The 144,179-nt window shown below is 33.0% G+C and overlaps 1 protein-coding gene across 2 annotated transcripts; it reads left to right on the top strand.

Moving 5' to 3' along the window:
• The first annotated feature begins 45,241 nt into the window (after positions 1-45,241).
• LOC124358886 (zinc transporter ZIP3-like) lies at positions 45,242-128,079 on the top strand. Of its 2 annotated transcripts, XM_046811128.1 has the most exons (3): positions 45,242-46,731; positions 79,813-79,854; positions 124,636-124,753. In XM_046811128.1, exons 1-2 carry the CDS (start codon positions 45,486-45,488, stop codon positions 79,818-79,820), a joined length of 1,254 nt encoding a protein of 417 aa, XP_046667084.1. In that variant the 5' UTR covers positions 45,242-45,485; the 3' UTR covers positions 79,821-79,854; positions 124,636-124,753. The 2 variants fall into 2 exon arrangements, with proteins under 2 accessions (XP_046667084.1, XP_046667083.1); XM_046811127.1 differs by lacking the exon at positions 79,813-79,854 and having other exon boundaries at positions 45,243-46,731; positions 124,636-128,079.
• The last annotated feature ends 16,100 nt before the right edge of the window (positions 128,080-144,179 follow it).

The raw sequence follows: 144,179 nt of genomic DNA, 5'->3' as shown, positions 1-144,179 counted from the left end.
ACTGAACATGTCTTAGTTGAGAATAACGTGTCTACAAATAAAATGTTTGAAGAAGTTTTAGTTTCTGTTCTTTTGTAATAATTAATAAATGTAGTTAAAATTAAGTTTATTAATTAACAGACTATAACGTGGTTGCTAACCACGCTAGAGACTGGTAGGTGTGGTTAGTGTCGTTAACGCCTACAGTATACTTGTATTGCTTGCTGTGATGTGTTTTATTACTATAACTACGAACATAGCGACGTGGAAACTCCGTGGGTGTTTTCCCACGCCATGTAGGTGTAGATTGCTGGGTTTGTTTTATTAATACATCCAGCCTAAATAAAGTTGTAAGTATAATCTTGAAAGGTAAAATTTCATAGTTAATTTATTCATTTATTTATTTATTTATTTATTCAAACAATTTACATGACAGCTACAGAAACATGTTCCAAAACAGCTATCATAACTAAGTTACAATATATAAACATAAATAGTAATGTACAAGTTATAATGAAAATAATATTCTGACAGTCACGTTAAAAAAATAACCAAAAGCATATTTTTATCTAAACTTAAACTAATTATATGAATAACTCTAAACTCAATTAGTTAAACTAAACAGGAATATCAATATAACTAATCTAAATCAAAAAGGTTGCTACATTTCATTAAAAATACACTTAACTTATCATTAAAAACATCTAGATCGGAAGCATAACAATTTAATAATCTCAATATTTTGTATAAAGGAAAGTTAAAATGTGACAGTGTTTTACACCTTGGTAAGGAAAACAAATTAAATGTTCTTACACTTCGTCCAGATACATATAAATGAATGTTCTCTAATAAAAACCTGCTATCGATAGAACCATTTAAAACTTTGTGTGTTAAGGATGCTAATGAAAGTTTTCTTCTCAGAGACAGTTTAGGGGCAGCAAAAATGTTTCTCAAATCGGAAGTAGGAAAATCAAAGGGACATGAACGAGAAAATCTTTTGAAATATAAATATCTTAGAAATTTGTTCTGGAGAATTTCTATTTTATCACAATCAGACTTGGTTATTGAATCCCACACTCTTCTGATTAAAGTTTGGTACAACCTTATTATGGCTTCTGTATCTTGGAAAGACCTAGTATTTCTTTTAACAAACCCTAACAGCTTATAAGATTCAGCTATCAAGCTATATACGTGATCATTAAAAGTAAGAGTGGAATCAAAGATTATGCCCAAGTCCTTTATTGTATTGACTGACTTTAACGGAGTACTTACAATATGATATAAATTATTGATAGAAACATTTCTCCGAGAGTATGACATAGCAAAACATTTCTGGACATTGAGATATAATTTATTAAATAAACACCAGGAACTAAGTTGATCAATTGAGATTTGTAACAGTTGAGTATCTAATGTACTGTTTATTGGTTTGAATATTTTTAAATCATCAGCAAACAACAAACACTTGCAGTCAGAGAAGCAGTCTGGTAGATCATTGATAAAAATTAAGAAAAGAAGAGGCCCCAAATTTGAGCCCTGGGATGAATGAGTTATATCCAAAACTACATTGTACTGTTATTACTATGTGTAGTACTGAATGGACTTTTCTTACGTAAGCAATATAATGGCGAAATTGTAAACACTAAAAAAGAATATCATTTTTATAATACCAAAAAATGACAACTGTTTATAATATTTAAGTCTGTCGATGAGGTGATTTGTCTTTCGTTACCTTTTAACAGGCATCGGAAAAATCAGCTAGAGCGCAACTTTCAAGTAGAGTGTTTCCTTTAAATTATCTTTTTTTTTTCTCTTTTAAGCCTCAGCTTCAGCTATGTATGCTTCGATGTACACTGGTTTATTTTTAAAGTACACACACTGTTTCGTGTCTATATATTATTGGATTTGAACCCGTGATCTCTCAGTTAGAGAGCCGAGACTATAACCATTAGTCTATGGAGGAGGATATTACATTTCCTTATTGTCTAAAAAGAATGAAACAGCTGCTTTTAATACGTAAACTTGACAATAAAACTTTGTGGAGTTATGATGTAATGACAAGTTAATAAAACGTTTATTTTGTTTTTCTTAAGATAAAACACGTTGCCTATCACAAGATGCATCTTATTGCGCTTCAACGTATTTTCGATCTCGGCCTCGCTTTATTACACACCGAACAATTATTGCACACCGAAAACAATCAATTTGATCCTAGTGATGAAATTAAATTTGTAATCACAGAATAAGGGGAAAAGTAAAATTTTTCATTATAACACAACACTTGATACCACTAATAACAATCACACATTTTTCAATATTAGTTTATATTTGTTGTGTGGCCTTTCGAAATCATAGATTTCATCTTTGGACTCCATGAAATCTCCAGGTGAAATCACCCGAAGATGAAATCTTTGGTTTCGAAATGCATTGCAAAAAAACTAATACAAAAAGAATTGTGACATTACTAGTGGTATAAAATTAAATCTGTCCAATTTCTCCAAGACTCTTCATTAAAAACAGTACTTGTTATGGAATATAAAATCCATCCATGAAAAGGATAAGTATTTTTTTAAATAATGGCAAATACGTGACGTTAGAGAGGAGATTCCTAATCGGCCTGCATAGGAATCATTCTTTGGTTTCCTTGTTGAAGACTATAAATAAAGTTAATTGATATGATTTTGTTGTGAAGATATTTTACGTTTCTTTAGTCCATTTTCATTACTTATACGTGTTAAACATAAGCTAAAGGAAGTAAGTGGCGGAAGAGAGAGTGAATTCAATTGATATATACTACGTAAAATACAAAGATGTTGTTACCACCATTATACCGCAATAAGGAAGAGCGAGTTCGAAAAACAAACAATGAAATTGGACAATTTAACAAAAATCTTTGAACGTGCTATTGTCTGTAGCGAATTCCTACTATTACTGTAATTGAATAAGAAAATTGTTCGATATTATTCCCGTCTTATTTCCCATTATATTTGCTTCCATCAATTTTGTTAGAATTGTTTTCTACTAAACTTTATTCCCACTATGCATTCCATATTTTTCCGATAATCCTCAGTTCATTGTAAAATAATAACAATGAGGAAAGACTTATTCCTTTTTAATATTTTATAAGAAAATGATTAACCAATAATTTTTACCATATTCAATTTAATACCCCATACCCCTCATCACTACGGATCCATGGATTGTTAGAATCCTCTTTAAGAACAAGGATAATGAAGCAATATATTTGAATTAATTCATATTAGTTTGCAGTTTCATCATAACAATTATGTAAAAAATTTGATAGTCACTTTGTGTTTGATTTATGTACAGTACTAACCAAGCACTGCACACTTAATATTGGCTCAAATTTACAGTTAGGAGTATATTTTTAATAAAACATTTTATTTTCTAATTTGGATATTTTCTTACTCTGTGCTCAAAAGTGGTTGCATAAAAGGTTAAAATAAGAAGTTTTGTTGTTATCAAGCTTACGCTATGCTTTCAATGCCATAAATGGAAACGGATTGAATATAGTAGTTAAATTAATTAAAAGTAAGGTTTTCCTGTCATAAAACAAACACAAACGTTTATACTGAACAGTTTATTACGTTTAACAGGTTATTTCATTTATGTCTGCTATAATGTGACTTTAGATGCCAAGATGAGATTTTTCCTACTTTAAATACCAGTGTGGCGTAGCCCGTAGGGATATCCGAATTAAGAATAGGCCTATATGTTGAAAAAGAACTCTAAGAATATACATGCACAATTTTAGTAAAATCAATAGTTTTTACACGACTGGGTAACATGCACACGAACACACAGACAGACATCATTAGATTTTTACACCGGGTGTAACAAAAAGGTTGTGCTGGATATGAATTTTCAAATTCTATGTGTTATTATAAGATAAAAATGAAAAATAATGTTTCCCAATTTAGCAGTTATACGCCATTTTGATATTTTTTATTAAAACAATTTGATCTTTGTTGTTATCTTTACGATTGTTAGAAAATTTGGTAAACGGGTCCAAATCAGAAAAAATATTTAAAAATTGGTTTCAATATTTTCAAAATGGTAGCCTTAAGTTTTGTCTTATTTTATATCTAATAAACCACTGTTTTTATCAAAAATTTCCTAAGACGCATAAAAGTTTATGAATAATTTATTATTTTTAAGGGTACTATGTAAAAATCTGTTGAGAAATAACTATTTCATACAAGGTTCCGTATTACACATGGAAACTAAGTGGCCCATAATTTGACAGTATTTGAACAGCTGTTATGTAGATCAGCTGTTACTGTAATTAAAATGCAACACTAAAACTGACTATTGAACCTTTAACCTTCAGTTCGCTGATATTAAATTATTACTGGGAGTTTCCGTTTAAATTATGTTGACTGGTTGTGGCATTACAATTTAAGGCGATTTCAAGAATTCAATATGGTCAAACGAGTTAACAATATTTCGACGCAGGGTCGACCTGGATGGTAACAAAAATATTGTTTAGCATTTTCATCTCGACCTACGATCAGTTACTTCTGTATAACACTATACTCCCTTGTTGAAGTGACGAACTGTAATTGTAAACATGCCCGGAACGAAGAATTTCAAGGCCTTTTTGCATAGATATTTGCAACATTAGTGATTTTAAATACATCACTACAACCTATTGCGTAGTGTAGCGAGTACAACGGTTATCGCAAGATGACCGGATCAAGCGACGTCGTCCAAGTGGTTGCTGCTTGGATGGGTTACCGTTGAGCGATCCTATCCTTACAAGCAGCCCGCTTGCTCGGCCGTTGGTGATGGTTCGGAAGTTACATTTAAGCTGTTGGTCCCCAGGTTGTGTTAGAGAGGGCTTCTTAGCTCTAACTTCGCCTGGTAAAATAAGATATGTTTACTTTACTTTTACTATACTTTACAACCCATTGTATGTGACAGATCCATTTGCTTAGTTTGAGTAACAGACTTCTGGTAACCGATCCCGTCGTAATTCATCTCTTAAAACTTGGTGTGTTATTTACAAGTACCCAAAGTCAGTGCCACTAGTAGAGCACTGTAATCAAGATTAAAAGTTTGTAACTGCCGACCGGGCTACTGCTGGGGGAAAGTCGTTACGTTTTATTGCAAGAACCCTAAATCTCTACCCAGGTAATGGATTTTAATCGATCTTTACTACAGTTGGTAAATGCTTTTCTTCTAATGGAAGTAAAAACTGTTTTCAAAAAATCTGAAATCTATGAAGTGTTTGAAGACAAATTGTAATATAAATTATCTATATAATTTAGAACTTTAAAATGTATAACAATAACACAACGGAGGGACAATAGGTAGTGAATAAAATTAAGAATTTTATGGAATCCAAACTAAAATCCGATAGTAGCCATTAAAACTGTTAGAATCCACTTAATTATAATAATTATGAAAATGTTACCTTCTTTTCCATTCGGTAAGTTTACCTATTATATATAAATTGTGTTCATAATAATTCCAAGCTTCCAGTTACGGCAAGAGAAAAAAATAAAATTCTTTATTATATATTTATTCATAAAGAGTATTGAAAGTAGATAGGGTAAACACATATTGCATGTCACATTTGTCTAACAATGTATTAATTATAGCTTTATTAATTTAGAGTAGCTCAAATGAGTATATATCGTACAAACGTTTGACGTGACTATGTCATCGATTATCACAAACGTTCCAAGTGTTCATACAGCCGTTTAGTGAAATGTTGCCATTCTGTGTACGAGTTGCACGATACTCGTAGGCACCGTATGATGCTGTACGATCACACAAAGAGTAAAGGGGTAATACAGTTCTATACAGTTAACATTGACGTCTGTCAAGAGCTATTGTGATTTGTGTCAGTTAATTTGTCAGAATGTTGTGTTTAAAATGTCAGTTTAATTTATACGTGTCATAACAAATTTACAATCATTTCCAAACCTATGATACAAATAGCGACAAACATGCTTGCCGCAAGATATTTCGAAAACTAAATAACCTAAAGAATTGAAAATTTGCATGATGCTTCTTTTTTTATATAGGCAGTACTGAGTTCAATGGTTGTGCTTGATGCCTCATGGGTTTATCTAATCTTTAACGAATACTTTTACATGACTCTGAAGGCAACGAGAACGTAGCAGAATAAATAAACTTGTAAACAAAAAATGTACATTATAACATGTCACATAGTATTATAATTATCCTAACACATAAAACATCATCTTTTGGTCACTTAGTGTGCAGACTCTTATTATGTAAACACTGATAGGAATTTGTTTGTTTGAAGACTGTTTTTGAAGATAAAAGGATTGTGAAGGAAACAGGATTTTTCCATCAGTCTCTACTTATTTCATCTCGAGATGTCCTAGAGCCAGATAAACAGGAAGACAATCATACACAAAACTCATTCGTAGAAATGAAGTTTCCTGGATCATTTAAGCCTACAGATAAAATATTTCTACATACATGTTGCCAAATTATAAATTGACATTTTATTTGTGTTTACCTGTGAAGGAAACAGGATTTTTCCGAACGTTTACCATCGTCCAGTAATACAAATATCAGTAACACTACGTTTAGAGATCTGCAATAGGAAGATATCAGCTTCCTTGGGTGAATAACTAACCTAACATAGGTCCTATCTAAGTTCATAAATAAACTCTGGTTATTTATTCAATAAATAAATATGTTTGGTTACTTGTTTGATACATTTCAGATTAAACCCTTTGTCAAGTAAATGGTTTTGTCATCAAACTACCTACTATACAGTATTTGGGTTGGATATAGATGGACTAATATTCAAATCAGCTTTTACATTAAACCCACCCGAAATCAGAAACCTAATTTCTCTACAAGTTTCACTGATTCAAAAATTCTTTATGCCGTTAAACTTTGGTTAAACTTATAATAAACGGTTTGCTTCAAATTACTACTTAAGCTGTGATAAAAATTATTAGAACGTTTATAAGTAGGTCCCTGAAAAAGTCTTCAGCGGCATCATAACATATGTTACAATTTACCTTCATCTCGTCAAAACACATAACTAAATTTGTATGAAAATTATCATTTAAGATTCTTGACTTACCTTTAAGTAGGTTAAGGCTCATGTCTAAAAATCCAGGGGAAGTACAGAATTGGGAAAGACGTCTTTCAATTGTACCTTAGCTTAGTAAAGGGTATTTTAATGCATCTCTACCACAAGAAAAAGCTTTCTTTGAAGTGCACTTAATTGTAAAAGTTTTACAATTACACAATACCTTCACTTGAGCAATTAGTGCATTCTCCTTTTACAAGTCTTTTTTTGTCAAGTATTTCTCAAACTTATGTACAAACGAGATTTATCATAGTTTGTTGGGCACAGTTTTAATCTCTTTGTTGAGATATTTTTCTTTTAGATTTATATTTTCATTTCGTAGGCTTTTGTTATTAGGGTACCTATTCAAGTCTACGTTTTAACCTTCATAATCACCAATCTGTACTTGTTTGGAAGGTGATACTGATTTTTGCCAGAACTTTCCAATAATAATTTTATTTTGTTTTTTAACGTAAATTTTTCAGTACGTAAACTGATGGTAGTCACTAAAATTTTTAGGTATTTTTTGTGTTAGCACAGTTCCTGTTTTAATAGATTTTTAGGATAAAGGCATAGCAACTTTTTTTCTCTCTTTCAAAATCAAGTATACCCATATTTGATGAAAATGTTTCACTTTGGAAAACTTGTGAAATGGAAGTAATATGTTTTATTGCATTGTCTGAGTGGTTTTCACAACCAACAAGGCATTTTAGACCATAATAAATATATGTAACAACATTAAAAGACTAACACCACTACTATATGTAGAAAACATATGAAGCACAACAAATTTTGCAAGCACCGTTAAAACACCGATCAATAGCCGTGAATGCAGCAAATAACTGTGTGTGCTAGGCAAGGCAGTGGCGCGACGGTGATCGTGACGTCATCTTCCCGCCAATTTACTGCGCATCCTCTCTGTGAGTACTACTTTCTATAGTAGGGGCCACGAAAGAGTGTAGTGTTGGAGACCAACCGAGTGGCCACGCGAGTGCCACACAACACTTCAAATACCGCTCGGAACGGTGTGCCGAGGCATACATAGATCGCTGTCTCATTACCTCAAACCTCAAACTAACATTGATTTGTATTGGAAACTTATTGATATATAGATAAAACTTATACACAACACTGAAAAATTTCATATTTAATAGCATACTACGAGTATATTAAATTTTGATTAATTTTAAAGCTTAATAATGACCAAAACCAACGAAAAATTACCAACGAACACAAAAAACAAAAATCGTCTTATAACATGATTTAGTTGGTCAGTTTAGTTTATTTAAGAAAATATTTAACATGCAATGCTCCATGCACATGACTTAAATATTCTTACATTTACAATTAAATACGATTAGTTCGCTCTAGGGAGAGAATATAGTAATCATATACACTTGCTGGAAATCAGGAAATCGCAAATAAGTTTAAAACCGCCACTGACAGACATCAGGAACTCACGGAGGAAGGGCTATTTCCTGCAATTATCGTGGCTCATCCCTTTGTGGATACCACTACTCACTGGCTAGTGCGACTTTTGTTTACATGTATTTATTTCACTCTTTGCTTTCATGTTTTTCACTCGTCTGACAGGTTGTACCTGTTGTACATTGTGTTTTAAACTCTATTTGATGTTACAGAAAACAGTTAATTATTAATTGAAGAATAATATGTTCATATTGTAGAAAAACTTGTGCATTATGATATTTGCAACAGTGACAGTTTTAATATTTAAGTAAACGAGATGTGAAAATAATTCTACGAAAAACATAGCTAAGTACGAGAAGCACGATCAAACGTTAATAAATTTATGAAAACCAAAATACGTAACTGACTCATTACGGTAACAAATTTCCGTCATTAAGTACTAAATTATGCTTTTGAGAAGAAACATAGAACTTCGATGTATTTGATAACGTTTAAAGCTGGAATTATTACGTTAGTTGAAACGCACAGTCCAGCGAACTTTAATATAGCATATAGTTCCTGCCAAATGCTTCAAAGGCAGTTTTTACCACCTGATTCAAATTCTGACCGTGTTATATGTTAGGACGTTTTTAAGGTATTTGTTAATGTAGAGTACTTACGCAATCGCTGAAATATAAAATTGCCATGAAAACTAATGATTACTTCTTAGACACATGTACACACTATAAAAATAAACAAATTGAAGATAGTGGTTAAATTAATATAACAAATAGTTGAACTATCAAAAAACAAAGTTTACACAGAACAGTTGATTACATTTGACAAGCTCTTTCAATTCATATTACACAACTTTAGACATCAAAATGGGATTTTTGCTGCTTTAGAGACTAGTGAGGCGTAGCCCGAAGAGATTTTAAAATAAGAGAATACCTATATTCCCCCTAGACACTCTAAGAAGTCCATGTAACATTTCAGAACAGTCGGTTGAAGAGTTGATGCGTGAAAGCAAAACAAAACAAAGATACTTTCACATTTATAATATTATTAGGATTGGGATGACTATGAGAACAGAGACAGATTCTGTTATATGCCCCCAAAGCATTTTCTATATTTATAATTATGTGGGTTCACAATAGTTGTTAGCTTTCTCCAGGTGTTGGTTGCTCTGTCTCGTGATAGGTAATATAAGAAAGGGTAGTTTATTCGACATTCTATGCACTCTAAGAAGGAAACATTAGTGTCAGCCCGTTCAGAAACAAAACACATTTTAAAAGTTTTTCCCAAATAAATACATTTTTCTTTATTTTCAAGAATATTTCAGTAATCAAAGTAGCATAGAAAATCGACTAAGTGTTATGGGTAGGCAACGGGAATTTATTGAATAGGTTTCTTTTTACTAACTCCATTGCAGTTGATAGAAGTAGAATTTCAGTATGGTATTTTCCATTCAAATGATCTGTCCCTTACAATACAAACTAAAAGTTAAAGCCATCACTTAAATAGTATGTATAGTGCGTGCCGGCTGGCATTTATCGAAGACTACTTACTACACAAGTATTATACACATCCTGCTATCTACCGGACGGTGGTCACTTCTGCAGACAGTGGTGGTGTCTTTCTTAGATTTCGGATGGACTGTTGTCTGTCAGTTTTATGCATTGATAAAGGAAGCCGTAAACTCTGTCTATCACATAAACAACGACATAAGAAGGCCTACTATTAACACTCGGTTTAAGCAGGTAATTCCTGCGCTAAGTGGTTTGCACTCTATGCAGATAACGTGACATTGAGTTGTTAGCGTTAACTCTGAAAGGAACATTTCGGTAGTATATTGTCTGTTCGTCATATAATACCATCATATAGCGCGAAAATTTATAGTCAGAGCGTAGAATTTTTGATGAAAAATCACGACTATGGTGTCTAGTGGTATGACCGGTGGAATTTTCTGTAGTAACTATATGCGTTTAAATAATCAAACTATTATATGATTGGAAGACCAAGTATGTGTCAAACGACTTTTAAACGTTCATTAAATTTGTATAAGTAACAATAGTCTGATTTAATTTTCAATTAACATTGAATCGCACAAAAAGTACTTGCTCCGCCAGGACTCAAAACCGGATGCCAGGCGAATAAGCTCATAAAAACGTGAGAGAGATTCTGAATTTTTATGTATGAAACTAGTATAAATGCTTTTAGGGAGGTAAGATTACTGACTGCCGTGTCTCTAAATTTAAGAGAACTTTGCCTTGATTAGCGATGAGATGTTCACTCACGAAAAAAGAGGCAGAGGTAACCGACATTTTTTTCAAATTGGTGTCAAACTAATCGAAAGTAATTTTGAAACAATTATCAAACAACACAATAGAACCCGTGGTTGTCTTAGCTGACAGCTCTTCTGCAGTCAAACAAATTTTACAAAGTTGAAATATATCTGAGGGAACCCTGGCAAGGCTAGAAAAATCGGAAAGACCCAAATAATAAAAGGGCATTAACTGTCGAGATTGTGAATAATGGAATATAATAGGATTATGTATGATTTAGTCAGATATTGTCAAAGCGAATGTTCGGGAAAACCGTGATTCAATATGATTATTGTTCGTTCACAATAATGATTAATGCCCACTTTATGATTAATATCATACTCGTACATGTCGTAACATTTCCTTATTGGTAAATTGACATTTTATCATGCAACAAATAAATCATTACTTACAGAGTTATTTATTGAGCAATAACCATGAAAGGCACTCTAGTTGAATTTTAAGACACATACTATACATCAGAGTTAGTTTGATTTACATGTAGGGTACAAAAAATATTTTCAGTGAATTTTTTAAGACCCCATACTAATTAAGGCAGGCCAATTTGTGGTGACTTGTCTCTTCTTGTGACAGCTGTGTTACTCTGCTCTGCTTGTAATTTACTTTTAATACTTTTTCTGCTTATGAAGTACCATTGTGTTATTAAAGGGTTATTTTGTAAGACGTACCTTATTTTCTATTTTATTCTATTGGAGTAAAATTTAACAGTAGCCCACGAAAATGTTATTTTTAATGAATTAGGATTATTAGTTTCTTTGCCGAATATTAAAAACTTTTAAATTTTTTATTATTTATGATTTTTTATGGATTGATGAATCTCAACCTGAATAATACCTCGTCGGTGATAACTAAAATTTATTTTCCAAACTCATTTTATGTCACTGTTTAGTAAAGCTTGGTTTTTCACTACATGATCCTTTTATTAAATTATCTGTATTTTAATGTATTTCATATTAACATGGAATAAAAAGAAATAAATTCAAACAAGTGTAAATTTTACCAAGTATGAAAGCTAGCATTAACAACTAATAGGTTAAGCTAGTATACCGTGTTTTCAAATTCTGTAATAAATAAGTTTGGTTCTTTTTATTTTTCATAAGACTAAGAACGCATTAAGAATACAATGAGAGGAATTTTAATGGCGGAACAGAATGTTAGAATAAGCGAGAGAATTTGTATAATGTTATAGTGTAGTAGAAATACATGGTCAAGAAATGCATATTACGTTGTAGTAATCGAATGATTCAAATACAAAATGTAGGCTATATTTTAAAATAATATCTGTGTGCAGTTAACTACTGACTAAGGTTGTTCATGATGAAAATGTTATACTTTTTGTATTTCAGATGCTCACTTAAGAACTGAAACAATTAAATCCTAAGGTTAATGTACCTTATTGAAACAGCAGGATGGACATTGAATATGTTAGGAAAATGTAAGCAACATAAATCGAGCGAAATATAAGTAGGGATAAAAAATAAAAAAGAATGATACACTGTTTTCCGCACATACGAATGATATCCCTACACCGAACCTCCAGTTAAGGTGGTATTTTAATTTCGCCTTTATTACAAGGAGTTACGGCAGTCCAAGTGTCGCGTAACAGGCTTCGTTGAAGTCTCGTACGAAATTTTAAACCTATAATGCATTTTATTCTCGAGATATCCGGCGAACAGATAGACAGACAAACGGATAGAAGAGAATTTTACCAGTCAGCTTTATGAGTGATATCACATAGCGTGATGTCCTATAGATATTATCATTGCAAATATCGATATTACCATCATTAAAATGTACTTGCGTTCAAAATTTCAAGTCTATATCACACTTCTCTATAGATAATATATCCTGCAGAAGTAAGGCAAGCAGACAGCAGAACATCAAAATTCTGTATCTCGGTTTGTTTTTAAATATGGTGCTGAAAGCTAGGTTTCGCTAACACTCAGCCAAATCCAATGGAGGGGCATGCACCACGGTAACTAAAACAAGACAGTAGTGCTCAAGAGGAGGATGCGCAGTGGCTCGCCGGGCAGATAACGTCACGCAGACCGACCGCCCTGCACAGACACAACGCTCTAGTGCTGTCAGCTGTTTGCAGTGCGGTCTACAAACCGGCTTGGTGCAGATGACGTCACAGCCAGATGCGCGTGAGCCCTACCGTCTAGTTCTAGTTACCGTGGCATGCACTATCATCAAACTCGTAGACGTTTATATATGTAGAAATGATTTTATCATGGACCTTGATTTTGAAAATAATTGTAAGATTCTGCAATAAACGTGCCGCCTGGAACGCCCCTGTCGCCAGATTGGGCTTATCATGCAAGTAAGGTTCACAATGTATTTAATACAGTATACTGGTTTGTGCAGAACTATTTATTACTGTTGAACTGAATACCAGCAGATGCATTTTACCTGTACTGTTGAATGTTACATAATATTTTTGGGAAGAACCTACAAACTGAATTACTCATAGAAAATTATTTTCTATGGAAAAGAATTTGTAGCCAACTGGGCACACTATCGATACAATCCAGATTTTCTATTGCCAAGCCCTCAGGAGAAATGTTATAATAGGAGTTTATGCTATTAAATATATGAGAAGAATATATTCATTTAGGTTTTTCCGAAGAAAAGTGTAAACATGGGTGGTGCCTTATAGACAACAATTATTGGTATAAGTATGAAACATCAACACTAGAGGGGACAAAATACAAACATTCAGATCATACTCACCTTCCTCTTGTTGTACTACTAGAAATAAAACCTTTGAAGACTTATTGCAAATCCAATCCAGTCTTATTGCAAAGCCTACTCATTGCGGTACACAGAATATTAGCGAATCGCAAAATATCACTATCCATATGAGAATTCTATAGCAGATCTCACAAAAGTATTTGTCAGATTAGGTACCCAACAGGTAGGTGTATATTACGCAATAGCAAGCTACTACAATCAGGTAAATATTACTAAGTGCCTGATTTTAAAACTCATAACACTACTTGCTGAGGTAAACTGTGTATCTGCAATGAAAATGTTGATCTTTAAAAAATTCAAAAACGAAAATAAGGCAACAACATGACATAATACAAACAACAAATAACATGAATTTCAACAGAAATCTATACAGCAAAGAATTATAAAATTAAGGAAGATAGCAGAAAAAAATTGATTCCTTAATTGGATTCAAATTTCTGATTGGATTTGAGTTTGAAAAAAAAAATTATGATCCAGACAACGCAGTCCAGCCTGTTGGGGAAACAGTGCCTCTACAATGAAAACGTTTGATCTTCGAAAAAATTAATAAAAGCAGAGTCAATCAATACACGAATATCAAAGGAATTCTAGGTAGTAAACAAAACCAAAAAGAATTTATATAGAACATGAGATTGAAGAAAATGATGAGTCAGACAACCCAGCCTACAGTCAAGAAATTACTGATTGATAAGTTTTTACCATTTTCCGAAAGATGTATTTAAGTAAACCTTTTCTCAGGAACCGCTTGACTTAGAGAGCCAACTCTGACGCACTTGTTGGACTCGCTTTTACACAATTTGACATGTAAATATTTTCATATGTTGCTCCATTTTTAATTTGCTTTATTATTTAGATATGACTATAGCTGTTTTAAGAATATATAGTTTTATAAAAGTCTTTAGAGAAAAGTACTAAAAAAGTTACAAGTATAGTTGTGTAAAAGAGTTAGGTCCTGAGAAAGGTGTACCTAAGTTAACCTGTATAAACACATGGTTAATCAGGATGGTCTGATCCCCGTTAGAACCAGTCTTCTTGCTCTACTTATTGAGATATATAGCTGATCGAAGCGTTAATTTATTAGCGGCTTAATGCAACACTTCCGGAAGAAACGGGATGGATAGTTTTCTTTTGGCTCTTTGCCTGTGTTACATTTAACAAGCTTGAAGGCATTCTCCTTGACAGTAAAATAATGCTGTGATTTATACGGACAATTACATATCAGTAATATCGACTTCCAATTCAAATAAATTATTCAATCAAACATTCAAACACATAAATAAGCATACTTTTATATTTAACAGTAAATGTTTCCTGCTATATTATAGGTTTATGTTACAATGTTTTAAATTATAAAAGTAATAATTAAAAAGTAACTTTTTCTTTTTCTGTGTATTTAAGATTAATTTTTAGTTTGTTATGTATTTGAGGTTTAGTTTTTACTTTCTGGTCAGACTTACTTAGCAAGGAAATTTATTTATTTATGTTCATAATCTTATTTATTAATGTATTGAAGTTGCTAAAGTATTTTGTAAATTAATAATTTATTATTATTGTTATTTATTATCCTTTAATAAATTATAGAAGAGACTTATAACTGTAGTATTAATTTAAGGAGCGCTTAGGTATAGATTGGGGTTTAAATAAGTGGGTTAATATCAAATATAATTATATGAGTAATATCCTCAGATTGATGTAAAAACAATTTTTGGATTACATGTAATTAGAAGGTTAATTGCTCCGACCACCAAAGCGGATCAACTATTCACCTGTCTTCGTGCCGTTTATACGTAGCGACTTCGTTAATCCAAGCCAGTGTACAGTAGATTTGTATGCCTATGTAAAATACGTTAGTTTTATTTTTTAATCTAATTATCTATCAAACCGTATTTTAAATTTAGTATGGTCGTTTTTCCGGCAGCGTGTATGACTTACGATATATTCTGCAATCTTCTATTAAAATGTTCTGTTTTAGTTATTTTACTTGTATATATAAGAAATAATGGTTATCCAAGTTTTTCTGTGATTATGTAACATCAATGAGCATCCCGCTCAAATTTATTTATCTTATATGTCGAATGAAATATTCTGTTATACTATTTACATATAACAAAATGTTAGAGTTGTCCTCGATTTATTTATTAATTTACACTAGCAATAATAGTGTTGACATTATTTGTTGAAACAAAAACTTCCAATAACATGGTTTCAGTTTGTATTACTGGGTTCTTTACACGTGTATTTAAACAGGGCAATGAATTGTCACCGACATTTATAGAATTACAGTATTAATTCGAGTTTAATTGCAATACCATAACTAATATTTCTAGTACGTGAACAACTTATTACGTCACAATCAGATTGAAATAACTTGCTGTAAATATATCGGTTTTGGAGACCATCAATATGCCCCGCTTCACTAAAAATCCAAACACCGTTATGAATAAGGAATCATTAATTTATAATTTCGTATACAGGTCGAGCAACTCGAGGGACTACCATTGGGCTCTAAGAAAGTATTAATCTTTTAATCTTTGCACCTTTATATTGAAAACTTTGCCTTATTTTTTAAGCTTATTAAAGCATATAACATTCTGCAACCATTTTACAATATGGAGGCCAATTTTAAAATTCCTATGAAAACCTCTATTTTTTCTGAAGCATTTGACTTTAAGATGAAATTCTAAGACGTTTATATTCTTAGTATTGTTTTAGCATCAAAAGCACATGATACTTAACCGTTCAGCCGCTTCAAGCGCTGACATTTTCAGAAAATATTTCAACATTGCAATAATTTTTAATGTAAAGATATAAAGATATTTCTCAAATACTTTATTTATGCAAAGCAGGTTTCAAAGCCACCTCCATCTTCATAAATACATGCTTGTGCACTCTTATCCAAGTCATAACGTGTCGCTAATTTTGGCAGTGTTTCATACACGAATAAGATTAGTTAAAATAATCGGTTAGTATCGTTATTATTTATTCTATTGATTGTGTAGTACAAAATAATTTTGGATGCCTCGTTTCTACAAAGGTAGCATCTGTTAAATATTACCCCTTGAACCATTGTTCATCGGAAATATTAAACAGTGCATACGTATTGTTACGTTTAAAAATTGTTGAATTTGTAATTTATCATTTTATAAAACCATATTAATTTTGTGAATTGGCAATCATTTATTTATGTTGTTGATACAATAAATACAGGCAATATGAGTCAGTATTAAATGTCAGCAAAGTTTCAATCACTTTTAAAGTCAATATCATAATGATTTATACCAAACTTTTATAACCTGCACTTTATACAACCATTTTTGTAGGTTTTTTTTAAGTGGATATCCCAACATCTATTTCTTTGCCCTCAAAAAACTCAAGTGACTTTTTCAAACTGTTTTATTTCTTGTTTCTTATAACTTGCAATTTCGGTAGCATGTGTTATTATCCTGAATACTATTATAATGATTAACTGAATCCTATGATATATGATTGTGAACTGTAGTCTACACCGATTGGTGTCTGTTAAGAAAACTATCTTTCCGCTAGATTTGCATTACCATCAGCCATTACACATACATAGTGAATATCAAAGTATTCAGTTACGGAACATTGTTCCATCTTTAGTGTATAATAATAATTACATCACTAATCACTCTGTATTTGTATAGAAATACAACGTGTGGAGGTTAAAGAGTTAAATCAATATTATCCCCAAAATAGTATTTAGTACACAAATCATCACAACAATTAGCTATCTGTTAATTTATTATCAGCTGTTGCGCAATGCCTTATGCACCTGAAAATAATATATTCCTAATGCTGTACTGTTATGTTTATGCTAAAGCATTAGTTATTTAGTATTTACCTAAACATTATTTTTAAATTTTTTTTAATTTCATAACTACTTATAGTAGAACAGGTAACATATTACTAAATTTTTGTATTGAAAAGGCCCATATTTTACTATTATTATTACTTGTAATAAAATTACTCGTCTTAAAGGTATTAGTCTTTGAAAGTTTTAAATGGCTGCGATTTTGTTTCTGTAAATAATATTATTTTCAAACTTTATCTAAGATACACTAATAATATTATTAAACTTGCAATGTTTCAACTTTATATCTCAAATTATTATGTAAAAAAACACATACAACCAGACAGACAAAAAAGGAAGCAAGATACGACTATATTATATTATATGATGAAATCTGTCTGTTTTCACCTGTATTATGTCTTGGTAATGTTTTGGTCATTAATTACGGAATACTTTATATTTATGAAAGAAACAAAAACTTCTACTGCTGTACTCACAAGTGACCTTGCTATATGTACAATTCAACAATTTACCAGTCGAAGTTGGATTAATAGTAACGGAAATCTGTTACGTGGCCAGTCAAGGGTGACTGTAATACAGTAATATCAATGCTCTGGAACCGTTACGCATGCGTAATTGCTGGCAGGATAATAACAGCTGTCGATTGGGCAACCAGCCCAGGAAATCACTTATCAAGGATATTATTCCAATTATTTATATAATGATGTTACAAAACTTATTAACATTTTGCTGTTTGTGTTTTTGTAGTGTTTTATTTCGATCATATTCAGTCTTTAATGTTTATAATAATATAAACTCATCATGAAATTACTGGAACAATTAGCATCGCCTTCATATTAAACTGTTACATTTTTAAACACAAGTAATCTTTTATATTATGCAAGTTATAATACATTTCCGTGCATTAAATATCTATGGGCTTTCGTCTATAAAATCGGCACACATACATATTTTTATGCTCAAATATAATCTACTTGGTTGCTTAAGTTATTACACTTTTGGGGACAGGTATAATAGTGTGCACATATTTTCCCATCCCGAGAGAAACCTTGATTGCCACTATCGTTTTTTCGACCTTTTAGTTTATTAACTGTTTATATTTTTTAAGTTATATATTTAAAGAAAAGTAAATGTAAGTCTTATTTATCCAGGTGAAGTTAAAGCTAAGAAGCCCTGTCTAACACAATTTGAGGACCAACGACTAAAGCTGACTTCCAAACCACCACAGGTTTAACTTTTATTACTCCTTATAAGCAAGTTTTTGACAAGAACGTCAGTTTAATCTTAATTATTGTAGTGACATAAAAACACATGTAATTCCAAGTAAATAATATTATTCTGAGATTTTACCATATATTTATATACAGGGTGAGTTTTAAGTCCCTTCCCCCCCTATTTTTTTCTAAACCGTATAAGTTAGGAGGTTTAAACTCCGTACATATTCGTTAGACCTAAATATCTTGTTTTTCATGGGTTCATTGACTCTCCACCTCCAATGGGGGACGGTCCACGAGGAGTTAAGCCGAGATTCTTAAAATGTAAGCATAGGTTGATATGCACATCAAATTAAAGGTCTCTGTAAGTAGAAATACAATGCCGCAAACCGGACCTCAAAAGGTTCATCCTAATGAAAAATTACAGGGTGTTAAAATTTACAAAATAGTAATGTGTTATTATCTGCGTTTTATCGCGCAACTTTTTAAAAGTTCATTTCAAAAGCAATTTTCTATTGCTGTTTATTCTTTAAAAGAAACTTTTATTTGTTGTGTTTAATGATTTTAAGGGATCACTGGAAGTCCGAGATCTAGGAGTTAACTAAAGGATTTAATAAGAAGTCGATCATGTGTTGTGTCGCCTTGTAAGTATTTTATTTAAAGAATTGTTGTCTTACAAAGGTTTTAGACCCATTTATATTTATTTCAACAGCGATTCCGGTTCTAATATTGTATGATTCCGATTACTAGTAGGTTGTTACTTACCCTTTTATTGTAGTAGATGCTCAAACTGATTGCCTGTTACTTCCTGACAGTAGTATAGTCTGTTAACAAATTCACTCCTTACACGGGTTAGGATTTCTGGTGTTACCTTCCTGCAGGCCTCAGTAATTCTGTTCCGAAGATCTTCCACACATGCGACTGGTGTACAATAAATCACAGGACTTCAAGTGTCCCCACAAAAAAAAAATCCAGTGGGTTCAAGTCAGGGGACCGTGCCGGCCATTCTATTGCCCCCGCGTCGTCCTATCCACTTCTCACGAAAAATGTACATTAAGGTAACCACGAACATTAACATCGTAGTGTGGAGGAGCACCGTCCTGTTGGAACCTTACTTCTTCTCGATTAAACTCCCCAACATTAGTGCGAATTGTATTTTCTATTAATGGAATGAATATTATTTTGGAGCATATGTAAATAACTTTCTCCATTTAAATTTCCGTCAATAAACAGTGGTCCAAATCACGTGGTTACCAAAGAGACCTGCCCAAACATTTACTTTCTGGGGGATACTGGGTATGATGTTCTCTGTGAACATGGGGATTAGAGTTTATCCCAGTATCGGCAGTTGTGTCTATTCACTAAACCATTTACGTAAAATGTACTCTCATCACTAAAGCAGATATTATTTACGGTTGTTGGATTTGCTATGATTAGTCTATCCATAGTTTCACAGATCTGCAATCTTCTGTCCGGGTCATCTTCATTTAATGCGTGATGTAGCATAATTTTGTAGGGATGCAATTTGTGCTTCTTCAGGGTAGTTATTGCTTTGCGTTGTGATACCCCGATATTGTCTGCTATTTGTCTCGAAGAGGTTTGAGGATTTTCACACGACTGTACAAAGAACCTCAAAATCAACTTCTTCTGACAAAGGAGGACGGCCTGAACGTTTTGCATCAGTAACGCTACCAGTCTCTCTAAATTTTGTTATTAACTGCCTTAAAATAGGTTCTGCTAACAGGTCTTTCTGGATGGTTTTCATTAAATCGTCTCATTGTTTTCGTGGTAATTATTCCCAGAAGCACCAAAAATAAACACCATGTCAACTTTTTCTTGAAGAGTGCGAGACATGTTTCTAACTTTAACAGCACTAAAACTAACAAGGTCAGTAGTCACACTGCAACTAACAAGGTCAGATACTTAATGGCCCAAGTAACTGAAACCAAACATAACATGTCTCCCAGATAACAAAAAAACTTTCACTTTTACAAACGACACAGGGACTATGTCAAAGATTACATTTAAAAAATGCAGACCCCAGATTCTGTACAAAATTATTATTGTGACGTGTACTTTTCTGTTTTACCTGAGCAATTGTTATGTAGAACTGATCACTCTACGTAACGAAATTTTACATCCAAATGAAGAAGCGCGCATTCATTGTTGCTGCAATAACAGAACGGTCACTGATTAGACGCCAATCAGCTGTTCAAATAAAGGAGTTAGGCTAAGGTGAGCCATTACCATGCCATTGATATTTTGTCGCTTGCGTATGTCAGTTAGTAAAATTTCAGTATAATAATTTTGTCTTTACAGAATTAAATATCTACGGTAAACTAAGCCTGATATTTAATTAGAGACCTTGCAACTTACTATTAGAAAATAATCAACCTAAATCTGTGGCTAATTTAAGTACCTAAGGCTTAGTGTCGTAAACCTAATAGTTCTTGCGTGCTTGGTAGTGGTCTCGATTGAGCATACCTGAGGGCAGGAAACTGTTCCTTGTTGGAGACCTGCGAACTATCACACCCCATCAACAAGGTGGCGCCCTTATTACCGAGCAAACCGTAACCATCTGGGTTTCCGTCAATCTTAGTAGTCCCTCTGTCACTGCGCAAGGAACTTGGTTGTCCTGGCGCTCTACCAATACTCACGCCCTTCTCCACTGAGCGAGGCCGACAATATTGCTAACCCGCGAGGAGGGGTGGCATTATTAACAAAATTACGAATTATCCTTTTTTAATTCAGATTGTAGCACCGTTTCCAGCGTTAAAAAGGCAATGTTTAAACGACACATCACATGATCGACTTCTTATTTAAATCCTTTAGTTAAACTCCTAGATCTCGGACTTCCAGTGATCCCTTAAAAATCATTAAACACAACAAAATAAAGTTTCTTTTAAAGAATAAACAGCAATAGAAAATTGCTTTGAAATGAACTTTTAAAAAGTTGCGCGATAAAACGCAGATAATAACACATTACTATTTTGTAAATTTTAACACCCTGTAATTTTCATTAGGATGAACCTTTTGAGGTCCGGTTTGCGGCATTGTATTTTACTTACAGAGACCTTTAATTTGATGTGCATATCAACCTATGCTTACATTTAAGAATCTCGGCTTACTCCTCGTGGACCGTCCCCCATTGGAGGTTGGAGAGTCAATGAACCCATGAAAAACAAGATATTTAGGTCTAACGAATATGTACGGAGTTTAAACCTCCTAACTTATACGGTTTAAAAAAAAAATAGGGGGGGAAGGGACTTAAAACTCACCCTGTATATATAATATATATAAATATATAATATATATAAAGTTACATATATATATATATATAAAAGCTTTAAACTTTTATTTAATTTCTTAAAGAAGCTAAAAAAACATCAAGATTAGTTACTTGTTCGGTCAGTTACAACAAATGCAACATTTCATTGAAGGTAAGGCTTACACTTGTTCATAATCTAGACATAATTTCTTTAATTATTTATTCCATTCAATATATTTTAAAAGATAGCCTTTATTTCACTTAACTTTAGCGAAGCTAAGTTACTCGTTGGGTTGGAAAATATAATTTCTGTCTATCTGCCTCTCTATCTATTTATCTGTCTGTCTGTCCGCACGATATCTCTTAAAAAAACTCGCCTATAGACTTGAAATTGTGCATGAAGTTTAATTTATGAGAAGCGCAAGCGAATATTTTTACATTGAATCAAGAGATTCAAACTTGTGAGATATTAATATATGTCTGCTATCTGTGCCAACACATACAACATGTTATAGCGACTTGGTGTGTAGACTTTTGTCATTAAGAACTTCTTTGTTTTAAGGTTATTTTTTTCGATGGAAGGATTGTGAAGGAAACAGGATTTTTTCCGGGCATTTGCCATCGTTCAGTGAAACAGGAAATCAGTAACACTACGTTTCGATATCTGCAATCTGATCTCTTCTTCAGGTAATAACTAACCTAATACCAACGCTTTTGACGATTTGTTTATTTTAACCTAGTTTGTAATTATGTATTAGGTTAGTTATTACCTGAAGAAGAGATCAGATTGCAGATCTCGAAACGTAGTGTTAATGATTTCTTGTTTCACTGAACGATGGCAAATTTCCGGAAAAATCCTGTTTCCTTCATTAAGAACATGATGTGAAACCCAATATAATGAATAAAATCTGAATGTATCATGTGGCAATTAGTGATGTTGAGGTTTATTTAGACTTCATGTCTACAAGAATAAGTTCTATAATGTGTCATTTACATGTCAACTTTTTTTGTATGATTGCGTTTTCGTACAAATGTTCACAAGGCGATTCGAGATTGGTGTTTGCTATAGATTAAAAATGTTTTATGTAACGTCAATTCACAAATAGATTTAGGCCTGTTACAACACGTGGTGTGGCGTAATTCTACCTTTTGTATGCTCAGAAAAGTTGGCCAATTTTTCGTAGCCACGAGTATTTTCAACCGGAAAAAATAACTATCTGAATCATTTTGAGGTTTGGAATCGCAGAAAACCTTCACTACTGTGTTTTAATAGATTATTAATATTTCATTAATAAGAATGCATCTATTTCAACAGTTATGGATGTATTAAATGTTAAAAAAGTAGTACTAAAATATTTGCATATTTTTACACGTATCGGAAAATTGCTTTTACATGTTTGCTACTTCACTAGTTGATTAGTCCATTTTCATTTTCTTCACACTACAATAATGTCATAAATTATGAGGTAAGCTAAAAACATTTCTGACCGTCCGGAATATAGCAATATTGAAATGTGTAAAACATACTGGTGTAACGTTTAGACGATCAGTATATTATTAAATATTGAAATATCTCACTGTTATCCAAATTATTATATATATATATATATATATATATATATATATAATATATATATATTATATATAATAATTATATATATAATAATTATTATATATAATATATATATATATATATATATATATATATATAAACTTATTTTTTAAGTTTATTCTTGACAATGAAAGGATTGTGAAGGAAACGGGATTTTCCGGACATTTGCCATCGTTCAGTGAAAAAAATCAGTAACACTGCGTTTCTAGATCTGCAATCTGATCTCTTCTTCAGCCAAATAACTAACCTAATATATCACAACAAACTAGGTTAGAATACACAAATCATATCAAAGCGTTGTGACACGACTAAGTCCGGAAACTACCATGTTGTGTGTCAACTTCGCTAAACTCTAAAACATGCACTTAATAAAAAACTATACACAACATTAATCATTAAAACTGAAGTACAGAATACAGGTCACCGATAAACCTGTCAGTCGTAGGTGGTTGGTGGACGAATGCAGACCATTGTGTCTGAATGATGGCAAATTTCCGGAAAAAATCCTATTTCCTTCTTATTGGCTGAGCGTTCGCGAAATTCATCAGTCAGGGGGGAGCTGGAAAAATGTAATTTCTTCTGCTTGTCTGACTGTCTGTATGTCCGAATGATATCTCGAGAACGAAGTAACCTATAGATATGAAATTTGCATGAATCTGTATGTCTGGAAAAACCAACTTAGAGCTCAATTGCCTCAATTGTGCCTAAAAATAATTGCAAAATACAAAGAAATTAGTGGTATTATTTTAGTCGTTTAAGGAGACAGGGTAGTGTCTATGTAAACAATGTTAAATTAGCCAAATCTTTTCACATATATCTCAATAACCATAAGAGATATGCCAATGAAATTTTTTCGCGGTAATTTACTTGTACATGGTTTAACATGAGGAATTTCCAAAATATAAAAACAAATTAAAAAACTACTAAAATAATTGTTTTTAGCCTAATACTCTGTTTCTAATTTTCTTTTAGAACAAATAGTGTAAACATCTCTTGTTAAACCATACAACTAAGTTAGTTACATATTATGTGGTAAACATTTCAGAGCTCTACCCCTCTCCAATCCTGAGAAAAATGTGCAAATGTGTAAAAAAATGTAAGTTTCGGGAAATTGCAAAAATCACGAAGAAAGGCAGCGTTTTAATGATATATACATAAATTGGAAGCAGACTTAATTTTAAAGCATTCCATAGTCATAGCTGGGGTCATCAGGGTCCTCTTCCACTTCTTCAATTTTCCTTTTTTTCTGCCTTCTCATCTGTCTAGTCTTCTTCGTAATCTCTAACGCTTGTTTTTGCGCAAAGTGTACTCGGTCCTCATCCAACCTTTTCATTGCTTCAATTGTGTTTAGGCCTATTTCCATATTACATTTATTCATCGTTTCACACTTGGCTATGTAACCATAATTAAAACATGAAATTGCATCATAAATACCAAAATGCAATGTTTTATTAGCGACACAGACAGTTTTGGGGAGGCGGTTCCAAATAACGTTGTTGACGCTCTCGTTAGGATTTTTGGGTTTTCATTTTTTAGTAGGTCAGCTTTGGATAGATCATTAAAAAGTACTCAAGTAGTACTATAACCCTGATGACTTGTGAGTTTGAATGCTGGCTTGCCCATAGGGGCAATCTACGCGTGTGCAGTGTTCATAAAACCCTAAATAAGTATGACTTACATAATATTTTATATATACAGTATATATATTGTTTTATATATATATATATTGTATTATATATCAAAATAAATAAATAAAATGTTCAAAATACTTCAGAGAACAAAAAAACACAAAAAACCAATTTTCGTAAAAACTAAGTTTTTTGCTTACCCTGTCCTGTTACTGCCGTGTGTGAAACTGATGAGATAGTATAGAGACTAGTAGAAAAGGGAACTTAGAGACACATTCTCCGGTAATGAGAATGTTAACGTGGTCTACTCTGTTGTGCAGTTAACGTATTATAAACAACAATACACTGGTTATAGTAAATCGTGTTATTTCTATACCGAACTGTCTCGCTGTCTGTTGTTGTATGGCTGTAATAATCTACCAGTTATAAATACAATGTCCAGAGCAAACAGTCCAGTGAATTGTTTTTACAAAGAAATCAAGTATCCAATTTATTTTCCTACTTTTCCATTTCCATCGTACACGTCTTTCCTAAAAAAAGGAAATCCTCGGAGCTGAATTTATCAAAAGAAAAAATCTTTTCTTTATATAAAGAGAGGAACCTATCTACCTTTTCTTAAACAATTCAAAGAAACAGCTCGGAATATGTGAGTATTGGTGCAAAGATACAAAAAAAAAAAAAAAAAAAAAAAAAAAAAAAAAAAAAAACTTAAGCCAATTTTAATTTGAACGATCTAGTGGTAGACGGTGTGCACTAAATTAGTCAATGAGTACTAAATAGATGACAATAATTTCAGGTTGACATTGAAATGATGAACGGCACACGAACTGTTTGACAGATTCAAACTTCAGATGAGAAATTGGAGAACGGAATTTTCCAGAGGATATAACTAACGCAACATTTCTCGTACGATTTAACGCATCAACTAACATAAACTGGCAAGGCCGACAATAAGATGACATCAGAGACGGTATTGTGTTACCAACGTAATTTACAGGTGCGTCATAGAACTAGCTTGTAGTCATCTGAAAAGAATCCACATAATATTAAAATTCAATAAGGAAAATGTAATTGAGGAAACAGACGATGTTTTTCAAGACAGTTTTCAAAACTAACTTTCATTATGAGAGGCTTCAATAACACTTATGAAATTTACCTGATCTATCGCTCTGGTTTCCACTAACGATCTTCCACAAATATTTCAATCTCACCTCTTATTTGTGCTGATGAAGCGACAACAAACTTAACTCTTGAAACTAACCATAATGAAAACTCTGCGAAAAGGATTTCTATTTTGAGTTGAAGCCAATTGCCTATCGCTGAGCTATTCAACCTTCAAATCCTATGATCATCATAAATTTAAAAAAATCTAATTTTAATATTATTATCAAGTTTATAATGTTTTCGTATCTGCTGCTCTCGATTCAGATTATACCTATCAGAAGCAGAAGACTTGCAAGTTTAATATGATAGCATATGCTGCTTTCTGTTCAGAGTAGAGCTGTCAGAAGCAAAGAACTGGCAAGTTTAATATGATAATATATACTGCTTTTGGTTGAGAGCAGCGCTATCAGAATCAGGGGACTGACAAGTTTAATATGATAATATATGCGGTTATTGGTTTAGAATAGAACTATCAGATACAGGGGACTAACAAACTTTAATACGATTGTATCCTTTTGGTTCAAAATAGAGCTATCGGAGGCAAAGGACTATTATATTTCGCTGTGCGTAACCGATTTAACTGTTTACAATATTGCTCATTATTTTAAGATGTTCAAAAATTCTCCTTCAAATTCCGATTACTCCTTTTGCAATAACAACATAAATTGTATTTATCCTTTCTATTTTTCTTCTGATGGCATCTTAAAGGACTGTGACCAAAATTGACTTTAAAATTTAAAAGTATTCCAACCCAAAACCGGTTACACCACGAATACGTGTTCTGAAAGCGTACATAAATAAATTCACTACCAGAGATCAGTCATACGATAAGACCAATTCAATCCCCATTATGAAGGAAGACACTTCCATGTGTGAGTGGAAAGACAAAACGGTAGGCTTTTTGTGTAAGTAAAAGTTATTCAGGACAATTTCTATAAACATTTTCTTCAATTTTTTCCGGATGTGGAGTAAAAGGTAGAAATGGAAACACAATATGTTTGTTCTCTACTGTAAACAGGTAGCGTGTTAAATAACATGTTGTCCTTCAAGAGCACGTTTTAAAATAATTTGTGTTAAATGGACCTTGAAACCATAAGTATGTTCGTGCCTACTGACCAGAACACGTACTCCACGTGCAAACAAATTTCACAGTTGAACTCGTTTGTGAAGCAAAATTGTGGCAAAACACAATATTCTACGTGTCGTAGACTTTGGATGAAAGCGCTTCAGTTTACTCAAAGCACTGGACAATGCCTTCAACATTATGTCAGTGAATCACTTAATGACAACTGAAGTTTGTCAATGTTTACTTCATTGTTACATTTCACAACGCTAAGGCTAACAAATTAGCCAAAACAAAATTTGTTTTGTCAAAACAAAACTTAAACGGTTGGTTGTTCGTTTATGTACCGAGAAATCGTCGTTTTGTCCATTTAGTACACTAAATGGTCTGATCGATTTTTCGTAGATGTTTGAATACAGAATTCTCATCAGAGGTGGTATTTGTTTTGATCCCTTCTTTAATTTATTATTTATAATTAAACCTTTAACTACTTGTTTGTTTGAAATATAAAATTTGGTAATGTAATTTACCTACATAATAAGAAGGAGGCAGATTAAAATTCCTCACATTTACATAACACAAAATACAATAGAACAATAAAATGTCTTAAACAGAAGAATGTATTTTATTTGAAAGCTGACAAAAGTAATACTATTGTCATTATGAATAAAGAAGAATATCATAAAAGAGTTAAAAAAATTTTAAACACTGGACAATATAATATCCTTCAAACAAATTCAATCCAAAAGTACACTAAATCAGTATCAGAAACCTTAAAAAACTGTAACAATTTAATTAACAACCAATTATATAGAAAACTCATAGTTCCTAATCCTACCATTCCAAAATTACACTGTCTCCCAAAAATACACAAACCTGGGAATGGAATGCGACCAATAGTGTCATGTATAAACTCCCCAACATATTTTCTGTCTCAATGGTTGTCGAAAAATCTTCAAACTTTAGAAAGTTTTTCTTCATTTTCCATCAAGAACAGATACGATTTTATATAATCAATTAAAGACATTGTTCTATATGAAGATGAATACCTCGTTTCTTTTGATGTAACATCGCTTTATCCTAATGTTCCAATTAAGGATACAATTAAAATAATTACAGATTGGTTAACTTGTCAAAATTTACAAAAGGAAATAATTGATGAATATCCCCGTATGATAAATTTATGCATGAATCAGAGGACATTCCAATATAAAGATTATTACTACACTCAAATTGATGGAACAGCTATGGGAAATCCTCTCACATGTTTTATTGCCAATATTTTTATGAGCTATTTTGAAACTACAGCCATATCTAAAATGACATATTTTCCAAGAAAATGGATAAGATACGTCGATGATATTTTTGCAATATTCAATAAAAATGAAAACATACAAGATTTTATCACAACTATAAATTCGTTTTACCCTACTATTAAATTTACATATGAAATTGAGCAAAACAATAGTATCCCATTTTTAGAGTTATTAGAAATGAAACAAAATTTGAATTTGATATCCACAGGAAACCAACTCATACAGATAGGTTCATCATCAATGAATCTAACCATCCATCCGCACAAAAAGAGCAACATTTAATTCAATGATTTATAGACTGTTATATACACCACTTTCAACAGAAAACTACAAGAAAGAACTAAATTACATCAAATCTATTGCTATGTTCAATGGTTACACTACACAACTCATTGACAATATACTAAAAAAAGCTTTAAAAAGAAAAAGTAGAAAAGATAAGACAACATTAAGACCACCTCAAGACACAAAACATGAATTTATTTGCACAACATACAGCACTTTTTCAAGCCAAATATGCAAAACTTTCAAAAATCATACAATTAAAACTGTCACTTACAGAACATGCAACAAATTATCCCAAATTTAGAAAACCCTAAGGACAAAATTTCAAATGATAGTAAATCGGGAATTTATGAAATTGGATGCGATGACTGTGACAAAATTTATATTGGACAAACAAAAAGAACAATAAAAACACGATTTAAAGAGCATTTATCACACACAAAATATGGAAGAGTTGACAAATCTCCTGTAGCCAAGCATTGCATTGAATCAGGACACAGAACATCGATTAAAAATCTAAAATTAATAAAAGAAATAACAAAGCCAATGAACTTGAATGCTTGGGAAAAACTATACATAAACAGAAATAAAGAAAAACTCATGAACAACGAAGAGGGCCCTATTGAAAATTCCAATCTTCTTTCTTCTCAAATTATTCAAAAATTAAACTCTAGTCAAATCTAATTTTTCATATTTTTGACATATTTCCAAAATTTTTGTATTTACATTTTTATACCATATGTTATTTTAATATTAATTGCAACAAACAATGTGTAAATATTTATTTGTGGAGTTGCCTGAAGATGAAACCTTTGGTTTCGAAAGGCCTCGTCCAAAAAATAAACAATTTGGAAAAAAATAGTGTTTTTATTAACATTTAGTAATATTTAAAGAATTTTCCAATTGCTCAAAGAGTCTACAATTAACAGGTTAATATATAAAAGAAAAAGCACACAATATCATCGCAAATAATGAAATAGGCGAATTGTTTATGTTTGTTCATACAAAAAATTGTAAAGATCATTAATTTTTCGAAATGTCAGTTTTTGATGGGGGATATTTTTTCATTGCAACGCAAGCGGTTGTGACAATAACTGGAATAATAGCTAAACAGCTAACGGAAAGACTCCGATGTGTCAATTTCTACTCCTCGCGACAGGCGATCTACAGGTGGTCTGAGAGGAAATCTATTCAGGTTCATCCATCACAACAGCCATACCAACTGGCCGGATATGGTCTACCAGACAGGCATGGCCATATTAGATAGTATGTTAATCAACCGGAAAAACACATTACTGATGACGGAGGGATTATTAAGACACCGGGTATAATAAAGTGGGTGTGAATCATTTTAATACTGGGCTCGTTCGGCCGAATTTTATAAACATATATATATATATATATATATATATATATATATATATATATATATATATAATAATAATAATAATAATAATAATAATATTCCTTTATTGCATAAAAACAATTTACAACAATTGCATTGCAAGCGTCAGTAATGGTACAAAAAATACATCAGTTATTTGATGATTTGTCAACTAAAATTATTATTTAATGAAAGGCAATAATCAGAACCAGGGATTTTTCTCGTTGCTCTTAATTTTCAAAATTTTCATCCCAGCGGCCCATCATGAACTCATCAACAGAATAAAATGCCTTTGATACCAGGAGGTGTTTTAGACGAGCTTTGAATTTTTTTGGATCATCGAGTTGTTTGATAACTTCAGGGAGCCTATTGATTATTCTGACACCAACTTGTGACGGCAAGTGTTCAAAAGCAATTGTTCTGTGTTGTTCGATTCTAAAGTTGTCCCTGCCTCTAGTCTCGTACTGATGGACATCCCTACCCTGCAGCAACTCACATTTGAGTCTACAGTACAGGGCGACATCGAGAATATAGAGGCAGGGTAAAGTCAGCAATCCAAGCTCCCTAAAGGAATCTTTACACGACTCTCTGGGGTTCAATTTTGAAAGAATTCTGACAGCTTTCTTTTGAGTTCTAAATACTCTTTCGAATTTGTACTTAGAACAGCTGCCCCACAGTCTCAAGCCGTAAGTCAAATGTGGATGTATCAGGCCAAAATATGCCGTTTTCAATACATCCAAAGAACAAAATTTTGCAAGATTGCGCAGGACAAAAATGCCCGAGGCAACCTTGGAGCAAACCTTTTCAATGTGATCGTCCCATGTCAGTCCTCGGTCAAGGTGCATTCCAAGGAACTTAATGGATTCAGCTTCATCAAGAAGAACATCGTCCACCATCACTGCAGGCCGTAGTTCTTGGTCTTGTTGCTGCCGGAGGCAAAAATTCATGACGTTTGATTTCGAGCCGTTTGTTTTCAGATTGAGTTTTGAGAAATGCTCGATGCATGAATTCAACTCAATAAATGCCTTCACTTCGAGATCGTGTTTTGATTTTGATCTGATGCAGAGAGTCGTGTCGTCAGCGTATTGAGTCACCTTTCCATTCTGGATTGATGACGTCAACCTATTGACGTAAATTATGAAAAGGACTGGCCCTAATATTGATCCCTGAGGGACACCATAGGGCATTTTCACTTTGCTTGACATGGCATTCGCGATCTGTACGCACTGCTCTCTATCCTGAAGATAAGACGAGAGCCAGTCGTGCGGCAGACCCCGAATACCACTTGTCCACAACTGGTGCATCAGTTTTGCATGATGCACACAGTCAAAAGCTTTGGAAAGGTCGAGGAATATGCTTAGCACATGTTCTCTCCTTTCCAGGCCATCGACAACATTGTGAATGAGATCCGTTACAGCATCGATTGTCGATTTGTTTTTCCTGAACCCGAATTGTTCGGGACAAAGAATTTCATATATATATATATATATATATATATATATATATATATATATATATATATATATATATATAAAACTTTTGTCTTTAAAAAATAATATTAATTTTTACCATGGTCAACACATTTGAACATCTATGAAATAAAATGTCTTCAGAATTTTTATTCTTCAAAATATATTGGATATATTAGACAAAAATAGTTTTCTTTAAATTTTGCATTGTATGACGGACTCTTATGTACTACTACAATCTAAAATGAGACGAAAGAACTTTTGATAATTTTAATAATTATTTAATAAGAGGAGTGATCTACTTCATCAAAACCAAAAATGAATTAAGGGTTTATTTCTGAGGTAATAACGTTTTAAAATGAACTAAAACTGTAACTTTTAAATTGCATCACCATTCATAGTTTTGACTCTTCTAGTTAGGAATAAACATTAATTTGTTAAAACATACTTTTTATAATAAAATAATTCCATACTTACCGGAGATATGGTGAAATAAAAAATAAATGTCTGAATTTCTCGACTATATTGTAGGACATGTGATGTGCATGCCTCCACCAACCTCAAGCAGCTTGTGAGCTTTAAACTAGAGCTAACTGACTGCAAACTTTTGATAGTCTGAGTCATGAATGACATTTATGATATGAGTTAAGAGTTGAAATTATAGATTAAGTACCATCTCAATTAATTATCGTCTATCTCAGAGGCGTAACTAGGACTTGGCTTTTGTGGAGAATGAATCTGATTGAAAAGCACACTGTACCATGAGGGGTATGGAGTAAATCTGAATTAATAAAACAATAAGAAACTCGCATGGATCTCATTCAATCTATAGTATTTAACTCCGCATGTTTCCTCCTCTATTTAATTTCTTCATAACCCTCTTATCTGCTCTTCTACATCTTCGAGAGTATTTAAACTACACGCCTGCACTCAACAGTTGGTTCTCACAAGCAGTACTGGCCTTTGGTAAACCTCTTATCAAGTCGAGAATCCTTGGAGAATGTTGAATGTTGCCCGTAAACAAGCAATATAATACAGTAACTTTGTCTCGTCCTTAAATCTGATTGTCCTAGAAAAAAACTATATAATGGTTTAAATGGAATTCCCATTTAATTACAGAGAATACGTATACACACACACTCAGGAAATCCCTATGTAAAGAAGAATTATTTCTTCTTTTAACAACATACTTATTTAACCATAAATATTAAAAAACCTCATTTGTTCCAATATAAAAGTAACGACTATACATTCTTTGCCTACTACACCAATTTCACTAGTCTCACTTATTTGGCAGTGTTATAACAGTAAATAAATTATTATTATCTGCTATTATTGAGACAGTTTTAGTTTATTTGAGCCCACCGTATTTATGACTGATTGTAATTTGGTTGAGGGTTTATAGCGTAAAACATTTACAAACGGTTTATTTAAGTTTCTAATAAAAGCGTCTTCAACAACGAAAACAAATTTATTTAGATTAGAATAATCTCTGCATGTAATTCCGAGGAGCACCACAATTTTGGGATTCCACAAGGATAAATATTGGAATATATGTTGTCTAATATGTGTTTGGCATGTACGAATTAATATCTTTTATAAACCACAAATACTGTTAAGTTTGTTCATGATTTTGCTTTCATATTTTAAAATTGTAATATATCGTAAGTTTAAGTTAGTTGTGGTATTATTTTATGTCAGGGTATCAATTTTTAATAGTAACTAAATTTAAACCTTTACCTAATTAATATAACAGAACCACAATTACCTTGCATTATCATTGTTCATTCAGAATACTGCTTATCTACGAGATATTTGAGACTTAGATGTAGTGGATCTTAGTTGAAGAATTCTAGTAGATGTTCTTTTGAGAAGGAAAATATTTTAAAGTTAATTCACTACATACAAACGGGACTTTAATGTTTGTTAAATCTAACAGCTACATACACCACCACTCAAGTCCTCAACAATACTCGAGCTTCTGTAAATCTGCGTTAAACACAACTTCACTCAACACAATAAACTCGCCTTTCCAAATTCTTTTGTCTGAATTGTTTTGGAAAATTCCCTGGCATTTAAAGAATACGAGGAAGCGAGTCTTAAATGATAACTTTGTTCAGGAATGTTTGAACTCAGATGGGGAGATCCTATATTAAATTAATTTAAAATTACAACTTTTGCTTCTGTGCTTGGCCATTGCTTAACCAACAAACTTACTATAGGTTGCAGTTTTTTACGAATGCCACACATATCTAGTATATGATGTATTAACTAATCGTAAGGTGACACACGATAGTAAACTATTTATAACGTGTTCTGGCCACCTGGGGGAGGGTTGTGCGAAGGAAAGGCTCTGAAAGTTGTACCATACATAGAGGAGGAGAGTAGGATACCTTAAGGTGGTGCCATCAATTTTGAGTAAATTTGTTTAAATATGATAGTCACAATACTTTGACGTATTGTATTTGATCCCACGTTAGTGGGATTGATAAACTGAATACATTTAAGTTTTAATTTATTTCGTTACGTAATAATGTTGTTTTACAGATTGTTTTACAGTTGTTGTTCATGTTAATTTCCCATTTGTTTGGTTTATTGTTTAGTTTGTTAAGAGTAACTGAATATATTTAAATGTTAACGTATTTTTTGTATTAATGTTATGTAATAAATAGTGTACAGAACTTTGTTAATTTTTCCAGTTTTTTTAATATGTTCTTTAGTTTGTAAGTAATTTGTATTAATATATTTTATACAAGGGTGTATATATCTCGAGGTTTAGTGGAGGAAAGGGCTAAATAGCCTAAACTCCGCCTCAAAATAAAGGCATTTTTCAATTAATTTCATTTTATATACAATAACATTAGTTGGGTTCATATTAAAAGACTGTAAGAATACTCTGTTATTAATTCTAACCATGGGAGGAAAGATGACAAGTACTTCGTTTAAAAACGCTGTAATGGGTGATAATGTGTGGTGGAACATGCTAATTAATGGTGATAAGATAAGAAGCATTGTTCTCGCGGTTTCATAAAAATTGCAGTGAATCCATTTTTTACACTTGATCCGTAAAATACAGTATAAACGTGGAAACTAATTACCATGTGGCTACAACGAAACACAAAACATGCGGACCAGGACAATCGAATAATTCAAAAAGACATTAATTAACTCATTAATTACAAAATTTATATTTAGCTGAAGGGTTTGGGGCCTGGAGTAGGAAAGTGTAATCAAAATAACCATACAAGAGAGCTGTTACGCAATGTGAGGTTGCTAAGCAACCGCTCCCGAGGTAGCTTCGTAAACATTATGCTGCTATATTACTGCACTGGCTGATGGAGGAAATATGCTGATAAAGTATTGCAAAGCAAGACATATAACGACCTGAATCTCAGATTCACTTCCAGTGCTTTTATTTACGTAAATGATAAATGTATGTATATGCATCCAATTCCAATCGGTATATACCGACTGTTTCTGAATCTAAATTATGCAATTCAATCATACTATATTACCAGTGCTAACTTGTTAGATAGGAACATAAACTTAATTTGAAGAGTTAAAAGACGGGTTTTTAAGTGTTCATAATTTTAAATGTAAAGAAAAACAAACAGCTATGTTACTGTTTATACTTGTAAACTTTAACGATATAATTATTGCCGAATTCGATGCGAAAATTTAATTAAATTTAACACATTGTATTGTTTATTTAAAATAGTTTAATTTTGATCCCGCTGACAACTGTTGGACTTAGCGGGCCATTGAAATGTAAAAGTTTGGAAATAAAACAAACATTACGTTATATATAACAATTATTATCAATCCAGTAAAAAAGAAAAGTTAATTCATTAATACTAATTTTGGACCCTATTGATAGTGATAATTGATTTTTACATATTGAAGAACTCAATGGAATTGGGAAACCTCATTTCTTACTACCACTTTATAAAGTGAAATCTTATGTATGCTTTCATTATTATTGAAAGTACAACGTATGGAAAGAATTTTCTATTACCACTTTGAAATGGTCTTAGTTTTGAAAAGTCCTTGGTGTAAAAAACTTGTGAAAATGAAGTGCAAAATGTTTACAATACTGATAAAAGTGGCAGATGCATACGTGCTAATATTTGAGGTTAAAATAAAATCAAATAAACATGTTTTGTAGTAGTTATCATTAATTTTAACAAACCTATTTCATCAAATATTTTTGCTACCTAAATTTTCCTCTCAAGTGTTTTAGATGAAACAATAATGTGACTATTCAGAAAATATGAGAGGTTCCTAGCTTTGAAATACTATTGTTCACGGAAAAATAATCCATTGAATTCAATAAAACTGTATAAAATAGTACGACTAGTTTTGCTCTCGTGTACTAAATATCACTAAAACACAAGATACTTTAGTATACACATTTATGCCATATTGTATAAAATGTTTCGCTGAACTTGCGAGCAAATTTTGGAGTCTCTAGCTACTTTCGTTCTTGAGATGTCCTGTGGATAGAATAACAGGCTTTTTATCATACAGAAAAGAAATCTTTATAGCCCTCAGGTAGACAATTGTGCCAGTTTACTGGGTAATATGCTTTACAGACTCTCAGCCATATACCGTGTACAAACATGCACAATTATCGAACTCTTTCTTGTCTGTGCAGAAATTAAGTTTCATGCATAATAAACTACATACGAATAAGATATTTCTCAACATATCATGTGGATAGTTATTTTACTATGCCATATGTTAAGAACTCACATGATTGTACTCAGTTTGTTTACAAATGTATATGCTGTGTAATTTTGTTCTGATCATCATGTTTACTCATAAGGCAAACGTAAATATTTTTGCTAATGCAAAGCTAAATCTCACATGCACAAAAAACATGCACAATCATCGAACTCTTTCTTGTCTCTTTAGCAATTTAGTTTCATGCAAATTAAAATACATATGAATACAATCTTTCTTGAAAAATAGTGTGCATGGGTAAACTACATGTTTAACTATGTCATATGTCACAATCTGACATGATTACTCAGTTTGTTTACAAATGTATACGTTGTGTAATGTTGTCCTTGACATATCAGTAATTAGAATATTATTTAGTTTCAGCATGTTTTCTTGACAACATTGTACCGCCGTGTTTTGTATCTTTAAATTGTGTACCGAATTTTGTAATTATTAAAATAAATACCCATAAAGTTGGGAAATGTTTCTTGCTTCCTTGGTAGGTAATTAGTATAGTTTCAATGTCGAAAAAAGTAAATGTTTCAAAATCTACTTAGGAGAACTGCTATCCCAGAATTATAAAATGCTGTAGGGCCTACTGTATTTTCCTCGGTTAACGGTATTACTAACCTGTGAAAAAATAAATATCTTTAGTTTAATTTATTCCAGTAGTAGCAGTTACCCGCGGCTTAATTTAATAGGTATTGCACCTGTATGAGAACTTCTGGTTCGAGTGAATTATATTTCCGAAACCAATGTTGAGTTTTCCTTCTTCCTACTATCAATAAAATTCGTAAAAAGTTTATATTTATGGCCATTGAGTTTTATATTATTTTTTAAATTTGTATTAAAAGTTAGATAGTCGATATTGTTTTTTAAATCAAATACTTAATATTTGATAAGAAATTACAGTTAAAAGTACAACATTTGTTTCTTTAAAAACTGAAAAATATCTCTATAATTTAGAACATATCGACTTGAAATTGGTACAAAAAGCACAGTTCAGGGAATTTAATTTAGCATAGTTCTTGCCAACTGCGTCAAAGGGTGTCTTCGGAGTCAAATTCTGACCATCTTGTGTTTTAGGGCATTTTGTAAGGTAGATGAGTACTTACCTAATCGCTGAAATCTAAAACGGCGTTAAAATCATTCTTATTCCTTAGAGAATGTACTCATTATAAAAGTAAACAAATCTGAAGTTAAATAATGTTTACAAAGAACAGTTGATTGCATTAAACATTCTCTTTTACTTATTATTTCACAACTTTAGAGGCCAAAATGGGATTTTTCGCTATTTTAAACTCAAATGGGGTGGGCCGTTGCCTGGAGGGATAAAAAAATAATAATAGACCTATATTCATCCCAGGAACCGCAAGAATTTCAATGTAAAATTTCAGAACAATCCGTAAAAAATTTTTCGAGTGAAAGCAAAACAAACAAACAAAGGTACATTTGCATTTATAATATTATTAGAATAAATTAAATAGGTGACCTGCAATTTATACTCTGAAACGTGTTAAAAATCAATACATTGCGTGAAATAGCTTATTCAGATAACTAACACAGTCTTTAATCACTGGCTTAGATAAAAGGGGTGGACGGGGATAAGTTAGATACTGGACGGGGGTTTACACTCACGCGACGTTCAGCCACAGAGTTTCATATCATTTTTAAATTAGTGGTTAAAAGTAAGGCTCTTTATTTTTAATTGGCTAATACCGATTTATTTAACACCTGAAGTAGTGAAAAATTACAATCTTGACCACGCATCTGTATTAGTTGATCTCTGTCAATTTCATCTTCTCACTCAGGGCCTATACAATTTCTACTTAAATGAGTATATATTACAACAAAGCTATTTACATCCTATTTTTGAGCAATGTTACGACTTAGAATTGGAAAACTTCACTCATTACTTTGTTATTTGTTTTTGGCAATGGAAGGATTGCACTGAAATGAGGATTTTTTCTGGACATTTTCCATGGCTAATGATTTTTTTAAACCAGTAAATAACTAACGTAACACATAACTATAATATAGGTTAAAAACGACTTCTATGTGTTAGGATAGTTATTCATCTGTGAAGATCATTTTTAAGGAGAGACCAATTCCCTTTAAGTCTTATTTTTCCCGTCCTCATTGGCCACTGGCCTGTACGAGGACCTTATCAAACAGAGTAAGGGCAGTCGATACAGTACAAGGTCGACGGTACTGATGTAAAGTGTAACGGACACAGACAGGATTTCAGCCTGCGCTATCTCAAAGTCCAACGTCTTGGACCGATCGGCTATCGGCACTCCCGCTAACGGCTTTTTGTATCACTAAATGATTGCAAATATTCACTTCGCTCATGTAGTAAGTACATAACTCTTAATTATTCCTACTTCTAAAACCGGAGATACCAACTGTACTATGGTTCATTTATCAACATTCCTTGACTCTTTTAATTTAGGGTTTGTACCTTATCATAGTTTACTATTCCGATACTATAAATATAGTACCTTAAACACGGGCGGATCCATTCCTTATTTCTAAAAGGGGGAGGGTATCTGAGTTTTAGTTTACCATCATCATTGCTGTAACAGGAAATTTTAAATTTCGATACGTAAGAAATTTACTAATACTCAAAGTTTTTTGTTTGAAGCTTATTTTTGACGATGGAAGGATTGTGAAGGAAACAGGATTTTTCCGGACATTTCTCATCGTTTAGTGAAACAAAAGAATCAGTAACACTACGTTTCGAGATCTGCAATCTGATCTCTTCTTCAGTTAAATACTAACCTAACACATAATTACAAACTAGATTAAAATAAACAAATCATACCAAAGCGTTGTGTCACGCCTAAGTCAGGAATCACAACCACCATGTTGTGTGTCAACTTCATTAACTCTAAAACATGCACTTAATTAAAAAACTACACAAAACACTAATCATTAAAACTGAACTACAGAATACAGGTCACAAAACGTCTGCATTCGTATACCAACCCCCTACGACTGACGAATGCAGATATAAAAACGTAGTGTTACTGATTGTTCGCTATACTAAACGATTGCAAATTACCGGAAAAATCCTGTTCCCTTCACTCAAAGTTAAGATTATTTCATATTTTATGGATGCATTACTAGAGTAGGTTTTCTCAGAAATGTCCTTTTTTTTAAATCTCGGAAGAGGCTGGATCCGTCATTGTACTGAGATATTTCTGATGATTTGATAGTGTGATTATACAGAGTGAGTTTTATGTCCTGGCACACCTAGATATAATTTAAACGGCCCGAGATATCTATGTGAAACCTTGACCCTACCTATTCTAACATATTTTTTTAATTTTCCAAGTTGTTGAAAATTTTGCCCTCCTTTTATAAAGGGGGGTAAAGGGGTGCAACTTAACATTTTCAAATACAAACCCCTATCATGTAACCCCTCATTTTAAAGGGAATAAAAAAAATAAATCCAATAATGGAAACTAGAGGTCTCTACGTTTATTTTAACAGATTTTATGACAAATTTACAATTAAGTAAAGGAGGGGGTAAAGGGGCGCAACTAAACATTTTGAAATACAAACCCCTATCATGTAACCCCTCGTTTTAAAGGGAATAAAAAAATAAATCAAATAATCCGAACTAGAGGTCTCTACGTTTATTTTAACAGATTTTATGACAAATTTACAATAATAAAATCAGTAACTGTCTTGTCCTGTTTATCGCAACATGAGTCAACACTAACGCAAATTCTAAAAACAGTTACCTATTTTAATGAAGCAGGTGTTCAAACTGTTCACCTTCGGCTGTTTGACAGTGTGCTAGACGTGTGTAAAAACTTGAGACATGATAGGGGTTTGTATTTGAAAATGTTTAGTTGCCCCCCATTGTAAATTTGTCATAAAATCTGTTAAAATAAACGTAGAGACCTCTAGTTTGCATTATTGGATTTATTTTTTTATTCCCTTTAAAATGAGGGGTCACATGATAGGGGTTTGCATTTGAAAATGTTTAGTTGCCCCCCTTTACCCCCCTTTAGAAAAGGGGGGCACAATTTTCAACAACTTGAAAAATTAAAAAAAATATGTTATGATAGGTAGGGTCAAGGTTTCACATAGATATCTCGGGCCGTTTAAATTATATCCAGGTGTGCCAGGACATAAAACTCAGTCTGTATAACCAAACAGTAACTTTTAATTCTAAGTTAGAGTATGTACCAGTAATTAAATACAGTATTATCATCCCGCTCACAGTCAACAGTGCTCTGGCATCACTATGAAAATATTCGAGTCACTTTGCGCTGTTTTGGGATTTTTAATTGAACAGCTTTATTAGTAACTGCAAAATCACGCCTGCCTATCACATGTGTAGCGCAAACATGTGCTTAATGTACAAAGCTCCATTAAGTCACACGTGTCTTTGCTAGATAAGGAGATATGTTAATTCAAACCTCTTGGCGCGGCAATGGTTAGACTCGTATCTCAGTATGGTACAACGTAATGCTGCGTCCACCAATGAGCAACAAATCAATACCGTGAAATAACCAAAAAACAGACACTTTAGCCATGACGGCCCGAGGTCAGACAACTGCAGCAAACTGGTTACTTCCTGTCACTCCGGATACGGAACTTTCCCTTCCTGCTGCGGAGAAAACCATTTTGCGGAATCACACAAATGATCGATGCTGCAAACATAGATGCATTGAAGGATCACAGAGAAAATTACTTTTGCATGCCTCTCTTGATGTCTATAGCGCGAGAATTGAATGAAATTGGCTTTATTGCAATTCTCAACGTCAAAATATCCCTTCCGGCTTAGCCGGAAGAAAGGTAGATCTCACATGTGTCGAAATGTCTAACTGAAGATAAGTTATTAGTTGGGACGTTTGCATTTCACAACACCGATGGGACGATAAATCTAACGGTTGGCACGATAATCTCAGATATTAAGATACTTCATCATAATAAAATTTTACAACACAATAATCGTTACATGTATTTCAATTTGTTTGCTAAAACAAGTTGATGTCGAAAATGAATATGAAATTGTTACGAAAGTGTTTGTAAAAATATTCACTTATAACCATCAAATTGTTCGTTTTGTAAAGCATTTGATCGGCTACCACCTTGAAACCTTTTAACAGTTATCGAAAACTTAGGAAGAATTATTGTTGTTTGAAATTACTTGAGAAATCTATAAAATTTTGATTCATGTTATGAGTTCACGAGATAAAAATGTTGCACCAGTACAAATATCTGCAATATTTAAGGGTTTTATTGGTTAAGAAAATCTGCTCAGGCATCCTTGTTCTGAGGTCTTTAGCAAAATACTGTCCGAGCCAGGTACTGATTACGGCGTATTATGGCTTGATTTACCCCGATCTGGCCTATGGAGTGATCCTTTAGGGAATTTGCGCAAACATTCAGTTCCAAAGAGCATTAAGACTCCAAAAAAGCGATTGGAATCATCACAAAAATCAAATTCAGTGAGTCGTTACATGTTTCAAGAAACTGCAGCTGTTGACTCTACCATGTCTCTATATATTGGAAAAAACTGTTTTGTATGAATAAATGTGCCTTAACTAGTGGTCAAGACATGCATGGGATATGTGGCAGAGCTAACTGCCGAACTGGTTGACACAGAACGGTGGTATATGAACGCTTGCCTTCACAAGCGGGTGTTCAATTCCTCAACGCTCTGCCCGATTCAATCAAAGACGCTCCAACGCCTAAGGCGTTAAAGACACGCATAAAACGTTTCTTGGTGTCTCAGGCATTTTATAATGCAGGTGAGTTTTTGGCTTTCAACTAGGAGGCCGCCCAATTAGAAGACAGACCCAGCAGTTCGAAGTGGGTTGCATTGGCGATGAATGACAGATGCATGATTGTAAAGATTGTATGTATGAATGTGTATTGTAGTATGAATGACACGATATGATATTCTTATTAATTAACGTTTGCCATACGATGTAATTATTGTCACAGCAATGAAACAGATTTTATTTAATTTAATTTTAAGAATGACTACCAAAATCATCCTAGCTACTTGGAAATACTGCTTGTACTAAATTTAGTCTGAACATTAAAAGAAAATCAGTAGTTATCGTGATGTCAAACTCGTGTTGTATTGAATAAGCCTATACATACATTTTCAGATTATCCAGGTTTTGGAGGCCATGATCGAGGATATGCAAATGGGTAGGGTACGATAAGCGGACCCGGTTTTTTATATTGAAGAATGTAATCATCGATACCTAATATTCGCATCTCAAATCCTTGACTATCAATCGATATAAAAGTATCCATAGGCCTCAATAACAATCATATGTTTTAAATTAAAATATGAATGTAATATTTACAGTGATAAAACAAATTATTATAACCAAAATTAGGAAAACTGAAGACGAACATAGTCGTCTTTGCTCCTCTCACAGTTACAGTTGTTTCTTTCCCACAAATTTCACATACGTTTTTCGGTACGATTATGTGTATTATCTGAAAGTTTTTTATAGCTGCTGTTGATATAGATTAAGTTAATTGCTCAAAATAATTAATCAGTAACGATTGGTTATATCGATAGTTATGATTCAGTAATATCGTTTGCCAATTTCTATATAAAAACCCGGGTCCGCTTATCGTACCCCACCCATGCAAATTACCATGAGGGTGATTGCAATACGCAGGTCTTCATTAAACCACCCTAAAAATGTTTTTACTGGCCATTTTGTATTGAAACATTATATGTCTATATTATCGTCCCTTAACAAGATTTCAAGTCTCACAACAACTTCCTAGTATTTAGAAAACATTTTGAACAACCTAGTACAAGTCCTTTTCAAAATTTAAATCCTGACAGAGAGTATCACCTACTTTAAACTGTAAATTGAATATAAATTAATAAGCAATTATAAAAAACGAGCTAGCTTTTAGACCCCTCTACGACTACTTGAATGGGTTTAACTAAATTTATTTAAACATTATATTTCTCGATTTACCTCTTAAGTTGTGATCAAAGATGGCACAAATGGGTCATTGTCAAACTGCAAAACTATACAAATAATAGGTTTTTGCTTTTTGTTGTATATTTGTTCCAGTACTATTCATAATCGTAGTGATCCAATCAGACAAGAACCTCATTTCACAAGCTAGGCGTGGAGATCCAGTTTTAAGCTTTTTGCCTTATCAGTAGTTTTTTGTTACATAAAACTAACAAAAAAATTTATTTAAAAAACAAGCAACTAACACATGGTTTGGTGTTCCAAAAAGAGTGCTACCAAATATATCATTTCTAGTGTTCAATTCATGTGGACACGTTGTAAGGGATTTGTCAAAACTGATTGTATTTGTACATGCTGGTACACGCATACTGTACTAGGATGTGGACTCTATAGACTGGATATACATTGCATAAACCTTACTTATTGGATTAATTTTCTATCCAAAACAATCTAGACAGGGGATAAAATTTTAGTAAGATTTATTTGCAAAATATGCAGTTCAGGAAAATTTTATCATTTGAGGAAATTCTTTCGTTTTCCTAAATGTAAGAATATAAATCGTTGCAGACCTTCGCCGTTTTTGATCTAATTGGTGGTGGATTTGATGCCTGGACTTAGTACTAATACTGACGGTACCTAGCTCAATATTAGCTAATTCTATTGAGTTGTCCTCTGAAATTTACAGTAAATTTCTTTTAACCTGGCATTTACTGGGAAATGTTTTCCTCGTCCACTGGTTTTAAACTTTGCAGTAAAAATCAATAGAACGCTTGAATGTAAGATTTACTAAAGTGTTCTTAAATTTTATAGTTTAAAGCAATACATATGTACAGGATGTTACAAAAAAGCTTAGCTGGTTATTGAGCAACCACGAATTTTGTAATGAAATAAATAATTCAAAACAGTAACATGCAGTACAGTCATTACAAATTTAAATTAACAAATCTCTTATGTATGAACAAATTTTAAAGAACAAGATACTTTTTATATGTGTTAAAAAGTTCTAAATATCATGTAATTTAATTTAAAAACATGTAAATGGCCGCCATTTAGACACTTAATTAAGTAGAAATAACAATTTTTGTAAATATTATATACCTCGGTTACTAAGTTACATTTGCCAAGTTTATTTAAATAGCGTTCTGTAGGGCTTTGGGACCCAACCGATAATTGAAAACTCAAATGTTGTTCTTACAATATGGACGTCTTTCAACGATCATAATTGATTTCATAAACTGTTGCAGTGTTATTTCTAAATCGGTTGCCGATGATTTCCAATGGAGAATGAATGTGAGCCGCGGGTAACTCCTAGTAATGTATCTGGTGTAAATTTTCTCCATCCACATAAAATGACAGCTTATTACGAATTACAATTAAATAAATAAATTTTTAAGTTAATAAAAATGTTTGTCACAAGCTCCTCAAAAATATTAATTGATTAACCAAAACGGACTGATAACATGACTGATGTAAACCTCCGTTTGTCCTATATGGAGTGGTTTCACCCTGTGGTTTGGGCCGTTAAATAGGGATTAACCGCATACAAGATATCAATATAGAACACTAATGAGGGAGAAACGTACTCGTGTCGAACTCCAGTGATGAAAGCCATCATTAGACACCGGTAAGTGGCTATAACACGTATAACTGTAATAGTAGTCCCCCAACCTGTTGTGTGGTAGCGCAATGCGTTCTGTACTCCCCCCTCCCACCACCGCCCGTATCGACTTGTCGCGCTACGGGACTCCGCTCCACAGTTGCCGGCGGTCTCGCGCTCCGATCACGCGGTCAGGAATGACAAGCGCGCTTTCACCCGCGACCGCTACTCGACAACCGAAATGGATATTCCTTTCTGATTTGACTCGATAATTTTCGGTGGTGGTTTCCGATCTCTATGTACCGTGGTTCACATTGTGGTGGGTAACTTTTACCAGCTGATTACCTCTGTTTTCTTACCGCTGTGCTGTGTTTGTGTGAATATGAGTGCCGGGAACTTTGAGTACTTCCACGAGAACGAGGACCATACTGAGAGGATGGGGCTGCTCAACGGGACCGCCTCTCAGGACACTTCTGTCGTTCAGGGATTGTTGGTGGCTAAGATAATATCGATGGTAATTTTAGGCTGTGTATCTTTCTTTCTCGGTTGTATCCCTATCAAGTTAGTTAAGTATATAGGTAGTTCCTCTCCGAGTAAAGGGCATCTAGGTCACTCCCACGAAGAACAGCCGCTGATTCTCTCGCTGCTGTTGTGTTTCGGGGGTGGTGTTCTTCTGTTCACTACTTTCCTCCATCTCCAGCCCGAGGTGAGGTTGGCCATTCAAGAGTTGACGGAGGAGGGTAAACTACCCAAGACCGAACTGCCTTTCTCAGAGCTGGTTTTCTGTGCCGGGTTCTTCTTCGTGTACATAGTGGAGGAGTTCGTGCACGCGTGTCTAGACCGTAACACACACCACCACGAAGACGAGGCTGTGCTACATCGTACCATGAGTCTCCGCAGGTGTTCCAAGAGAGGGTCGTCCCACCACGATGGGACCCTCATCCCACGAGCCAGCCTTCATTCTGCACCCGCGAAAACTCCCGAGTTGTCCGGAAACGGTACCACGAGCACCACTGCTAGCACTCAGGGTCTGCTACACGTGTCGACCATCAGTGGTTCCAAGACGAGGAACCCTCTGGATCCTCAGCTTCGGATGACCGGAGGACCGCTCGATTCGACTGAGATGTCAAAAGAAGACGACGACCTCGAGAACCCCAGAACGACAGCCCAAGTTGTCGCTAAATCTTTCCGCGGTTTCCTCGCCGTTCTTGCCCTTTCCTTCCATGCGATTTTCGAAGGCCTCGCCGTCGGGTTGGAAATGAAAACAACAAATGTTTGGTACCTTTTTGGAGCTATAGCGACCCATAAGTTCGTCATAGCATTTTGTGTTGGTATAGAACTTGTTTCTTCAAAAACAAAGAATCTCCTAATCTTGCTCTATATCGGCACCTTTGCTATCGTCACCCCGCTGGGCATCGGCTTCGGCATCCTCCTCTCTGGAGATTCGTCGGGGATCAACGCTGCCTCTCCTGTCACCACTATCCTGCAGGGTATGGCGGCCGGCACCCTGCTGTACGTCGTGTTCTTTGAGGTTCTTCAGAAAGAGAGAGCCAACACTAAACACGGTGCCTGGCAACTCATTTCTATCATCATTGGCTTCATGGTGATGCTTGGTCTGAGCATTTTGGGTAAGTAACGAGTTTCAAACAATTCACCAACTAGCACAGTGATTACCAAACTAGATTCATCAATAATGTTGTAATTGGATCATTTAGCTATTACTGTTATCTGCTCTGGAATCAATTAATTTGAAAGCCCCATTCAATCAGGCTGAGTGTTCCGGTGTAAGCCATGCTATTGAAATTATTGTTGATTTTGTATGATAAACCAAATAATAATGAGTAAAAGATAATGAAGAAACAAACAAACCGTAGCGCGTGAAAGAAACTGATAAAGTTATAAGTTAAACGAGTATTCCAAAATTATTAGGAATTGACATTTCAAAATTATTAACATTTCATTCAAATGTTATGAGTATACTGTTAAAATCAGAATCACAATCAGAAAACCCTAGTTTATTTTTACTGTATCTCTAAAAAATTATGATACATAATATACTGCAAATAGTTGGTTGTGAAGCTAATTCTAAAATTGTGTTACGTTTTTCATAAGCAAAACTTTTACTATAGTAGAATTTTATGCTATACGCCATATATACCATATAACATACTACTTGTAACATTAACATGCACAAAACAACAATTTTAAAAACATGGTTAGATATACCTTATAGTATGTAGTACAACTTAAATTTACAAGGCACCCTTAATTTATAAGTTCCTAAATTTGGGTTGGGTATAGTTAAATTTTTGTATCCAATTAAAGCTTACGAATTATTAAAACAAAAATAGGTTTTCCACGCTAGGGAGTTTCTCCCATTGTTCTCTTAGTATTTGTGATAAATTCAGGAGTCAGTCAGATTTGGGGCTGGGGCATTTACTGAGATAAGGAGTTGAGTGTGGACTATATACACTTCACATTGGTCAATTTTGTCTCTGGTTTCCAGGTATTTTGAGAATTTCAAACGTAAAATTTTAGAACCCTTCTGAAAATGCATTTTAAACTATGTCTTTGGTTATTTTTAATTTTTTACGTGAAAACACACCTAAAGCGACATGCAAGACAATTTTTTTGTGATTTTATCGAGTATTTTGTGTTAACATCGGTTTTTAAATTTCCAGATGGGTGTGGTATGAGGAATTTTTGGTATTTAACTAAACAAATACTCTATTACAATTAAACGGGGAGCAGAGTTTCATATTACTAGGCGTCTGTCTGTAGCTGTACGATTGCAGCATAAGAAATTTAAATGTACAGATACACAGCATGTAAGAAACAAACATGATAAAACAGTGCTTCAGTTAGTGAATAAATATGTAGAAATGTGTATTTGGATTATCTAAGATTGAAAATATAATTAATTAGTTAGTTTGTAAAGAATGTTTGGTTCGACGTATAGTACAAATTGATATAACTTGTAGAATTATTTTTAGTGTTATATACGGATTTAATTAATTGACGGAATGTTCCCCTTCGAAATTTTTAAATGAAATTAAAAGTTATATGTTAGCAGCTTTCCTACAGAGCTCATTACAGAGTGATCTTTAGTCTCAATTCAACTCTGTGCCGTAAGGCGTTTATTTATTGATCCATACACACACTATTTGATCCACCGCAAACAAAGCCAACCAAATTGAAAGCTCACTTAGAATCATACACGTGTAGTAAATCAAATCCAACCTTTTCAATATGTCAGGTAACAGTCAAACAGTTTAAATGCTGGGGCTTTTAGTAAAAATCGCTCTGGACTTTTTTGGAAACTAGACAATCAGGCCGAATGAAACAGAGAGGTAGTTGAAGACAGTTCTTATTCCGGTCACATCAGGCTGAAGTGGTTGGTTAGAGAGTCGCGTCCTAAATGTTGGTTACGTCATTCTCATTGGTCCTTTGTTAGCAGAGTTTATCTGTCTTTCTAGTAATAACTGAATATTTTAGAGAAAACATCGAGGTCTTTCTTTGTTATGTAATTCTCACTGGTTGGTTATGGAAATCATCTAAGATCATTCTGGCTTTTCAAGTTTTCCTCAATGGCTAGTCACTGAGACGGAGTGAAGTATAACAAAAATGGACTTTCTGATCCACCAAGAATTGAATGATCTCTGCTATAATCAACTTCCTTCTTGGGTATGTTATTCTCTTTAGTTAGACATCAAATCCTACTGAGGTCATACTGGTTCTTCAAGTTTTCCTCAATGGCTAGTCACTGAGGCGGAGTGAAACATAATAAAAATAGACTTTTTGATCCACTAAGAAATCAATTATGGCTGCTACAATTCACTTCCTTCTTGGGTATTTTATTCTCATTAGTTAGAGATCAAAATCTTCTGAGGTCATTGAGGCTCGTCAAGTCTTGGACTGGTGAAAAAATCTAAGTGGCCTAGAAAAGCTGTCGACCCACCAAGATGGATGACCTCAGCAAAATTATTTTCCCTCTTGGGATATGCTATTCTTATTAGTGCGTATGAAATAGTCCTTGAGTTTTTAACTCTGAAGTTTTTTCTACATGAGTTGTGATTATAACATTAGACTTAAGAGCCTTTTTTACTATATATTATTGGGATTTAAACCTCAACTTCGTACATATGCCGTTTTAATTTGATGTATGACGTATGGATAACAAATTTATAATATGGGCTATTTTGCACGAATTGTAAAAACAACAGAAGACATACAAAATGTCCTCCGGAACGAGCTAGCCTGTAAATGATATTGGGAATATTTTCTTGAAAACACACTTAAAAGCTATATGTTCTATTTCGTGGTTAACAGTGAACACCGAAGCTCGCTGGTCGATGTGTCAATACTCCGAGCCATCGGAGGTAAACAATTTATAGCATTACAGCATCAGTACCTTCGTGTATTCTGGTAACAGCTAACCCAATAATCTATGCAGTGAATGATTCAATATGTCGTGTGGAGGTTTACGTTTAAGCCATCAGAGGAAAAGAAAGAAATGTAAGACATTTTCAGTTTATCTTAGGATTTTTTCACGTCAAGTTTATCCATCCAAGTTAAATCGTTTTAGAATGCCCCGTTAGGGTATTGTTGATTATATAATTCCAATTAAAATATTCAAAGTGACAAAACAGCTAATAAATATGGGGGTGGATTTAAACCGATTATTTATTTTTATTATTCCTGACTACACGTTTGAAAAACAACTATGGATAAATTGTGAGATTGTATCCATACAAGAAAATTATTATTTATTGAAAGAAACCAGGTTTAAAAATCACACAATTATAATTGTTTTTAATAAAAACTAATAAATTATTTGTCATTATGTAATTTTTTGTTTGGACGAGGGTCCGAAAATAATTTAATATAAGAAAAGTTATTTTACAATCTCTAGCTGCAGACCTGCGCTAACAATGAAGTAGCTTGTGGATATGACTCATTAATTAAGTAAAGACAGAAAACAGGCGCCTTTGTTCGGTCTCGCGTATAAATGAATTAGCAGTTTCTATAACACCACAGGACTTCTATTTTTACTTTATGGTTAGTATAATACCTGAATATTATGAAGATGATTATGAATAGTTAAATACGTTTATTCTTCCTGCAAAGGCTGGGTGTTTTGTAAAATTCCGTAGTAAAGATGGTTAAGATTTACATGTATCTATAGGTAATGGAATTAAGTACGCACCTCTACTTGCAGGTATTGGCGGGAAAGATTCACTTTTATAAGTAGGTAAAGATGATAATGATTCACCGTTACTTGTATGTACTAAGGGCAATACCAAGAAAGGCCCATGTGTACTCGTAAGTGCTAACTGTACTTACATGTACCTGTTTGTTGGTATGGAAGGTAAAGGTACACCTATACGTTTAGATGTACGATACATTTTTAACTATACCTATGTATGTTATTGCTCCAGTGAAGGTGCTACGACAAAGTATTACCTGCACTTGTAGAAATGTTGGTATTGCTTCACTTGTACCTGTAAATACTGACTGACGGACAAGAGGTACAAGTAGTATCGACAGTGTCATCCAGCTGGTTTGGTCATTACAACAAAGTAAAATTTAAAATATTACTAGCTAATGCCAACGAAAATAACATTTAATATTTCAATCCCTTGTGAAATTTGAGAATAGCTACAAAAATATAACAGATACTCCCTCACAGTCATATCCCAAGTGGAAAACGTAGCTGCGACCATTCCTCCGAGTCATTGTGGGAAAATCGGTTGCTCTGCCGTGCTTATAGATCGTGTCTAAAACATCGTAGTGCACTTGAGACAATTAGAATAACTCTTCACCCAGATTACACTAAATTTTGAAGCTGAGATATCCCTGATGTCTAAACTTTGTAAAGAGTGCATTTTAAGCCTTTTCGATGCCGACTTTTTATGACGAATATGACTCCAGACTCCAGGACTTAAGTCCGAAGTCTATAATAACGTCAGTTTCAAAAGATGCATCAATAAGAATGTGAACTAGAGCTAAACTCATCATTCATAAACAATCAAGCTTACCCACCACAACTACATTATACGTAGTGGAGTAAGCTGTGGGGCTCCTGAATACGATGGTAACGAAACCTAATTATTGTTGTAAACAGCATAGTAAACATAGCATTTATCACAAGCCAACACAATACAATGCACTAATTAAAACTAGTAGTGGAATAGGATATGTGTTCCTGACTACGTTAGTCACGAAGCCCAATCATTAGTGTAAACAGCATAGTAAACATAGAACTGTAGCACAAACCAACACAATAGATTACATTAGATAACGCTAGTAATAGAGTAAGCTGTGTGTTCCTGAACGCTCGTCACGAAATTACTGTAAAAACACAATTTACATAGATCTGTTGCACAAACTAACGGAATTCACAATAAATATCGGTAGTAATGGAGTAAACTATGTGTTCCTGAACGCTCGTCACGAAATTACTGTAACAACACAATAATTTACATAGAACTGTTGCACAAACTAACAGAATTCACAATAAATATCTTTAGTAATGGAGTAAACTATGTGTTCCTGTACGCTCGTCACAACATTAATGTTGTAAACAACACACTATACATACATAGAACTGTAGCATTCACCAAAAAAAATACACTGCAATATATAACGGTAGTAGTGGAGTATGCTATGTGTTCCTGAACGCTGGTCACGAAATTAATGTTGTAAACAGCACACTATACATAGCACTATAGCACAACACGATACAATGCACTAATTAAAACTAGCAGTGGAGTAAGCTATGTGTTCCTAAATACGCTGGTCACGAAACCTAATCATTGGTGTAACAACATAATAAACATAGAACTGGAGCACAAGCCAACAATACACTGCAATAATTATAACTATTAGTGGAGTAAGGTATGTAACCCTGAAGACGCTGGTCAGGAAACCTAATCGTTAGTGTAAACACCATAATAAACATAACAATGTATTTCAACCCAACGCAATATTCTGAAATAATTACAACTAGTAGTGGAGCAAGCTACGTGTTCCTGTATACGATGGTTACGAAACCAATCATTGGTGTAAACACCATAATAAACATAACAATGTATTTCAACCCAACGCAATATTCTGAAATAATTACAACTAGTAGTGGAGCAAGCTACGTGTTCCTGTATACGATGGTTACGAAACCAATCATTGGTGTAAACACCATAATAAACATAACAATGTATTTCAACCCAACGCAATATTCTGAAATAATTACAACTAGTAGTGGAGCAAGCTACGTGTTCCTGTATACGATGGTTACGAAACCAATCATTGGTGTAAACAACATAGTAAACATAGCACTTTAGAACAAGCCAACAGGATATAATGCTCTAATTACAAAGCAACATACAATGCTTTGAAAGCCGTTGATGCAATGTCCATATTAATTAGATGAAACCTATAATGTATTTTCAATTTTTTACAATAGTGAAGGTTAAGTAGTTAATTTTGGTTAACTAACGCAGAATTCTCTTTTTGAATCTGAATTTTAGATATTATTTCGCATTTTACGTGAAATCATATTTGGAGTAGATTCGTTAAACAGATTTTGAAAACATTGAACACAATTTCTAAACTTGTTTGTTAACGTTAGGTACTTAGTTAGTATACTTTGTTCTAAATTTTCATTGTTTAACATAGGTATTATGCTCTTTTTAGGTGCTGCAACCTATGTATTTTGTTTTAATCACTACATTGAAACACACCAACCAATACTAACAACTTTTTATTTTGTATTTTGTAAAAACTTCATACAAGATATAAAGTACATTGCTCTCACATTAAATTAAACAGAGAAGAATAATTGACCGTCTCACACCACTGTATGAATACTGGACTCACTATATAAAAAGAAAACCTAAAATTACTAAAACAACGTTAACACACCTAGATTGTTATATGCATTGGAATCTTATTACATAAATCAAACAAATGCAGAAGATATATTAAATCAAGAAGATGGACCAATACAAAATTCAATACTACTTTCACGAAGATTAAAAAAATAATTTTTAAACTTTATATAGTATATTTCCAGTAATGATTTAATTTTAGTTTACACTCTACACCACACGCTACAAATTAATGTTAAAATCACATATGTCCAACTATTATTAAAAAAAAATTTACTTTTGTGATGTGTCTGATGAAGATAGTTTTGCTATCGAAAGGCCTCACAAAATAAGCAATTATCAGTATTGGTTGTTTCGTTTTAAATGTAGTGATTAAATTAAGAATAGCCAATATATCCATCTTCAACAACATGTGTTTTAAAATTGAAAAGGAAACATCCGTTCTAAAATAGTTGCTATTATTTGTCTGAGAATATCATACTTTACCAATAAAGTTTTTTAAGGTTTAATTGATGAATCCAAAACATTCTCAGTGTTAAGAGTGATATAAATAGCCATTATAAAATTGGATAACTCAGAGCGGCAGCGTCGCGCGAGCGGGCCGGAGAAGTGTAGTTAGAGCGGGTAAACACATACATCACCTAAACCATTACAATGCCGTGTCTGTTTGTCTGTGTGTCTGAGACATGAAAGACTACACTTCGTCATACAACTGGCTGTTACCACTTGTAAACTTCAGCATTAAGGCTAAGTGGCTGATAGGTATTAACTGCACCGATTGAAATAAAAGTATCATCTTCAATTAAGTCATACAGTTAGTCAATAATTATGGTATCTGTAACAGCACAGACTTTACGGAATGAAATAGTTTAAACTCTATAAAATCGATAGTGTTAATATGGTATGGGCTCTGTAATTCCTCCTACCCACGCCACTAAAGGATTCACGTGAAGGTCTTGCTAGAGACATTACATCCTGTTCCTCATAACTTCAGATGTGTTTTTATAAAAATAAAATAATTATTTTCCGTGAGAGTATATCTACAGGTCTGGTGACATTTTAAAATATAATTATAATGAACCATAAATATTGCATATTTAAACAAATCGCAAGATCTAATAAATAATTGGTGGTTACTGGACCAAAACATGATTTTAAAGTAAAAATTATATTTTAATTTCTTTAATTTAAAAGAAAAAAATAGCTTCCGTAAAAATATTAGGTCAAAGTAATGAATAAAACGTCTATGTTATTGCACATAACGTAGTTATAGTGGGATAGGTTGATTTAACTTGAATGTTGAGTTTAACTTCAGTTCACCTTCCTCATAGTATCCTGATGAAACAGCGAGAATACATTTTCACTTAGATTATACTGTATTTGCACTGTAAGTGTCCCTTATGTCGAAAAGATGTAAAGAGTTTATTTTGAGATTCTTCTTTCTTTTGGATCTCCAGATTTCAAGCGGCAAGTCTATGACAGCGACTGACACAAAATGTTCCACTAAGAGGAAGGTGAACTGGAGATAAAATCAAGGTTCATCTTGTATGTTATCATAAAAATTACATACTAATTTAAATAAATAATATAGTATTTTACAATTTTTAAAAATTTCTCGTATCCCAAATATAAACAAAATAAAACAGTGTAGTTTTTAACTCAGTTTGGTCTTTAATAACCTGTAAACTTGTACTTTTAGATAAATTAACTATTTGTGATAAATACTACAACTTTGAAAACACTGTTCCTTTGAAAATGGTACGTATTTTTGTTGCAATCCCTTCGACTAAATGACATCGAGCTTTTCCGAAGTAACCGACCTGACGTTTGTTAAGTTAATGGTCCACCAACTTCCAGACGGTAAAGAGCTGTTTACGTCAGGTTTTCTTTGTAGGATTGAGCTAGTTTTTAACCCTTTCACCAGCGAAAGATACGTGTGTAGTGTGGAAAGTACATGCAACTAGTTATAAGTACTTCCAATGAAGTTCTCATAAATCAGGTGTCCTCTTCATAACGCAAAGTTGTTATTTATAAAATTATTATTACCCTTAAATAATTTTAAGCATATTTTAAATCAATAATAATACAAATTTTTCTCTTTTATTAAGTGTATTTTATAACTCCTCTTTTGGAAATATTTACAATGTTTTAAAACAGGTAGTGTGCCATCATAAAATACATATTCAACAAAAAGTTACCAAAAAGTATACCATAAGTACAGCGTTATGTTGTTGTAAAAATATATGATGTGAAGGAAATGTTATGCTTCTGGAGGCTGTGTTGCTAAGTTTGACGGGTAGTTGAGATATGTTTTACATATAATAATATCTAGAATCTTTATAATATGTATGAAGTTTGGTAAATAACAAACTAATTGCAGAACAAAAAATATTCAAAGCCAGCTGCTTTACGTGAAGATTGCCAGTGAGTTTGGATCAGTGTATAACAATTCTTTTGAATTTTTGAAATTTTTGTAATTCCTCAGTAAAAATATTTAAAATACATTTCCTAAAAAAATAATAGAAAAAATATTGGGTTACAGCTAACAATTCTTTTGAAATTTTGAAATGTTTGTAATGCCTTAGTCAAAATATTTAAGATACATTTCCTAAAAAAATAATAGACAAGTATTGGGTTACAGCAAAGATAATGCAGAAAAAGATAATGTGGCATCGATGTTGCCCGATGGAAGTGGCATTAAATTCCCGCGAAGATTAGTATAGCTTCATGAAGTTATGTGCAAAACGCTCCCGAGGGGAGTGATTTCTGAAGTGGTGGATTGTTAAACGTCATACTTGAGGGTCACGCTCTGCTGGTGTTGGGACATCATTATGCTTACACCAATAGTAACATCGATACAGAAAAACCGATGTTTTTGAAAATTGGTGTTACTAATTTAAATGTTATCTGATTTGTTGTAGAATACATATTTATACAATGCAATTAACATTAATATTTTATGTATAAGAAAATATATACAAAAACTTGGCGACAATAGCTTTTGAGATGCTTGCTTGCGCAGGCACAAAGTTAGAGATCCAAGAAGGAAATCAAGTATGAAAAAAGTGGTCTATACTTTTCTTTGGTTTAGGTACATTATTACTTTATATTATTATTGGGGGTTAGTTGGAAAATATAGATTTCTGGCAAATGGTGAGGGACTAAAAGAAAGTGGAGAATTGAATTGTATGAAATAAATTTTATGTGAAAGTAAAAAGCATCAACAATCATATAAAACACCGATGACTAGAAAAAATCGGTTGCTTGACATCGATGGAAGAAACATCGAACATCGATGTTTTAAAAATTGATGTTCGATGTGCAACTCTACACTCTACTGGAAACGATAGAATAATCACTGACGATGCACATATTCTCCAATTAAAGCGACATAAAACTCCAGAAACGCTCTGCAGTAACAACGTGTACTGTACAGTTGGTTTTAATTTCGCTCCACACTTAATTATCTGTTTCAAAACGAGAAACAATAGTTTATTTAGATTATTGACAAACACTAAGTCTCGGTTTAATAAAACCGACACAGACATCCTTTAAAGCTCCAGTGTGCTGTGTGAATATACACTGCTGTTGAACTAATTCACGTTCACTAGTGTGGAAATTAAGTACGGTTTATGGTTTAAATTGAATTTCTTTGAAAATGCGTTCCACGTGACTAATTAATGAATAGTCTATAATTGAACGTATGGTATGGTCTTAATTCGCTTTAGTTTGTAACATTATTTTTCGGAAAAGGCATATATCATGAAGCATGTAACAGGTGTGATAGTGATGTATGGCAGGTTACTGGAACTGTAGATAGTGTCAGTTAAGGTGATGTTCATGTCACACGTGGCTCACGTTTAATAGCTTATTTACTACGGAACGATACAGACTTGATCGTCGTGTCATAGTCTATTGAGTCTAGTAGTATCTCTAAAAAGTTCTCTACAAACTGTCTGTATTGTCTTAAATGTATATTTAAATAGTGGTACTCAGATATATCGGGCATACTCAGCAATTAACTCCTTATATTCCATTAAATATATGTATAAGCGGCGAAAATGGTATGATATTAATCATTCAGTTCACATCTTAAAATCCATAAAAAAATTTTTAAACTATAAACTTATAACAAAGAACATTTTTCTACATGTATCGCAATAACAAATAAGAGTTTTTTGTTAACGTGCAATATTTAAAACAGATCGTTAATTTTGCCAGGTGATAAAAATTGCAATCATAATCCATGGTCCAAAATACAGAGTGAGTTTTATGTCCTGGCACACCTGGATATAATTTAAACGGCACGAGATATCTATGTGAAACCTTAACCCGACCTATAATAACAATTTTTTTTTAATTTTTCAAGTTGTTGAAAATTTCCCCCCCTTTCTAAAGGGGGGTAAAGGGGGGCAACTAAACATTTTCAAAATTTTTTTCCCTTTAAAGTGTAGGGTCAAGGTATCACATAGATATCTCGGGCAGTTTAAATTATATCCAGGTGTGCCAGGACATAAAACTCACTCTGTATATTCCTAAGTAACAACACCTATAAATCACAGTTAATACTTTAGTAATATATAGGAATAAAATGGCTGAGACATTTCACTGTTTAATTGATGAAATTATTTTAAGGTATGTTTTTTACGGTATGATTTATATGTTGATTTTAATTTTCGAATAGGCGTCACGAAAAGTCAATTTTATACATCACCCAACAAATTTTTGAATTTTTAATTATAGGTGAAAAACATGTTTAAAATTCGTCTCTGACGTATAAGAGCAGGAATGCTACTAATTGTTCAGGAATATTTGATGTTGCACAAATTAGATAGTGAAATAGCCCTTGACTGCGAGAAATAAAGAAAATTATTTGCCACAGCGTATTAAGAAAATTTCCATGTTACAAAAAAAACATCAAATATTTTTTAACTTACAAGAAATTATGAGCATTTAAAAAATGCATATGTTTTCATAGAACGTCACTTTTACGAAATTCAATATTGTTTATAAATAAAAAAATATCGTCATTCCAGTTATAATACCCTTTGTAAAATGTTGATATACTTACAATTAAGCGTTGAATGATAGTGCCTTCTAAGGATATATTTATAGAACTGCGACTAAATATACTTTACAGTACTAACTTTGGGCAGTATTTTGTTTTGTTAAGTATCAATAATACTTATAAAATTATCCGTTAAACTGAAATTTTTTAGGCGAAGATAGTTCCGTACTTTTTTTTCAGACAGGTAACCAGTATTATAAATTATTTTGCGACTTATCTAATGATATTATCGATAACTATTGAGAAATACAATAAAAAATCAATAAACACGTTGTAAGAAAAAGGTTAAATCATAAACACTTAGTATACTGTACGTATAATTAATTATTGCACTATTTGCATTGTACAAAAGACCCCAAGACATAGTATTTACGAGTGTGATCCCAAGTAAATTAAGGACTCTCCTTGTTGGAAATGTAACTAATAATATTTTTACTGAGAAATAGCAGTTTGTATAAAATATGAAAAATGAAATTTAGATAAATCGATAAAGTTTAAGTTAGTTGGATATGGCTCTTGTCTTTAAAGAATCCCTAATTTAAAACCTTGAGAGTCTGCAACAGAGTTCGTTCTATACAATAAGACAAAAATTAAAAAAAGAAATACATTTTAACAGTAACAATTAACTGCACGAATATTTCCAAAGTGCTTTAAACTTGAATCTGTACTCTAGTGAACGGTGACTACGAGTTTCAAGGGTCATTGAGTCCGAAAAGGTGGAGCATTTCATTAAGGGAGTGTAACGACAATGTGAACGTACCCTGGGTTTGAACGTGACATTGTTTTACTTCCTTTTGCACACCTTGTCAAAGCTTTGCGATTGACTTTTGCCAGCTATTGTGTGGGGCAGTTTGTTTTATACCGTTACACAGACAATGGCATATTTGTGGAAGAATAAGGCCTAACTAAGAGGCTATCGTCATTTTTATTAATATTGATAAATATTCTAAAGTCTGTAGTCTATATTAAAAATGAGACAACTGCGAATGGCTAAATGAATCTTAGATGCCAATGGTGTTCAGTATTGGTATAGAATAAATTTGTCACACTTTTAACTTTATAACTAATAACGCTATGCTTGCCCATCAGTAACATTGACCAAGGTAAAAAAAAACTATATTAAACAAACCAACAGGTAATATTTTCCTTTAAAAAGCATTGTTGATAATACCAACCAGCAATTTTGGACAAACCAACAGAATATATTTTCATCTAACAAGCATTGTTGCTAATACCTACCAGCAATATTGGGCAAACCAACAGATAGTATTGTTCATTCACAAGCATTGTTGCCAAAAACCAGTAATATTGGACGAACTAACAGATAATATTGTCCTTTAAAAAGCATTGTTGGTAATACCAACCAGCAATTTTGGACTAACCAACAGAATATATTTTCATCTAACAAGCATTGTTGCTAATACCTACCAGCAATATTGGGCAAACCAACAGATAGTATTGTTCATTCACAAGCATTATTGCTAACACCAATCATCAATATTGAGTAAACCGACTAGATCACATTGACCGCAACAACCATTCAATAAAATTAAATACATTACACCAACCAATACTTGATCCTTGGGAACCAATTAAATCTGACATTCAAAACTTTAAATTGGCCACCGCTTTTTACTACGTGCAGCTAAATGATGGGGCTTATCATTTGACATTTTTAGTTGCCCCTAAAATACCACCATATTCTGGGTTTTCAAAAATACAGTAATTATGCCTAAAAAGTAGTTAGTTCTTAACATGACAAAAAGGTGTGCAGAGTTTATATTTCTTTTATGAGCCGTTACAGTGTCAACAGGTGGTCTCCAAAGTTTTTATTATAATGTATAATAAAACTCAGGGGATTTAAAATAAAAGAATAAATTGATTGTACTTTGTTTTATTGTATATTAACTACTCGTATTTCTAGAAGTATTAGTATAGCTAATTTCAAATTCAACAGAACAGTAACATATACAAAACAGCAATTGCTCAGAATTTCCACCTGTTCAGGGATATTTTGAACCTTTAGTGATGCATACTATGCGGTATGAACACCATATACGCTTAATCCTTTTCAAATAAAAATGTAACATAAGAATGAAAGAAGGAAGAAATCCGGTTAAAGGTCAGTAGCAGGCTACCTTTTTCCTAGTACGGTTATAAACTAGCCGTATAACACATATTATGATATATGACAATTTCACATACATCGCTACTGAATCCAATGATCATGTTCTATTCGGGTGTTAAAGAATTAATAGGAATGTAATGAACATTAAATAGGAAGTAGCCTATGTGGAAATCGTTGTTACATACAAAAGGTAAATAAAGTATGCATCGTACATTCCTTACCCAAGTTTACTTTCCAATGAAACAAAAATCCAAAAGGTAAAATCTCCGTAGGTAAGCAGAAATAATTATTTTTTTTAGGAAACACTAAAATCCGAGTAAATTTGTCCAGCTTATCCAATCTGTGAAAAGTAATAAGTATATTTTTACAACTGAAATATGTATGTCGAACAAGACCCATTCGTTAATGTTGGATGGACTTGTTCTTAAAAAACATCAACTGTTTAGAAGGAAAGTATGTAGGGGAATGTCATGAACTGGAGTAGCGGTCGTCTTTAAAATTTAAACATTAGGAGCCAAGCTGCAAGATTATCAAAGAACCTCATTTTCCTATCTTGTTCAAGCGTACCTTGTTTCAATATTGATCGTCTCTTCTGTATCATTTTCCAAACTAAAAAAATTGAAAGGACTTTTTAATGGAACTTATTTTTCGTTAATAGTAATGAATAGTTATTATTTCGGTTCTTAAATTTCTGATCTCTTTTTATTAGATTCCCATGGAATATGTACCAGTAACTTTTGCATTGATTGCTCTATAAATGAATCTTACAATATTTTACTTGATAAGTGTCATATTTATAATGAGAACACACTAAAAAATGAAAGATGTGTACGACGTAAAAGGAGCAGTACTGTGTTAACCAATATTATATAAGAATTGTTGATAATGGTGTTGTTAACGAACTCCAAACAATTAACAAAACTATTGGAGTGCAATGCTCCGTATACTATATAATAAACTAATTCTTAAATTTTGAAACATAAAAAATAATTTTTGAATTTGTTTGATCATAAAAGCACAACAGATGTCACAATGTTATCTGTTGTTTTCCTTCTACGTAACAGCGAGACATGTTTCCCTATTACACAATACTGAAGGATGCACTCTTATCTCGTCATTGTAATCTTACATAACACAAACTCTTAGAGTCAAAGTGTTGTAGTATTACAGTAATTACATACAGCTCCTCAAGTACTGTTGTTATTTAATTATCATTACTGAGACATTAAAAAGTTAACGATTGACTGGTGTTTTAGTATATGTAATTGAGGAAATATAGTTCAAATATAAACATTTAATTAACTAATAATAATTCCTTTTATTAGGTTATTATTTACGATATATTTAAAAATGTACACTTTCTTTATATAAAGTGTGATTTTAAGTGTAGGGTTAAAGTCGTTGCAAGAATGTTAATTTTTTCAAGGCCACGAATTTTAACAAGTTTTCTGCAGCTCATGCCAGATTAAGAATAGTCCGTCTCAGTATAGACAATCAATGAATGCGTTAACTGCATGTTTTATAGCTAGACAGTTATTGTACAGTAGTTTAACACGTTTACTGCAGCATATGCCTCACGGCGCAAAATTACGTCGTGAGTAGTTGATCTCCCATTATAGATCAGTTAAGGTGTTAAAGAAGTTAAATAGAAAGTTTTAATTGCGATAGGTTCTTTTAAAAGTTAGTGTGCAAAACGGTGTTTATACAAATAAGATAATTTGAAACTTAGCTGAGCATGCTGGATGCTTCCAATTTAAATCATATTTATGATATATTTGTCTAATTAATACAATAACCTAGAAGACATTACCCTTTTTGCATATATTTTGGATAATAACCTCATATAAAGTTCGAATTAACCTTCATAAGACGAGTTCTTCTTTTCAATTTCTTGTTTATAAATACTTTTTAATTATAACAGGAAAATCAGGGCAAATGATTAATATCTTCAATCACTAGTGAACGTTACATATAAAGTGATACTTTTGAAAGAAAATTCCTGAGTTTCCAGGTTAAGGAGTGATGTTGTTTAGGAATGCCAAGTGATTAGTCTTCCGACAATCTTCTGTAAAGCTTATGTCATCCTTATTGCTAAAGATAATCTGATTGTAATTGTACTTCTCATGATTTATCACTATTAATAATATTCCAATCTTCAGTACTGTATTGTTTTCTGAGGCACATTCACCACCAAAATTAAAATCCACAACGGTCTGTATTTCGTAAAGTTACTTATGCAACTAATAAGGATAAACGGTGTAGTAATCGGTTCGAAAAAGACAATATTCATTTTTTCCCTGTACCCTCATTGCCTCTTGTATCGAGGAAAGTCTCTTCCACGAACTGAGGCCTTCAATCCTACTTACTCTTGCCAGGCCGCTTTCGCTTGTACGATGCACACTCATCACACGTTCTATCTTGTCTCATAAATCACGTCACCCACGCAAATCCGGTTTATGTGACTCATACGAGTTCTAAACATCGCTTATGAGAAAGCGTTACCTCGGATATGAGTAATTGTGAGGATGTTTTTGTGTCATTCTAGAGAGAATGTTTCAGAGCCAAGGCATCTTATCATCAGCATACAGGAATGGGAAGAGATGTTTGAGTTGTTATGTCTCACATCTGAGCGCTTTGCTTAATTTAACCTTGGATTTATGTCACATTGCTGAATAAAAATGTATTCCCACGTGTTGATTAGAGGTGTCCCATGTTTTATATTACCTATGTGGAAGAAACTCGATTTTTCGGACAAAAACGTACATAGTAGTTTTGATACAAGAGATCAAAATACACAAAACCGTATATTTTTACTCGTATATTAACCTATATTGTAATTATGTGTTAGATTAATTATCCACCTGAGGAAGGGATTATAATGCAGATCCCGAAACTTAGTGTTACTAATTTCTTCTATCACTGCCACGTTTCCTTCACATTGGCAATCTAATATTATTCTATACTGTATTCTGTAGTATTTAAACTATGTGAGATTTCTGATCAACAATCCATTACTAAAACAAACTTTAGACAAAGAAATGCAAAGTAAAGATCTGAAAATTCAGGTAGGGGTTACCGCTCATTACCAAGGATCAGAATGAATTCAGAATACCGAAGGATTCAGAAGACACTGGAGCTGTTTGGTTAATGTATGCTAGATATATCAAACTCTAACATTTTTATAGCAAATATATCCACATTGTCTTCTCAATCAGCATATCATGTAAGAAGCAGATATATTATGATGTTAGCATTTTTTAAAACACATTTACACGAAAAACCCCTCAGTACATAGAAAGAAGGCATGTGCTCTTTAATAAGATTCCATCATATCTCCAAAACGAAAGATCAATATTCAGCAGTACGTTTAAAATGATGACCTCATGGGTCCCTATACTACTCCGGGAATAGTTTTTTTTTATTGTTTTTTTATTTTTTATTTTTTTTTCCAAGAATCCTAGTTTGTTGAAATTGTATTGTATTTGTTGTCCAGGATGTCCACTGATTTCATTTCATGCATTTAATTTAAGAATCCCTTAGGTTTTTATTGTCTTCTTTATTTTTTGTTTTAATTTTTTCATGTTTATGAACATATTTAAGTGTCCATTTATGGCTCACAGGTATTTATTAATATATTGTCATTATTATTAATGTAATTTAATTATATCAATGTATGTAAATGTTAGAAAATAAATATTTATTTACTTCTATTTTTAACCATTTATCTTATGGTGTTTTGCCCGTAACTTGTTTTATTATTGGAAATATTAATTTTATTTTCCTTTGTATGGAATTTTATTGAAAGGGGAGTTCGTCATTTATAATATAGTGATAAAATTTAAGGTATGATGTAATTTACGTTAATTTATCTTTGCTGTATAATAATAAATCCCTTAAATGCGGTTTATGTTTAAGATGGAATAATATTGACCGTTACTCAAGTATAAATCCTGAGAGAATAAACTCAAAGGATAAGACAGGATATTTATAATACTACCACAGTGTAGTAGCGGGGCTGGGCCTCGGCACGGAAGCCCACGCCACGGTCTCTGGAGACTCCCGCAGGAAGTCGCCGCCATAAACTAACGCTCCGCTCCCCCCTTCACTGCATGCTTGGCTATGTTCCAGCAGCGTTCTGTAGAAAACTTTGCTCACGCCTCCAGCTGATGGATTTGTTTTAATTTACTAGAACTGGTTTTAATGTACAGTTAGTATTAGAAAGTAGTACGCTTACTGGCTAGAATATTTATATAGGTGGGGGATCATCTCCCTTATATTTCCTTGCAGAACTTTGAAAGATTATACTTTTTTGCAATATATAATGATTTCGTATATGAAAATCCTGCTATCCTTTAAAACTATCCATCCTATATAACTAAAATTTTCAAGATTACTACTTTAAATCAAAGGCTTACGTGCTAAAAGTGATTTTCAATTTCCTGTGTGTCATTCCTACTTATGAAACAAGATTTATCGTTCTTAAGATAAAAACGCTTGATTGTGAAAAACCATACACATGTTATGCTAGCTCTAAAGGTGCAATAGGACAACCCAATATAGTTGAATCATACAGTAGAACAACGCGTATATCTGGATAGACTTTGGCATCCCAATTAAAAGGCCTATATTTTTCAAAGGTTAGTACGTATGTTCAAAATGGTTTTTTTTTTACACAACTGTTACTTTGGATTTCAAAAAATCAGTCAGAGGTAGTTTATTTTTATTCAGTTTAATACTTCTTGCTAAAGGCCAATAAAACCGCGTCATTTCAGATTTTATGTTGGCCGATGCTCTATTACGGACAACGTGGGTTCATAAGCTGTTTATTAACCTACCTCCATCCGGAAAGTTGGTACTAAAAATCTTTGAAATCGCAGGAGCATTAATTTTTACTGTTTCTCAGAACCGGCTGAGTAACTGATCATTAAAACGCCCTTTTTATACTCTTGACTCCTTTATGGCTCCAGAGTTCGGAATAAGCGCACAGTTCCAATCTGCTCTCGTGTGTGGTGATGGTACATATATTCTGGTTCTAGACATACTAAGAGAAGTCTATACTGTACGAGGTGATAACATTTGTATACCTTACTACCAGGATATTAGCTGTTTTTCTATCATGATTTCCCCTAGTGGGGTTATGGTATTCTTTTTAGTTCTATTGTGATATGAAATGCAACAAATGTTTTAATAAGTTAAAGAATATAAAAATATTTCACGTTGTTATTGAAATTGTTAAGGTTATTATCTTGTTACTTATTCAGTTGGAGATTCGTTGCATGGAATGTGAAAAAAACAAACAAACTAATTACCAGATTCGTTGAAAAATAGATAGTAAAATTACGAAAAAACTTTTATCTGTGAAATCTATTGCAAATGCGAAGTTTTGTGGTTGGTTAGGCAAAGAAAACATAAGACGTTCTGACAACCTAATAAGGTTATTACTATGTCAAATAACATAAACTGTACTATTAACAGTAATGCTATCATCATTATCAGGTTAATAAATATGTATCGTTTGGTTTTTGTTTTAATATTTGAAATTATTTAAGCGTTTCAAAATAAATAATGTCAAATTAATAATTAAAGTAATTTATGATGTAGTATCACGATAAATAGTATCAAAGCTCGTGGGAAAATTTCACCTTCCAGTGCTTGCTTTTTTTAAGAGCCCGTCTGATTTTTTTTAAAGAACACTTTAAACGTGACTTCCATAATGAAACCGCATATTTTCCCAATTACTCCTCAAATATACTCTTTCTTATTAACAGGATGACACAAGTGTTAAATCCAGCGAGAATGTCAATAGGGTGTGAGTGGGTGTGTGCGTGAATTATCCGATAGTACAAAAATGGTTTTGTGATGGTTGGTGTAAAACCTGAATTCGTTAGTCACATTACTTCATTATAGGCTTCGATAACTATTAGTTAGCGAGGATAAAATGTCGTACCCGAGTCAAATTCGAACCAAGGTCCTTGGAACCTTTCAGATACCAGGTGTAAAGAACGAGTAGACAATTCCTGTTTGTTATTATCACTAAAATCATCCAAGTGAGATTTACATCACTGATACTCGCTGTGGAGGCCAATCTAAGACTCTTGTCAAAGTAGTCGGTTACAACTTTGTGATGAAAAAGGAGTTTTCAAAGCAATGCAGCGAAAGCCGGCGGCCACAAACGGGTTAGCTTAATTAGGCGGCGCTCCACTCAAAACATCTGTCTGATGGCTTTTCTGTCGATAAAAGAAAACATGGAAAGCTTTATTTTAAAGAAACTTTGATCTTCCATTTAATTACGGCACCTCTCTCTTGATTTAACAGGGAAATATCTGGATTAGAATTTAAATGGAAATAAGATGTTCATTTTGAGTTGTGCTTTGTAATACTCAAAGTTTCCCTCATAGTACTTTGCTTTCTATTTACAATTTCATAATTTAACTACGTTTAAATTCTACGCTAGTCCTGCCTTTAAAATAATAGCAATGCATGTTCTTGCGAAACAAAATAAAGTTCAGTATATAACTATTCAAATGATTTATGCAACACGTATCTGTGTTGGAAGTTAATACTATTGTATATAATAAGAGACATACGAAGCTATATAGGGTACAATTTAATATTATTGTTGAATGAGTGCATGGGAATCCACTTCTAAAGTTGGGTCAGAAACTCAGCAGCTGTGTGTCTGTCTGAGTGTTTACATAGTAATGGTCGAACTGATCGAGATACCTTGAAATTTCAGACAAATATTTTCCTTCATACATGGAACAAACTAATCGATGTTTGTTATTGCAAGCTCTGGTGACTTTGCTTGGATACAAGGTGAGGATACACATTAACTCCATGTCAATTATAGAAGGTTTAAAAAGCAACTGACTGCAATTACGATATTCAAAGCATCATTGATTACAATTAACTTCACGAATGATGATATAAGCCGAAAGACAGAAAAATAAAATAAGTTCGTTTCAGTATCAATGTACTGAAAAGAGCAAAGAATTTGGAATGTACATTTAGAAACAATTGGACATATGTTTGTCATTTTTCACTGGAGACGGCGTCAGCAACAAGTCTGAGAAATGATGTCAAGTATGTAATTTGTGAGGAACTCGGAGTTCTAGATCACACACTATAAGTAGGGCGTATACTTTGTAATTTCGTAAATGAACGCAAAGCCACGCACACTAATTGGCTGAGCTTTAGGGAGGTTTATTACCCTAGGAGATGAAAGAAACTATTTTTGACTGTACGGTATGTCAATCTGTCTGTGCGGCCACGTGATATCTCTAAAAGGAATTGACCTATAGAGTAGAAATTTTGCACGAAGCTTCGTTTCCATATAGGCAACATCAGAGCGATCATTCCGGGGAGCAATTAATTCTAGAATGAATTGCGAGATTTTAAAATTGTATGCTTTTCATCGAAGCCAATTACAAAACATATGCTTGGCGTACGTAACTTGTAATTTTTCACATGAAGGCTAAGCCTCGTGTGCTTGAACTCTGTAAGTGAAAATAAATTCCGAGAATTTAGTTACAGTACCCTGGTAATTCCTTAAGTAAAAAAAATACATCAGTTCTAGGCTGTGACCTGCAAATAGCAAATAAGTACGATTAAAAATTAAGTATAAAAGTACATTTTTATGACAGAAGGCGAAAAGGTGTTTTTTTTGAAGGTGTGGAATTTTTTCCACACCTCATTTCACTTACTCTCTGCTAATTCTCGGTAAGGTTATAAGAAGCTATGACACTGAAACATTCTTTCTTGGATGACACAAAAACATACAAACTATTCATACACGAGATAACATTTTCTCATAAGCGATGTTTAGAACTCGTATGAATCACTTAAACCGGATTTGAGTGGGTGGTGTGATTTATGAGACAAGGTAGTACGAGCGATGTGTGTGCACCGCACAAGCGAAAGCGGCCTGGCAAGAGTAAGTAGGATCGAAGGTCAAAGCCAGAAGTACCTCAGTTTGTGGAAGTGACTTTCCCTGGAACTTCTGCTTTCCTCACCAACGTGTCGGGTGATTGCCATTGTTACTTGACACCTTCGTATTTAAATGTATCTATACATCAATGAAAAGCAGAAGAGACATAATTCCAAGGAAATCCTTGTAAGACACGTCATTTATGAGAGTTGCTCTCTATCATGTGATCATCCTGATTACCTAACTCATTTTTCGTGCCATGCTATTTATTAAGGATCCAAAATTTCCTTCTAAAAGTCGTGTTTTTGTGTGTCTATAACCCTCTGTGTTGGGGTCAAAACATAAAATGCAGCAAATTTTGTTTATTCTGGAGAATAAAAATATGGTAAGTTGGTAAAGATTTCATTACTTTCTGTTAGGTCCTTCATGTCGCGGTTGAATCAATTTATTAGTATTTGTCTCTCCAATATTTATAGCAATATTAATCGTGCTTTGTAGTATTTTATGTTTAATGCTATACCGAATGAAGTGTTTTATCCATACCTTCAATTTATCTTTTAAGAATGTTCTCCAATTTTTTTGATTGGCAGATTGACGGGTTCTGAGTAAGCAATGATTTTACGAGTAACATAGTTTTAACTTTTTTATACATTCACAATACAATCACGTTTGCATTGCTCCTCTGTAAATGGGAAAACCTGGTTGGTTGGACATTATGATCCGCAAATAGGACGTAACGGGAAAATCTTATCGGAGAGGTGTTGAAAAATAGTCCGTCACTCGTCATTGTAATCCGTTGTTGGTTGTTGGAAACATATCTATATATCCACTTGAACTCCTCCCGTACATGAAATCCCTGCCACTCAAAAGATGCGTCATTTTAAAAGTACTTTAGCTGGCATGATGTCTCCAACACCCTTGAAGTCACTTAGGGTTTTATGATAATTCCCGTGTCTGCAAGCGAGTAATTCTGGGAGATCTTGGTTGCTTAATTCCAGGATCTCCGCTCTGAGTTTAAACTGAGTGTCAAAATATCTATTATTTGAATGTATGTATATCCGCTAAATTTTCTGAAGTGTAATTTGTGATCTTTAGGGAAAGCAATTTTGCAAAAAGGATATTACTGTGATTTTTTATAGCTGCTGAAGTGTTCTTGATCATCCCCAAATCGATGTTTGTTAATCGAATGAACTCCAGTCACTAGATACCTCCTACATGGGGTCCACGTTAACATTTCGTGCCTATACCTCATTTAAATATTTAGATATTGTGTGAACGGACAGACGTAATTAAATTTGCAGGCTCGTGAATGATAGGCTTTGCTAATACTTTGCAATGTGGATATTTATGGTGTAGTAAACCGTTTACGTGTGCTTAAGTAGTAACAATTCTAACAATTAACAGGTTTAACATCACAACCATTTTTTTTTTCAATAACCTTTTAAAAAAACTTCGATAGTTACTTTGGTTGACCTCTAAGAAAAGGTAGATGATGGTTAGACGAAACTGAGTGTGCTCGTGGCATTGCCACAAGACCATTTCTGCGAAGTAGATAAGGTTTAAAGGAGTTGTACCATTAGCATAAACACGTCTCTCATGCATGTCTAAAGCGTGGGTGTGATACGAAGGCAGCGCAGTAAAGTGAGACATGCTCTTCCACAAGTATATCGTGAGCTGTGGGTGGGGGAGGGCACCGCACGGGACCTATTCATCTTGATAACTGTCAACATTAGTTCAGCGTAACTTTTATCAGAACACGCTATAAATGACAATACTGCATGGAGAGATATAGTGATGCTGCGGGCCTATAGCAATAGGATGTTTATGTACATGAGTGGGCGTGTTGTTTGCATTCAGTAATTATACGCCCATTGTTGTACTCTGAAGGCTGCAAACTTGAGATTGTGGCTATTGTCTCCTTATCCTTCGGCCCTATAGGACCTCCAGGGAATGATGAACTTTTACGGCAACGGCAGTGTAGTACCCATATCCTACAGTGCAATACAATTTTAATAAATTTCATATCTAATTTTATGTAATAAACATAAGTGAAAATAAACTCCATTCTATTTTGTAGTCGGGACAAAAGCAATTCCTGTGAAGAGAGATTTACGGTATTGCCCTCGTGACGTAGAGGGAATTGGAAGTGACAAGCACAATTAGTTCCCAATGTTTTACTGGCATCAGTCGTTACTTTTGTTTACTTTTTGATTACTCTCGTATAGAGGATGTGGCATGAAATCACTAGTAGTTGTTATTTGTTATTGACAGCATTATCAAACAAGTTATTGTTTTTAATGATACAACAGTTCGATATGGTGATGTACTTTGGTCAATAACATTTACAAATATTAGTAAAGAGTTAAAAAATCCCTATAATTCAAAATAATAATAATTAATTGAAAGTCAAAAATATATATTGACACTTATTTTATAAGAAATAAAATGCCTTATCGTTACTGTGGGTCAGCTTAACGCAACCAATAACTGTAAATCTTCTTTTAACAATAGAGAAAATTGCGTATAAAACGACACTTTTTATTGGTGAATTATTAATGCCGCTGTTAATATAATTGCTTAAAAAATCAGACTTGGTTTTCGAATATGTATTATCTACGCTTCTTGGTGTAAATATTCCAAAGTAAATTTGAAATCAGTGTAATTTTTACTCTTTATCAGTGTAAGGTAGTGTGAACTGTAAATAAAACTCCGTGCAGCAGATTTGATTAACTTATAAGCAATCTGATCAAATGCAGTTTTATTTCTGACAGAGAAATCAGTAAAATAGTGTGCAGCGTTAAAACTTTGACGGAATAATTTGTAAAAAGCAGTATTATAATTCCATAAAACTCATGATTACTGTAATTAAAAGCAAGATTCCAGAATATCAAGCTCAGTTTGCAATTAGAGAATTGGTACAGGACTCTATTGTTCTTGGAGTGTTAAAATGATTTAATATAAAGTCTATTCTATGTATTAGGTAATAGCTAATGGCACAGCCATCAACATATTTACTTAATCACCTGAAGAGTACACCTGAAATTAATTATTTAAGCAGGATATACCAATAAATAGTAATAACATTAAAATGTTTTTGACAAAAATTATGATTTGTTGAGAGACTGGAAAGTATGTATTTCCATGTCTTTGACTTCCTTGTGTATTCACACAACATATTGAGTATTTATTGATCTAAATACTTGAAATATTGCATGGAATTTAATTTCTACGTAGGTAAAATTACTTCTATGATGGTGCATTTCCATACATAAGATTTGGCATAGCGTCATTGAAACTTGTCACTCAGTAGGTTGATACAATTTCTCTTCTGTGTGCCTGTTGGCAAGAAATTTATTGTCTGTATGATTGTATATATGTTTGTTCGCATACAATGAAAACACCTATAATAGACTTCAAATCCAAGCGAAGCCTGCTACGCGACACGTGGTGTAGCGTACTCCTACCTTATTATAATTTTCACTCTCTGGAAACCTATAAGTGTTCAGTTGAGGCTTTAACTAAGCACAATATATCGTCGGGTAGTGTTATCAGAGCTACACGAGCTTTGGTACCGTTTGCAAGACAAAGACACGACACGGTGACAGGGGCTTTGTCACTCTTCTCTGAGTTGCCCAACCCGAAGTGCAACATCAGAATGTAGGCTACTTCTGAGTTCAATATTCGCGTAGTTGCTCGTAGGTACAGGGCCTGTGATCTAACTTAGAGTGTGTTTTAGAGTCGGTTTTGTTATTCCAACTGAAGTCCTCACATAGCACGGGGGTTTTTATGTAATCGATAATATTTGGAGTGATGCAGGAATTACAATTGGAATTCCCTGGATTAAACCAGCAATGTTGCGAACTCCACTTAGAGCTATTGAATGATAATAGCTTTGTGATTGTTTCACGACACTGTATTAAGGAGGGCTTTTTTAATCCAGTGGCATTTTTATTACTAGTAGTAAGTGTTTCTAAAGGGAAAGGACCCAAACCCTTTTTTAAATGTCTATTGATTGACCTTCCCAGGCATCTAACCCACCACCTGTAGATTAGAGAGCCGCGCCCTACCTCTACACTACGGTGAAGATCAAGGTCACACTACCCACAGCCAACAACAGTGTGTACGAATAGGTTTTTATTATCTATGATGATGTGATTATATGGCGTTTCTCAGTGATATATAATCATATTAAGTAACTAGGGGGAATTAATTAACACTGAGTTTTCCAATAGTATATTTATATTTGCTCTTTAAAAACATTGTTATTTTCTATTCTATTTTCTGTTAGTTTTTAAGGTTTAGACTGGTTGTTACAATTTAATGTAGTCTAGTTTTCACTAATATCATACTGGAGTAATGCTACATCTTATAAGATATAACCCAAAAATATTTTAAATTTATTCATGTTATCGATGCTCATTCATAAGGGGGATAGTTTGTACGACACCGATATAAAATCTTTGTAATCATTGGTCCGGTCACATGTAATTGTATAGGTATTCGTAAAATATAAACAATGACGTGACGAAAATAAAATCAGAGCAACACTGATGAAATATCCTGGAATTCAAAACTTTAAACATTTGTTTCTTTATAACACATATAATTTTTTACATGAGGTTTATGAGAAAATGAACTGAACTCAAACGTGATTTTAAGATCCACAGATTTACAAAATAGTGTGAGTAAATGGTTTCCTTAACTAAGGATAGAGAATAGAATGTTTTCCTTTTCAAAGGCCCTTCTTCTCAAAACAAAAACAAACTAGAAGACGGGCATTAAGAACCAATCTGTGCCAGTCTCTAACTCTAATTCCTAATAATTATTGTTTTATGGGTTTTTGGCATAAATCTAATAATAATAATATATATGGTTTATAAATGTTAACAAAGATTAAATACTGCCACTATTCAGGACTGACCAAAGTTACTATACTTTTTTATATTGGCTTAATCTCATTAACACCAGCATAGTAAGTGCAACATTAGCTTGAAGATTTGCTAACGATTCTTGAAGAACAAACCCTGGAAGAAGGTGAAGAGTGCCGGTGTAATAAACTGTGCCGGTCAAATTGAGGTGCAGAGATTCATTTTGGTACATTTAAACCGTTTTTACTCCGCTTTGAAACTCTTCAAACCTCTTATATAGGAAGTAACAATGGATTATAATATTGTTACGTCACGTCTAATATTGACTATGCCTCACACGTCCTCACTTCCTGGTAGGGAGTGGAATGTTTGAGTGTTGACCCACCTTGACGTCAGGTGTTCACTGAGTCGCCTAATCAAGATTGATGCTCATGAAAGTTTAATCCAATCAAAGTTGTACCAAGTAGAGCCAAATAGTGTTAAATTATGGGGCCTACTGTATTACTCCAGTGCCTACCGGAGAGCCGGTTGATAAGGTTACTATTGTCACACAACGAACAGCAGCCAACAAACTTTGTGCAGGTGCAGGAAACACACTGTGTAAAGTTCATTTCTATGTTGTCACTCCATGTCGAGCTGGGAGGTATATGTCACGTGATTGCGGAGGTAAGTAAGAACAAACGATAAATTCTCAAAGTTTGTAATCGATATAAATAATACTCTCTTGACTGATTATATCGTCAATTTCGCCTAGAAAATCCAATAGTAGTAAACATAAGAGTTTTTCGAGTCAGTAGTGGTAAATATTAAAGTCAACGCATGATATTACTATTATATTATATTTTGATATTCAAATATTTTAAGAGTAGACTATATGTATTCTAAGCTCAGGTGTGTTTTAATTTATTTCACAACTATAAATCACTATCTTCGTTCCTTTCAAGGTAGGAATAGGCCAAAGGAAGTGTTGCGTAACATGCTTCGCTGAGATTGAATGCAAACTTTCCAGTCTACATCTCATTTCATTCTTGAGGTCAATCAGTCAGACAGACAATCATGCAGAAAAGAAATTTTGTACATCCCTCCAGAAGACAAGAGAGATATTTTGTCAGCCCACTAAGTTATATACACTTCAATGACGATCCCATGGACGTTCCGTAATTCTTGTCTATGTATAGATAAAGTTCATGCAAAATTTAAACACTACATATGAAATCTATCTCGAGATATTTTTCCACATGATACATTAACATTTTGCTCATTAATTTTGATTCCATAGCAGTGTTTAAATAATAGTTTCTACTTACCAAGTTACCAAGTGGTTTTTGTTTGGTGATAAGGCTAAATGTTTTATTAAGTCACGTGTTAAAATTTAATTTAATTTTGCTCCGTTTATTTACAAATTTATTTATTATGCGACTTTGTCTTTGTCATGAAGGTTACCTGTAAGACAAATTTTTAAATTACCAAATGCGCCAACGCGCAGCCAAATCCCAAGTAGTTACATGCACCATTATCTAACCCGGGTTGTCTATACAGAGTGTCCAGCAACCATGTTCAGTATTTTAATAAAGAACCTTAAAAAGTTTATTCGTAAAAATCCACTACATTGTTGTATGTACTTGCAATGCATGGATTTAACCTGTTTTTACGTTTGGTGCTGTAACTCAGTTATTTGTTATTCAATCTTTTTGAAACAAAAATTTTTGGATTGGTAATAAAATACGCTAAAGAAAGTTATCCTGGTGAATTTGTGGTCAAAGTAGCCGTTTCAAAGCTAATACAATTTGAAAATTTTGAACGGCCGCCATTTTGAAATGCAATGAGATATTTGTTTTATTTTTTTCAATGAAAAGGACCAACACTAGGTTAACATAACTGTTAAGTTTTAATTCTGTATCTTAAGTGGTTTTTAGTAGTAATTTCTTTCCCAAAAAAACACATACAGACAGACAGACGCTAAACGAAGCGAAATAGGGCACCTGTTATATTGCATTATTTGTTAGTTTTGGCCTGCTGAACAATGTGGAAAAGTTTGTTCGAATGGTTGCTGGACACCCTGTATAGTAATGAAGTTTCATGCAAAATGCCAAGTCTATAGATCAGTTCGTTCTCAAGATGTCATGCGGAAAGACGTACTAGCATAGGTAGATTGATTGACAGACAGAAATAGAATTTTCAACAGAAGTGTTACGGTCTGTTCGTTGATTACGCAACAGAATTCAGCTATACTTGGAAACAACTCCATGCACTCCGAGCGTAATTTTATGTACGCTAAGAATGTAGCCAGGCTAGAGCGCCAGGTTGAAGTGGTATTTATTAACATAGTGCATACACATTTTTAGTATTTTATTTTATTTTTACACTTCTTCATTGCATAACTACGTGCAGTAAAGACACAATGTAGACTTTCACTTGCTACCTATAAATACAGTTTATTTGCCGTTTTAAATGTGAATGTTACTCTGTTTGTACGGCCTTTAATTTAATGTGGCATAGGTTACCGCTTACTATTTCAAATTTGTGGAATATGGTCATTTTTATATTTCCAAAAAAGTAAATTTTCTCGTAGTAGAAAATCTTTAAAAAATATATTTCCATGAAGTGTCAAAAATTATGTACAACATGACGTTAGTTTGCATTTAAAAATTTGAGATTTTACATATTACTCTCTGTTTTTTGAGAACCCTGGAGTTTTTTAAAGTTGAAATTATTTAAAAAAATATTTTGAGTGGATTTAGTGGGGAATCCGTTTAAACTAAATCTTTGCAATTAGGCGTTTGACCGTTATACATTTGAGACTGGTGGTCTGAAACAATATTGCAGGATTAAAAGTATTTATAGTAACTTATTTTTTTGCGTGGATGTTTTAAAATCTCTCCATAAATGATTATCCCATTTTTCAGGATAGGCTTAGATGATTATTTGTTAGTATGCAAAAATGTCGTACCCGAAGTAGATTTGAACTTGAACTCCTGGCCTGATAAGCTGAAAACTATGTAGGAATCTCGTAGAGACGGTATTGTAATTTATTAGACATTTAAAATTTAAAACACAAAATGAAACAGCTCAAATTTAGATAGAGAAGTAATTAATTTAGATTTTACTCTGGCAATGTTAGGTAATAATTGATATGTTGTGTAACCTCCAAAACTAGCACTGAGTATTTGCTGTATAAGGCCTGCAGTCCGACCAATAATTATAAAAAATATATAGTTATGAAATTATTTTTTTAAATTTGTAATACTACAATTAAGGTTATTTATTTAATGAAAATTCTTACATAAATGAATTCTTTATTGTAATAAAACCTTTTGCTATTACAAAAAGCATCTAACCCCACCTTACTGCAGATTATTGATTAAATAAATGATTTCTATTTTCAATTGCTTATATTTTCGGTTAACTAATTTCAGTCAGAAAATTGCCTTTTGATTATGTGTACGAATTTCAATAAAGGAACACAAGGATATTTGTAATAATACACTTTTATGTCCTTGGCAAAATAATGTACTCAAAAAATGGTAATGGTTTACCACAATCATAATCAGATTGTAAACCACATATGGAGACCTCAGCTCACGTACGGTCGACATGCCAGACATGGCGGAACCGTATCAAGGTAAGAGAGAGGTACAATATGACCTGTCTGCCTTGTACCCCGTCAATGTCACTGCCACAGATATACTATTACTGGTAGTTGTGTTCGGTCACTGAGTAGCCGTGCGTGTTGTAACAGGATCATGTTACTGGGAGTGTTAGAAATCTAGTGGGGTAACATTTACGTACACAACGGTATCTTGTAAACTATGGTCAGACTGTAGACCACATATGGAGACCTCAGCTCACGTACGGTCGACATGCCAGACATGGCGGAACCTTATCAAGGTAAGAGAGAGGTACAATATGACCTGTCTGCCTTGTACCCCTTCAATATCACTGCCACAGATATACTGTTACTGGTAGTTGTGTTCGGTCACTGAGTATCTGTGCCGTGTTGTAACAGGATCATGTTACTGGGGGTGTTAGCAATCGAGGAGAGTAACATTTACGTACACAACAGTCTCTTGTAAACTATGGTCAGACTGTAGACCACATACCAAAACAAACTGTTAGGTGAGTAGTGAACCGTAACTTTACCTGAACAACTTTTGAAATGGTGGACTCAAACTTAAAATTTGTTCACTTAGAAAATAAGCTGAAAATCCTCCTATTGTATTTATTCTTAAAAGGACATTTGCAATTGCTTCAGGAGTGCAGAGTTTAGGATACGTAATGATGAGGATAGGGGCCGCGTTCTGTCAAAATTCCACGAGAAAGGATAGCTGGTACTATCTCAGTCATTTTACCCTGGAAGAAATGGAGGCCAGTCCTCTTTCGGCCTCTCCAGTCACAGCTAGAAGGAGACTGCAATCCTTCACGTCTGGGCTAGCAATATCTTTTAATACTAAGGAAATTACTATAAGGACCAAAGAAGTCCATTCCGAATAATTTGACGCGATTATACGAGCAGATTGTTCTGGCACTTAATCTACATCGAACTTATCGTTAAACTGTATAAGCGCTTTTTAGATATACGGAACGGTCATCAATTTAGCTTTTAATTTATTATCACAATGGAAGTGGTGAAGTTTTGATCTGCATAAATTGAGCCAAAGATTTGGCATTCATTTTTATTTCTAAATTCCATACCGCTAGCATCGTTCAGAGCTGGCTGTTGCTCCATTTCCACAATAAACTTCTCTGTATCAAACATAATATATTATGAGTAAACAACAACAAAACCAGACAAAACAACAATAACCTTCGGCTTGTTATGCTTTGGTTCGGAGTTCTATCCAAAACTGTCTGGGGTGATGTTGCACGTCGAAGTTCTGCTAGATTTAGTCAGATATGTGGAAGTTTCTATTCGTATAGTATGCAACGTAAGGTTACCTAAGTCCTGATAACCAAGTTTTTCTGCCGCAAGTTCTGGTCGCGGTGTTTTCGTCCGTGTAGTACTGCATCCAGTGTAGGTTCAACTGGAAGGTATAAACAAGCCGTATAAGTATAAACTAACCACAGGAATTTTATTTGGAGATAGCATTTTAGTACTGAGTTGCAAAACTTTAAATTTGCAAAACAACTAAGAAATAACTACACGTACTCTATTTAAAAGTTGACGAATAGTGTTTGATTTTCTAATAATACATGTTAATAAACAAATTCAGGTGCAGGGGACTCGATACCGGTAAATGTCGATGAGGCAGTCCTCTACTCTGTTACGATGATAATGGCGATGAAAAAGTAGTAACTGTTATAACCATTGTTGGTTATAAATACATCATTCCAGTAGCGTGTATGAATTTTTTTAACATTTAATAGTTTAACATAAATAAAATAATGTTTCATTATGTTTTAAGTGGGAATATTAATGCACTACTATCATTACTACAACATATTAATTCAAAAATTGAATCTAGCACTAGTAGCACGAGACACTTTAATTTGACCTGTACCTTTCAATGTGTCAGTTAAGCGTGTGGTAGTAATTTCCTACCACTTATTACGCTCTACATGCGGGCCTAAGTGTTCAAGTTACGGATTAACAGTTTTCTTGCGGCCACCTCAAAATCCTTATAACGTTCTTACTCCAGAAAACATATATCTACGCTTTGAACCTCCTAATTTCTATTGATCACTGGAGCTAATATCGTCCATTCTTTGATAAAACTGATAAATAATAACTCTTTTAAAATATTTTGTAGTTACTGATTTATAAAGAAGATATTTAGTAATCGATTAATCTACGTTCGAAGTAAATAGTAAATAATGGTTACGAAAAACTGTTACAAGTGATGACGCTGGATAACATACAAGACTAAAAGCGGCGTAAAAATATAAACAACACAGTCAACACAAAATGTAAGTTATATATATAGAAGTGTAGCTTGTGGTCATTTAAACAAAGGTATATCACACAAAAAATGTATATACCTAGGTGCAGTGTTTATGATTCCAACTATTTTATATGTTTAAGAAGATGATGGCAGTAAACTTCGATAACAAAAAATTGTAATAATGTTAACGAATAATATTTTATGTTGTATTATGACAAGGAGGAATGACAATAATAATCTTTTCAACTGAGAAAAGCTAATGTTTGGAAATACGGAGTAAAATGGAGCTTAGGTTTTGTGTGTTTATGGGAAAAGTGGAACGTAAACGGTCGGGAACGATTCATTGAACTTTGAGGAAATAGAATGCTGCTTCCCGAAGTGTAAAATGTTTATCATCTTTAGAGGTTGTTACCACAATATCATAAACATTTTAAAGTTTGAAGTGTTCACTAACAATTTTAATTGAATAAATTATTTCATACGTGGTTTTGATATTTCTGATAGTATTATATAACTATAATGCATTATAGTCAGGTCATAAATGTCAAGGGGAAACGAGCTCAATGACTATATTTTTGCAAATAGCTTTTGTACCTGTCCACAGGTGGTCATTCCAGGTTTTAAATGTACCGTTGCCTCCAATAGTGCGTTTATTTATTATACCAACTCTAGTGAAATAATGTTATGATTTTACTTTATTAATGATCTTTTTTTTACTAAATTCCAATAATGGATGCCTCTACCATATTGTTTTCACATAGTAAGAGACGTTTTCTATAGTTTTGTATGTATCGAGTGTTTATTAGATTACAGAAGTTACCAATTTCGCTTCTGTCATTTACCTGAAACTAAGTAGTCCTGATTCTTTTTTCCTGCTAAGAAACAAAAAATATGTATATATTAATATAAATTTAGTAGTTTGAGTGGTATAATGTTGTTCTTTTTATTTACAGGTAGGTGAAATGCTTTGCTGGGAGAAGCTAACACAAATACAGGTAGTACAGTACATTTATGGAATAACATAATTTCCAGAGAAGTATGAAAGTTGTGTAACTTTCATACAAATTTACCGCACATGTAAAACAAAGTTTGCACATAACAGTCGTATTAATGCTGGATGCATCACGGTCCCATGTTATTCGGACTTTCACACAAAGTGTTAGTGATTCTATTTTATTTTGTAATCAGACTACTAGTGACAGATTATAGTCACGCGGTTTTTAAAACATTGAAATTTTCCAGCCCTTGAGTGATAGGCTTCGCTAAAGCTCAGCCAATAATCTGTATAGAAAAGAAGCGATGAACTGTATTACTAAATTTCCTGGTTATCGTATACGAAACAAGTGGAGTTTCCAGATATCCAGTCTATGAGAGTCGATGTATCCTCTAAGTATTGTTTTGGGTTTTTTTTAACACTAATGACATTTGTATTGATTATATGAAACATGGTTAAGGCAAAACGGTCTTAACCCATGTACAAATTTCATTGACCTCCCCGGAAGTCGAATCTGTGACTTTTCGATTGACATCTGCATATTTAGTCCTAGGTTACGGTGAAGGTCAAATAATAACACTAATCTTATCTTCGTTTACGATTAGTTAGTTTGGAATATTATAGTTCTAGAGCATTGAGTTCTTGATAAGTTAGGAACCAAAGTCAAGACTGATTATATGCATAATCCACAGAAGGATGCTTAGGTGCCATACTCCCACTCTTGATAAGGGTTTTGTTGTCTGCCCATTCATCTTAAATATAAAAGTTTAATGAATTGGCTCTGTACTACAAGTTGGCTCCAAGCTTTCATTTTTCTCCTGTTTTTAGCAATTTACCAAGGGAAATAATAACACTTGTTAAATTGCAAATTGCATTTTAGTGAGCAAGTTTATTTGCACCACTATTTTGTCTCGAAAAACCTGCAGTTAAATGTGCTTAGTTAGGAATTGATAGTTTAAGGTTTGATGGTTGTATTGCTATAGTATTGAGTGGTACAGTAAAAACGTTAATGTGTGTAATTAAATTAGTGTAATAGTTTCCTTTAGTTGGCTGCTTACTAATTACGCAACCAAGTTGCTAAAATATTAAACTAAAATAATCGTAGTTGTGAAATATTGGAGAACACTCTCAGTTACGTAATTCAGATTCGGTAGAAAGTGTTAAAAATCTGTGTGTATGCTTGTCAACTGCAATGTCCTTGTGGAGCTGGACTTTGATGTTGAGTTAGGGTCAGAATTTATAAAATCCCTTGTGGCCTTTAGGATGTTGGGTCAAGACAAACATAAAAAAAAACTTTTAACTCTACGTCAGAAACTCTTAGTTTACAGTGAGTATATGTGATGTATTGTTTAGGTCGTCTGTCTTATTAGTCATAACCAGGACAACAGTTAAATATTGCTAATTATTCTTTTTTATTTAATCATTTTTTTTTAAATATTGATAGTAAACCAGTGTAGAATGGTTTTACAGTCACCTTCCTCCAAGGTGGCTTCGGTCCTTCTCTCATTAAACAGATCAATGTCTTCTAAGGTCATTGGTCTCATTATGGGGCATGGTCACCTGAGGAAGCATCTTCACAGAGTTGGCATCTTTCAGGAGGATCCGCTCTGTGGAAGGTGTAATGAGCAGGAGGAGACTGCTGAGCACCTGCTCTTTGATTGCCCTGCAATAACAAGAGAGCGGTATGCCATCTTTGGTAGTTTGGACAGGGGTGGTGAATTTTCCCAGGAGGACTTGATAGGTTGTTTTGGCGGTTTGTTGAATTGCTGAAGTTGTAGACTGGTGAGCCTCATGGTGTGTTTCCGGGGTGCGCAAAAAGCCCTTGAGGCTTAAGTGCATGGCAGTAGGCCGCCCCAAGAGAGAAAAAAAAACCAATGTATGTAAAATACAATTCAGTTATGAAAGATTATTGATTTATCAATAATAATTCTGATACTTAACGGTGTAAAATAATTGTCTTTAAATGCGTTTTTACCCTCAAGTAATAGGTTTTTTTGACATTTTCTATCGTTCAGTAACACTAACTTTCGAGGTCTGCAATCTGATCGCATAACTAGAACATGTATTCAATCTGGATTTATAAAAATTTCATCATAGCAGAGCGTTATGACACGCACAGGATTCACTACAAGTATGTTGTAAGTAAATTCTATGCTAGTCACCTAGTTATGTGTAGTTATTTGTTTGTACTATCCAACACATCTCATAATATCACAAGAGTCTTTGTTCTTACAGTTAGACTGCATTTTGCACTTACTTAAAGTCTGTTTGCAAATCACAAAATAAGTTTTGCCACTTGGAAGTAATTGGACGTCAAGTACAAAGTAAGAGGCTCTACTAAATTACAAGAAGGGAATTCGCGCGTTTCTGAGATTTCATTTCTCAGATATCGCCTTGCAGCAAGTTTAGAATGCTCCGTGCCAGCCAGAAGAAGATGAATTTTTCAAGCAAGAATATAAAGCACTAAATCCGTTTCCTTGCTTAAGAAAGTTTTTTCAAGAGTTAGTAAATTAATCCTAATTCATTTAAATGTTAAATTATTTTAAATTAAATTAATCCTATTCACGCAAATTTATACTGGAATTGGTTGATTACTATTTTAGAGTACTATATTCATTATTTATTAGGTGTATTTTATTCAACATTAGTTGAATGCAATTGTGAATTAAATATGAACATTTTTGAGAACGTAAAGCACAAGAAACATACAAACCAAGGGGTAATAATAGGTTTCAGGCCCCTTGGTTTTAGATATTATCGGGCTTTAATGACTAGCATTATTTATTAGTCTGCTCACTTTTTATTCATAATTTATGTATATGTATTTATGTCATTACGATCGGATAACAGTAATGTTATTGCATTTAAACTTTCCTATAAAAATGGGTTATTTATTTATAAAATTATTAATAAAAAAGATAATTCAGTACACCAGACTACACATCGCATTTATAGAATAATAATTTAGCTAATTTCCTTCTTGATGTATGCTGCGACAAAAAAGGTAAACCCCTCCGGTGAAAGGCTTCGCTTACGTTTGTCTAATTACTCACGCTAAACAATAAGTACAGTTCTAAAACATAGAAATTAGAAAATGTTAATCCCTCTTTACGCTTTAATAAAAAAGGAAATAAAGAAGCATTGCACGTGTTATCTATGTTACTAAAAGAATGATTTAACTTGTGTACGGGGGTTTTAGTCCGTATTTACTGTCAGTAGAAAGATTTTGCAATTCTGCATTTTTTGAATTTGTATTACATCCGACTATAGGACTGTGCCCACGGCCTTGCAACGTATCAAAGTTAACCTTTTGCATTTCTTTTTAATTAAAACAGTTGATTACCAAGCAACGAGTAGTTCATGCAGTTATTCTTATCCAATAATCAAGTGAATATCAGAGTACCTATTTTTGACTACCACCCATGGCTTCTCACAAAATTGAAGGCATTAGTGAAAGCATTAATGATGTACTTTAACATGACGGAGTAACACATTTTAGAAGTACAAGTAGATATTTTAGATACATGTTATTTCAGTATCCATTCAAAAATTAAATATAATTTTGACTGGTTCTATTTTAGGTATTCTATTATGAATAAATATATACAAATAATTCACCAAAACCTTATTCAAAAAGAATCAGCTCCCGTTTGTTTAAATTAATTTTCTATCTAAGTATTTCAAGTGCCATAGTTGAGTGTGAATTATGCTCCGAACAAGAAAATATGTACTAACGGAACCAAACTTAGATTAAGAAGCGTCTACTTTCGGTTCTCTTAATTTAGAAGTTAATTTTTTCTGTCTGAGACTTCCAAGTTCCATAGTGATATTTTACTTTTTTGTATTAATAAAGAATATATAAAAAAATTACAAACGATTGAAAAGTTACTGCCCTACAAAAGAGTAAGGTACGACAGATTAAATTCACTTCCGATCTAATTTATTTACGATTCCTCTGTTGTTCTTGTTGTTTATGTTGTTGCATTGAATATGCGAGTTTTGGAATGCAACTTAGATTTAAAACGGTTTATTAAAGGTCTGCGATCCTTATCGTGCATTGATTTTTACTCCGATCAAGAAAATATGTGCACACATAAGCTTAAAAAGACTACTTTAGTCAAAATGCATTTACTTCCGTCGCTTGTATTCTATTTCTTATGTAAGGGGAAGAGGTGCCCTGTAGTTCCCTTTGCTTTATCTTTAACTACAGTTAAACTGTTAAAGGATACCGCCAATTTCGTTAAACCTTCTGTGCAAAATATTTTAGCTTTCTTCATCAAGCTAGGTTTTAGAAGATATTTTAAATATTATTTCAAATGTATTAAATGGTTTATTTGTCACATGTGCAATCTAAAATAAAAGTTAGGTAGCAACTTGTCCCTGCAACCTGCATAACACTACTGATCAATCACTGTATGATTATTCAGTATTTTCTAAAATTTAAATTGTGAACATTTGTTTCCCACTTTGGTGAACTTCAGCTGAACGTGTTTAGGCTTAGCTAATTTTGAATTACGTGTCGCAAATATTGTAATTATTTTCAGGATTGTTAAATATTCCGAGAAAAATACCCACTGAACCTTCCTTGGACTTGTAAAAATATTTAAAAAACCAAACATTGCCCAAATCGGTCCGCCGTGCTTAACTTTCAGTTAGACTAATAAACGACATTTTATTTTTACAAATATAATACTCTTTATAACGAATTAAGTACGCCTATAATCTTTATTAGAAGATAATTCGTGTAGTGTAGCAGTGCAAAGACTTTTACTTTGGCCTTTCACACATAAATCATGATTATATAAGATCATTACAACATTGTAAAAGTTCATTCAATATTGTCAAAACCATTTAAAGAGTTATTGGAAAAGTGATTTCGCCAGTAAGAACGGTGCCAAGCCCAACACAATTGTGCTGTGTGAGCATTCCTGCTAGGCTTTGTGTTTTGTGTCGGCTGGCCCTCCTCCAACTCTGATTATACTTGGCCTCAGATCCTGGTGTACCTGTCGTCACGTACTTTACCAGTGAGCATTCCTGCTAGGCTTTGTGTTTTGTGTTGGTTGGCCCTCCTCCAACTCTAATTATACTTGGCTTCAGATCCTGGTGTACCTGTCGTCACGTACTTTGCTAATGATCAATAACTTAGCTGCAGCATTTTTGCTTAAAGCATATATTTCTTGTTAGTGACTTGGTTATTAGGTGTTACATTCAGTACTTGTGGGAAGTCTAAATGTAAACACCTATCTTATATTCAAAGATACATATGCAACGATGGACCAATCACGTTCCATGAGTGTTATTATTGATGGGTAAAGCATATATTTGTTGTGAGTGACTTGGTTATAAGGTGTTATATTCAGTACTTGTGAGTGATCTAAATGGAAACGGCTATCTCAGTTTCAAAAATACATAGGCAACGGTGGAACAACCACTTCCATGAGTGTTATTATTGATGGATTTCAAACAGTATGCGCCTAACGAAAAAATACCACAGGAGTTACACAGTAAGTCAGCTATAAAACTATTTAATCCATTCCTCTGGCCTTACAAATAAACCTTTGGAAGGTTTCGATTCTTACATTAGCCTAATACTCACAAGTAAATTAAATCAGGGCTTATACCAGTTATTTCGGAAAATGAAACTCCATTCATAAAAGTTTGCTCACCAATCAGCCTGGTTAAGCTTTGCTATCACTACAATGTTTGAGATGATTATTAAATGTACACTGAGTTTATATATGAACGTTCTTGTATTTCAGGATTGTAGACGGTTTTAATCCTAGGACATGAATGAAACAACATAGTTCACCGTAATACTGTAAATATGAAATTAAACAATTGTCTGTTTGTTTGTCCTTTCTCTTCATAACACAAACTTTTAGAATCCGGGGTCTTAAAGAACATTGATTGTACACAAGGACGCAGCTAGCAAGGAGGTTAAAGGGGTCCCTATCCCCCCAATTTTGAATTGTTTCAATTACTTTTTTAGTAAACGTTTATTATGATTTAAATAATTCAATATTATTGACATGCACTGTTGAAAGATCGCTGTCAACACAGATACAGGTCAAAAACTTTTTAAGGAACTAAGTGAGGTCTTACTTACTGTCCACTTTGTGAAAATATCGGTTGCCTTCACCCCCCCCCCCCCACGTTCTTGAATGTATTCTAGTACTATCCTAAAAGCTGAAAAAATTCCAACTTTCTTTGCTTATTTTGTAAGTTCTTAGTGTAAAGATAACAATGTTTTTTTGTAAACAGGGCAAATATAGCAATATTTAGTTTTATTTAATGAATAACTGTTGGCGTATTAAATATTGACTTACGTATAAGTATATACAAAAAGGAAATATAATGTTCTCCAAAGTTAAAGAACACTAATGTACTGAGAGAAAAGGAACATAATCAACAGATTACATAATTAGTGTTAGATACATGCATTTTTCCAATACTTGCAAGAAACTCCATGTTTGAAAACTAGCGAAATAAATATTCTTCGTTCGTCTTTGGAGCACGCAGACGGTCTATAATACATGAATAATTTTTAACACACTCGTCCCGAATAATCCGAGTTCATTGCAGATGGCAGCAGTGACGAATTCCAACCAATTAGTTTTTCCTGGATTCTACTTAATGAACGAAATTGAGAATGTGTAAATAACTTTGACATTGAAGTATTTTTCAGCCGCCATTACGTTATCTCTAGAGCGTTCTGTATAGCATTTAAATAGAAAATGCCCATACAATGAGAGCATCATAATAATTAAAATATATAAATTTTACAACGCAGTACTTTCATGCATTTCTTTAAAATACAATAAATTAAATGTGTAAATACTATAAAACTATATCTGTTTTCAGTATTATTTTTGGTAATAATATTTTTATATTAATGCAGTTCTTTAGGGTGTATTTATTTAAAGAATTGTGATATTAGTAAGTTTACTTACAAACTTATATTCATACTTATAACAATGAATTTATTTAAAGAATTGTGATATTAGTAAGTCTACTTACAAACGAATACTCATACTTATATTAATGAAACACATTTTGAAGAGCTAATATATCTTAGTTTTTTTTTTTTTTTAATGAGGAAGGCCTCATACATAAAACTTGTAATCAATTTTAAAGGCTGGAAAGGAATTAACGAACTGAAAGAGACACAATACGATATCGGTGTTTACGCTCTGTTAAGATAATTTATAGTGCATAAAATAGATAGCGTTGTTACCGGAGTAATCCGAACCAACCACGTATTGATGAACTTGGAGCGTGGTCATCATTAGTGGCGCGTTATACGAGTATTATCAAACGAACACATTATACAATATTTCTATCTTTTCAGAACCAAATGAATAAATAAAAACGCTGACAGCAGTGACTTCTTAGTGCCTTTTCTAAATACCTAATTTTACGTAATTTAGCCAATTATTTTTTACTTTCTTGAGGAATATCAACATTTTTTCAAATGGTCTCTTGTATTATTACCTTTTCTAAATTACAAATTTTGCTTAATTGTTTCAGAGCTTTCATCACCAACATTTATTTGGTTTTGTGAATGAATCGGGATAATTGTCTTCGTTTTCCTCCATTACCATTATTAGCTGAAAAATAAATAAGAAATCCAAAGGAGTTTGGTCGGGGGGACTTTTTGGACCCAAACTCTAGCCATCTTTGAACGGCTATCATTTTTGATTCGGTTATCCATTTTTGGTCGGGTTTGCGGCTCTGTACTCTACTAATAAAGACCTTTTATTTGATATGCATATCAACCTATGCTTACATTTAAGATTTTCTTCCGACTCCTAGCGGGCCGCCCCCCTGAGTAAGTAGCGGATCACTGAATATGTGATAAAATAGATTTTTATGTCCAGTAACTTTGTGTAAGGTTTTATAGCTCTATTTTAAATATTTTGAAAAATATTTAACCGGCCCGGGACTTTTTGGACACCCTGTATAAAAGTTTGTCTACGTTTCAGTAAAGCTGTCATTCTATTTTGAAAGCATGTGGAAAACATAATCACGCGTTACGCTCCGTGACGAAAAACGGTTCCGTGACGTCCCCGTGTAAAGCATACATACATAACCCGCTAAAAGAAGTAGTCACTTCAACAAGCTTTATTTATTCAAATGTTTACTCTGTTTTCATTTTGCATTAAAATAATTTATTTTGCATTGCCACTGCCACTTAGCGGCTAACCTCACGCGAACGTGCAAGCTACCTAAACACGTCTAAGGCTACATCGATCTGTTCAATTAATATTTTACGCATGTATAGGCCTACACACAAAAATACAATATTATAGAATAGGTGAGTAGGTGTAGTGGAAACAAAATGGCGCGAGCGATACACAACCCACATAGCTGATTAAATAGAGACGAAGAAATCCTTGTTCCACTCCTCACCTCTGGAGGGCTCTCCTGCGCGCGGCTGCTCAGATATTTGCTTCTCCGCAGGTTCCGTTGCGAGCGGTTTATCTATAGATGCTTGAGCGGTCACTAAAGGAACCCAACCACATGCTGTTGTACGGTATTGTTCAGAGACATCGTGGGTTCGGATTCTGCTTGGACCTGTACACCTTTTATCAGTGGTACTCACTCTGTACTGTATCAAATCTCTGTTGTACTCCGTATAATAAGATACCCGCCCAGATCTATTGTCTCTAGAGAATAGATAAGGTGAGGCTAAAAAGAGGTTAACCTCTGATTAAAAACTGCAGTAGACATCAAGATAGTAATTACTAGATGTTCTGTACTGTCTAGTGAAGATAATTCATTGGTCACTGTGTTTTTTTGCAAAGCGTGTACAATATATATACTCTTATGAACGTTATCTGTTCTGTTGACTTTTCACATCGGATGCTACGGCCTGTGGTTTACAATCACAATTACAAGGTAGTACCTCGAATATTCTTTTCTTTAAACCTTACATGACTCTGTTATATTTCCAAAAATCTCAGTTCAACTTCGCAGGTTTGAACCTTGTTGTAACTCCAATTTACCTCTTAAGAAGGATGTTATAGACCCAGCTTTTGCCTCTATTAGTGGTTAAACAATTAACTATTCAACGTAACACTATACCTCCGAACACCCCCACAACACCCCTTTTGTGGCAAACCTGAGCCATTCATTGTCTTGAGTTTTTTCAACATACTGATCCATAATCATGAAGGCATCAGAAGTTAAAAAACGGTAAACATTTTAGATTCTTATAAGGCTAAAAATGTATTTTTTTCTGCTAGTTTTAAGGATATGCTGAGTTCTCAGTTGATCTGTTTTGACCTCTGGGTCTGGCTTCTGATGTACACTAGAACTAGTGTCGGCAACGAACAAGTATTTGTCATACGGGAATACAATTCGACAATAATTCCAATCCCAGTGTCTCAGTGATTTTGAAAATTAACGAAATTAAATCAGCTGTTTGTAGTCTGTGATTGGTTTTAAATAGCATACAGTTTGATGTTCTCAAAGCCCTATATGATAAAAACAATGACTTCGTATCGTTAATTTTATATCGGTGTGAAAACCTACGATACGGCATAAGATCACCGTGTGAAAAATGTATTTTTTATGCTTTCCCTCTAAATCAGTGTAATACCGATAATTATGGCCAATGAACCATAAAGTAAATAGGTTGTAGAGATACGCAAACAAACCTGATGTTAGTCGGTTCAGTAGATTTTACAGAATGTTGAATAAGGCTGCATTGAAGCATTCAATCAATATTAGGTCCGAATGCAATTGGAAGTAAAACTTAATTCAGACGTTTCCCAGAAAGCCGTTCCGCTCATTTCAGTTATACATTCTGACTTATTAAAACCACTGAATGTAGCCTACTAAACGGTTGTACCATTTTAGCTAGCGAACGTTTAGAAAATGCCGCCCAAGATAGATGAATCTTGAAAGAACCGAAGTTCTTCAACCCTTCTTTAATATTGTTTGCAGAAAGACCTACATCTTGTAACAGGTCCCCGAAGATGTAAACTAAAACCTAATGGCAAAGTAAAGTTATAGGTCTGGTCTATATGATATGTCTAGGAACATCAATTTTATTCTAGGTTTGTTGACACAAAACGTTTAAATATTTTAATAAAATGTAAACAATAACATTTCTTTTACGGAATCAGCGGCTTCTGCGGGTGTTTTATGTCCGGTTGTAAAGTTTTATGCTGCTTGGGCACAATTTTATTACCTGAAGATGTACAGCCAACTAATAAAAGAATCCGTTTATTTGATGGCTTGGGCGTGAAATTATTTAATCTTTCAGGTCGTTTTGCTAAATATTTTTGATCGTTACCCGTATTTACCTCCCTTAGAAGATATTCTTAACAATAACCACGTTTTTTCTCGAATATATTTTACAGAAATTAATTTCTTATGGATTAATAACATACTGGTTATTTGGTGGAAGGTATTCGATTACTATTATTTTAATAACCAGTAAAGTGAAATACTCGCCTAATTCGAGGACAAAGAAGTTATGAAATAAATAAAAGGTATGACCTATCATCCGAATGAAAGGAATGTAACCTTTTTGTAGGATGAACCTCTAAAATAATAAATATCAGATAATGTGTAGCTAAATGTCTAGTTTACTGCAGAGGGTGATTGTTGGAGTAGATATAGAGCTTCCTAAGTGTTAACAGTTGTAGACGTAGAATTTTGTGTCTGACATAGATAGGGCAGGTTCAAATCTTGTTTGTGACTGTATAAATTTTTATCAATACCATCGACCTTTTTCTGTATCGACTCCCCTTCTTATTTTGTTTTATAAGATCCTGACATGATTGAGATAGGATAACAGGATTTCGGACACTTTCCATCTTTATGTGTTATAAAACGTATTACACAACATTTCGACTGTTAGAATCTATCCTCTTCGTCAGGTGGGGGAGGTATTAATACATACAAAAGTAAAGAATAGAAAGAAGTAAAGAAGGGAAAGAAAAGTGTTCAAACATACCCAAAAGCTGCTTGGGGTCCAGTCCAGGCGTTGTCACTGCACATGATGCAAGTCTCAAATACGAGGTACTATTTGTTTAAAGGATTTCGGACAATTTGCCATCGTTATAGGATATAAAATGTATAACACAATGTTTCGAGGATTGGAACCTATCATCTTTGTCAGGTGGGGGAGGTATTAATACGTTTAAAAAAGATGACTGAGATATAGTTATGGGATATCCCATTGGCGACCCCAACCTTACACATCCTAATTATCCCCTCACTCCTAAAGTAGTAAAACAGTACTTTCAGGATTAAGTGTCATGGGGAGATTTCAGCTTTTAATAGTAAGTCCAAAAAACCCGTTTGTGGTAGGGGACCTAATCAACACTAATTGTACAATCGCACATATCATCATTATGTCCTATAAGTGACAAGTGAGTAGCGAGAGACTATTATAAGTTTGAAGAAATGTACGCAGTCCTTTTCTTACGTCGTGTCTTGCCGTCGCCCTAATTAGTCAAGGTTACGCGCACAGCTACGGACTGCACTTCGCGCGTAGCGTCTCTCTTTCTCTCTGTCTCTTTCTCCTCTCACTTTACGCTCCCGCTGATTATCGACAATAAGTGATCGCTGGTTATGATCATTTAAGAGACGGATGTAGTAAAATGACCTTTACTTTTACATTAGAAAAATAACTTTAAACATTTCTACGCCTTTACTTTAGGAAGAACATTTATGAGAAATGTCTCATTAGATATGATTAATACGTATCCTATCGCTTTTGTTTGTGCTTGGAAGTGTACCCATTTTCAATATTTAAGTTATAAATTACATACATGTTTTTTTTCTGAGTAACATATATAAATATCGAAAATATACATGTGTATTAATCATCTTTAATTTAGACATATCTTATAATTCTACATCAGAATAATGGCATAGGAAATTTTTATATTGTACTTATGGAGTAAAACCTTGGTGGCCGTCAGTACAACTGATTCTTAATTTAAGAAATAAATCAACGTCGTTAAATCGTGCGTCGTTTTTTTTACCTTAAGTGTTTAAGATTGATTGATGTGTAGTAGTCTGTGTAGTGATTTTCACAGCTACGGGATATGGGAAAAGTCCCCACGCACATTTCAAGCCAGCTAAAACTTTCCAAATGGGAGTGAAATTAATCAGCAAACTCTTTAAGTAAATTGAGGGAACAATTTCAAAACATATTAAAACATTTGTTTTTAACAGTATTGTATAGTGTGGTCATATACATGAATATGTTATTTATTGGCGTGGGGCACCTGAGCTATTGCAATATTTTATTCTTCTCATTATTAATATAAATATAAATAATCCAAAATTAACGTATCATATTTGATTATATAAGTAAAAAATATTTAAATTGTAAATTAAGAAACAGTTGAAACATTTAAATCTAGTCATAGGCTTAATCAAATTAAACAGGCGTAATTTCCCTTCGTCGCTGTCACCGTCTCAGATAAAAATCTAGAAATAAATACTAAAAAAATTCAATTGTTTGCAGAACTTATATATTCGACCACTACTGTCTTATTTTAAGGAGAGTGTTTGTTTAGTTCGAAGTAATAGTACATGATAGTCTATGACTTTTCTCCACAACTTGTGTTGTAGTTTACAATGCACACAATTTGAGAGAAGGATCTAAATTATGTGATTTTCAGCTTCAATAACAATACATATACAGAATTGTGTCTCGCAAATTTTCCTAACACTGACTAGGTTAATTATAGGTGTTTATAAAATCAATAATAGAGAATTAGTTAAAATGTTTTATAGTTTCATAAGTTTTCATGGACAGTGTTGTTATAATGTGTTAATGTAAAAGATGTCGGTTGCAGGAATAAATAAAAAAGAGAAGAACGGGAAGAGATGAGGGTCCGACATTCTCTCTTCTCGGTTGATTGTATTATGCCATGGCCCCGCAATATAATTACAATTACTCTCGCTTCTAATTGGTTACGTAGCGAATACTCTTGATATACAAAAAAACTTCCACACTACTGCACCCCTAGGAACTATTGATAGCAAGTTTATGACATATACCGGGTGAGTTTTTTAAAGTGATCCAATAGCTAACTTTTTAATTACACAACTTAGCACCACACTTTAAATTTGGAACTTGCTCAATTTTAAGTTTCACTCAGGAATACACTTTCAAATTTTTTTAAGAAGGCCGCCATTTTACGGATTTTTTCGGACTGATGATGAAAACTTCCAGTCCACGTAGCTCCTGAACCATTAGTGATATTGAAAAACTCTCAAAAGCAAAAATGTCTTATTTTGTAGATTAGAATCTAAAAACAACATAAAATACAGGGTGTTCCATAAAAGATTTTAAAGTTTCCAAAATGGCGGCCTTCTTAAAAAAATTTGAAAGTGTATTCCTGAGTGAAACTTAAAATTGAGCAAGTTCCAAATTTAAAGTGTGCTGCAAAGTTGTGTAATTAAAAAGTTAGCTATTGGGTCACTTTAAAAAAACTCACCCGGTATATTTTTTAGATATTTTTAACATATAGGCAATCAGCAAATGTTGTATCATCTTTCAAACTAAAAGCTTAGACCAGCTTGGCTTTAAACTGAGGCATTTAGTAATACGGCAGGGGTGTCTGATAGGAAGATATTCTGACAAAAATTTCTCCTCAAAAATTCGTGCCACCGTATTTCTACAATAATGTCTACAAACTGCAGGGAAATGGTTATACGACTCTTCGATAAACAATGTACATAGTTAGGAATTCGTTGAGCACCGTCAAACTGATGTGCTCTCTTATTATTATAACATAAATTATGTCAACGTTTTAGGTATTGCTAGCTATAAATCGTTCTTCTATAAATGTATGATTTAAATTTCCCGTTTATTTTAATTAAAAGTGTCAATCACATTTTTAATCAGTGTTTATGATGAATTTATATTGGGGTAAATATTTTACTTTACATTTTAATTATAAGGGCTAAACACCACTATGATTTAAATAACGACCTAACCCGGCTGAACATTGAAAATTAGATTTAATAGACTATAAAAATCCTGAAAACTAATCCTGATACATTTCAATATATACTGATTATTTAAATACTTTCCATATGACATTTTGAAACCATCTCGAAATTACATACACGTAATAAAAGTAACGTAATATCAGCTTTAGAACAATTTCAAAATGATAAAACTACCTAAATTAATCCTAACATAGTATTAAATAACTACATTTATATAAATTTTTTGTATAAGCTACCTTTTAAAAATATCTCTTTTTAAGAGATATTATGAATAAGAATTCATTAGTTTTCTACATGAGAACCACAGTTTTAAATCTGTATTAATAAATCAACATTTGCCACCACGTAACATAAAACGACCCGATTCGAGTTTAAACGGTCTTATGTAAATTATAGTTGTAGTGAGTAGAGTACCTCCGGACCTTGTTACTGTTACTGAATTGATGGGCGTCCTGCAAGCCATTAGTGACATAAAGTTGGAGACCAGGAAAATGTGCAACGTGCGACTTTACAGCACGACGTCATTTGCTTCGACACTTCTACCACATAATGTTCTAGAGTACTTGTAGGTGTAAACGTCTTCTCTTGTAAAATTGTAATGAAAAATCGAGCGATGTGAAATTCAATTCTTACGATCACTAAAATATTTATTGTTCTCAATTAGTTAACTGGGTTTTTAAATAATGTAAAGATTCTCCTAGGAAAATATATATCGTTGGCTAGGAATGTTTGGTGCAAGACTAAATGGGAGGCTATCAAAAGAGTTAAAAAAATGATGAATGATGAATTTTTCAAAGATCTTATTTGTTTTCTTAAAAAAAACCGTCAAAAATATAAATAAATTTTAATCGACGTCAGCTAACATGCAAAGGTCTTTATAGTGAATACTTTCAGTATACTTTTCTAGTTTTCTGATGGTGGGTTTTAATGTAAAACTTAGAAAATTGTAACACGAGAAAATAGTTTTTTACCCTTTTGATACCCTCCCGTTTCAACCTCTGACAAACTTACTGTGACTGGCGAAAAATTGTATTCATAATCAAAATTCTTCTACAGATTTCAAGTAAAACAAAGTCCCTTGCTTACACAGGTCCAATTCGCCCCAGACTCCTAAACTATATAGAATAAACTCGTTCCCTGCTCTGTGTGGTACGAGGGTCGTTTAATAAGTCCTTAGAAATAGATATAAAACTAGTTTTTTCGGTTAAACGTTTTTTGTTCCTCAACATAATCTACTTTCAGCTATATAAGTCTCCCCAATTGTTTTTTTCCAAATTTTTAAGCCGTCCAAAATAAACAGTGTTCTTCAAAATAAGCATTAGTTTGCTCAGTAACCCGCTCGATTGAAGTGACGTGTTGTCTGACAAGCTATTTTCGAATTCGGAAACAGAAAAAGTCCCTGGGGGCCTAATCTGTCGAATATGGTACATGTTGCAACGTTTTGAACTTCAATTCAGCCATTTTGGCCACAAGATTGTTCTGTTGTCCTCAGTTAACAAACGAGGCACCCATCTCGCGGTAAATTTATGACTAACAATTTGTTATGCAAAATTGAAGCGACTGTACCTTGTGATACCACTGTACCCTCAATTACTGTGTGCAATCTAATTCTTTGATAATTCAAAATCATTTCCCGGATTTTTTTCAAACATTTCGGGAATAGACATTTCCACTGGTCCTCCCGATCGATGTTCATCATTTGTATATGAACGCCCACGTTTAAACTCGTTTACCCAACTGTAAACTGTTCAAAACCCTGGAGAAGATGTGCCATGTACTGAATCAAACTCTGATTTTATTTCTTTCGGGTTAAGTCTTTCAAATAAAAATGTTTTATCACCGCTCGAAACTCACTTTTATCCATTATCATAAAAAAAAGAAATTTGCTCACTTTAATCGTCAATAAAACGAAACTACGCGATAGATCGAGCTGAAATTTCGGTAGTTATCTAGTCAATAATGCTGCTTACGAAGAAAACTTTTTTCAATCCAACTATCACCATCTCTTGGATTTCCCAAGGACTTATTGAACGAACATCATATATGCTTGCATTGACGAGCAAATGGAGTTTGGCTTCATATTAAAGGCAATAACTTTACTTAGTGTTGATAACACAATTTGCCTTAATTAATTAATATTTAATGAATTCCCTGGTTAAAATTGCAAATCTGATAGTAAATGTACGAGTGTAATAGTTGCAACGAACGTTTTTCTCATCTTTAATGGCTCGAGCGGAAACACCGACTTTAAGAGATGAGCAGCTTTCCAGGATCATTTTAGCTTAATCTAGCGTCGGTGAGTTAGTGTGCTTTTATTACACGCCTCATGCAGTTCGTGTGCAATCGTGAAGATCGTGGATATTTTAAAAGCATTTATTCTAGAACTGTCCTCATTAAATGTGGCTGCATTTAGTTTCTTTTGGCGTGTTTCTGACAACACATCACAAGAAACAAGACTGGTTTATGCTTGAAACTGCAAGTACAGAGAATGTTTTCTGTTGCAATCTGTTACTTAATATAAATAATAAATTTGTTGTTTTTTGTAAGATATTAAACCAACATATAATTTAGATAAGAAAGAAAATGTCTGAGAGTTTATGTTGTTAAAATTGCCCGAATATTAAAATTGAGAAATTAAATTTACATTATTATAATTTTTCATATTATACTGATTTTCATAACAAAAATTGTCGCTTACAAGTTAAGATTAAGCCTCACTAGGAGTCTAAAAATAGGCTTTAAGTATTTTAAGGCTACAAGTATTGCTAAGTCACATGTTAAAATGACATATTACTGAACTCAGTGTGTTCTGCAATGTAATGTTCGTAATACATTTTTGTGCTGTTTTATAACATATATTTAATCTTTGATTTTCTCGTTAGAATCATGTTTACCTATATAAGACGAATGTAAAAAAATGTTGGCTAAAGCTCAGCCAATTCATTGGAATAACATCATCAATCTTGCTTGTGTAGAAGCTTCATGCAAAAATGTCAGGTCTATAAGTCAGTTCGTTTTTGATAGTGAGGAGAGACAGACAGAAATAAACGTTTTCTAGCTCCTCGAATTGAAATCATGGTCATTGTATTAAATGTGGACACTTTTTGGTAAACAGGCAAAAATCCTAACATTATATTTAAGAAAATTTCTTATGCTATATACAAAAGGTTTTGGTATGTATTTTTTTAATTCAAGCAATAACATACCATTATTTATATGCTAGTAATAAAGATATGGTGTATTAAAAATTATAATTTTCAGTATATTACAACAAAAACTATAATTTTAGTGTTTGCAATGTTACGACATAACTAGGCCTGATGATAAGATTAATAAAAGCTAAACAAAGGTTATAAAGTATTTATATGTTATAAATATTAAAACATGTCTATTCCTGATTCAGTTAATCCTATAAAAGTTTTAATTTAATTCCTTAACTAATTCCGTAGAGTTGAAATTGTAATGATTTTGTTTAGTTCTTGGTATAGTAAAATTATAATCGGTCAAAAATGCGATTTAATGTAGAAATATATTTGATTAAAGGACCATTATTGTAAGAAAAAGTAGGTTAATTAATCAGATACTAAAGAAAACATCCATTCTTACGTCACGTTTAAAATGTATGACCTTCAAGAGTCCTTAAGTAACTTGCGCCGCCGCGCCGGGGCTATAAATACCGATGAGAGACTGGCCGACACTAAGCTCGTAATAGGAACTCTCCAGCGCTAGATTAACCTAAAAGGATCCTGAAAGGTTGCTCATCTTCTCATGAAATCGATGTTTTCGCTTGATTCATTAAAGGCCTGAAACAGAATGAGGTTTTATTACAACTATGGCGCATCTCCTCTTTGCCTTTTCACTCTTAACTGACTTGAAAGCATATGAGTTAGAAACTTAGAAAACAATTGCTGGATGGTGGTTGTTTCTAATCTTTTAATATTTTACTTTTAAGATTTAGATCCTTCTTAAAACTTTATTCTTCTCTGAATTGTTTAGAATATAAATCAGAACTTTACTTGTTTAGTTTTACAGGGTCATAATTGTATTATCACCTTCTTATAAGGGCTAAAGTGATATTATACAGCTAACTGTTTTATATGCAGGCTGTGTCATAAATTAATAGTGGATAATACGCATCGATTGAGCAAATAATGGCTCCAACACCTGAAACTTTCATTGTCGCCGCTACTTCAGCACACTGTGTCATAAATCGCTTGTAGGTAATGCACATCGATCGAGCAAACAGAAACATTGACTGTATTCACCATTAGACTTGACTTCAGTCTGTTTAATCTGGTGAAGGCTTGTTGCTTGTGTTTTACATCAGATATATTGAATAGTAGTAAACTGCTGAATTCAGTTCTAAAGTTTTAAATAAACATCATGAACGATTGATAAATACAAATTATATAACAATACATATTTCTAATAATAGAGCTCCCAAATTAGAGTTTGATCAGCGTAGTTCCTGCAGCTTCGGCCGTTCCATAATTTTCTTAACATTCTTCTTTTAGGGAACCTTATATAACACAGATTTTAGGAATAACCCTTTAAAGAGTTGCAATGTTTAACATGATCAGGCTCAGTGACGTATGTTCCCAAGAAAAGACTATGTGATTATCACTAAGCTTGTTTAAAAAATCAAACCATCCTCTATCATAACCATTCTAATCCTGAAACTGTTAAAGACTTATAGATGATGCTTATTACACCTTTACATAAGCGAGAACATAACATTAGACACGTCCTTTATTGAACCGATGTAAGAACAAGTCAAATCATTTCAACGTCTAACATTTTTGTTTTCCAAATCCACAATTAATTCAACATGTTAGAGGAAAATCTAGTGAAAATGTAAAACCCTTGCTAGAACCTAAATCCTTTTTTACCAGTCAAGATAGAAATAGTAAATCTACTAAATATGTTAGACCGAAGTAGTCCATTAGTTATTATGGCACATTCGAGAAATAAACACTCTCACAACGTAGTTAACCTTGGGAACTGTAATTAACTTACGTCCTCTTACATTGTCCAAGCGTGGCAAGACTAGATGTAATAGGTTCATAATTTCCGTGACATAATATATTGAACTTGATTCTCAGTTATCTAAAAAAGTTTCACATCACAGAAGAACCATTTTAAAACCAAACATTTATCAACATAGCCAAGGATTCGTCCAAACTTTAACTATCCCAAAAGATAAAATCTCTAGCTAAGGTTTTTAAAACAATCGGATTGCTCTATATTATGCTGTTGTCCACTTGATACATTTGCGATATTTTATCCGCCATTTCGAGTGCAATCGAAGTCTAAGCTGCTATCGTTACGATTATTACATAAGTAAGCATTTGTAAACTCCTGATCATCTCTGTAATACTCTCACTCAGGTTTCATAATGACGCTGATTAAGAAAAAGAAATCGTAAGTCTAAAGATATCAACATTTTATTCAAAGAAGAATTTAAGATTTAAAAATAAAAATAAAATAAAAATAAAAATGTCCAGCTTAGGACATTCTTTATTGCAGAATAGTTTCGATGTTTGATCCGTGAAATAGCATTACTAAAGAATTAGCTCCTTTCACCTTAATCTACTTTCATCCAAGCCGATCCTAGTTGTAAATATATCTGGGATAATTCGAGCACTATACTTCATCAGGAAAACATGAATGGAATCAAGTATATACTTGACTTATTCTTAAGAGTCAATTCGCTGATTAACTGGCAATACAAGCCTCAAAGAGCACTTGTTCGGTCATGAGTAGCTTATAAGAAAAAAGTCAACTGCTTATCAAGTCATTACAAAATTATTCAGACACTCTCATCTTTGACAGAATTTCTCTGGATAAACATGGTATAAGCAACTCATCAAAAGCATCAACACTCAGTTTGATGACACTGAGTAGAGAACTTTTGATACAATTAATTTCTCTCATTATAAACATGATCGTTTCAGAAAATTCATACTCTAGAACTCATAATGAAGATCTTAGCTGTATACGATACAAAATCAGTCCTAGCAGACTGCAAAAAACTTTTTGCATGGTGTGTCTAACAAATAACGATGGTGAAAGTCAAAAAATTGTCCGATAACAAACTATAAGTAAAGAACATCATAGTGGAATTTTGGAAGCTAAAAGTTATAAGAAGGCTTTGGATAGATAGCATGTAGTACTATCAACACCTGAGGTGTACGAAGGGACTAGGAATACTAGTGCCTCCCTTACAAAATAATTTAACTTAACGAAAGATAAACTTGTAAGAGAACCAACCATTCTATTAAATTAGGGTTTACACATATCCATATTACTAGATAAAACTGAGACTCATCGCAGCTTCATAAACTTTCTCCTGTCTCACAGCAACTTTGAAGTTTAATGTTCGCTATAATTAGAGCGCACCCATTCTTGCATGAGAACCTTATGTTGCAATAATAGCTTCTGGAATATTTATCAATGACGTACACTGTTATATGACTTGAACCACTTGGTAAAACATTACTCACCCTTAACCCTCTTTACACATGTTGCATCTTGTAGCGAGCAACAAGTACCAATGTTGCAAACTGTTCCATGACTTAAGTCACTTGGTAAAACATTAAGCACCCTTAACCCTCTTTACACATGTTGCATCTTGTAGCGAGCAACAAGTATCAAGGTTGCAAACTGTTCCATGACGTTACTAGATGAAACATTACTCACCCTTAACCATCTTTACACATGTTGCTTCTTTTAGCGAGTAACGTTTATTAAGTAAGTAAACTGTTACTTGACTTAAGTCACTTGATAACTTGAGTATTGAGCAAGCTGAGGAAGCTTGATGAGACCAAAGGATGGGGCCCTGATGAAATTTCCCCGATGGTTTTGAAACATTGCGGTGGTCTGTTGGCGGGGCCAATTTGTGATCTTTTCAATGCGTCACTGTCATCTGGTGTCTTCCCAGAATCTTTAAAATTAGCCTACGTTGTTCCCCTCCACAAAAAAGGGGCCGTTGAAGATGTTGCTAATTATAGACCAATATCGATTTTGCCAGCTATTGCCAGAGTTTTTGAGGACCTCTTTCTTGACCGTTTAAAGCTTAAACTGGCTGGCTTAATCTGCGCACAGCAGCATGGTTTCATGAGTGGGAGGTCTATTGTGTCGAACTTAACGTTATATCAGTCCAAAATACATGAAGCCTTCACCGTCAATAATCGGTTAGATGCCATATATCTGGATTTCTCCAAGGCTTTCGACACGGTAGACCACATACTACTTTTGAGAAAATTGCTTGATCAAGGATTTGGAAGCACGGAAATTAAGTGGCTGACAAGCTACCTCTCAAACCGGCGTTCATTCATCAAGTTTGCTTCGGCCACTTCATCAGAATTCATTTCATAATCTGGAGTTCCCCAAAGATTGCTGTTGGGACCCTATCTCTTTTCACTCTTCATAAATGACCTTCCTGAAGCTCTACAATGCGACTCACTTCTGTTTGCTGATGATGTGAAACTTGTTTCCATCGTATCCACTGAAGAGGACTGCCTACGAATCCAGGAAGATCTTTGTGCGATCGACCGCTGGTGCGAAGAGAACAAAATGAAACTCAACACTAAGAAATGCCAAGTGATGACCTTCCATCGGAATCTCTCCCCCGTTGTCTATGAGTACAATATACGCAGTGAGCCCTTAACTCGTGTACTGCAGGTAAAAGATCTTGGTATTACATTACTAACTTCACTGAATCCTGAGTTGCATGTGCGAAACATTTGCACCAGAGCAAACAAAATGCTTGGATTTGTCTCCCGCTTCTCAAAAGGCTTAAGTGACACGGCTTTAAAAACTTTGTATTGTGCTTTGGTACGCCAAATCCTTGAATATGGCTCTCCAGTGTGGAACCCCCACCAGAAGTTTCTCATAGATGAACTAGAGACTATTCAAAGAAGATTTATTCGAATGGTGGGTGTCTGGAGTGGTCTTCTCTATCGTCAGGTTCCCATCGGGGAAGTGTCTCGTGATCTGGGACTCCTGACTCTTGCGGATCGCAGATTCTCCGCTGATGTTGTACTGCTGTCAAAGATCCTTAACGGCAAGATCGACTGTCCCGATAGCTGAGCCAGATCCTCTTCAGGACCCCTTCAGCCACTCGCTCCAGAGACCTGTTCGCTAGGCAGCAACATCGCACCAACCACGCAGCAAACAATACGATGTACCGACTTCAGTTATCTGGTAATAGCGTCGCCGACACCGTTGATTTTTTTGTGGACAGTATACCAGTGCTCAAGAGGAAGATCGCCGGTCTGCATGAGTTATCTGCCTAGTAGTTGCACAATGAGGGAAGACACTCGTTCTTAAACTTTACCTGTACGTCTCTCATTGCTGTTATTTATATATTGTGTCTTGTTAATTCTTGTCTATTCTTGTTTATTCATGGTTTTATTCTCATTGTTTCGTGCTAATTTATTGCTGTTATTTTTCGTTGTTTTCCATAGTTCAAATCACGGTACACTAATAATTAATTATGTTATTGTCATTCATAGTTTATATCCGTTTCGTCACTTAAATAGTTTATTAATCGTTATTGCTCTATTTGTCACTGTGGTTGTTTACTTTCATTGTTTAATTATTGTTCAAAACTGTAAAAATGGAGATGTCCGTTGAAATCTAAAATAAAATAAAATAAAACATTACTCAACCTTAACCCACTTTACACATGTTGCATCTTGTAGCGAGTAACGTATATCAGTTATGTAACTGTTTCAAGACTTAGTCACTTTATAAAACATTACTCAACCTTAACCCACCTTACACATGTTGTATCTTTTACCGAGTGACGAGTATTGTTAAGTACTGTGACCAGAGTGGAACCGCTTGGCTCCCTTCCAGATCTGTTTGATAGATCGATCCAACACGCCATCGGAAGTACGTTTTCATCCTGCAGTATGTTTCGTTTCTAATTTACTGCTTGAGCTAAAAACGCTATTTTATAACGTATTTTATCTGAGTTGTATAAATATCCATGACTTAAATAATTCTTTATCCTATTAAAAACTTTATGTATAGTAGGATTTATATATAGAAAACTCAAGTCTTCAGGGAAAATGTTGGAATTATTTGTTAAGTTCCAGTTGCAAATGGCAATAACTAACATTTAAATCAGTTATATTTGTTTTTGATATTTTTAATACGAACGCGTCACATTGAATGTTCCGATTTTTTAAATTCTCTCTTGAGGCGTTCTATAGAAGACGGACTAGTACGCAGTAATCTTTTCAAATATTAAAATTACTGATACGGTCATCCAAACTGTATTTGATTTATTAAATATTGCCAGGACTTTGAAAATATATGTACTTATGAAAGTATTTTATTTTATAATGACATGTATTATAACATTCTCACTCATTCTATTAAGGTATGGAGTGGACGGATGAAAGAAACAAAGTTGGAAATATTTTTTATCAACTTTCAATAATATTCAGCTTATAATATTTAGGATACACACGTTATTTGATAGATTATAACATGCAGTAAATTTAATTATATTAGGAAATATCATTTAATCATCTACCGTAATAACGTTTGGTTTATAAAATAAGTCGCTTATGAAACAGAACCCAGTAGCCTGTAACAACTACAATACTATTATTACAGTAAGTCTGTTTGTACCGTTGAGAACTGTATTAAGGCGCTAGTGACCACTATATTAGTTTCTGTAATCAGCTAAGTCCCTTTTGTTAGGTCTAGTTAGTTACTCGTTCTCTCGCAGCCCCCACAGCTCTGTTCGTTCAACCAGACAACCTCACTTTGTTCCACCCAGTGAAGTGCGTAAGGCTTCCTTTTATCCCAGGAGGGTTCACTTCTGGCTGGTTTATACCTTCCAGTTGAACCTAAACTGAGTACAAACACCAAAGTGTTACTTAAATCTGGGCAAGCTCATGGATGTCCAGGAGCATCACATCACTAACAGCAAATGTCGATATTCTGCGGTGAAATGGTAGATCAATAGGTCTAGTCTACTGCGGGAGATGACGGAGTTGGCGCGACTCCCTGGTGTCAAAGGTTTTTGCTAGCCTATACATAAGGACGTGCCACTCCATGCCTTCTTTGACTGGAGCGGATGATTCAGATCTGGCTTCCCCTTCTAGAAGACCTGACAGATCAATACCCTAAATGTTTCCTCATGGATCTTAACAGGAGGCGACCGCTACCCCCAACCTCACCCATCTAGAATATCCTTTTACTCCGGAAGCAGAGCAAAGATCATTTTAGGACTATGTGCAATTTCTAAGCTTCATGTCCGAAGAGAAAAAAAGGGCTGCTTTTTAAAACCCCTAATCGTACGAACAAAAAAATATTCAGAGACATTTATATTTTAGAAACAGAGCAGACGAAAAGTATAAATAACTAGTCATTCAGTTGTTGTCAACTATCTGCTTTTAAGGCAAAGTAAACCATGACAGCGTGAACTTCCCTCCCTGCCTAACTGAAGAAAGCGATTCATACAAAGCAAAGGATTTTGTTATTCCTTGCGTGATTGAGAAACCTCGTAAATAAATAATGTCAATATTGGTTATCGTTATTGTCTGAGCGTCAGCAAAGGCTATTACTTGAAAGGCTAGTGTAGTAAATATTAATTTAAAATTATTTTGAGGAAATCCTATGAGATTTATACTCGTATTATAATAGCTTGCCTATCCATAGTTAAATGTTAACAGCAAGGTTAGAAACCAAGCGTACTATAAAATCCTAAAGTCATTCTGTAAGTGAACCAAAATTGACAGGCAATGTATTATTAAACCAAATGTGTCTTGTAAATTGTGTAGACTTTAAAACATAGTCGTTGTGTCTCGAGCCCATTCAGCATGAAACTGTAACAGTTAGTGGTGCTTTCACATTTTATGTTAGTACAGGTTATGTTAAGTGAGAATATTTTAGGTTAGGTTATGGTTTGATTTTTATTCATTTAACTGAAAAAATTCGGTGGTAAAACTCTGCTATCTGTTCCCAATAACGGAAATGTTTTGATTTCTACTCTGCTGAGGTTTTTTTAGGCAGTGTACATGACACGATTGCATTCATAGCCAGTAAAATATATACAATAAATGTACTAATAATGACTATACTCACCTCGATACATATACGCGTATGTTGAGAATTTTTTTAACTTTTACTAGCCCTTTGAGTGCCGGAGCATCGCTGTCAGCGATCCCGCATTACATGCAAGAAATGCCAGAATCGCTGTTAGCGACTTCTGCAGTAACGCTTATATTTTATATAATATTTATCTAAATTGGCTCAATGACTATACATACGCATTCCAAAGGCTTCAACATAACTTTTGATGTAGGTTTTGTTGCATTCTGGTTAGATTCTGATTTTTACGACGGTTGTAAAGTGAGCGCGTCAGTCGAGTTTAGAAACGACCGCTACGCGGATGAGCCCTCACGTGTTATGTTTGCGCTGCCGTTTATTTCACAAATGATATTGAAAGTTTTTTAAGTGTAAATGGGTTTGTAGTGTTAATATATTCAAATTATTTCGTTTGTGTATGTTGTTCTAGTCTGTGTGTAAGTAGAACAATTCCGCGAGTTACGGCGATCGTAAGCAGCTAGTACTTAACTAAATACGTTTGTATAGTTTTTATGTTTTTTGTGTTTGTTCAGTGATATTTATAAAAAAATAGTCGTAAAAACATTGTGACAATGAAGACCTAGTATTGCAGGCATTATATTTAAGCATTATCAGTGTAGACAATACACAGAGTGTTCGGTTAAGTTAGAAAATTTCTAGTTTTGTAGTGGTTCATATTTATTTTCCAAACTTTATTTCTAAGTATAAAAACATGTTTACATGTCTTTTTGTAAAGAATTAAATGGATTATAAGATAGAATAACTAAAAGTAAAAAAAAAAATATTTCAGTAACACTAAGTTGTGTCATAATAGAAAACTAAATGTTTTTGCTCATAAAGTTTTCGCTAATGATTTTTTTTATTTGTATAAAAACTTTAAATAAGTGATCAATGTATTATATGTATAAATAAAATATGTTCAACTAAAAAAAGCAAAAACCCAAGGCATTATACCAATACATACATTTGTTATGAATTTTTAACCAGACCCTTGCAGAATAAGGCATTTTCGCTCGGCATTTTATGCATACCATATAGCAAAACGCTGCGGCACTCAAAGGGCTAGAGACAATATTTTTAATAACTTTCTATGAATAAATACAAGTTGCAGTGTCGTGTCACAAAGTTTGCACTAAAGTTTTTTGAAGATTATTTTCTTCAAAAACTATAACCGACTTAAATGGTAGTAACCAAGCGTTTTATATACTTACAGTTGTCATACATTTTTGTCCTTGCAACGACAGTATTTATTCATTTTTGTAATATCCTTACAACTACGATTGAGTGAAATGTAAATCATTCAGTATAGTATCGTCATACATTCCGGAATACAATGTGCAGGAATATCAAAAATTAAATTTCTTGTTTTAAGTATGGCATCTTTGTCCTCAAAATATGTTGAAGTGTAAACATCGCCTACGGTCTCTGTGCCAGACGGAGAGGACAACAAGTCCTGACCAGTCCTGTTCAGGATCAAGGTCACTCTCACTGTCGCCATCTGCCTGTCGTCTGCGGTCGAGCAGATGTATCAGGTGACTGGCCTAGGAGAAAATTAGAAAGTGATTGGGACTGTATGTACTAACAAGATTAAACATTACAATATTTACTTTTGATTGGCCTGAAGGAGGATATAATTTGAGATATTTATAGCAGACTTTATAAAGATCCTTTCAAGTAAACGTATATGGATTGAAACTTTACAATTTGTGTCAAATGAATGATATCAAATGATCATTATGTAATTATTGAGGTTTATACTAATTAAATTGAAAAAACTCTGAAACACCGTCATGTTCGATTTTTTGCATGGAAAACAAAAAACCCACCAAGTATGACACATACTGTAAACAGGATGAACGTAAATAAATGATGAAATATTGTGTTTCTGAGCCGCTTACACTTTGCATGTCTAAGCTGTGTACGGAGATGGCGAATAAAGTACACGTCTTGTTTATAACATCTACAGTATCCAAGACATATTGCGGCTTAAAAAATGTAGTATTTTTAAATTAAGATTTTAGCTTGAAATAAAATATGTAAGCTTCTGGTTTTAAATCGTGTTCTGCATCTTAAATACAGTGTAACATGTGTATGCTATATATTAAATTTTACTTTAAAACTTCTTCGTAAAACACTGTTTTCAAATATAGTTTACTTTAATATTAGTTAAAAAAACACTTCTTTATTTAGATTTGAATAAAACCTTTTACAGATAATAGAAGCTTTGTATTATATTACTACAGATTGCAGGTTGACTTATGTGTGTATTTCTCCTTAGTACAGACTATGCATTATGTGTGGAAATACACCAATGTGTAAATAAGAGTGTTATTTCATTAATATAATCCATAAAATATCAACTTAGGATTAAGAATATTACTTTTCATTCTACCATTAACTTCTATCTCCAATGAGGAGTTAATATAACATTTTCATTTGGCGGTAGATCTTTGCAATATTATTTTTGTGAAATACGATAGCAATTATTAAAAAATTAAATTTATTTAACTTTATTAAATATGGCAACCATTTTAGGTGTGCATCGTATTAGGTGGGTAGGTATGTTACTAAAATAAAAAACGTAAGGGGACCTAAGACGGAACCTTGTGGGCAGCCAGTATGACTAATTTCCCAATCAAAAGTTTTTCTTGCATTTGAGAAGTGCGCCTTTTATAGATCGTACAAAATTACTAATCAACTTTTGGTTTACTTCTGAACTGGGTTTACACCCAAATTTAACAAACTCACGGGTTTAGGAGTGCTTAAATCTTTACATCTGGCACGATGTAGCTAGGACCGAGTAAACTCTAGAAGACGCAATAGTTTATGCTCTTATAAGACTCAATTTGGAAAAAGAAGACATTGACAGAAATCTTTAGTTTTCCCTTTGTACTGACTTAAGTAACATAATATATTTCTTTTGGCCTTTTTAAAAGTATTAGATATTATATATAAAGATACTAAGTAAGTTTAATCGCCTTCAGAAATCTTTTCTTCATACATATCAATTATTTCCTTGATACTTTCATGTTGCCATTATATGGACTGAACAGATATTTGAACCCCAACTGATATTTCAAATTAATGCACTGTTATGCAAATACCTTTAGACGAATATTAATCCCTTCTAAATGTTACGGCACATCACTCATTCAGTACAGTCATTCTGTTCTCAATATTAGTTCAATAAAAACATGATTAAAAAGACAGCTACTTATATTCAATTCTCCTCTTAATCTATCTAATCAAGATTATGTATTGCGATTACTAAGAAACCTCTGATAAGAAAGCTTTAATTGTTCAAAAATATTCCAACATTTCTACAGATGTTTGTGTCTTAATTTACTAGATTTTAAATGAAGTAAAACTACTACTACTACTACTACTACTACTACTACTTATTTAATGGCAGATAGTTTTATGATAAATTGTGTGAATGCTTGATTTGTATTATGTATAAATAGATTTGCGGCCTTGAATTTCTCGAAAGTGTATTACTATTTAAATCTATGAGATTAAAAATGGTGTTGAAGGATGACACTTGGTAGTATAATTGTATTTATAAAGAAGATGTACTAAAATATATCAGTTTTAATTAACTGCTAAAAATATATTTCATATTTGGAGGATATTGGATGTGAAGACTGTCAACTAATATCTCTAATGAGCTGTAGGGTATTGCCAAACACTGTTCTGATCAAATAATGAAGATTGCATATTGCAGTTTGGTCCACTCACATCCGTCCACTTTATGGGGTGGTTATTCGAATGGACTATTTGTCTGGCAGAAGAGGAATTTCGGAATTATTTCGAAACAAAAATTTTGAGATTTAAGTAGGAATTATTTTAGTGACCTCAAAATATTAACTTTGCCATGTTTGTATGTACCGGAAACTAATTTACAATGTCGGTTTAAGAGCCTGGAGAATGGTCCGAGGCATTGGCAGTTTATAGCTACGATACAAGGTGTCGTGAAAATGTCATATCTTCTGAGTACAGATTGAGAGGAAACGAAAAAACTTCCTGCCCAAACCGCACATTAGGTTTTCTAAATGTATTCCCTAAAGAAATAAAGTCAAAATTTGATGTACACTTTTACGCACTTGTACATTTGATGACACTTTTTAGAGTCTCACAAATATTATGCAGTTAGTGAACTCATGGACGATATCACTAGCATTAATCGCAATCGGTTTGTGTGACAGTACATGGGCGTTGACATCTGTAGTTACGCTTTATTACTCGTACATGTTAAAATTTATTGTCCATAACCACTGTTTATTGTCAGCAAACAACGATATGTTTTATTCAAAACGATATACATACTCAATAAATATAAAATAATTATCTGACGAATGCTATGCAATATTTAAACATTCCATTGCAGTAAATATATATTGTATTGTACCGTAAAATCCCCTTTTGAAACCCAAAGATGTACTAATTTTAATTTTATTTTGGGAATATTACGCACTAAATAAATGAAATAATGCATACTGTATGCGTATCACAGTAGTTTTAACAAAAAGGGAAAATGTTATTATTAAATACCACAAGAGACAGCGACTGTGCCATGCCGATTAAACACAAGGGCAAAGCTTTACACCGCTGTACATACTTTACAGTCGGCTAATAACAGCGGGGCGTATTGTGGAGCAAATATGGATTACTGTAAATAGATTTAGAGTATACAATGAAAACTAGGTGTATTTGCCATTTTGTTACTAAGCAAGAGCGTTACATCCTGTGGGAGAATTGGGGAAAGAATTATTGATGAGCTGTAGGAAAAACATAATTATTATTTAACTTAAAATTATAAATGTTCAATATTTTGCATTGAAATTATTTAAATAACTTTACTTACAGATCATTAGTTTACTGTAAACGAATAAAAACATTTATTAAAGATAACGTGGTCTTTAAATTTTATTATGCAGTATGCTATGATGATTGATTACTAATATATGAAGACGAAAGTAAAAAGTCTGCAATTTGGCTTTGAGGGATGCTTGTTTTTCCAAACGCTTATCTCTGGAAGTTTTTGAAAAATATTCCTTACTAGTGAAATTAAAAGGATATTTAACGACATTTTGCCTTCGTGAAGTGAAAAGAACAAACAAAGCATTTACACTACCTTTTGAAACACATAATCAGATTTTTCAAAATGGATAACTAACTTAAGACATATCGCAAACCAGTTAAAAGTGAACGAATTTTAAAAATGCTTTGTATCACGCAGAAATACCTTTGCGTGCATTCTTGTGAGTCAACTCCACACACACACCACATTTCCTTTAATAATTGTATTTAATACAACATTCACTAAAATTATTATAAACCGAACTAAAACTTAAAGCCAATTTCGGATTCTCATAAGAATCAATTACATATGAATACAAATTTTAATCTGCAATCGTAACAAAGTGGTATAATGACCGGTCAATTGTCAATAACAAAGTGGTATAATAACAGGTTAATCGTAAATTACAAAGTGGTATAATGACCGGTCAATTGTAAATAACTAAGTGGTATAGTAACAGGTTAATCGTAAATTACAAAGTGGTAATTTACGATTACCAGGTCAATCTTAAAAAACAAAATGGTATAGTAACAGACCATTCGGTTCGTGTATAGAGAACTATTGCTTATAAAACTGGATTAGCTAATTTCGTTAATAATGATAATAAACTAATGCATTGCTTATGGAAGTATTCCATTTTGAGTGTTCTCTCATAATGTTGGACCAAAACAAGTTGGTAAATTGGCGTTAGAGATAATTTTTAAATTTTCACCTGAAGATAAACTGGAGCTAAACTCAAAATTCATTTTTAAACGATTTAATCTCAAACCCACATGAGATGATGAATTATATAAAGGGTAATAGTAGTATAAATATGTATGCAACCCATATAAATAAGCCCGGTTTTGTTTTAACCCGGATATAAATAAGTGTGATTTATTTTATATACGAGCAAAACTCGTAGCAAAACATTAAATTATTTCATGTGTTGATTAGACGCTTAATTGTGTCTCACTAGGTTACTGATAACATAACGTTTTCATTAATCCATTTCCGACTCACTATAAACCACTATACAAAATCTGACTTTCACCGAACTATGGAATGGACTTACATCCAATGTGGGGTATATGCAAAGATCATAAATCATACTCGGGGGCTTCACACAAATACTTATGCTAATATATATAACCCGGTATATTTCAAAACTAAAACAAAATATTAAAACTGAACCAATAGTACGCATATTTTCACTAAATTATTTTTTTATTGATAAAAGTCAGTGTATACACACGTATAATAGTTGAAATGCGTATAAATATTTTGATAGAAAACAGTAAAACCAATTAAATTAGAACATAAACTATAACAGTGTTTTTTTTTTAAGATTGTTGTTTTCAATAAGATACTATCCTACCCCACTTATCCATCTGAAAATTTTAAAATATTATTTGCCATACTTGTTTCTTATAAAGCAGAATAAAAAAGATCATGTTAATCATGTGCGCGAATTCTTCATAGGCTTTTTAAAATGTTCATCTCCCTACTTCAGCTTCTTTAGCAAATTAGTAATTTATTACTTTAAGAACGTATCTCGGTCTGGTGCACTAAGTCTTAGAATTCCAATACACAGAATCACAACCTATAACCGATCCTTCACCATTACCGCCTGTAGATTATGGAACTCCTTACCAGATCCTGTCAAAAAAATCTGGAGAGCCGGGAACGGTTTGTGGCGGAGCTGAGACTAAGATACCTGAACCGGATAATCATGGCGGGCGGCGGGGCTACTCTTTGAATCGTGACTGTGTGAATGGAAGAGTGAATTGAATATTGTGTTAGTAAGTTTTAGTTAATAAGCCACTATTAAGATTAATTTTGTTTAAGAGGTTAAATGTAAGAAAGGACCATTTGGTCCTAATTTCGCCTCAATAAAGAAGTGTTTCTATTCTTTTTCTTTTCTATTCTATTATTTTTCTTATTTTGGCTTTAATATAGTTTGAAGTGCTTAGAGGTCACTTGTGAGTCAGGCTGTTAGGTGATTTTTACCCTTCATATATTATATTAATATCGGCTGGATTAATCTATGAAGCCACAATTGGATGATTTCCAATTGCAAAACAACTAGTGGCCGGGGGTGAAGAGCGAGAGGGCAGAATCAGCGTAGACAGTCACACTGACCTAAGTAATTTATTGTACTCCATTAATGTTCCAATAAATAATGGGCCACCGCTCAATTTCCGGTCGCAGGACAGCTAGTGCTGCAATAAATACTTTACTGTTTTACATTATATTTTAAAGTGGAATTTATGACAGTGATCAACTGTCGTTTCTCAGAATTTTTTTTAGAACTGAACCAATAATTAGAATTGTTTGACTGTCCACTATTATCGTTAAATAACAAACTGCTGATAAGCTTTTTATTTCTGTTATCGCACCATTATCGTTCTGAATCCAATCATTTACATCTTCCAAATTTAAACTTATCGACGTATCGTAGTACTACTGCAATACTCTTAATTTGTTATGATATTGTACAAATTATTCCGAAAGCCTTACATGTGTTAACAGGACCTTAAATTACGTTGTATTACAACAAGAATTCTTTATTCTTCAAGAAATTTGATTCTTCCTACTCTGTAAAATCCTTTCGGATGACCTAACTAAATCCGGATCGGTCACGTGGAAGTGCCGATGGCCGAGCGGTCTAAGGCGTTGGAATTTCAGTCTGAGTTAGCGCAGGTTCGAATACTGTATGTGACCCTTGCACTTTTTATCAGTACCATCGACCTTGTACTGTATCGACTCTCCCCCTTATTCTGTTTGATAACATCCTCGTACAGGCTAGTGGCCCATGAGGACGGGCAGAATAAGGCTTAAAAGGAGATAAGCTTCTCCCTTTTTTTAAACAAAAGAAAAACTAGGTTATAATGTAGTTATATTTCTCTGGATTCGGCGTTTTCAATAAGTTTACTTGTGCTTTAAGACCCGCTGTAAAACATTTAAAATAGCAATACATATCTTTGTATTACTATTTTTTCATACTTTCTTTTAATAGCACAATCATGATCAACTCTAAGTTTTTATTTTTGTATACATACTATTTTGCAATTTTGCTAAATATTACATATTGCATAAACACGTTTTGGAGAAACAATTTGCAGAAGGAGCAGGAGTACTGAGGAGACGTCCAAAGGCATGCAGGATCGATCTGATGGATGGAGCCATGCCAAGCCTGCTGGCCGTGTCATAGTTTATGTAAACAATGCACGCTACAGGCGACCTGACATAACTTGAACTATGGGCTATTCGCGCTGGGGGCCTTTGTTGTGTAAACAATAGTATCTCAGCTACAATCAGTACTATCTTCTGATATCTCCCAGCCATACCTGCATATAAATTGCTTGCGGTTATTCCAGGTTATTCCGATCAGTTATAGCACTTTATGCAACTGCCTGCTTTGAAAGTTACAACGCTTATGCTTGTACACTTCAATGGCTCACGGCATTAAAAGTGATAATTGTGTGCATAATTGTATCTATGAATATCTTTCATATTTTATAACTTTCAATATAAATAATTTTAACTCACTATAATAGTTGTAGGTTAAACACAGTTAAAGACAGTAGAATAGGTATTGAATATTTGTTTGTTTGTAACTAGGTAGTTCGTTTGTAAGTGCCAATAACACACAAGTATTAAGTATCGATTACAAATTAGTGTTTTAAATCATAATTAACACAAATCATGTTAGGTAGTATTGCCGTATTAATATTGCTAGTACCAATTGCTACACAGTGTGTGAAGTACCACCTAACACCGAGAGTGCTCAGTAACAATCAGTGCAATCAAACAATCAAAGTGCAAAGGGTGTGAAGTACAAATTAATACACCGCGTGCTCAGTATCAATTAACACAAAGTGTGTGAATTACCAATTATTAACACATGGCGTTTTAGTTACCAATAAGCACATAACGTAGCTAGGTAGGAAGGGTTGATTCAATTGAATGTTCAGTTTAGCTCCAGTTCACCTTCCTTTTATTGCAGCGTCTGGTATCTGACGCTAACTCAGACTTGACTCCTGGAATCTGAAGTCATGTTCGTCTGAAGAGATCTAAAGAAAGTTGAAGACGAATAAGCTCAAAACTAAACATCTACATAGTTTCGACATCAGAGACACATTCTTTGGATCTCCTCAGATGAACATGACTCCAGATTCTAGGAGTCAAGTTTGAGACAGCGTCAGATACCAGACGCTGCAGTAAAAGGAATGTAAACTGGAGCTAAACTCAAAATTCAAAACACATCATGTTCAGTATCATTTAAAAGATACTGTGTGAAGTATCAATTAAGGCGTTAAAGTATTAATCAACACGTGGCATGTTAAGTTCCAGTTAAATAACGGTGTTTCAAGTGCCAATTAAAATAATATCAACACATAAATCAGCGTGATTATTAGATAAAACATGTTTTGAGGGCTTGCGGGGCCTTAACAAAACAGTCGTTGATGTACTGCAAATAACGGGTATGTGTCTGAAAATTAATTTATCCACCACTCGGATATATTTGGTGAATATTTAGTCACTCCGATAGATATTTCCAGGCAGATACTAAATAAAGCATTACTTTTTTCAGTTTGAATAACGCTTTTATTCTATTCTTCGAACTCTTTCGAAATATTACCATTGTTTATTATAATTAGTTCTGAAGACAATAAATATCGATGGAGTCCTAAAATGACTTGAGATTAGATGCATCATTTTGTATAATTGAACTTAAAATATTTTATCACAATGCTCTTAAAAAGACGAAGATTGAAAGAATACTGAATTACCTCTCGAATTGGAACAGATGCTAACTTGACTAGGTTGATAGTCACTCTGGCTACTAAATTGTACCTGTTCCGAAAAATATATATAATTTTAATTCTAATTAATGTATTCTCTTTGGTAGTTGAGCTGACATTGCTAATGTAACCTTTTTTGTTAATTTGGCAGGATAGCATTTCTATGATAGTTGTGTAAAATATATAATTTTCAATCAATGTTACTATTTATAAATACTATCTACGTGTACACATTGTACAACATTTCGCAAAGTATACGTCTCAGAGAACACTAGTGAACGTGTAAGTGGAGCCTGCTAATGTGGGAGTGCCGTGACCCTGTCCATAACACACGCCCTCGTATATCTACTTCAGGGTAAGAAACTCTATTCCCTAGAGTGTACATCGCCATTAGCGAGATCTGGGAAAAAAAATTCTAAGGTTTTGTAACTAGGAATCCTTTTGTAACTAGCTGTACAATTTTATTGTGCTTGTTTTAACGTGCTATACACTATATCTGATTCAACAACGATTTGAACAGCTTTTTTAATTTTAAATACCTGTAATCTTATTTTTTGAGCGTTAGCAAAGGCACTCAAGGGGATAAAAGATTAATCTCTGTCTATTCATGCATTGAAAATTAACTTTTTGGACATTTATCATAGTTATGTGACAAAAACGAACACTGCATTTTTGGACTGGAATCTATCCTCTTTTTCAGGCGTCGAAAAAGCTTGAGGTGTGTGGTTAAGCACACAAAAAATATTAAAAACTAATTAGTATATGCTGATGAACTCGCCAGATTAATATTTAACAGCAGAATAAACCTAATGTACTATATTTTGCATCTGAAATTTTTTACGAAGCTTAATTTCTTTATACAGTAAGCAACATAGTGTGTTATGTTGCCGCATGTCACTCCTTTGGATTGCTGAACATTAAAGAACATTTTCATATTGGTCTTATTGGTAACCATTGGTGGCAGCGAGAAAATCGTAAAATAAATAAATTTCAAACCAGAATGAATACCCTGATATGACACTTTCACACGTTACATAGTAACAATATGATATCTTAGGATAAGGAGCTGAGAATATTCACTTAGTACTGCCCTGCTTTCGGAGTGCCAGGATATTCTGAGAGGATAAGGTTAGGATAAGGTTAAGGGAAGGGCGAGGAAGGATTTTGGACATTAATCTCTGACATGTCACTTTGGTAGAAGTGGACACAGGTTCTGTGTCAGCCTTTTCAGTCAATGCAGGCAGGGGTGGCACGCCCTTATGTCTAATCCTGTACCTGCCTTTAAAACTTAAGGATCAACCAACTCCAACCTTAATCACCGTGGTAGACAAGACCTATCGATCTATCCTTGCACCCAAATATCTCGACATTTATTACTGGTATTAGTGACGTGCCGCTCATTGGGTTATCTACATGTGTCGGTTTTAGCTGCATGCAGTATAGGTTCAATTGGAAGGTGTAACAATAATGCAGCATCGGTGTCCCCCTCATGATTACTTTAACAGAACAGCACTCCGAGGATTTGGTAGGTTTCTTCTCGAAATTCGGGAAGTGCTGATGAGAGGGAGCACTTACTAGCACATTATTCTCGGCGCTGGCGATACATTATTATTATCCTTATAGCGAAGATATGTAAAATGTAAAACAATAATTGTTTTAACTATATAGTTGTTTAGCAATTATTTTTAAAAACAACTATATTGTTTAAAAATTTGATTCTAATATTTTGGTAATAATATTATTAAATAAAGAAATACATTTAAATGGTTACTTTCTTAAATACTATTTAATTGTTTGGGATACGTATAAGGTATAAATGCAGCTCATATTGTCAAAAGCGGGATAAATGTCAGTGTAATGATCAGAAAAAAGTAATAAACAAATGAGAATGAGACTTCAATTTAGTTAACAACTAGCCTAAACCCGCGGCTCCGCTCGCGTGGCAGTAGAGAGGGCTACATTCAAATCATCATTCAAATTTGATGTTTCTCTTTCTTCTTGCGACAGCATCATTCTTGATGCTGATGTTCGTATTCGATTCAATTCGTTTACCTTTGCGCGCTGGTCGTTGCTTTGATTATTACGAATTCGTTTTGTTGCTATCGCACGTGCGCTGTGACGGCTTAAAGCACTTTTTTTTCTTGGCGGCATTATGTTATTTTCCAATAAAATTCGTCAAAAAACTGCTCAAAGGAATTCTGTAAAAAAAAAATGTTGAGAAAAACATTCTTCAAAGAATATTTACATGAGAAAACAAAAATACTTGCCTATTTTTTTAAACCTTTTTACTGATGGAAAATAACACTGTTCTTTGAAATTGTAAAAAAGATATCAAATCACGTTTATCAAAAATTTGACATTTTGTGACACGTTGTAAATGTCAAAAAATGTTTGTTTACATAGAAACGTCAAAAATATTTATGTTTACTTAGTTACTGTCAAAAATAACAACAATTTTTTTGTCGCATTATATATGTTTACAAAGAACAGCTGATTAAAAATTTGAAAAGACTCTTTCACTTAATAACATATGTTTGCTGCAATGCATTTCTTACGGGTATTTCTGTAACCAGTGGGGCGGAATCCTGAATCGGGAAAGGGATAAAAAGTATCCTATAACCTTCTACAGATCAAGACGAACAACTTAAAAAAAAAATTAGGCGAATCCGTCCAGCCGTTTGTGAGTGATGCTGTTACACACGAACAGTTTCATTTTTATATATATAGATGATAGTATCTATGACAACTTAACGAGAAAACAATAGTAATCTGAATTGGAACTAGATATAAGACAATAATAAAAACAATGTTTACCAAAAAATTATTTAATTAGTTATAACTTGCAGTTATTTATTTCTATTTTATAGGCCAGATTATAGGTATTTAAAATGTTTTGTTTCTTCTCTGTACAGTGGGAATATATTTGAATGTCACAGATTTTAGTCTCTGATTACATTTTTTTTATTTTTTTTTAACAATAAAAATTAAATTATTACTATATTTTTGTTTTTAAACATTTATACAACAATAGTTTCCCTATGCGTAGGTCTACATATTATTATATTTTAAGTGTCGTAAAAATTCTTCAAATTTAATTGACGAAATTCATTTGAGTGAATAAATTATAAAAGCGTTTCTATGAAAAATGAATTTTGAAATTTTTGATAGTTATTTTATGAGTAAAAAATTAAGTCAGATTGTCCGTGTGCGAATTATGGTTTTGATTTTTGCTAAAATTCAGCATTGTATTTTGCTTGCCAGAGTTAGCCATGTTTATAAATTTTTGTAAGTTTTCTACTCCTAACCAGGAAGTCATGTTTGTGGAAGTCGCATTAAAAATATTAAGTATATTCTGACTCTTTTCTTTCTTATTAATTGTGTAATATTAAAATAACTGCAGTTTTCACTCAAAAATAATACTTTTTTAATTCCTTTTTTAAACTAATTTTTTAATAAAGTTATACGTATCTTCTTTAGGTCAGAAAAGTATTAAATAATAAATAAAGCGGTCTAATAAAGTTACACCAAAAATATCAAAAATTTGTATTACGAAATACTTAAGTCGTCTATTAATCTTTAAAAGGTATCATTGCGGAATTAATAGTTAATTTTTGCAAGTTAATTTCCATTTTAACCACTTCCACCATTCAAACTCATACAAAACTTAGATCATTAAAACCTTAAACGCAATCAAGCAAGCAAACATATCCCGAGAGAGCAGAGCGTAACTTTGCAATAATATGTTGGCTGTTTGACTTGGTATTAATAAGTGAAATTCTAGATGTTGGCAGCGAGAGAAGAGCTTACCTTTAGGAGTTTAGCAAACTTTCCAAATGCTTTTTGTTCTTGATAACCACAATGCGTTATATTATTTAATTGGTTTGAACTGGTTTAAAACCTAAACATTTTCATATAATGTTTTTTTTCCTTTTCATTTTGATGTAAAAAATCTCATTATACATTTTTAAAGAGTTTGTCAAAATCTGATTTTTATAAATAGAGTCTTATTTCGATCTGAGATCGAGCAACCATTAGATTAGGATTTTAAAAATATATTCATATTAATGTCTAAACATTTTATCTCACATCTACTTTATACAGAGAAAGTAACCTCAATATATTAATTTTAAATTAATAACGTTAGGAAAACTCAATGCTATTCTATAAAATGTTTAGTTCGAAATATGCTTCTATAATTAAAATACAAATCACCTATAACGATGGCAAATGCCCGAAATCCTGTTATACTTTCAAACCTTCCATCGCCAATAACAAACTTTAAACAAAGAATTTTTGTTTTTAGCCACTTATTTCTGAGTCACATGTATTTATTTTGAATTTGGAAAGATCAGGTCAGTGACTTGCAGGTCGCGTTAAGTATCAGTCAGCAATGACTAGAAGGGAAAGCAACCGAAGCCTGTTGGCAATAGCCAGACAGTCAGCTTGAAAGGTACGATAACGCTTGCAACCTTGGCTTATATTCAAAATGCCAGAATGCCTAGTGCAAATGTCACGTGAAATTTCTCACTAAATATACATTTTCTTTTCTATGTTCGATTCTTCCAATTGGGCGAGCAATAAGTGGTGACATTTTGAAATCTTCGCCAATAACCTCAAGGATACTTACAAATATCCAGTTCCTTGTTTAGAGTTGCCAACGATATATTTTAGAGGCCATGAACTTGTGTGTAGAGTAGCAAGGTAAAAGAATGCTGAAATGCATAGTTCTTCACCTAGATCTCCACTGCGCTTAGGAATATATTGATTTCAATAGAGTCTCTGATGAAACTCATTTAATGACGAAGTTTAAAATAGGAAATTCAACGTCATTACACTCCGTTCAATACATCGTTCTTAGACCAAATGTGTATTAATGCTTATTAGTATTGACAGCATCCCTCATTACGAACATATTGTGCAATTTTTGTTGCAAAAGGACGATTTCCCTTTTTTGAAAGATTTCAAATTAAGTTCATTAAATGTGCTTAAAGAAACGAACTCTGAAATGCCCTTTCAATATCTCTTTTTAGAAGTTTCGATTAAACATTATGTGTAATTTGTATTATAATTAATTTACTAATAGGATACTTTGAACGATCTATATACTAATTTACGTTAATAATACTATACGCCAAACTCATGAATTACGGTTGCTCAACAAAGAAACTGGATGAAATGCTCATTCTGATAGGGAAGAAAATGTTCTACTGAACTCAAAAAATAATTACGATTCAATTCATTTCTCTGTCATGACCAACTAGTTATCCAAGTTGACTATAGACATAAGCGTGGAACATACCTCAGTACAAGGAGGTTAGGTGTTTAACTCTAATGACGGATATGGGCCGTAAAAGAGACAGTGACCTGTGTGTCATTGACGCTAAGGTGGTAAGTGAAGTGCTTGCATTGAATGGTTTGCATACACCGTAGGCGGTCAATTATCGAGACAAGAGGTCATCAAACTGGTTCTGACTCAGAAGTACAACATTAAGGCCAAGTGCCAGGCGTGTGGAACGTTACAATAAACTTCAAGTGTGTACAATAATATAATGATATTATGTTATGATAGGTGTGTTGTGCAAAATATTCGTTCACCCAATCATAGTATGAAATTCGGGTGAATTTCGCAAAATTCATACTCCTTTTCCGTCAGCAAATGTCACATAGACCAATATATAATTTCTACACGGACTTTCTGGACAGGCTTCTTAAAATTGTACCCTGGGTTGACCATCAAATTTTACACTATGATCGTGCTCTCCGGCCTTATTTGTACGTCTGCCTGAATGTTTTTGTTTTTTTTTTTTATTTAAACCTTGTGCATCTCTTAAACAGTGTAAGATACATTATTTTTATGTTCTATGATTGTTTGCCTAATTAGTACCTAGTATCTAAAATTTGTGATTCAAGATGTCTGCATTTTCAAATTTAAACATTGTTACTTTTTAACTATACAAGAAACATAAAATTCCATATAATAACAAAAGATCCAACGACACATGAAGCTACGAGAATGAAGACCAAGTTTGAGCATTTTAAAACAATTAATTTAATTTTTAAGTATACAGTTACGTAATCAGTAATAACGGATTTTTAAGTAATTAAACAAAGCAGGCACACAGAAGTAAAACCTGGAGACCTATGATCATAGTTCAAAATATGTGTATCCTAACCCAATAGACAATGCCACAAAACCTTCGCGTCGAATTTAGATACCCTTGTAAGTTACTTTAGCTTACCTTGAATTGTGGCTCCTTCGTCGCCTTTCTCATATTTTAGATTCACTGTTTTCCATTGAAAATTTTGCTCTTCTTCCACTTCTATCCTTCATCCTCCGTTACCGTCTGTAGAATAGTTGTCATCCTAACTGCTTCTGAAAAATCCAGTCTTATTACCTTCCGAGTATACATCAAAGCATTTTGAAATACTTCAAATTTCAAAGGCTTTTAGAAATATATTTTTTTCAAACATGCGGTCTGAGTGCAGCTATGTGTAAATTTATACTAATTACACATTAAAATTTCTCTGAAATCACTCATAAGCACCACTGGAAGGATCACTATCCTACGATTCATCCTGCCAAGTGACAATTAAATTGAAGTTACATTATACTCTAACATGCTCACCAATAGTGAAACTTGTATGCCACCACATAAGTACTAGCCACTCCTTTTCATTAACATTAACCGCTAATGTTTGTTTCATTGGCGATAATGATAAAATCCGCAATTGCACAGTATGCAATTAAGTTTCAAAATGTTTACACTTGCATCCCTGACTCCATAGAGGAAAAAGTAACATGCCTGGCCATGCGCATGCACGCATGGTAGAGCGCGCTTCTGTGTGCGGATGACATCACACAGGATGTGCATTCCTCGCATGGCAACATTATGTGTTCAATCCTTAGCTGCCTTGCAAGCTCGTGTATTGTTTGTTTCGTGTTGACTCATTCTGTTGAGTTTATAATGTAAGAGTTGGCCACTTCAAATGAACTGCCTTCCTGTGCAGTGTAAGGTTTGATAATGAAAGCTTTAGACATATACGCCTCGAGTACTACAAGATTCTAGGCAATTGATATTTCATAATTAACACGGCTGTCGTTATGACTACACAAATGACAAAATGACCAGAATATTTGTGAACGTATTAATCTCCAATTTTATTAAGAATTGTTTAGTTAAAAGGAATATCCAATATTTCTGATAGGAGTTATTAGTAATATATATATATATATATATATATATATATATATATATATATATATATATAAAATACAATAGATAATTCGATTTGCTCATTTCAAACATTCTAGTAACATTTAAAACAAAGAAATGTATTCTTTCAATATTTGATAACATACATACACAAATAAATAACGGAAAGAAGGGAAATAAAAGGGTTTAAACAAACACAAAAGCTGTTTGGAGTCCAGTCCAGGCATTGTCACTGTACAAGATGTAAGTCCCAAGTACGAGGATCAGTCATGATGACCACAATCATAATCACACATCACACCAGCACATGCAAAAGTGTTGTATATACTTTATGGTTTTATATGTACAATTATGGTCAGTCCTATGGTCAGCTGTTGTATACTCATTTGAAAATGGTCAAGTGACTAGAGGACCCAAACCCCCATTAGGTCGCCTATCTTTGGTTGCTTGGACTTATCTGTTAAAGGGCCTCTTTCTTTCTTCTCTCTTATCCTTTGTTACTGAGACTTTTGACACACTCAAAGTAATATAAAGGCTTAATAATAAAAAGATCATATCAAAGAGATTCTTCATTAAAAGGGAATCTTATATAACAATCTTAACAATTTGAACCTCAATTGTAATAATAGTACGTATGTAAAATGTAGACATATCTTCTATGTAATGCGGCTAAATTATTTGCAATTATTAATTTACTGTCTACTATGTCGCTTAAGTAAATACTGAAAAGTAGGTAAAGAAACATGGAAAAAGCCAAACTTACGATATTCAATATATGTGAAATAAAATAGCATGAATACTATTAAGAATATTAATACATCAAAATTATTATGTGCCAAAGTATATATTTTAATATTAAAGTAAACTCATGACAATATAAATTCACACAAAATATATTATTTAGCATTATTTAATGGTATTTAAATTTTATCTCTGGACCTGGCCGTAATAAACTGGAAGCATTAATATTTCATTTTATTCACATAAAAACCATACTTCGTTCTATTTATGTCATAACATAAACATTAATCTGTTTAAACTTGTTAGAGTAGCGTTACAAATGACTGTTGTCTTCTTTACATTGTTTCCCTCCGGCAAAATATTTAATATTCCAGCGTGAATATTTTGTTTAAGCCAAACGAGGCCAATGCCGTCTGTGTGTAAGCCAGCTACAATTACTGGTGTATTGTGGCTAGTTTATTTTCTATGCCGTGGCGCCGCGCCGCTCTGAGAGATGCGTCCTTTCACTCATAATGTTGGTCAAGGCCGGACTATCTTTGTGGTTCGAGCATTTTGTGGTTCCTAACGATAAACAATACGCTGTATTGTCGATCAATCCACTTACGGTCAAGCAAATAGGAGTCGATTATCACGCGACCCTTTAAAAGTTTCAGAATTTTATTGTAGAAAAAAGGCGATCCGTTAAACACACAAGGAGCAATTTACTTACACATCTATTTTCAACCGAGATAGCGTGTTTGGACACACGCTATCAGCTGAAATGTAGAAAGTCTGCTTGTGAAACCAAGAGGTGTTCCTCAAGGCAGCTGTATAGGACCATTTTTATTGAATTTGTAAATAATAGATTTTCCAGGCTGCGTCAATCACACTACAGCCCATCTGTATATTGATGACTGACTGCTCAACTTTAATTAGACAGCGACGTGAGATCAAATATTATATCATCCTCGACAACGGCCTAAACATAACAGAAGTAAACGGACTGTTCTACAGAATGTACAATATGCATTGATGTAGAGCATCAGTGATAATAAAGTGAGTCTCGCATAGGATAGAAGGAACTTGGCCGTGTGTGATATGCAAAACCTTTGTTAGCGTGCTTGTCAAGTGACCTTACCTTTGCAAAACACGTAGTAGATAAAGTTTGTACATGTTGAGAAATCTACTTCCGGTCGTGTAGACGTTTTAACTCATACCTCCACTCATTTATCTTTCAGTTTTCTAATGCAGTATTCCAGTCCCTCGAGAAAAGTTGAGGAATGAACTTCTAAATTATGCGATTCGTTGTGTCTTCAACTCGGGTCGATTTACTCACATTTCTCCCTTTTGAAGTTTCGCTTGAATGTTGTCTTTCATGCTATATGCGGAATTTTGACTACCATAGTTTACAAGGTTTTATATGAGTAGGCAGAATGACAGTGTAGGACCTTAAAATCCAACTCATTAGAAGCCTCTTGTATTTTAATAAACGTAGACTGGAGTGTGGAAGGAGGAGCTGTTTAGTACTAATCAATTTAGTATCAAATGAACACTTTAGATCGCAATGCATTTTAAACTATTAAATTACAATTGGCTATTATTAAATTTAACAGGTTTTTTACTGTTATAATTTGCTATTTCTATTTACTTTATTTTCTCTGACATCCCCTCTAGATTTCATATGCATATATTAGATTAGAATCCACATCGCTGTGGCTAAAAATGTCAAAGAGAATTTTTTTAATTATTGCTTTGACTTTGTATGGTCTATGCCATTGCATTGAACACTTTTCCACTTTTCTATAGAAATGGTTCTATATTTGATGTTCTTTATCTCCCTTGTGTTGCGTTTTTCCTCTCAGTTGTATAGACTTTTTTTGTTTCAGTGGGCCACGATCACGGTCACGGACACGGTCACAGTCACGGCCACAGTCACGACCACCACGGGGCAGCGCTGAATCTCACCCTCCACACCCACGATCACGAGCATGACCACGATCACGACCACGATCACGACCATCACCATCACCATCACTAACACACACTAACAGCTCTTTGTGGTAATCTTGTATATACCACAGTTTACAAACAATGTTTACTTTAAAACATCAATTTGTTATAATAAAACTTCAAGACTTGTATGTACATACCAAAGTTTTAGAAATACTTCTCTTTACACGATTGCTTCGGGGTTTTTAAGTTTGTATATGCACTTTTCTTTGCCTTCGTGATCTTGAATGTAAATCACGACTTTTAAACTGGGATTAGTTTCATTATTTGATGGCACACGTTTTAGAGCTTTATATTTAATTATTATGAGAAGAAAGGTTTTTATATAGTTAAAGTAGTGGCACAACTTATCTTAATTTTATTTTTTTTTTTTTAATCGCACAGTAACTTGTGAAAGTAATTATGTAGGATTGAATGTAATAATTAGTTACAATGAACTAATTATTACATTTTGAAGGAACACTGTTTAAAAAGAATTAAGTGATTTGTTTAGATTTTTTGTTTGTTTTAAACCATAATAAATTATTTTTAGCCACTAAGTTTTTTCGGGCTTCCATTGGAAATCAAATGTTATTTTGTACCCAGTACAATCGATAAGGTATTTTATTAGTGTTAGTGAGTGTTTCTCTTATTGTTAATAAAACACAACTTGAAATCATAGATCTATAAAAGTTTCGTGTTATTATATGTAATTAGATATGATTTACTGTGTATTGTTTAATGGACAACTTACCTGAAGTACTAATGTACATATTTCTAATATTAACACGTCGCTGTGCAATCTGCCTTAGCATGATATTTTTACCATTGTTATTATCTATATCATATGTTACTATTTAGAGATATTTTCCTATTGTAGATTAATGGCTACACAATGCTCATTCACCGTTCAGTGATTTTTTACTGTAATTTTGTAAATAATAATCACAGGTAAATTAACTTTTTGAAAGTTAAAATTTGAACCATTGCTTGTATAATAACGTTGTTACGATGGTAATTTTATACCTGGATACAAATATTCATGCAAATATAGAATCTGTAAAAGACTATCATGAAACCAGCTAAATGCTCTAAAACCATAAGCGAGTTTAATAGGTCTGGTTTGTATTTTATTCGTTTTCAGACGTATACAATAGTAATAAAATCAAAATTTAATCATCGTGTTTTTCATAGATATTGACGTAAAAGGTTAGCAATCCAAAAAAGATCATACATAACTTACAGAGCATAAAATAATACTCACCTATAAACCATTTATTCCATCTTGTGTATATATTTAATAAAAGTACTTTTATGAAACATATATGAGTAAGGACAAAATTAACAGTGTGTAAATGATATTTCTATTCTGGTATACAATGAGGGTTTTAATTTAGTCTTAATTTTTACGTGGATAACCCCTAGTTTCGGGTTTATTTATATATTAGTATTTTATTTTACTTACGTCAAGTAAGTGTTACACATTGTATTTTTCCTTTTTACTCTGCCAGAATGAGTTTAAGTTCAGCCTTTTTAGTTCAGTTAGGTCTGGAAAGAGAACTAAATTGGGCTGTTGTATTTTGCATTGCTGTTGTTCACCGTAGAGCAAGATTTTTCATCACTTGACGAGCAAGCATTGATGAAATCGTAGTCGAAATTACAGCACTATAAAAGTCGAACATCCTCATTTAGATCCAAAATTTTATTTTTATGTTTGCTATTTTAATGGTTTACTGATAAGTGTATTTAAAAAAAATAGTAAACTTTGTTTATGAATGTATTCGTATATTCAATGATTTCAAAAAATTATCAAAAAGATGCGATCTTTACATGATCTAACCACAATCGTCATGATATATTTTAGAAAATTTCGGCTTTTGGCCATAAAACAATTGTTTTTAGTACAAAAAGTAAAATATAGAATAGGATAACGACGTATCCACTATAGCCGCTTGTCAAATTTGGTTAACTGGACTGTTTGTTGAGTCACAGTCAACGTTTATAAACCGCGAAATTGAGCACGTTTGTATAGACATTTTCCCGATGTATTGAGAATATAAATGAAACAATTAATTTTAAACAAACATTCTATATGAAACAATTCAATTTTAAACAAATATTCTATATGAAACACAATTCAATTCATTTCCGTCTACAAAATAGACGAAGTAAATAAATAATGTAATAAACATAACCAATCAATCACTTATTATATAAAATAACTTATTAATACAACCTGAATTAGGATAGTGGTTGTATAAAAGTTTATCAATTTGATCAGCAAGGTACACTATATCCCCCCCCTACTTCGTTTTAGAGTTGTTTTTAAAAAAGATTGTGTACCTTTTTCTCCCCAAAAAGAAAAATAAAGTAAAAAGATTTTCATACAGCACGTTATGTACAAATAGGTTGTAAAATGCAATATTATTTTTTTTGCTACGCATACGAACGCACATGATGTGTAAACCTTGCTAACTACTGTACCTGTTACATGACTAAAGGAGCAGCAACACTTTATTTAGCCTGCAGGTAAAGAAATATCTGAATTTAGTCATTTGTATTGAATAGGATAGCTCTGAGTATTATTTTTGGTTTGGTAAAAAGTTAAAACTGTATTTGCGTAAAACGTTATTTTTATAACAGGTCACTTCTTGTTTCAGTTATTTTCTCCTGCTTTGTCTTGGGTTTCAGGTCGATAAGAATTTTATTCGCTCTCATAAAAAAACTCTTCTTGATTGTAGAAGATGAGTCATTAAATAAAGTACGCTGTACAGTATATAACATGATAAAAATGTAGAAGATGCATTTCCAAAGATTTCTTGATAACTTCTTTTCTGCAGTGTTATTGCATTGGGCTTGCCTTTGTATCTCTGTATTTGTTAGTTTAACATTATAAAAATAATTTATTACAACGCGAAATACTAGAGCTTCCCATTAATCAAAATTAAAAGTATTTTTATTACCTACTCCTTATGACCATTTACAAAAGTGCACAATTATAGTTGCATACTTTAAACCGATAGTAATTTACCTAGTTTAAAGATGTCATTGACGGTGTATACAATATGTTGATTGCTTGTAAATTAATATTTTTACTGGCAATTAGAAACCCTAACAAAATATTTCCTAAATATGACAAGTGATTGCATCATCTTGTCGCATTGTGATATTATTGTGATAAGTGTGTCTGTTCTTGCTTTCTTCTTAGAGTTGTTGTACTGTTGTTATTCATACATTATAACGTTGTGTATTATACAGTAGGTATTCTTTTCTTTCCACATTGTGTATTATATGTACGTATTGTATTTTGAAATAATATAACTGTATTCATTTATTTTCTATATTTGTTTTTTAATGCTTCCCAACCAATTCCATAATTATATTACAGTGTCTGATAGATTTATAACGATATATTTATTAAGTCTGAACAGTAAATAAGACGCAGAACTAAGGATTCCGTTAGAAGCAAGAATATTGGCAGAGGAAGGTACTCGAAGTTAAGTAGAATGGAGAACATTTTAATTGGACGTTTAGCGCTTAATATGACCTATTTATTTTTAATACTTAATATAAAGTTCATATCCTAAAAATGTGAATATATTTTCGTTCCCTATAATAACATAACTAAATCACATCAGCCCTCTTATAGCATAATAACTTGTATATATATATATATATATATATATATATATATATATATATATATAAAAACATTTGATAATGTTTTATATATAAGAACGTACCCTACGAGTCTGGCTGTGAAGTAGGCAGACATTGCCTCTATCTTAAATAATGGTAAATATTGAAGATTTTATTGAATAAGCATATACATACGTAAGTATACAAATTTACAGCAAATGTTGACACTATGCTAATTTTACAATATATTTCAACCATCAGACTTGGAAATTGTTTTTATTTTACATTCATTTATAGTTTTTTTCACATGCCCAATAATGACCAAACTGTAACATATTAGGTAAAATAGAGAAACAATAAGAAAATTAAATTATGAAAGGGTGTAAAATAATAATAACACACAGTGTTATTAAATTAACTTACCTGTATATCAGTCTCATTAAGGGTTCATCCAATTCTAACAAAAATATAATGTACTAATTTAATAATTTATAAATTCACAAATCGATGATGGCTGTTTGAAATGGATAAGCTCTTATTTATTTGTAAAATGATCCCGGCAACATTTCTGATTAATTTAACAAATAAACAGTCTGATTTAGTTAGGTTTGCCATGTGAAGAGTTTACGGAAGCGTTACTAATGGATATTAGTTAGCTGCCCAGCGCCTGTTATCATCTCTTGACCTCCACTTCAATTTAGCTAAATTAGTGTTCTGTACAGTTATATGTTTATCGTTCCAGTATTTAAAAAACGGAATCTACATGAATTCTGAGCTTGATAATAAAATAATGTAACATTACACATTTATGTTGTTATATATTAGTACACATAATCTTTATATGCGGGTCATTCAATAATTAAGGAGACAAATTGGAATGGGAAAACCATTTTGGTAGTGTATGTTTGGTACTTTTATGGCTTTAAGTTAGCATATCTAGATTAAGCCCTGATCAGTACATATCAACATTGCTTTGTATATAACTTCAAAAATATATTTCAAGATGGCAAGTCCGCTTGATATGAGCCAGAATCAAAAAGGCAAAGAATGGAGTGGAAGTTCAGCACCAAATCACCTGTCAAGAAACAATAAACCCAAGTATCAGCAGGAAAAATAATGATGACGGTGATTTGGAACGCTAAAGGTCCAATTATTTTGGTTATCTCGAAAGACAGTACAATTATCAGCCAATACTATTCGGATTTAAGTGGATTTACTCGGACGAAGTGGATCTCAGAGTAGAGGTGTGAATCTCCAACAAAGACAACGCACGTCCTCATACTGCTCAACTAACCCTTGAAACAATGGACAAAATGGGCTGGGAAGTACTGCCTCATTCCCCAACAGTCCTGAATTAGTACGTAGTGATTTCCATTTGTTTGGTGCACTGAAGGAGGCATTACGTGGGAAGGGGTTCCAGGACAACGAGGACGTCAAAAATTTTGTAGGAAATCGTTTCTTTTTCTGGCCAATTGGTTTTTTTAATTATTTAATGACCCTTGTGTATTAAAGCCAAAATCCTCACTTTCGCATTCCAAAATCTCGACATCTCTGAAGGATGATTAGGTATAGGTATGCCACATGAATTACATAGGAAAACTAAAGAATTTTCATTAAGATCGAACACCCATGGGGGTTTAAATGGAGTTACAACCCTTATAAGAACTATATTTTGTTTCTCAACATCTCTATGCAATAAAAAGATTAAATTTGGTAAACGCGTACCTTATGTTCGCAACAGAGGAATAAAATAATTTTTATAAAAATCAACCTCGCATACACATATGGATGCATCATTAAAATAACTGTGTATTTGTTTTTTGAATTCCCGCAGTCCTATAGACACGGAATTTGTCACACATAAGCAACTTGGTTTGAATAAAAAAAAGTATTTTCATAAAGATCAAACATCCATTGGGGTTAAAATGATGTCATAAACCTCTAAAAGAACGATATTTGGTTTTCAACTTCTTTATCTCCTAGAAAGATAAAATTTGATACACAAGTATAAGACGCGTGCACTTATAAGGGGTGAAAACATTAAAATAATAAACACAACTCTTTCTTCATGACAAATTAGAAACAGTTACAATTGTTTATAGCATTCTGGGTTGTATGTTTTGAGATTTCTGTATATTTTTAAACTCATAAACCAATTTTATGTGTACATGAAATCGGAAAGAGATAAATCTCTTAATGGACGCCTATTTTAAAGCAATTGTTTTTGAAAAATTCTATAGGATTCAGCTAAAAAACTAAGTTTATTTTTCCATGTAACTCATGCTATCCATAGTTATAATAAGCACATACTTTTGTAATATAATAGATAATATTTACTGCACAATAATCAGAATAATCAACAAATATGACACCAAACAGATGACGAATGCCTGGATAAAACAAAGAAGGAAGTACAAAATATTATATGAAAATAAGGAAAGAAGTTGTAGAACCGACAGCCACGGAAATTGATTTCTCGTTGTTGCCAAGACCGTGAAGTAACATCCAATAAGGTTCATCCTTTTGCAGATTCTATTTCGTGTATTTACAACGAAATCATCCAATCAAAGCAAAACACCTTATTTGAATTTAGTTCAAAATTCACATCTTTGTAACACAGTAATACCATCAAAGAGGTTTGCAGGGCCATTAAACATGGCAGTAACCAGTTAATAAAGTATTACAGTATTGATTGTTTTCTGTATGGCTGGAGCTAATTAAATGAACTATATGAAATGTGTATTATAAAAACTAAATAACACTAAATAACAGTTCGGCAGAGTCCTTCCCAGATGCGTTAGTTTAGTTGTTCTCTTAGGGTACGACTATGGACATTACTCAATAACAGCATCAGGTATATTAACAGTAAGTTGAAAAAAAGGAAATATTGGTACCAGATCAGTCAGAAAAGTAGGTAGATTTTGTATCAACTAAAATATAATTAATTTATTCTCATGGCATTACAAACCAGGTGTCTTAAAAGCCTCCCCCTCATTTAACTTTCTTTTGAATAGAGATGAAGTGATTTACTTTGGGGATATTTATTTGACCAACTGAGGAGTTTTTTTATGTATGGAAATGGTTGGTTCCCCCCCCCCCCCCCCAAATGCGGTATTTCGGTGTAACAACCATGATTAACATACCATTTATTAGGTTTTGTTTTGTCTGACCGAACTCATTAGGGAGTCTTGGGAATACCTGTAGCTGGTTTTACCATATAATCTCTTATTACCACTTAGTATGTGAGACACATTCAGTCCTTTTTTACACAGTAATATAATTAATATCTCAATAAAAATACAGTAGTTTTTTCTCTAGGTGTGTTAGTCATGAGGTTTGGATTTGTTTAGTTTAAACAACTTCCTTTTCTGTAACTTTACAGTAATATTATCAAAAGCATATTTAATCCAAATATAAATAAATAGTTCAATAAAGGTTAGAAACATATTACAAAAAATAATAACATATGGTATCTAAACAAGTAAATGGAACATGTCACTTTTTTAAACACAAGGAAAGATGAAAAAAGTTAGAACATTTTTGTATTAACTCTACCTTAGATTTAATAAACTGATGGGTTTTTTTTGAAGAACCAATATGTTGGTAGCTCATCTTCTTAACAATTATTCTGCTGCTACTCTTTATTTTCATAATTTTTTAAAATTCTTGCTGCCCATTAGAGAGAAACAATTTTACAAAGGTTTGTTAGTGATGCATAGTATGTGCAGACACGGGTCTAAGTAAATTTTGATGTCGAACATATGCACGTTGATTGATCATCCCCAGCCTAAGTGATGTTGATGTTTATCCAGTGTAGGCTTTAGGGCAATGTAACAGAACCACATGGCAATGTAACTTATAAACTACATTTTAGCTGTTACAAGTAATAACTATTGCAATAGAATATTATTGTATGGGTAATGCAGCTTTTGTAACAATTTGTCAACTGCATCATTTGCAAATTCTACAGCGTGGTTTATTGCATGGATAAGATTTGTTGTTTGAAAATCCGATTATTGTCGTTATTTTTAAAAATATTTGGAAGAACAAAGAAATTTTTCTAAATTGGTAAGCTTTAAAATAATTCTAGAAGGTCTATTAAGAAGATCCTTTGTTTCTGATGATTGCTCAAAAAATGGTAGGCGGTCTTCATACTTCCATTGATTCTGTGTAATTCAGGACGATACTGAGTTACAAATTTGGTATCTTTTTCCACAATATTTAAAACATGGTTTGGTTTTTTTTTCGGATTTGCCATTTCACCATTAATAAAGTTTTTAGGGTATCCTTTGTTAATAAATGAATTTGGCAATGATGGTATATAATCTAAAGTACTATAAGTACTATTAGTCAATTTATCCATGCATAGATTCTTAGATCTTAAAGCAGACCCTTGGGGATATATTTCTTTACATACAATGGATGGCAGCTATCATAATGTGGTTATTTTATACTATTTGTATGTATATATATATATATACAAATATTATATATATATATATATACAAATAGTATTATATATATATACATACAAAAACGACCTAACAGGACTGCGAATATTGAAGTACTGGAAGTGGAATCAAAACAAAAGATTGTCTTCAGAGCTCTACAATTTCATTGTGCAAGAAAGAGGAATGTAACAAATGTTATACTGGTATTTTTTATCACTATTATAATATTGATCATACAATCATAAATGATCAGCCCATCGTTTTTTAATTTCTCTGAAATACTTAACGACTACAGGCCCTTTTCATGATCTTCAGTTTCTCACCGCTATCTCGCTAGAATGTGGTATAAGTTTTACCATATCTCTCACTTTAACACCAATCCACCACCATTTACCGAACTGTTAAATAACACAATTTCGCAAGGATTTACATTACGTTCAATGTATTCTATATATTTGATTTCTTATACATCTTAAAGACATCCATAACTTTCTACCACAATAAAAATTCAGCATTTTCATTTAAAGATGACAAAATGCTCTGCATTGAGTATCAAGTATTATTTTGCTACAGTATCATGAAACGAAAATTGCACCTTAAAATATGCTTCTTGCATAATGGTATGTTCTTCAATGCAGAAAAGATGTTTGCAAATAAATTTCATTCAAATTAATATAGATATATAAGAGCAGATAGGAATAAAATGTACTATATACTATATATATATATATATATATATATATATATATATATATATATATATATATATATATATATACTATATATCTACATATATACAATATATATATATATATACATATATACTATATACATATACACTATACATATTAGCTATTCTATTTTTTAACCAATGCTGTAAATTTTGACATAGCCCTGAAAGTTTCACAGGTATATGTAACTTTATCTTATATACATTAGAGTTCTGTGGGGCTTTTGATAGAATCAAAGTGGTTTTCAAATAAGACCCGTAAATAATACTATTCAACAAGTCCATAAAACATCTGTGCACGAGAAACTCCTTTTTATATCGGCATCAGCTTCCTTTATACCTCGAAAATGAACCATCATTCAAGATCAGAAGGATCTCGGCGAGTTTCTTTAATAACAGGGATTTTCTCCGGTGTTACATGTGATGACCTTGTATCTCTTTAATTATAAGTAGATTTTGTAAGATTTTACTTTATTTCCATTAATATCACTTAAGTTTCGGTAATAAAGGCATTCGGTTCAATTTATTTCCTAATATTTCTGCATTACTACCACTAATTATCATTTAATTTTTAAAAATAAAGCTACTTCAAATTAATTTGTCTCTTTTGAAAAATATTTTATTTATATTGTTATATTTATATACTACTAAGCGGTAAAAAAATCAAACCCACTTTACTTTATGAAATTCTACAAGAAAAGAATTTCCTCTTTCAAATATCAGTTCATTCATTAGACCTATACCCCTCCTCGCCACATACAAAGCAACTTTATAAACATAGCCCACTCATAGCACATAACAGCTCATAACGTATTGGTTACTCATAACGAGTAGTGAAGTAATTCTCATTTCACTCAGAGTACAATGCGATTTCCTAGCTTTTGTTATGAACAACATTTTATACCTCGAACGATTTCCGAGATACTGATTACACGTAAACCCCCTAAGCATATTACTACAACCAACAACTTGCATAAGAATGTGTACTGAAAGTTCTTCAACGATTAAAATTATCTCAGTAAAAGTTAAACTTTCTTGGTCAAAAATTTTGAAAGTCGAAGATTAATTTTTAAAATGCCCAAATGAGGCCAAAGTTTGAAAATTAAAAATAGAAAATTCCTGAAAACCGAACGATTTTAATCAGTCCTAACAGTTTTATAAAATACAATACGCATCTACATACATATATTCCTGGTATAGGAAATTAAAAGCTAAACAAAAACTTACTGTTGTAGAGGACGTGCTCACTACGTGTATGTATTTAGCAAATAAACCGATCTCGCTACGAATAAGGGGATGTGTAAGATGATTGAAATGGTGGGGGGGGGGGTTGTAGGACGCTATCAGGAGACAGAAGGAGGATACAAATGACAATAGAGTTTCATCAACGTACGAGTACAAACATCAGAATCTGCCTCGGGCCCGCGCGGCATACACAGTCCACGGCCTGTCAGACCTTATCCCTGGACTAACTCACAAGATCTGTTCAATTGCGTCTTCAGAAACTAACAAATTTGACCTTGAAATAAAACTTAATTATTATAATATGTTCTCTTGACCTTCTACTTTCATCACAAAGGAGCATCGTGCCTCCGACTGTGGTACATTTCACTACGAAACTAATATAGACAGATTAAACTTTTCACCAATGTATGTGAATACAAAAGCTGCAAAACAGTGTTCTTTAAAACGAGCCTAATCTTACTCTCCCGCTGCGGAATAAATCGTCGAGTAACCGTGGGAGCCAACAAAAGTCCATTCTCACAGTTAACAACGTGTTGGTTTACTGAAGGTTAAATTATTCAAGGCTATGAGAAGTGCGCGGTTTAGTACTTCGCCTTAATTAATAATGAACTACAAAGTTTTCAATGGCAACACAATATAATCCACCTTGTGTTCAGAAGTTATCAAAGCGCATAACGAAACACATTGATTAATTAGTAATATTGGCTCCGAGTTTTTTTGCTCTGTGAGACACCAACAGATCTATTCGGAATTTTACAAATATTTTAATTTATATTCATAAAGGTGGCTTAAAGGCCTATGATCCAACATGAAAACAGCAATGCTTTTTTAAAAGTGCTATTGACGTGTACTTAAACTTTTATGAACTACAATTTACAAGCTAGAAATATTTTTAATAGCTCACAAACAGATATCCTATGATTTCATCGTATAAATAATTATAGGAATATAAACCTACAATATTTGAGACAATATAAACATTATTAGCAAACTTTCCTAATTTTGTATTTTCAAGTGATTTCATCTACAGATGTTCAACTACAGAAATTAAATATTATTATTTTTAACTACTATATATAAAAATTATATATATTACGAAAATACTACATTTTCAAATTAAATTCCATGGAGACCAAACCAGAAAAACTCATGATTTTGAAGTCATGAAAACCAATAAAATCCTAAGCATTTTCAATGCTTAAATTTTTTCAAACAATTTTCTAAACGAGTAAAGTTTTAAAATTTAATATTTTTTAAATTTGTATACAAATATAGTTTATGCATTTTTTATATATTTTCTGTAAAGTAAAAATATAATCATGATAATTCATAATATTTGTAGTTATACCGGCTATTTTAGTGTGTAGTCTAAAATTTCAAATTCGTAACCTTTATAGATTTTGAGAAACATCAAGTTTTATTTAATAAAATTCAAAACAATTAACTATATATGCACATTACTATTTATTTAATGAAAGCAGATAAACTTTTTTTAGTTATTAAACTGTTTATACTGTTAAACTAACTAAAAAAAAACCGTAACTCTTGCCTTTCCGTACTTGAATTTACCTGGTTGACGAGCGCTTCCAAGAAAATACTGCTGGAGCTGAGGGAGAGTTTACATTATATATGCACAAAGCCTCGTTTTACGGAAAATTTATAGGAATAATCTTCATTTCAACCTTGCTAGCTTTTGAGAGGTCGAAATGGGAGGGTTTCGAAAAAATTCAAACGAAACGTTTCCCTAAATCCTACTTTTTTAGCTTGATCCGATTTACTTAAAAATAAACGACAGCAATGTTGTCATTCTTCTATACCGGGTTTTAATTGTTATAGTATTTGAGAATTTCTCTTTACCTAGATTACACTGTGTTCTATAGTCTAGGCATCTCTGGTGTCGAAAATATGTACAGAGTTAATTTCGAGCCTCTTCACTGCCAACTTTTTTAGCCGAACATGATTGCAGATCCCAGACGCTGCATTAAGAGGAAGGTGAACTAGAGCTAAACTAAACATTCTTATTACATTTTGTGTGTTAGCGTTCACATACAAGAAAACTACTTACTTACATGCATTCGTTATTTTATAATAAACATAAGCTTACCTAACGACTTAACTTTGTACAGTTGGCTTCTTTTATGTCCTGTTCAGTGTATTTGAATTATAAAAAAAAACTAAACTACATAATAATATGTTAAACCCATCCTCTTGCCCCATTGTTAAATTTAATATCGTTTAAACGCCAAATATGACAACTGTATGGTTATTTAATGATTACAGGGATTCTGCAACTTATCTAAGGGCAATTTATTTTATATGTAGTATTTTTACTATTTGCTGTTTTTAAATTTCTCACATAATAAATCATTAACTGAACACTTCTAAAATAATATTTGGTTTTGGCTTGTGTGCAATAAAACAACTTACGTTTTTTGGGTGAAGAATACTAAATTTTCAAATTGATTTCCATGGAGACGAAGCAATAAAAACTCATGATTTTTTACGATTTTCAAATCGTAATAACCTATAAATTTCAAAGCATTTTCAATGCTTACCATTTTCAAAACATTTTCTGAACTGCTTTTGCTTCTGCTTTTTAATTTAATGTTTTTTTATTTATATGCAAATTGTTTGCAAACGTTTGTATATATTATACAGGATTATCTATGTATATATATATATATATATCTATATATATATATATATATATATATATATATATATATATATATATATATATATATATACAGAAGTGAAGTAAAGATAGAATCATTACATTTCATAATATTTTTTATTATCTCGGCTATAAGAGTGTGTAGTAAATATTTCAAGTTCCTAACTATTATAGAATTTTAGAAATTCAATTTTATTTAAGAAAATACAAAAGAACTAACTTTTGCATAATCGCAAGAAACTAACATATTGTCAATATCATTATGTAAAATTACTATCTTACGGTCTTTGTTGGTTTTACACTTTGATACCTTATACTATTTGTTTGTTTTAAATTACTTACCAAGTACTTTCAAACAGTTGAATAAGTTTTCAAATAGGTACTTATTTTTAATATTACGTTAGGCTTTGTCTATAAAGTAGCCTCATATGTAGGTTTAGTTGTTGCCAACCATCGTTGCAAACATGCTTGTGTATTCCTCTTACTTATCTCTACTTAATACTCTTCTTACTCCCCATAATAAAACACTACACAGTTTTTTTTCTTTTTTTTTTAATCTCGTTAAATAAATTTAATCTCAGCTATGCCGGCTTCGAAGTGCACTGGTTTTTATCGTTATTACAATATTGGACCTCCACGGGATTTGAACCCGTGATCTTTCGGTTAGAGAGCCGAGACTATAACCAATCTACGGAGGACACTACGCAGTTATTAGTTCAAAATAAACTAATATGAGTTCCGCACCAATAAACAAATCAGCAGGAACTTTGTTAGGATCAGTCACAATAAAGTAACAGCTGTTTAGTTATCATACAGAGTATGAGGAATAGCATAGAGTAAACAGAAACAAACAAAAGTAAACACTTTTTAGAAAACCAAAGAGAAAAAGTAATTGGTTTACTATACGGAAATATTTTGGTCACAGATAAAATATAATAACAGAATCCACGGTCTGATTGGCTCAAATTCAGAATGTGATTGATTGTATAAAATGATAAAACCTTTGCTGTGTCAGCATCTATTCCACCTGATGCACAAGGGTTGTCTTTGGACCTCAATCGTGTTAAACAAATAAAAGAATATTGCTATAGAAACACAAGGCATTGAACCGCAAGTTGCATGGAACGCGACCTTTATGTCGCTTATACATTCATGTTTTTATGTTATATAAAATTATACAAATATTGTAAAACCATAATTGTTTAAACAATTTCAACAAGATTAAAGCAAACTTAACTACGATTGCTGTTATATTCCTATGATTTCGTCGAATTGAAAATTATAGGAATATAAACCTACTACCTCGTATATTTGAAACAATATCAAAATTTTTAAAGGAAACTTTAGTACGATTTGTATTATTTTCAATTGATTTAATCGTATAATAAAATACAGGAATTATATACTATTATTGTTTAAATAACTAAAAAGGCAAACAAACTTAAATACGTTACATTTAAAAAACCTTATTAAATGTCATTAATATTCATACCAATATTATTTTTTAATTATTACTATATTTGGCTGGCGTTAGCAAAGCCTACAACTCGAGGGACTGATAAAATGCAATCTTCCTACACGATATTTCTAAAATTATCTATATGCATAGACATACCATTCTGCAAAAAGTTTAATTTTACACAGTCAACACTGAGTTCGGTGATAAAGCAAGTCAATCCATAACATTTGGCTGAGCGTAAGCGAATATTTTTACATTTGTGTTATGCAGAATAAATAAATTTGTAAGAAAACTGAGTTCAATCATATGATATTCCAACTGTATTTTTTACACATAGAGTGAATGAATGCTAAAAGAAGGTGACAAGAATTGAGTTCTATGATGAGGAGCTTCTTTTTCTGGTTTTTGGATGTAAAAATTCCTTTTCGTTATTATTGTCAGTATGTCGAAAATGAAATAAGCTATGTACTTGAAATTGTGTAAGAAACCTCAGGGATATCTGTCACCTGACACTTTTGGCGTACTCCTAACGTATATTAATATCTTTTAATTTCGTTATTTTATTGTGTTCAAATGATCAAGTGTAGTGAATTTTACAAATAAGCACAAAGTTTTAATTTAATTCTTTAAGGTTTTGTCTATTAATATTTCAAAATTTTGTTCAATAACCTTAATTTCAACGATTATTTAATAATATTATTAGTACCATTTTTATGACTATTTTTAGATAGTGTCTGTTTTTAGATAATTTTCAGGTAACTCTGTAAGCAGTTAATTATTTAGGAGCATATGAAACTTGGTTTTAATAACGAGAGGGTTTATACTGGAAGCCTTATTGAAAACTAAAGATATATCCGAAGTTTACGCCTTAAAGACGTTGAATGTACGAAGAACAAAGCTTAAACGTTAATCCCCTCATAAATATTTCACGACCTAACGTGGCCTATTATAACTATAACCAAAGTTGAGTTGTAAACATGTGTCGGGTGCGGCACTTACCCTCAATATTGCCGACATAACCGCTGCTAACTGAGCAAGACTTCAGTTAAATATGCTCACATGGCGTAGTAACATGCCATTCATTTCGGGAATATAAAGGTTATTGCAACATATTATATCGTGTTACCATAAGCGATATCGTACACATTTAGCTCTATACTATATAACATAAGTGGACTATAGCCCAAAGTATCTGAATCTGTTTATCTTTTTAAAATACAATTACGTAGTAAAATTAAACTGTTTAAAGATCCGCTAGGACCTTCTTATAATCATGCCGCTGTATGTATGTCTGTCTGTATGTGTGATAAATCTGAACAGAAAGATCTTAGAGACTTGAAACGTGGAACTTAGGTTTCTCTTGGCCCAAGGAGAAACACAGGTGTCAAAATATCAAAACTTAAGGTTAATAAAAGTTTAAAAACTTTAAAAAAATCACATATGCAACCATTTTTGGAACGAGAATATTAAAGAATAAACCCCTTTTCTAAACAAACTGTTTACAATCATTTGACGTTTTACTCCTTGAAATAGTAACACATGTGATAAAGATACTTTTTAAAATTGGTTTCTTAGATTTTCTGTTCGTTTTGTCATGTCTCCGATATTCCGTTGTTTGTTTATACATAACACTATATTCGTTTAAATTATATTACTCTAATAATGTTAATATCAAGCTTTTAATTGTAAACATTTAACTACTTGAATTGTAAATGGAAGACGAGGTTCCCATATTATAGATAAATAAATAACACGAAAAGATAATTTAGATGACTTTCAGAGATATAAGATAAATAAATGTTCGGTAAGAGGTAAGGCCTCTGTAGGGTAGTAGTAGCATTTTGTTCCGGAGAGATCCGGGTTCGATTCCCGCTAGTATGAGTTGCTTTTTCGTCAATCATTATTGATATTATCTTGGCAAATATGTCCTAAAACTCTTTATTTCCATACACTGCCTTTTTATGTTTTCTTATTCAATTCCAAATTTTATAACTGTTAAAGTTCAAATGTTTAATTTGCTAAGTAGGATATATTTGTTGCTTAAATAATATTTAGTAATTTATGAAAATGGGTGTAAGAATTGTGAAAGAACCAATTCAATCACATAATATTTTTATGTTAGCTAGTTAATCTCTAATCGAAAACATGAAACCTACGACAGGGTAAGACTCAATAAAAGACTGGCCTAATAAAAATATACAATTCATTGGTCAACGCACCCAAAATCAGTCGAGGTATCATCAAGAATGTAAATCGTAGCACTCGGTCAATGTATTTAGGCAAGATCGTTGTAATGTTGTAGTAAACCCTACTTGAAGACGGACGGGAGGACTAACAAACACAACGTAAGTGTATAAATCACTCGGCCTATTTACAAATATCCAGAAATAGTGTCTACCAGGCAGAGAGTAATCGTAGCAGACAAAATACCAGACGAGTTAAAATATGGGCGATAAACCTGTAGGTTATAGTGTACTTTTTCATATAGTCCGACAGTGAAATGCCACGTACGTCTTGTGAGAAATGTACTACCCTTGTTTACTATAAATCGACGTCTACTCCAACTTGCGCTTGTGCTTTCCGATCTGCCAGATCTAGCGACTTACATGTCACAGGATAGGGGTTGCAATTTTAACACTTTAAATTGTCCCTTCTACACTCCCCCTTTGAAAAGAGGGGGTTATAATATATCTAGGTGTATTAGGACTTACTTTACACAACTTATATATACATTTTATAAATACATTACATGTATATAATTATTTATGTAAAGACTTGGAGATACCCTCTCGTAATTTGTGGTCCAAAAACTACTCGCCAGCAACGCACTCTCGTTATTTTGAATTCGGCTTCAAGAAACTACTCCAGCTCTCTATGTTTGACCTGAAAAGTATAGTTATATTCTAAAAATACAAGAAAATGTTTTTATTTTCAAACCCCGTATAGGTACTTTTTTATCATTCCAGCATTTTAACTACACATAGTTTCTTTTTTTTCTATAGTGCCCCAAAAAATGTTACTTTACCGAAAACAAAGGTACACTCAGATTTGAAAGAAAATCCGTTTAAATTTACACCTCATTCGTTCGGAAATATATAGAAATATACATACTTAAAATATGTGTATTGCTACACATACTTTCTGAAATATATTTTAAAGTCCACACGTAGAAATTAACTAATTATACACTATGATGTTATATTTCCTGAAGAATATCCCATTCCACTTTGATTACTGCTTCATATGCCTTGTTCCTACAAAGAAGTACATTATTTTAATTTTTACCCGTTCGCAAAATAAGCTCCAAAATAACGCTATGGATATTTTATCTAGAATTATAAAATTTTTGTCATTCAAATCAGAATTAATGTATTAATAAAATTTAACAATGTTTCACATATATTTGCTATGAAAACGCATGGATATTGTCCAATCACCCAGATTGTTATTTTTTTTTTTTTTTTTTTTTGTAAATGCTAAACTATTCCAACGTACCGAATTTGATGACTGTAGTTATTATAATATAACAAGAGTAAGTAAGTCTAAGTGAGTGAATCAATCAATCAGTCAATCTATTACATTAAAAATATCAACAATATTTATTTGAAATATCAGATGAAATTAAAATACGTTGATGGTAAGATAGCTAAGTAATTTAAAAGCATTATTACACAGCCCAATCGTATTTGTTTCCCATACCCAATACCGAGATGTCCACATGGAGCCATAAATGTCTCTCAGAAACGAGTTATGGAGAGTCGTAAAGCTCTATATGACCACTAGATGTGGCGCTAGGAGGTTTAATGTAGTTGATGTGCTGTTGTGGAAAAATGGTTGACCCAAAATCACCAATTATTCCTATTAATACAAAGTTTATTCTCAATCTCCTTGCCCTTTCATAATAATCAAGTGTACCCATTACACCATCACAGTAGCAAAAAATGCTACTATCACACAATTACCCCTAATATAATAATAATATACTCACCTAACCATTCACCGTAACAAAAACACACTCAGAAATACATAATTTCATTTACATGGCATCGTGTCGTCAGCCAATAAGATTTCTAGACATCCAGCGATTAATCATAACTAGTCAACTTTGTAAAATATTTTTATACCAGTAGGGTTTTCAACTGAGCTTTGATTTTTCTCCCCCATTCACTTGTAAGATACTTTCTATGAGACTGTTGGTTAGTCCGAAACCAACTTGAAAGGCCAAATTTCTGAATACATTGATCCTATAATTATTATGTTTGATAATGAGAGTTCTTAAGGAGCTACTGTTTGACAAATTCTAAATGTTGAGGCGGGTCTCGCAGACATCATTTTTAATTTAACAATTCACCTTTTGCATAGCAACCTACTTTCTGTAATACAACATTCTATATTTCAAATATAAACATTCTTTCTATACTCTATAGTATGGAATGCCAAATATCAATCTTCCTTCTGTACTACATTATATGGAATACCATATATCAATCATCCTTTTGTACTGCATCTTACGGAATGTCAGATATAAATCATCCTTCTGTACTCCATAATACGGAATCTCAAATCTCAATCCTCCTTCTGTACTACATCATATAGAATACCATGTATCAATCTTCGTTCTGTACTGCATCATATGTAATGCCAAATCTCAATCCTCCTCTGTACTACATCATATAGAATACCATGTATCAATCTTCGTTCTGTACTGCATCATATGTAATGCCAAATCTTAATCCTCCTCTGTACTACATCATATAGAATACCATGTATCAATCTTCGTTCTGTACTGCATCATATGTAATGCCAAATCTCAATCCTCCTTCTGTACTGCATCATATGGAATACCATGTATCAATCTTCGTTCTGTACTCCATAATACGGAATGTCAAATATCAATCCTTTTTCTCTACTCCATAGCACGGAATGCAAAATATCAATAATCTTTCTGTACTGCATAATATTGAATGCCAAATAACCAACTGTTAATTAGAAATCATATCTGTTTTGGCCATTTCGTATGTACAATATTTTCACTTCGACTTCTAATAATTTATGACAGCAATTAAATAATAAAAATCGGTAATTCTTGTTTCCTCCTCAATTCTTCCATCGTCAAAAACAAACTTCAAATACAGAGTACAACTAAATGAATAAATTACCTCTTCACCATAACTGAAGAGGCCTGCGATATGACAAATAACCGAAAAAGGTTTTATCACAAATATAAACTTCGGATATCGTAA

This window comes from Homalodisca vitripennis, chromosome 4, assembly GCF_021130785.1.
Source record: "Homalodisca vitripennis isolate AUS2020 chromosome 4, UT_GWSS_2.1, whole genome shotgun sequence".
NCBI lineage: Eukaryota > Metazoa > Arthropoda > Insecta > Hemiptera > Cicadellidae > Homalodisca > Homalodisca vitripennis.
This window is presented reverse-complemented; position numbering and strand designations above follow the sequence as displayed.

Coding starts and splice junctions, on each gene's coding strand:
- LOC124358886 (XM_046811127.1), top strand. CDS start 45,486: ATGAGTGCCGGGAACTTTGAGTACTTCCACGAGAACGAGGACCATACT. Junction 46,732..124,635: donor GCTTGGTCTGAGCATTTTGG/GTAAGTAACGAG, acceptor TTTTTGTTTCAG/TGGGCCACGATCACGGTCAC.